Source organism: Xenopus tropicalis, chromosome 1 (genome assembly GCF_000004195.4).
Source record: "Xenopus tropicalis strain Nigerian chromosome 1, UCB_Xtro_10.0, whole genome shotgun sequence".
Classification (NCBI taxonomy): domain Eukaryota; kingdom Metazoa; phylum Chordata; class Amphibia; order Anura; family Pipidae; genus Xenopus; species Xenopus tropicalis.
The window spans coordinates 189,108,167-189,252,345 of record NC_030677.2 but is presented as its reverse complement, the minus strand read 5'-3'; the positions used below and the strand labels follow the sequence as shown (position 1 = coordinate 189,252,345).

The following is a 144,179-nucleotide window of genomic DNA, read 5'->3' as shown; positions in this document are numbered from 1 at the left end:
CCCGGATAAGGGATCCAATACCTGTACTTGAATATGCCCCATTTTTAGTTTCAGATATTAGTTTTCTTTTTTTTGTTGGAAAACATAAAGCTAACTTTACCCAGTATGTCCTACAGCAATATGTTTAAATTCTTGAAATAAGTCACTTTAATCACAAAATGTTGCAAATCGAGTTGGGTGTATGTAATGCAAGAATGTTATTTGTGCTACTAAGCCTTGCTGTTCAGTCTTATCCACATCATCATTCCATAAATAAAACACCCTTCTAACAGCTCAGTTACTTTAATAAGGTCTGAAAAATTCTGCCAGCATAGATTGCATGTTTCTTTTTCAGCAGAGACAGCTTTCCATATTTTGTTTTTGTACAAGATATTTCACAGAATCTGTGTGACTGTGATGCAGCCAAAACATGGGAAAGCTACTTAAAAGACAATTATACCCCCAGAATGAATACTTAACCAACAGATAGTTTATATTATGTTAAGTGACCTATTAAAGAATCTCTCCAAATATATATGAGTAAATATTGCCCTTTTACATCCTTTCCCTTGAGCCGCCATTTAGTGATGGGCTGTGTGCTCCCTCAGAGAGCTCAGAGTTCCCTCAGAGCGCTCTAACTGTAACAGGAAGTAGTATGGGAGTAAAAGGCAGAACTCTGGCCATTAATTGGCTGATGGGGCCTAACATGTATGTGTGCCTTGGCTTGTTTGTGTGCCCTGTGAATCCTATGATCCCATTTCTAAAAATGACAATTTTCTATTTAGGATTACCCAATAGCACATACTGCTAAAACAGTATATTTGGATGAAAATGGTTTATTTAGACAAAGCAGGGTTTTACGTACGAGCTTGTTTATGCAATATATTTTTATAGAAACCTACATTGTTTGGGGTATAGTTTTTTCTTTCAATACAATCCACAAATACGGGTGAAATATATTTGCGAGACATTGCCCCAGTTCATCTGTGTGAGGGATGAGAGTGAAATGCTAAGAGATGCACGCTTCAGCCGTCAGAAGACAAATGACAAAAGCTCTGTTTTTCCCAGAAGACAACTTGCCAAGTCCAAGTTCAAGTCAGATTTTCAGAATGAGAAGTCAAAGAGCGGCCAGTTCGGCTCCCCTAAGGCTGCTGTTAGGCCAGGATTTTGGGCACGATCTGCACATGCACAACGGCAAATGAGCCATCATTTACATTTCACTGGGTTTTGAGGCACTTTAGCCTGATTTTTTAAAAGCAGCCAACTCTCTTTTTCCCCCCCTTGCAAAAGGGCCCATTGTTTAGCGAAGGGATTTTCCCACTTCAGATTAATTTTGTCACTACATTATCAGCAATCATTTCTAAATCAATGGGGCAGCCAACTGCCAAATGAAAAAAGAAGCATAATGCATCTCGTTAGTGACTTTAGTGACTGTGTCAATCAATATCATTTGTTCTGCTCAAATTCACTGACAAGGACCCGCCATACATGTTATTATTTTATTCTGCACAGGGATGAGGCCGCTGCTGGAACATTTTTTAGACAAAAACATTGTGATTTACTGTGCTGTGTAATACATTCTATAGATATATTTAAAATTTGTAATAAAAAAATTGCAATAGTCATATGTTTAAATTTGGGTGCAGCTGTAGACATGTGTAACATAAGCACCTTCTCGAATCATAAAATGCCCCCTGTGCCCCTTGACATGTAGCAGGAGCTGGGCACAGGACCAATTTGCTGATATTTGCTGGTTACCTGGGGCAAGAAGCAAGACTTGTTCCTGGACAAAGAGGACAGCTTTGAACGCTTCAGGCAAAAAGGATCTTTTAAGAGAAAGTACAGGTATAGGAAAAGAAAGAGAAAAATTGCCAGCGCACAATTTGACTTTAGAAATCATTTTCTCAAAAAATGAGATGTTAGTACCACACTTTGGCCAAAATATGTAAGCTCACGTGCCACCTCAATGCCCCTCATTGTTTTTTACTCCTACAGGGGCAGATAAATCCTCACCCTGCATCAAGTGGCTTGTAAAAAATGATTTCCTTTTTCTCTGTAATAATAAAACAGTACCTTGTACTTGATCCCAACTAAGATATAATTAATCCTTATTGGGGGCAGAACAGCCCTATTGGGTTTATTTAATGGTTAAATGATTCCCTTTTCTCTGTAATAATAAAACAGTACCTGTACTTGATCCCAACTAAGATATAATTACCCCTTATTGGGGGCAGAACAGCCCTATTGGGTTTATTTAATGGTTAAATGATTCCCTTTTCTCTGTAATAATAAAACAGTACCTGTACTTGATCCCAACTAAGATATAATTACCCCTTATTGGGGGCAGAACAGCCCTATTGGGTTTATTTAATGGTTAAATGATTCCCTTTTCTCTGTAATAATAAAACAGTACCTGTACTTGATCCCAACTAAGATATAATTACCCCTTATTGGGGGCAGAACAGCCCTATTGGGTTTATTTAATGGTTAAATGATTCCCTTTTCTCTGTAATAATAAAACAGTACCTGTACTTGATCCCAACTAAGATATAATCAATTAAGTTGCTTGCACATGCTCTGTGGGTGTAACTGCTTATGGTTATGAGATTAAATCTGCCAAATAAATGTAATCTATGTAGTTTTACAAGCCAAAATATACACATGTATTTTACTTCCTTCTCCTCTTCCTATAATTGCTTGGAAGAACCAAGGCATTTGGACAGTTCCAGAAATTACATACCATAAATAAGGATGTTTAGTATAAGTGTGGGATGCAACCCACTATCCAGAAAGCTCCGAATTACGGTAAGGCCATATTTTGTAGATTTTAATCCAATAAATCAGAATTTTAAAAAAAATGTTTCCTTTTTCTCTGTAATAATAAAACAGTACTTTGTACTTGATCCCAACTGAGATACAATTATGTGCTCAGTGGGTCTAACAGCCTATGGTTATGAGGTTATATCTGCCAAACGTAAACTATGTAGGCTTACAAGCCAAAATGTCCTGATTTTATGATTAGGTAGAATCATAAGCTGCAGGTTGTATCTGTTTGATGATTTAAAAATTAACTTGTATATCTCTTAGAAACTGGATAAAATTCTGTAGCCTTTTCACTGTGAAGCCAAGCTGGCATGCATGCCAATGGCTTCCATGATATAAGGGTAACCTGGACTGATTTGCCCTTCCTTTGGTTTGAAGTTCCCATGCATTTCATGACTGCTGCTTCTCTTCCAGCTCATCTGCACTTGGAAGACAACACATTTATAAGGCAAATTTGTGTTATATTTTGACTTGATAATACTGTACTAATAGGATAAATAAAATAAATAATCTGATTATAATATTTATTTCTATCTCACACTGACTGGTTAATTTATGTTCACATGTATCCCATAGGGTTTTCATTGTTACCAAAGACACAGCCTTTATTTATACAATATGTTTAATTTAACATGTACTATTTGTCCTCTCTTCTGTCCCTGATCATAATTAAATGGGGTGAATTGAATTCTTTTAATCTGATTGGCTCCTGCTGCTCACTGTTTCTTATTTTGTATGGTAAATAGCTTTTACATAGTTTGCCCATAGGGTGAAACCCAGTTAGTAGTAATAGGATTAGAGATTAGAGATAGGGAAGCCCAAAGATTATGTTGCTGGCCTTCTGGCTTGGTTTCACAACAGGGTAGGGACAGACAGCCGGCTAGTTTCCATCTATTTGATTTACAGCTTAGAAAAGAGGGTAATTACATAAAAGTTTGCTGACGTCTTATCAGCCCAGTCAGAAAGGGATTTAATATGGCTTGCTACAGATAGGGCGCAGACAGAGAACTAGGTCAGGTACAGTCGCTATGGTGAAAGCAATGCTCTCTCTTCAGCTGAGATTTAGAAGAACAATTTGAACAGCAACAAGTCAAGTCAGATTGGAGAGAATTGGGTTTTACTGCGCTGCTCCCCATCTGGCTCCCAATGCTGCAGTCATATCGCTGCTACTGGATGGCTGTGCTGAATTTGCTATGGCAGCCAGGTAATCTGGCCATACCTTAGCTTTGCCTCAATATTATATATTTGATAAAATACTTTTTTCTGTTTTACTATAAAAATTGGGTCTAAAAGTCTATTTTTTCTACATTATACACCTCTTCTGTTTGTATTAAGTTCAGTTACTCATGTTCATGAGATTCTGAAACAGAAATCAATCTGCCTAAATGGACGCAAAGGTCAGTGCAGTCATTTATATACATCCAAGCAAGGACTAGAACCGCAATATTTGTGTACAATGTAGAGGGCAAGGGACAGCATAACACAGCACCCATCTTTATATGATTAGATGTATTTCTAGTTTTTGTACAAGTATGGGACACATTATCCGGAAACCTATAATCCAGAAAGTTCAGAATTATGGAAAGGCAGTCTCCCAAAGAATCCATTATATATAAGCAAATAATCATTTCCTTTTCTCTGTAATAATAAATAATAAAGAACTATTTAATCCTTATTGGAGGCAAAACAATCCTACGGGGTTTATTTTATGTTGAAATGATTATTTAGTTCCCTTGGAGATCCAAACTATGGAAAGATCCCTTATTTGCAAAACCCCTGGTCCTGAGCATTCTGGATAACAGGTCCCAGACCTGTACAAGTTTTATTCATTCCTGTTGAACACATTGCTGCTTTAGGTAACATATGGATGGCAGTGATATTGCATGACCAGACATACTGAACACCATGCAGTCACTCTCTACAACTTGTTTACCTAAATACATACAGTAATTGGCATTAAGGAATCCTCACTCCAAGCAAAAGCTATGTGTGTAGGGTTTGTGTTTCTTTTAATTAACATAGCCAAGCAATATCAAAGGTCTTTTCAGACCAATAAAAATAATGCTCATACAGTGGCATACAGACATGGGCATTTTGCTCTCCACTGTGTGCTTGAAATTGGCGAGGGGTCTCTACCATATTCTGTGTATGGCTGACATTACTCAAAACCTGATGTGTCTCTGTACAACACTGCGGCTCATTTAGGCACTTTATAAATCAATGATAATAATAAGAGTAATAATATCTCTTACCCACTTACATTCTTCCATTGCATTCTGGGGCAGTTGCTGTTCTATAATTGGTGAAAAAGATCTGGTTGATAACGATCCAGGGGAAGATGGGAGTGGGAGGACATCACCCAGTATCTATATTACATATTTCTATTATTATTGCTTTTTCTTTGCTTGAGCTTCTCTCCCTGTGCTCGCCATTCATATTCTTGCATCTGGCCTAATTGTATGTGTCCTGCCTGTGCATTTTGGGAAACTGGGCAGTGCACTTCCACGCTCGCGCCTAATTAGAGGTGATTGATTCAATTCTGTTTCAGATGCAAATTAATTTGCTTAATTCAAAACCATGAAAATGATTCAGTCAATCACAGTTTGCATGCAAATCACATATGAACAGTGAAAAGTGCATTATCAGTCAGCTTAAATGTTTTTGTGAGTTGCATCAGATTCCAAGTCAGAGCAGCATATTAGCCCTGCAGCCTTGGGCCCCATTCTCTGAGCTGTGAGCAGCGGCTGCATACACAGAGAGTAAAGAAACACCTACTTTATCCACTGGGGCCAAGTACAAGTGTACAATCTGGGGCTCAGTGTGTCAGGCTAAACTGCATACTACGTGTATAATGCCTTTCAGGACTCTAGAAAGGACCTTCCCCCCCCCAAGCTGTACCACTAATACCATTGGGACCAGACTGGTAATCTGTAGAATGCCAGAGTAGCGTTGCCACCTCTGCCAGCAAGGGGTGGTGATGTCCCAGGGGGGGCGGGAAGGAGTGGCCAGTGATATCATGGGGGTGGGGAAGGGGCAGATGGGCTACATCATAGGGGTGAGGCTATGACGTGGCGATCAGCAACTGGCTGTGTTAATCTCAGGGAGTCACATTAGGAAAACCAGGCAGGCAGTTTTGACCAAGGCAGCCCTTCCAAAAACCGTGTCAAACCGGACAGGTGCCAACCCTTTGCCAGAGGGGCTGCTATAAGACGCCATCGACAGTCACTATTTATTGGGCTTATGGGGGCTGTTTGGGCATCTGTTTTCTTTAAATGCCAGGGCATATTTTTAATTTCATTCTGGACCATGATAATTTTACAGTGCACCATCTTTTTACCATACAGTGTGCGGCAGTGACAATACCACTGCGCAGCTCCACCAATGAACAATAACTTGTTGGATCTCCATGAGGGTATAGTAAGGATTGCCTCCCTGCTAACTATGACTCTATCTCTTTTCCCTAATTCTTCTCCCGTGTCCTCCATTCCTGCCCTGCAACTTTCATACCATTTCATCCACAATCACATCCTTGGGACCAGAATAATAAGCCTCCTCTCCAGCTAATCTTAGACAACCTAGCTTTTTATCAATCTAAGAATTCTGCGTTTGCCCCCCTTTCTCTACTCCCATATTTGTTATCTATCCCTCATTCCAGGTGCCCATGATAATTTGCAAAGGTGTTGCACAAGGACAGACTGGAGCAGCCAAGAGGCTAGCAATCTGACAAACCCTCACCAAAATGCCCTTGATATAACTATATAAATACTCTCTTGTAATGCATTCAGTTTGCAAATATTTTATGGGCACCATATACCCACTTTGAAGGCAGCATTTTTACTTTCAGTTACGAGATGAAAAATAGGGCTAACATGTTGAAAGCATTTTCTTTGTGTTTTACTGAGCCTTCCTTATGGTATGACCTTTATACACCTACCATAATAGCCTCTTTTATATTCTGGAAAATGTTAGTAAGTCCAAATGTTACACGAGAATAATATCATCTCAAATAAACGTACCTTCTCTTGCCCCGATCCCTGATATGGTATCACTAGAACACTTATTTGCTGCTTAGGACAGGGTTGCCTGATTACTCTTTAAAATTAGAAACATATTAAAACCACATAATGCATTCTGTGCAGCCTTCCAGCAAACATCTGAATAAACTGCTACATTTATTCCCTAGGGCTAAGGACAAAGTTAAAATCAGTACTAAGGTACAATTTTGCCCACAATTACGTTTTTCTCAGAATAATGGCATGCACCAAAAGTTACCAGGTTACTTTACTATATGGGTGAGAAACAAGCACTGTAAGTAATAAGAGTAATTGAAGCCTTAACGGGGCCATACACGGGCCGATTCTAGCTGCCGATATTGGTCCCTTAGATCGTTTCAGCAGGGACAAACGACCAAATTAGCCTGAAATTGCCCGATATCGGTGGGGATATCGGGAGAAGATCCGCTCGCTTGGCGACCTCACCAAGCAAGTGGATCTTAATGCGTATGGCCACCTTTAGTCTCTTCTAATATGAATCATATCCACAAAATTAAAATGAAATATCACATTAATATTTGTGTATATATATGTATGGGTAAAACTATTTTGAGATGGGTGTCATCTTTATTTGATATTTGTTCTTTTATAGGCAGAAGTAGCTATTCATATGCAAACACAGGGTGGGACTGGGCTGCCGGGACACCGGGAAAAAACCCAGTGGATCCTGGCCTTATGGCCCAGACCTGCTGCTCCCCACTGCCATCACTCCCCCTGCTGCTAATAACACCACCACCAGTCCCTTCTCCCCCCCCCCCCCAGGTGGGTGTATACCTCATATACTTCACCAAGTATAAGATGCGGCAATTGGCCAATCACTGATTGCTGCATCATATCCCATCGACATCACGGTGGCAACCCTAATAAAAGGACTACCTGGTTATACGGCTTTATTGATGTTTAAGAGAACATGTTAGTGAAGAAAAGTAATATGGCAGAAGGAATGTCCAGTACTCAGTATGAACTGTGCCCCCAATGTTTCTTTTAAGTTAAGGGGGGAATATATTTTAACTTTGGTATATTTTCAATGTATTATATGAATTTTGAAAAGGAATTGATGCCACACATCTTTTGTCATCAAAGACAAAGCCATGAAGTGTGATTGTATCCTTGCGTAGGGCCACAGCTACCCTTTAACCATTGGCGCTCTCAAGAGGTCCCAGCTGGAGTCCTCCCTGTCATGGAAATGGCAAAGTATTTTGAGTAGCAAATGAATAAATCTGAAAATAGCAGGCGAGCGGCAGCACAGCTGACAGACTGTTAATAATACATTACAGAGTTTTGGAGGAGGGGGAGGTGTGATAAAGGAAGCCCATGTTTGATATGTGGCCCATAATAAATAGAAATTGTTGACAATGTGGTGACACTTGTCAATTACCAGCTGGCAGAGAATGCAGATGACATGCATAATTCATTCAAGCTGTGCCCTTTGTTGTTATGCTGTCTGATTTACATTCACGGGGTAATCGCTTCTATAAAATATGGAAACATATTTTAATTAAGAGTCAGACGATTCTCCGTGTCAGCCTTTCACATATATGTGGGCACATTGTCATTGCTTAACATACGGGATAGGCAACCCCTGGCTCTCCAGCTGTTCGTCATTCGTGGCATCGGCCAACAGCCATTGGCTCATTACATACAAATGTTGACTTTTTCAGTTTCCTTACCCTGTGGGAAATGCCTGACAGATGTGGGTTTGCTTCCCCAGGCCCTTCTTTTGTCATTATTCCTTCAGCATTATGCAGGGATAGGCAACCATTGGAATCCCAGGTGCTGCCACACGGAAGGGCTTGCCTACATAGGCCATGCAGGGATCGTGGGTAGTGATGAGCAAATTATTTTGGCAGGTATGGATTCGCTGCAAATTTCTGTATTTTGCCATTGGCGAATTGTTTCGCGAAACTTCTGCGAAATTCACCACGCGTCAAAAAAATTTGCGGTCGCAGCAAAATAGGCACGGACGACAAAAAAAGACGCGGGCAACAAAAAAAGATGCAGGTGACAAAGAAGTTACGCGATAAACAGGTTTTGCAGATTTTTCGGCTTTTATTGAATTTTCTTACGGCGAAATGAAACGAGACACATTCGCTCATCACTAATCGTGGGTGTATGATTCCAGCAAATGTTGGAGAGATTTTGATTGATAGAAATGTTGTGAACTATAGTTCAGTTGAAATCTAATATCTGGTCAATGCTAGGGTTGCTGCCTTCTGATTTTAGTAAGTCTGGGCAGGGGAGGGGGTGATGTCAAGGGGCTGGGCCAGTGACATCAGGGGTGGGATGGTGATGTGGCGACTGGCAATTGGCCTGCCCGATTTTCCTAAATTGGGACAGTCTGGGTCAAAACCAGGCAGTTGGCAACCCTAGTCAATGCACAGGTGATCACTGTCCAGAATAACAGGGCTGTATTTTGGTCCGGGCCACCCTAGTCACTAAATCTCAGCCCCCCCCCCCAAAAGTCTTCAATTGGCGCATGCATGGGCGGTCCTGCTGTACTGTCATCAGAGAAGCTTCAGATCCCACCCATCAGCTCCACCGCCTGACTTAGAGCCAGGTATCTGCCAGCAAGTTGGGGAGATTTGTTCTTTACGTCACAATTTTTATTTACCATATAGGCACCTGTGGCCCATCCCCCTAAAGCTGCTACCCTAGGCATGGGCCCGTGAGTTTGGTAAATATTAGCCCCACAGAATAAGGCAAATACACTAAGAAAACCAGGGTACACACTGGCTTGAGCACTTTACCCAGATTCAAGGAAAGTTACCCCGAGCCGATAATCCCCCCAAATATCCTTATAATACAAATATGCTGTAAAATATATCCTTATAAACAATGTTTAGCTGTGTCATCAGGTATAATTGGTGCTTAGTGATGTCATTTTCAATGTTTAATATTTAAGCACAAAAATGCTAAACTGATAATATACAAAGGTTAAAGGGAATCTCCATCCCTGGGCACAAAGGCCTATATTCAGGGATTTAGTACACGTGAGCTGTTGTCTTTGCTGAATAATACCCCAAGTATCTCTCTGATATATGATCTGATATCCGTAATAATGTGCTTGTGGTTTTATATTTAATACATGATTAAGTGGTATAAACTCGATCAAAGTGTGTATAAACGCATTGTATTCGCTTTCCTTATGTACAAAAGAGAATCATGATAAGGCAGATGGATAACAAGAAGCAGAACAAATGTCCAACCCCTCGCATAAAACTTCAACAGATGACTGGCATTCAAAAGGTTAAGAAGCAATTTAACATGTGGCTGCTAATTGTTGCAATTATCAGTTAGAGTCGGTGCTTCCTATATGAAACTTGCCCCCATTCTAAGGGCTAAACGGGTGCTCTGATGTGTGGGCAGCCCTCACTGCTCTGGAACTACAACTCCCAGAAGCAATAGGGCTCACCTAGCCTCTTAAATGAAAAATGTAGAACTGCCCTGATTATCCACTGCGGGGATTTCATTACAACATATTATAAAGCAGCATTATTGTTAGTAATGTTCATATTGATAAATGAATGTGCTTTCTTCGGAAAGAATCACATATTTGAAATGCTGAGTTTTGTTTTCTATTAGTAAAAACTTCTGAAATAAACCTTTGTGTGATGGATGAAATATCTATATGCCTTCTTAACAAACATACCCAGAAAGGACTAGAAGTCACTGTAAAGGTGCCCATACACCTTACGATCCGCACGCTTGGCGATGTCGCCAAGCGAGCGGATCTTCTCCTGATATCCCCCACCTGCGGGTGGGCGATATCAGGAGAATCCAGGCTAATTTGATTGTTTGGCCCTGGGGCCAAACGATCGAATTGCAATGTTAGGTATAGGCAAAGTTGGTTCGGGGACCACATTAACGAGCCGATGCGGTCCCCAATCCGACTAGATTTTTAAACCTGCCCGATCGAGATCTGCTCGATTTCAGGCCAGATATCGGTCGGGCAGTCCCGTCGGCAGCGCCCATACATGGGCCGATTAGCTGCCAAAAGGGACCGATATCGGCAGCTAGAATCGGCCCATGTATCAATTTTCCAATGCCACGCCTACAATAAGAATCAATGTAGCTCCAATACATATAAAAACCTAATGGAGGGACCATCTGTGCCACCTGGACCTTCAGAGGAGCAAAAATAAAGAAATATCAGTAGAAAGGGGAGGCACACAAATCTAATCCTGGCTTTGGCACAGGCCCAGACTGGCAATATGCCTGGTTAGCTAAATGCCTGATTGACCACTTTATTTTATCTTAAAGTGGGCTGCTCGGTTGCCACAGATCGTAGAATCTACAATCTAGGGATAAAGGGACTGAAGTGCCACAAATCGTATGTTCTATGATCTGCAGCACATCCAGGTTGGGGAGCAGAGGATTGGCTTTTACAGCTGCCCCTTCACTCCTTGCTCATTCCACAATGAGCGGAGCAGGGCAACAAGTGGCACATTGGATGCGATCGCCCAGGGGCCCCTTAGGCAGCAGCAGACACGTGCCTGCACTTCCTCCACACCCCAGTGACACCCCCACCCATCTGGATCACCCAGACGGCTGCTTCCTTCAGTGCCTGCAGTGCTCCTGTGTGTCTGAAGGTGGATCTGTAGCCTGTATACTCCGGGTTAGTGTAACACACACGCAAAGTACACATTTACACACGCACTAATACACACATATATATTTTTGGGGGGATTACGTTTTTTTCGCACACCACTCTTACATACTTACACTATTTTATGTCTTTTTTATAAGCACATCCTAGGGTTTTTTTTGCCTAAAAAAATATTTTATTGTCATTGCAAATAGCATATTCGTTAACCGCACTGCACAATACCTTTTGGTATGTTATTTCAGCGATTATATTATATTTTGGGTGATTTTGGTGCATTTTTAGTCATTTTATCGCGTTTTTAAGCCATTGGATTGCATTTTTAGTTCTGTGTATGTGTTGTTCGCTTTTTCCGTCCATAAAAATTCTTTGGCCAAGGCAAAATATTCAAACTCTGATTCTGGCAAAAAAAAGCACTGAGTTTAGTGATTCTATTGGATTTTAGTGATTTTATTCAATCCGCATTGTTCTTTGTTACGTGTTTTGTTACTTGGGTGCCTCTGTATGTCATATAGTTTGCTAAATCTGTGTATATTGGGCATCAAACTGTTCAGCCATACAAAGACATATTTGTTTGGTAATAATGTAATGTTTGGAGATATACAGTATATAAGAGTAGAAGACCGCTGAGGGTTTATATGTGGGCTGTTCATTTTATTGCCGGGGCTGCGTTTTACATCCAGTCCGGCCCTCCTTGGACATGTTTCATGCTTTCTTTAGCACTTATTCTTACTCATATCTTCCATAACCTTCAAGTCTGACTGATTTGTTCCAAGTAATGAGGCTCTGCCTTTTAGCTGCGTGGGCTACTAACTCATTTGCTCTCCTTGGTCAATGTTCAGGCTCTAAACTTGCTTCTCTAGATGCACTTGTACTCCATAAGCAACTCTTATAGAATACACCTCAAGCTAGTTATAGCTCATTCATTTGCTTACCCTACCCTAGGCATAATTTCCCTCCATTACAACTAAAGTAAAGCCCCACTACCCTTGCAAATTTCTTGTATGAGGATGAGTGCAGGTCACATAATACTGCAGCAATGCACTGTGGGTGATTACAGCAGCTCCTCCACACCAAAAATACATTGTCATCACTGGTGTGTTACAACTCCTTTCTGGACAAGAAGGCCAAAACATTCTTCTGCTTACAATACTACTGTATAAGGGAAAGAGGTTCTTGTGTGCATCTTGTATGCAGGTATAGCAGGTAGAGATGGTGCCTATAGGAGCAGTGGGATAACAGCTTCTGGGAAGGGACTGGGGCTGTGGGATAGCAGGTATAGTAGGGAGAGATGGTGCCTATAGGAGCAGTGGGATAATAGCTTCTGGGAAGGGACTGTGGCTGTGGGATAGCAGGTATAGTAGGGAGAGATGGTGCCTATAGTAGTAGTGGGTGGATAATAGCCTCTGGGAAGGGACTGGGGCTGTGGGATAGCAGGTATAGTAGGGAGAGATGGTGCCTATAGTAGCAGTGGGGGGATAATAGCCTCTGGGAAGGGACTGTGGCTGTGGGATAGCAGGTATAGTAGGGAGAGATGGTGCCTATAGTAGAAGTGGGGGGATAATAGCCTCTGGGAAGGGACTGTGGCTGTGGGATAGCAGGTATAGTAGGGAGAGATGGTGCCTATAGTAGCAGTGGGGGGATAATAGCCTCTGGTAAGGGACTGTGGCTGTTGGATAGCAGGTATAGTAGGGAGAGATGGTGCCTATAGTAACAGTGGGGGGATAATAGCCTCTGGGAAGGGACTGTGGCTGTGGGATAGCAGATATAGTAGGGAGAGATGGTGCCTATAGTAGCAGTGGGGGGATAATAGCCTCTGGGAAGGGACTGGGGCTGTGGGATAGCAGGCAGTGGCGTAGCGTGGGCTTTCGTCGCCTGGGGCCGACCGGAAATTTGCCGCCCCTCTATTTAGTTATTCTTAAAAAAAATAGACAAAATAAAAAAAGCAGCATTAAATTTTTTATTTTTTTTTTATTGAATTTGAAATGCGGTGCGCATGTCATAATTGTCAAAAGTGGATTCAGCTGTGCGTCCGTGGCTGCCCATGGTGGCAGGGCCGCCATCAGAAATCACGGGGCCCCTCCCATCAGTACAGGACACACAGACATAAAAAGTATTAGGGTCACCCTACCACAGTGCCCCCTAACACTATGCTGGCCAGGCCCCCCTAACGCTATTCTGGCCACGGTCCCCCCATACAACTGCCCCATAGACAGTACCCCCATACACAGTGCCCCCAATTGCCCCATACACAGTGCCCCCCACACACATTGCCTCCAATTGCACATAGAAAGTGCCCCAATTTCCCCATAGACAGTGCCTCCAATTGCCCCATACACAGTGTCCCCATAGACAGCCCCCTCCACACAGTGCCCCCAATTGCCCTTAGACAGTGCCCCCAATAGGAAGTGCCCCCATACACAGTGCCCCAATTTCCCCATACACAGTTCCCCCATAGACAGTACCCCCCAAAGACCTTGCCCCCCCCACAGAAAGTGCCCCCATACACAGTGCCCCAATTGCCCCATACACAGTTCCCCCAATAGAAAGTGCCCCCATACACAGTGCCCCCATAAACAGTGCCCCCAATTGCCCCATACAAAGTGCCCCCAATAGGAAGTGCCCCCATACACAGTGCCCCAATTGCCCCATACACAGTGTCCCCATAGACAATACCCCCCAAAGACCTTGCCCCCCAATAGAAAGTGCCCTCATACACAGAGCCCCAATTGCCCCATACACAGTGCCCCCAATAGGAAGTGCCCCCATACACAATACCCCACAAAGACCTGGCCCCCCCCATGGAAAGTGCCCCAATTTCCCCATAGACAGTAGCCCCCACACAGTGCCCCCAATTTCCCCCATAGTACATACCCCCAACAGACCATCGGCGGCGGCTCCTTCTCTCTTACAGGCAACAGGCGCTTCTATAAGGTTGCGCCTCGTCGCTGACGTGTGACGTCATACGCACGGGCGCAACCTTATAAAAGCGCCTGTTGCCTGTAAGAGAGAAGGAGCCGCCGCCGCCGCCCCTTCTGATACGCCGCCCGGGGCCATGGCCCCCTCGGCACCCCCCTCGCTACGCCACTGATAGCAGGTATAGTAGGGAGAGATGGTTCCTATAGTAGCAGTGGGATAATAGCCTCTGGGAAGGGACTGGGGCTGTGGGATAGCAGGTATAGTAGGGAGAGATGGTGCCTATAGTAGCAGTGGGATAATAGCCTCTGGGAAGGGACTGGGGCTGTGGGATAGCAGGTATAGTAGGGAGAGATGGTTCCTATAGTAGCAGTGGGATAATAGCCTCTGGGAAGGGACTGGGGCTGTGGGATAGCAGGTATAGTAGGGAGAGATGGTGCCTATAGTAGCAGTGGGATAATAGCCTCTGGGAAGGGACTGTGGCTGTGGGATAGCAGGTATAGTAGGGAGAGATGGTGCCTATAGTAGCAGTGGGGGGATAATAGCCTCTGGGAAGGGACTGTGGCTGTGGGATAGCAGGTATAGTAGGGAGAGATGGTACCTATAGTAGCAGTAGGATAATAGCCTCTGGGAAGGGACTGGGGCTGTGGGATAGCAGGTATAGTAGGGTGAGATGGTACCTATAGTAGCAGTGGGGGGATAATAGCCTCTGGGAAGGGACTGTGGCTGTGGGATAGCAGGTATAGTAGGGAGAGATGGTGCCTATAGTAGCAGTGGGATAATAGCCTCTGGGAAGGGACTGGGGCTGTGGGATAGCAGGTATAGTAGGGAGAGATGGTGCCTATAGTAGCAGTGGGGGGATAATAGCCTCTGGGAAGGGACTGGGGCTGTGGGATAGCAGGTATAGTAGGGAGAGATGGTGTCTATAGTAGCAGTGGGGGATAATAGCCTCTGGGAAGGGACTGGGGCTGTGGGATAGCAGATATAGTAGGGAGAGATGGTGCCTATAGTAGCAGTGGGATAATAGCCTCTGGGAAGGGACTGGGGCTGTGGGATAGCAGGTATAGTAGGGAGAGATGGTGCCTATAGTAGCAGTGGGGGGATAATAGCCTCTGGGAAGGGACTGGGGCTGTGGGATAGCAGGTATAGTAGGGAGAGATGGTGCCTATAGTAGCGGTTGCGGAATAATAGCCTCTGGGAAGGGACTGTAGGAGGCTGGAAACATTCACTATGGAATCCTTTGGAGACACTGAATCCTATGTGATCCTCACAAGCTTGTGTCAGACTAAAAAAAGATATAAGAGGCTCTGCCGGCACATTAATGCAATCTTTATTATTTGTTTTTTGCAGGATTTTGAAGGCACACATGTTGACTGGTTTCATTTACTAAGTAAAACCACAGGCCCATTTGAATGTAATTAAATGACTTGTTAATTAGGAACCTCTTGCGTGCAAAGATAAAACCCATATTAAAGGTATCCCACTGTGCACCAGGAGCAAGTAACTGATCTGCATGGAGCTTTGCCACTCACCCTTGTATTTAGGTGCAGCAGTGTAATTTGGCCTTCCTAAAATCAGAACCAGAAGTAGGAGTATCCTAGGGCTTATAATGTGAGCCTGTGCTATTACTAAAATATAACATTTTTATTTGTACTTTAAAAATTAGAATAGAAAAAAATGATTTACTACAATCTAGAAAAAGTTATGCACCATAATTGCATAGCGCAGTATGCTACTCTGTGACTGTATCTCCTTCCTTTCTCTTAGCCCAGGCCTGCATTGTGAGATTCTAGCTATCTTTATAATGGCTACAGCATACTTAGATTGTAAGCTCCACAGCACGTACATATGTATTTGTTTATATGGCACCACAAGTGCAAGCAGTACAAGGCACACTCAGGGATACATTTATTTATCCCAAAGAGCTTTCAGTCTACAAAGAGGATAAGATAGGCAAAACCAAAAAGTGGGGGTGAAATCAGGAGTGAATTATAGCAGAGGACGACTACTGAATTGTTTCTTTTTATTCCAAATAAAGTTTTATGTGTTACTTGTAGGGATGAGTATATTTTTACCTGATATAAATTTGTGCTGAAATTTACCTCTTTGGTGAGAAAAACAAATAATGCAGGAAAAAATGTCCCTTGACTTAAATGCATTTGGAGCAAAAAATAAACCCTGCAAATGAACACCCATTGTCAATGTCCCTAGTCCAACATAATGACCCAGAGAGAGAATATATGGGGAGAGAAGAGCAGATAAGCATCCATATGGATGAGAGTGGAGTAAGCCTGGTGCAAAATTGTTCCTATCTTTAAGAATAGAAAGTTTTTATCTAATTTACTAGTAATAATAATCTGAATTATTATATCCATAGTGCCCAATGTTTGGCAACCTTTGCTGAACGTCTGGTTGTGATGGGTTACAGGAGTGCTACTCAGGTTTCTACAAGCAATACTCTGATGATATAGCATATATTTATAGGCAACAATAGAAATAATGCTGGTCATTATGTAGCACATATGCTTGTTAATCCATGTCTGGTACGAGCAGCAGGTGGTACTGCTGGATACAGGGAGGTGCTTGCTGCTTCCCTAGTGCACCAATTATATAGGAACAGTGCCTGTAGCAATAGGAGAAACATAACAATACCAGGTAGCTGCCACACATGTATAGAATCAATGCTGATGCTGTAATCTATTCACATAGAAGAATTCACATGCAACATTTCATGGTTTAATTTTGTTGATTCATGGACCACCTTTTTCTTTCTTTGAGTAAATAGAGTAAAAATCCAGCTTTTCAGTCTACTGCACATGCATTGGCTAATTTGTTTAATGAGGAGGTGAGCAGAAACCTAGACTTTGGGTTTGCAGTGGATGTGATCTACTTTTGATTTGCTAAAGCATTTAATATAGTACTATACAGCTGGTTACTGGTTGAAGTAAGGAAAATTGGCATAAAATATATTTGTGCTTGAATAGAGAACTGGCTGAAGGATAGATTAGATAGATTTTCTAATTGGACCAGTGTTGTTAGTGAAGAACTGCAGGGGTCTGTACTTGGCCCTTTGCTTTTTAACTTGTTCATTAATGATTGGTATGTGACCATTGTAAGTACTGTTCAATGTTCAATATTATTAAATACAAAGTCAAGCAATTTGGTAGAAAAACCCAATTGTGAGTTATGCATTGCAAGATAGAGAGAAGGGGACATCCTTAAGCGAGAAGGATTTGGTGATTATTAACTCTATGAAGTGCATCCATGGCAAGGCCTTTTAATATATACAGTATATGAAGTATATATATGTATATACCAGCAGGCTGGATATAAACAGTCAAATAAAAAGCTGCAGTGCTGCCCTGTAGCTGACAGTGTAGAATGGAAATATAGAGTTTTCCAAGCAACAGGCTATTATCAGTGGGGAACGACACATATTACATTCCATAGGCATTCATAAGAAAGTCACATGACAAGAGTGGATGCTCCCATAGGATGAAACTGACTAAATAATCATTGACCATTGAGGTCTGCATGACAGTAGCCTGTCTGGTAGTTCGGTTGCCTATTAGCAGAGTTACTGTCATCTACTGGCTACACCCTCCCTCGGGTCAATTGCTAGGGGTTAGTGCACCTGGGCAAACTTGCTGTTACATCACACCATGCCACCTGTGAGCTTCTTGTTAGGGAATTATGACACAAAAGGATGCCTATGGAATGTAACAAGGAATGTTTAGGGTCAGACAATAGTAAAGGCAAAAGCTACAACTCTCAATAAATGACACCTTCATAGTAACTGGAGAAAAAAGCAATAGGGAAATAATTAAATACACTCAGAGGAATAAAAGTGGACTTAATTACACTTGTCTAAAGGGATTCTCCAAAACTAGGTGAATACAGTGTCGGACTGGGATCCCAGGGGCCCACCAGAAAACCTTAAACCATGGGCCCACTCTCCAAAATATTTTTTCCTGCTTTCCTCACCCAACCTCTTTATTCTCCTAGTCTCTTTTATTTACATGCTAGCATCTATTCTTCCCTCTATTTCTCCTCTTTGTTCCCATTTAGAAATAAGGAATGGCCTTGAAACAGGCCAAATGATCAGGAGTAGGAGGGCCCACTGACACCTGGGCCCATCGGGAGTTTTCCTGGCATCCTGGTGGGCCAGTCCGACACTGGGTGAATATACTAGGAAATGTTTATACAACATGAAAGCCTGAAAGGTCTGGGCTGGGAATCCAAACAGGCCCTGGCATTTCCAGTACAAAGAGGCCCAACCAGCCCCCTTATTGGCAGTGAAACTGCAGCCAAGCTAAAGATGTCTATGGAATTCTCCCCACAGGTGCTAGGACTCCCAAGAGCTGATGAATAACAGTATCCTGTAGTACTTACAAGCTTTCTGACCCTGACTCACTTGTCCACCAGCTCTACAGGTTTATGTACAATTTTAATATAATTTTTGCCAGACTGCCAGTTATAGCAAACAACTAATAAAGGGCCACCACTGCACTGTCACTGTTATTAACACTGTGCTTTCTAACCTTTCTGCTATATTCAGTAATCATTCAGCTGTTAGTGAAATGTAGTAGCAGCATTAGAGCTGATCCATGAGAAAGAAGAACCAGAGGGCAATACATGGGCCCAAGAGCTTTAGGGCATAAAGAGGAGGGAGGCAAAATATGTTGTTTAGAACCCTGCCTCACCTAAGCATAGATCTGCGCCTTTATTTTGTGTACATAGTAAAACAATTGTATACTTTAAAAGCACTGCTGCATTCCATATTGACCCTTTAATTCAGCTTTAACAGTGAATTTGGACCCATGACCTTGATGACTATCAAGTTTAAAAAAGAAAGTAAGTATTCTTATTCTTACTGTAGTAATAGTGCAAGAGTAGTAGCATGGTGGCACAGTGGTTAGTATTGCAGCGTATATACCTTGCAGCATTGGAGTCCCACATTCCATTCCAGTTATGGTACAGTCCACAGGGATTTAATAAGTTCTTCCCATGTGTGTGAGTCTCTTCCTACACTTTAGGGCTCTGGCACACGGGGAGATTAGTCGCCCGCGGCAAAACTCCCTGTTCGCGGGCGACTAATCTCCCCGTGTGCCAGAGCCCTTAGAAACATACAGGCAGATTAATTGGTTGCTGATAAAGTCAAACACAGGGTGTGTGTGTGATAGGGACCTTAGGGACCACCGGGGCAGGGACTGATGTGAATGATCTACATATACAGGAGAATGGTAATACAATTTAAAAGTTTTTCCATGCCTAATCACAGCAGCGGATCAGAGGTTTGCTTCCAACATGCAAAAGTGCAGCATTCCAGTAATAAATATTTGCTTTCTTTAGAGTAATAAGCAGTGATCTATAAGGGGAGAAAAAAAATACACCCCTTTTTTACTACATCTAAATCCAGTCTAAAGCTGGCATTAACTATTACCCCCCTGCTTACTGTTAGCATGATCACCAACCCTCTGAAAGCCCAGACTGGCCACATTACGCCCTTATTGACTTCCATATACTGAGTGACTGCTCAAGGACACACAGGCTTAGGCACCAAATTATTAGCAGCTGCGCCTCACACAGGGGCTCAGTACACAGCTTTCTGGATAAACCAACCCCCTCCCGAAACTATGGGAAACAAACGTGTCAGTATGCAAGTGTGGGAATTCTAGCACGGCTCCTCTGTGATGTGTGACTTCAGTTGTTGAACAACCACAAATGCTGTTAAACAGGCTCACTCTGTATTTACGAATGGCAAATAACTGCAACACCAAGACACACACAATATACACGGATGATAGAAATTTTCCATGATTATCGTTTGCAAGGCACAAAGTTAAATACACTCTCAAAACACTCTCCATTGTGACATCCCATTGTGTAACCCAACACATAAAAGAAAATCACAAACTGTCCCATGTTGCCTTAGCACAAAATTCTATGCGATGTGATGGTCAAGTGTCAAATTTGTACATAAATGTACCCCAATGAGTGTACAGCTGTGCCAAGTCCACATTTGTGGCGATTATTATTATAAAATTCCAAAGGGTTTACAAATAATTCCCATAGTGTAGATTGTAAGCTCTTTTGGGCAGGGCCCTCTTCACCTCTTGTATCGGTTACTGATTGCTTTATATGTTACTCTGTATGTCCAATGTATGAAACCCACTTATTGTACAGCGCTGCGGAATATGTTGGTGCTTTATAAATAAATGTTAATGTAATGTAATAATGGTGAATGCTAAATAGTTGCTGTGTGATTCTGAAGCAGTGCAAAGATGTGCCCGTGTTAGTACATTAGCCTGCAAGATTAGAGGTGAAGTGAGCAGAATCACAATTAAGTCTGTGACATTAAAATAAACACTGACAATTCTGATCTTATAAGATGATTTGCTCACCTCTGTTTCAGATGCCATAATAAAGTCCCTCTCTGATGATTTTCATTTGTTCTTCATGTAGAATTCTAATAGTGAGTGCATTTGTCTCCTAACTCTCATCTACTGGCAGCCATTTGTGGATCTCACCACACAGAGCAACATATGGTTCTGGATCGTCTGTTTTATTCAAGGCATATTCTAGGTTATGGTATGTGTCTCTAATCTTAATACTATACTGAACAGATTGAGGGAAATACAAATATCTGGGTGTATTCTCACTCCCACCACCCAACCCAGATGCAGTTTGAGGCGTGATGGTTTTAGGAAGAAAGAAAAATTTGTTCTCATATTAGTATTCTAGCTGTCTTTTTAAATGTGTAATACAAATACAACTCTAGAATGGTATTCTCATGCATTAGATTCTACATAGGTCTTGCTTGAGCTTTTATCAAAGCAGTCCACTATAATTGGGCCACCAGAAACCAGTCAAAAACCTTTGCGCCGGTTTCTGTATGGGCAATTACAGCTTTATGTATATTGGTCTAAGCTTATAAAGACACACCAATCTATTTAAACCATCAGAAGTAGACATGCCACAGGGTACAACCAAATGCAAAAAAAACATTTACCTTGGTGTTTGTGCTGCACTTCAAACTGTCATTCACTCACCCCAAACTCTTGCCATCTGACCAATTTCCCAGCAACGCATTGTGGCAAAGATACATACTGTATAGAGGTTTTCAAGAGTGCAGAGCTTAGTTATTTTGTCTATTTGCCAGCGACCTTCATTGGTTTTACTGGCAATGCTGGGTACAGGCCCACCTACCTATCTGACCAATGCATTCTGTAGTATCAAAGATGGTTAGCATGGTTGGCATTGCTGCTTTTGCTTCTCCATTTGGTCTTGTCTTTTCATAAGGGTTACTGGTCTCTAAAGGCCCCCATACACGGGCCGACAGAAGCTGCCGATATTGGTCCCTTGGCCTGAAATTGGCCAGATATCGATCGGCCAGGTAAAAAATTCAGTCGGATTGGGGGCCGCATCGGCTCGTTGATGCGGTCCCCAAACCGACTGCCCCATTTCCGCCTACATAATCCGGTCGTTTGGCCCCAGGGCCAAACGATCAGATTATTTTTTTTTTAACTTCAAGCTCCCTGATATCACCCACCCGTAGGTGGGGATATTGGGGGAAGATCCGCTCGCTTGGCGATCTCGCCAAGCGAGTGGATCTTACCGTGTATGGGGACCTTTAGGTGATCTAAAGCTTACAGCCATGAGCCACTGGTTATGGCGACAGGGGATGCAGGGGGTCATTTACTGATACCACAAGATAACTAAGGGGAGCAAAAGCCAGCACCAGGTGCAGAGTGAAACACCAGCGGGCTAAAGTCAGTTCTGTCCTTACCACCTGTAACAGGATAGACAGCAAAAATATGGCTGCATTGCATCTTGCGCCCACCGGTGCTCCCTACATTGTGTGCCTCTGCTGCCCACCCAACACATTTGGCAGCACTGTATTTAGCACAGGTCTCTGCACTCTGTTTTAGGACCTCAGTAACCTGTGGCACTTTTTCCTGCATTGGGAAAAGTGCAAAAAACATAATTAAACTGGATTTTTGCACTTAGCAACCAGCCCTGCACATAGTAAATTGCCTCTGCTGACTGTTCTGCGCAGAAAGTGTTGGCCATACACAGAACTTTTACTGTGCTTTTCTATGGGAAATGTTAATGATTTGAGCATTTTGACATCCACTGTTCTCCTCTCGTGTTTAATACACCCTGGGTACCATAGATTATTATCATTATTCTCTAATAATCATGCTAATGCAAATAATATGAAACACGTGATATGGTATATTGTAATGTTACTGACCACATCAGTTTTTAAACAGTTTTTTTTATATAGTTTAATGAAGTTGGAGTTAAAATAACAAATTAGAAGCAAAGGTGATATGAGTGTCCCTTTAACACATTTGGAAGCAATGGAAAAATAAATGAAACATGAATGGAAGCGAAATTGTTCCTAAAACTCCTGGATCATTAGTCCTATAACAACCTCTGAAAACAAAAGCAAATTGCGGCACTGCGGCGCCTGGGATAGGAAAAGATTAGCATTTTTAGTGATATGACCCTTGACTACCTGTAATGGGTTACGCAAAGACAATTTAGTCAAACCCAGCGGTTAGCCCCTGCTAATATTTTCTGCAATTAGCTGCTTACAGATAGTAATCTTCTGCAGCAAACCATAACCAATCACAATGGCAGCCGGCCCAGATGAAACAAAGACAATGGGAGAACGGAGTAATTGTAATTTTTCACATCATCATTCACTTCTACAGAGAAATAAGGAGCGTATCATTAAAGGAAAATCTTCTTTTGGCGAGGCCCGCTTCTCTCTGTGATGGTGCAATTTTCTGTCTCTGAGCTTTATTTCTGATCACCGCAGGTTTTGTGTGCAATAAATACATTTTGTTGCAAAAAAAATGCCACAACGCCAATGGCTGTAGGCGTGAATATGCGAAGAACTCCAGTTTGCATTTCGTCGGAGGCAGTAAAGGGTAACTATATGGTATATATGGTATATGGAGTACAATTACATTATTGGATGAGTTCAGCTGTTATGTAGATCAGATTCATGATGTAGAGTCCTGCGCAGAACCAATTTTTAAGACCCAGACTAACGCCCCAAAACCCACAACATGGACCTTCAACCTGCATTTTTACTCACTTTGACCCGCTACCTGACCTGCAACTGTCTTATCAGCAAACCTGAACCGCGACCCACAGACCAATTAAACAAGAGGTGCTGTTGGTATGATTAGGAAGTGGCATGATCAGAAGTGGGCGGGGTAGAATTTTTTTAAAACAAAATATGGATAATATAAGTAATATAACATAAGAAATATGAATAAGACTCGCAACCTGACCTGCGACCTGCCGACCTGCATCTATTCCCGCATCCAAAAATTCCACTCTCAGGATACCCACTGCAGGGCTCTATCGTGACCAAATGGCTGGTTGGGAAATGAAGTGTATCATATAGGGTTTTTGCCTTTAAAAGCGGCAAAATCAACAGAGATGCATGGTTTATAAGAAGGCAGTGCAGTCTGCAGCGTGCATGCCTGCTGTTTAAGAATTACACTCAGATTTTTTGAACACCCCCATTTACATGACAAACCCCAGGCAAAAAATCTTCATGCCAACACATACACACATTAAAACCAGTGAGGACACAGACAGCTGACATTATTAGGAGAATGGAGAATTATATTTATGGAGAATGACTCTCAAAGCTGGGTTTGCTCTCTCTAGTGCCTGAGAGGTGATATGATTACTTTATACAGATAGGTTAAAGGCCACTACAGAGAACTCTCACAGGGAATCATTTCACTTACAGGAATGTACCAGGAACAAGAGGTCACCCCTGAAGATAAGAGGAAATACGTTTTCTCCTTCAGAGACCGAAAATGTTATTCAGTAGGAGAGCAGTAGAGTTCTGGAATGATTACCAGGGGACATCGTATTGGCGAATGCGGCCAAGGTCTTCAGGAGGGATTAGATACATTCCTGGATAGCAGGAATATTCAAGGTTACGGTAATTCAGTTAAACAGGTAAAACAAGGAGTGGGGAGAAATCCTATTACTGTTCAGGAGTCAGGAAGGAATTATAGTCCTATCGTAAGGAAAAAAGTGATGTGAGGCAAATGTGCCATTTTATTTTGTCCTTTTGAGAAGAGGAGGCTGTGTTTCTATGTAATCTATGTATTTAATGATAGAAAATTAGGCTATAGAAATCAGTCACTGCCCCTTTTCAGATGAAGAACCTTCCAGATGGGTTTCTGCAAGAAGAATTCTCATCGCATGTGATATTGTACATCAGCCACTGCCTTGGAAGTGCTTTAAATCCCAGCTTTAGCCAACGGCATTCCATGATGGATGTAAAATGTATGGATATTTTAGCACCAAAACTGTGTTTCCTTCCCAGGATTCCCTCTGCTTTGCATGCAAACGATGAGGGGGTATTCTCACTTGAAATGCTTTTTATATATTTCATAAAACACTGTTAAACCTATATCACTCTTTCTTTCAAGTTATTTATGAAGCTATGATCACTCTTCCAAAGCACTGTGCTCCTAGAGAGTTTGGCACAGGCTCTGCACTGTGAGTTATCACAGCATCCTGAACAGTATCTCACTCCCCCCTAATTGAGACATGAAGCTGTCATTCAGCAATCTTGCAGCACAGCTTCCCTTTATTCTACTGCTTGTCCCATTGCTCCAATCAATTTCTGGGTAATTAAAATCCATCATGATTAACATTTGAATGTATTATGCAGCCTGTCCCATTGGCAATTAGGAATTAGCTTCCTTTAGATTTTTACTACTGTTTGTGATTTTCTGCTCTAATTCTCTCCTGTAAATATCTGGCAAGAAGGATTCCAACATATTGTTTTTATTAGGTATATAAAGAAGGCTGTTGGAGTTTTCTGGACGCCTGTCACTGACCTGTAACTTCATCTAAGGCTGAACAGAAAGAATACCACTTCAAATAGAGTCCTGAAAGCAGCTGGGCCCGCTGACCCTGGTATTTCCATCCAAGGTATTACATTGTCCAAAAACTCCTAGAGTACATTAGATCAGGCTAACACAATAGGCCCATAATTTTTGTTTCTACCATTCAGGCACTATTTGAGCTTGGCCAAGAGTCAGCCTTTTTAGTCTATACAGCTAGAGAGTCAGCCTTTCCAGTCTATACAGCTAGAGAGTCAGCCTTTCCAGTCTATACAGCTAGAGTGTAAGCCCTTTCAGTCTATACAGCTAGAGAGTCAGCCTTTCTGGTCTATATGTCCAGAAAGCCAGCCTTATATAGTCTACAGGGCAAACAGTCAAATTTATCCAAACTATAGAGAATCAGCCTTTACAGTCTAAACAACCAGAGAGTTAGCTTTCCCCATCTATTTGGCCAAATAGTCAGCCTTTCCAGTGATTATGTCCAGAGAGTCAGCCTTTCCAGTCTATGTTACCAGAGACTCAGCTTTGGCATTGCTATTAAAGTGGCCTTCAGGGAATTATTATACAATAAATTTGTGTAAGCATTGAACATAAAGATTATATAAAAAAAATAAACAATACAAGAGTTAAGCAGGGAAAGTGACATGTTTTTTTTTAAATATCTATGGCAAGTTAATGGGCGCAAAGATTGATTGTGTGGCAAACAAACTGATGGGAAATATTTTAGTTATTAGAATGGGTAAATAAATGTGTGTGATGTTGACAAATGGTGAAAACGGCACAATGATGAAATGGCCACCACACTGAGTGAGAAATAGCAGGAGGGCAACAGAGCATGATAATGTGATTGTAATGGACCTTAGCAAGAAAGTGCCATGCCAGTAAGGATGAAATGGGAATATGGATGAGAAAATAAGGAAATAAAGGAGAGTGGTCAGTAGGGCAATAGTGAAGGATGGTGTGTTTGTAGAGCATACAGCTGCAATGATGTGCCTAGGAAGCAATAATAGGCTGGGAGCATAACTCCAAGCCAATTATTACTCAGTACTAACATAGATTGTATGTGGTCTGGTTCCTGTGGTGCCACACAAAAGACACATGTACTTGATTCTGTGATTCCATTACAAATATACAAAATCCTCCATTATATCGTCTTCTATGCTGCCACCACCTTTGCCAAGAAGTCCCTGTATTAAAAGGTTGTGAGTAAAAGTAACATGCTGCTTCCTGCAGACCTGTGTTTAGTTTTTCTTATGAAAGGTGCGTAGTATATTTTCTGTAGAACTGATATTGAATATTGTGTACCAGTAGGAATTTTTTCCAAGTTTCGTTGCGGGGGTTGACAAGCACATTCCTGATGAATTGAGTCCCAATTTGGCAGTATATTCTCTTTCTATTGAATCTTCCTGGACTGTTAAGTCTCTTTATAGGTCCTATGTAGAATATTATTCTATTTCTGTCTGGTTCATTGTTTGGACACCTGCTCAGCCCCTTTGCTGCCTGCTGGGTTTTATGAACTTGTGTATCTTTCTGCCTGCCCTGACATTGGCTTCTACTTAATACACTGCTCTCTTCAGCTCAAAACAACATTTGGATACTTGAACTCCCCTTCCTTTTCTACCTCTGATCCAGAAACATCTGTAGGTCACTCACCCTCTAACATATCTAACAACCTGAAGCCAAAGGCGGATGTTATAGGTGAAACACATGCTCAATTATATCTGCAGAGTAGCCTGGCATCTTTCTGTAATGGGTTGCATGTTTAAACTATGACAGTATTTTATATATTAATATATTTGTTGCACAGAAAAATCTCCTTTATTAACATTTGATATGGCAAACAGCCCATGTTGGGCATTTACACCTTGGCTCTTTTTCAAATAGAGATAACATATAAGGTACAAAGTGTCAAACTTCACTTATAATCTTTGGCTATCAATGGGTGCTGCTTGGAATTGCAGTTCAACAACCTTTGGAGGACTGTAGGTTGCCCAGAGAGGTTCTGTGCCCATGACGTTAGGAAATACATGGTTACCAGTACAGAGTTCTAGACAGGGTCGGACTGGGGGGTGAAGGGCCCACCAGGGCTCTCGCCTCAGGGGCCCTGCAGGTGCCTGTGCCAGCCCCCCCCCTCAGGGCCCCCCTATGCCCCCTCGCAGGGCCCCCCACCCGAAGTCCGCCTCCGAGCGTGTAAATTTAACGTGTCAGGGGAAGAGCAATCAGGCAGGGGGAGCGCCGGCAAGGGTCGGGTCTGGGCTGCCGGGGCCCACCGGGATTTTTCCCAATGTCCCGGCGGCCCAGTCCGACCCTGGTTCCAGGCAGCACTAGGTTTACAGTTAGCATTGTGATCTATTCAATGTTTATTGTCTGAGGAAGCTAAAAAAAGCACTACTTTCTATGTATTTTACCGCTTTGTTTATTTTTAACATATAGATTTTACTTATTTTGGCTCTTGCCCCTAAAATATGTGCAAACTTGGCTAACAGCCCTAGCCATTTGTTACAATATAATTTGGGAGTGTATAAATCTCATTATGTCAATCTAAATATTCTTGTAAAGAAGAGAGTTTTATACTTAATCTGATTATAGTTGCAGCACTTGCCTCTAGGGCCTTAGGAGTCAGCCAAAGCCACTCTCTTTAAACTTAATGCTCCTTTGTCCTAGTAGGGCTCAAGGAGATATACATATTTATTAAACACTTTAACAACATAAACTTGTTTGGAATATGAATCAAAAGTGTTGAGTTCTTCAACCCTGTAAAAACTAAACTGTGTACATTTGCCCTTGTTACTGTTCTCTGGGAGTGCCAGTCACATGGAATGCATCAGGATTCAGCAGGAAGAAGAGTGCCTTTTGCTGCACAGTTGAAAAGTAAATGCATCTTGGATTAGTCACCCCCATTTATGAATGACATTGGTGAAATAGGATGAACAGTGACTCATGAGAGGTTTCCTCATCTCTATGTTGCTAGAAAATTTGAAGGTCTGATCCAACAGAGATAATGTAGGAAATCTTACTGGGGAGAAAGAAATGCTCTAGAGCAGTGATCCCCAACCAGTGGCTCGTGAGCAACATGTTGCTCCCCAACCCCTTGAATATTGCTCCCTGTGGCCTCAAAGCAGGTGCTTAATTTTGAATTTCTGGTAAGGAAGCAAGTTTTGGTTGCATAAAAACCCAGTATAATGCCAAACAGAGCCTTTTGTAGGCTACCAGTCCACAAAGGGGCTACCGAATAGCCAATCACAGCCCTTGTTTGGCATCCTCAAGAACTTTTTGAATGCTTGTGATGCTCCCCAACACTTCTTCCATTTAAATGTGGCTCAGGGGTATAAAAGGTTGGGGATTCTTGCTCTAGAGAAGTGGTTGTTGGACTTTTTTGGTTTAAACTCCCCTTGAGGGTGTAACCTGTAGTCATGGCATCCCTTAGCTCATAACTGTCCATAGCTCCACCCTAACTGACCTTAGTGGTAATACATATCTAGGAGAGCAAATTGACATTGTCCCCAAGTCTCACCATAATTGGCCTTTGGTCGAAGTCCCCCTCCACTGCCCTAGTACCCTCCCCACCTCACAGGGGTTCAACCTCACAGTTTGGGAACCACTAAGCTTCACACTCAGGTCAAGGTTTTTAACCAAACACACACGGATGAAAAATAAGAGTCAAAAAGAAAAGAAGAAGGAAGGTAAAAAGTTTTTCAATATAGTTCCTTATTTAATTCCAGATTGACAGAGAGGAGACAACATGTATATAAAATAAAACAAGACTTAACTTTCGTCATTTAACAAGGAAGCAAGAAACCAAGGTTACTTCAAACATTTACTATAATCAGCAAACTCCTATAAAACAGCAATGAATGACGTTCTTTAATGACAATGAGTTAGAATCTGTCCATCCGGTGGATTTAGCTTTAGAAATACCTCCAGGGAAGGGCTGTCTAAATTCCACACTAACAAAATGAGAATCCTTGACTAAAACATCTGCAGATAGTTGTATAGCTGAGATAATCCACAGAAATGGACTGGCCATCACATCAGGCACCAAATCTGACACATTTCATCTTCAATGCCTGCTAAATCATACAATAAATATTGCACACATATTCCTTAGGTGAAACGTGCAATGTAACTGAAGCTGAAGTGTGTGCTTCGCTGCGCTCCCCATTACAGTTTCAAGAACATGTCTCTAAACTAAAGGCTTTATGGGACCAAGAACCAAACAATGAGCCATTGTTGACTTTCAAATTGGATCCCGTGGTAACCTTTCCTAAAACCTATTAACCAGAATGCGCTGGACCTGGGGTTTCTGGATAAGGGATCTTTCTGTAATTTGGATCTCCATATCTTAAGTCTACTAAAAAATAATTTAAAGACTAAATAAACCCAGTAGTGCTTTGCCTTCAATAAGGATTAATTATATCTTAGTTGGGATCAAGTACAGGTACTGTTTTATTATTACAGAGAAAAGGGAATCATTTAACCATTAAATAAACCCAATAGGGCTGTTCTGCCCCAATAAGGGGTAATTATATCTTAGTTGGGATCAAGTACAGGTACTGTTTTATTATTACAGAGAAAAGGGAATCATTTAACCATGAAATAAACCCAATAGGGCTGTTCTGCCCCCAATAAGGGGTAATTATATCTTAGTTGGGATCAAGTACAGGAACTGTTTTATTATTACAGAGAAAAGGGAATCATTTAACCATTAAATAAACCCAATAGGACTGTTCTGCCCCCAATAAGGGGTAATTATATCTTAGTTGGGATCAAGTACAGGTACTGTTTTATTATTACAGAGAAAAAGGAATCATTTAACCATTAAATAAACCCAATAGGGCTGTTCTGCCCCCAATAAGGGGTAATTATATCTTAGTTGGGATCATGTACAGGTACTGTTTTATTATTACAGAGAAAAAGGAAATCATTTTTAAAAATTATAATTATTTGCTTATAATGGAGTCTATGGGAGATGGGCTTCCCAGAATTCGGAGCTTTCTGGATAATGGGTTTCTGTACAATGGATCCCATACCTGTATATCATTTGACATTTCTATAGTTATAGAGTGTATTTTATTAGAAGACAATAGTAATTAAGGGGTAAACCTAAACCAAGAATCTGCTTTTCATTGGCCAATTTCTGAATAGTTTGGTAATTGTTACAAATAATGGTTACTCCTTGCTAAAATATCAAGGTTTACCAAGTTCTTTTCAGGGTTGTAACAATTAGTTGTAACAATTTTCCAAATCTGAATGCTGGCACCACTGATATTTTCTTTGGAAGCTGCTAATGCAAATGTAGGAGGTGTGCCTGCTCACACCCTGCCGTAGATCATGATGAACAAGTTGAGATCTACCAACAGGCCTGATTTTCAATTTAATCTTAACAACACCGGCAGTTTGTGCCAGGGGAATCAACAATTAAAAGTGAAGTAAAGAGATCTTGAGATCCATGCATAATGAAACACCGGAAATGCTTGCTAATAAGTCATGTTGCATTTATTATTCAGTGCTAAAGGGGCGATGGAGGAACAAAACCTCTTCTTAAAGGAACAGTAACACCAAAAAATCAAAGTGTATAAAGGGAACTACAGTATAATGTACTTTTGCCCTGCACTGGTGCAACTGGTGTATTTGCTTTAGAAACATTACTATAGTTTAGTAAATGAAGCTGCTGTGTAGCCATGGGGGCAGCCATTTAAGGGCTCTGGCACATGGGGAGATTAGTCACCCGCGACAAAACTCCCTGTTCGCGGGCGACTAATCTCCCCGTGTGCCAGAGCCCTAAAAGAGAAAAGGCACAGGTTACATAGCAGATAACAGATAAGTTCTGTACAATACAATGGTGTTTTATCTGTTATCTGCTATGTAACCTGTGCCTTTTCACCTTTTTCCAGCTTGAATGGCTGCCCCCATGGCTACACAGCAGCTTATTATATAAACTATAGAAGTGTTTCTGTAGCAAATGTGCAAATTTTACCAGTGCAGGGCAACAATGCATTGTATTATGATTACTTAAAAACATTTTTATTTTTTGGTGTTACTGTTCCTTTAAGGATATCTTCATATTTACTTAGGTTCCTGGTCTGAAATGATTGTATTGCTTAATTGAATAAATGTATCTTAAATTCAATTAGTGGGGTGAACACTACTTTTCCTTTATGAAGTGAAAGGTATGCACATTAGGTTAGATGTTTGTAGTTTAAGGGTGAAGACACACAGAGCTACTTAGTAGCAGCTACTTGTCACGGTTACTAAATGCCAGAAAATACCCTGCCATAGACAATACTAAGGGGCTGATTTACTAAGACACGAATTTGAATCCGAATTGGAAAAATTCCGATTGGAAAACGAACATTTTGCGACTTTTTCGTATTTTTGGGGATTTTTTCGTCGCCGTTACGACTTTTCGTAAATTGTCGCGACTTTTTCGTAACCATTACAATTTGCGCGAAAAGACGCGACTTTTTCGCAACCGTTACGATTTGCTCGTATCTTGTCACGACTTTTTCGTATTGAGCGCTCGTAAGCGGCGGGCGAAACTTTCAGACTTAGCAAGATTTTGGAAGCCTCCCATAGGGCTCAATGGCACCCTGCAGCTCCAACCCGGCCCAAGGAAAGTCTCCCATAGGGCTCAATGGCACCCTGCAGCTCCAACCCGGCCCAAGGAAAGTCTCCCATAGGGCTCAATGGCACTCTGCAGCTCCAACCTGGCCCAAGGAAAGTCTCCCATAGGGCTCAATGGCACTCTGCAGCTCCAACCTGGCCCAAGGAAAGTCTCCCATAGGGCTCAATGGCACTCTGCAGCTCCAACCCGGCCCAAGGAAAGTCTCCCATAGGGCTCAATGGCACTCTGCAGCTCCAACCCGGCCCAAGGAAAGTCTCCCATAGGGCTCAATGGCACTCTGCAGCTCCAACCCGGCCCAAGGAAAGTCTCCCATAGGGCTCAATGGCACTCTGCAGCTCCAACCTGGCCCAAGGAAAGTCTCCCATAGGGCTCAATGGCACTCTGCAGCTCCAACCCGGCCCAAGGAAAGTCTCCCATAGGGCTCAATGGCACTCTGCAGCTCCAACCCGGCCCAAGGAAAGTCTCCCATAGGGCTCAATGGCACTCTGCAGCTCCAACCCGGCCCAAGGAAAGTCTCCCATAGGGCTCAATGGCACTCTGCAGCTCCAACCTGGCCCAAGGAAAGTCTCCCATAGGGCTCAATGGCACTCTGCAGCTCCAACCCGGCCCAAGGAAAGTCTCCCATAGGGCTCAATGGCACTCTGCAGCTCCAACCCGGCCCAAGGAAAGTCTCCCATAGGGCTCAATGGCACTCTGCAGCTCCAACCCGGCCCAAGGAAAGTCTCCCATAGGGCTCAATGGCACGCTGCAGCTCCAACCCGGCCCAAGGAAAGTCTCCCATAGGGCTCAATGGCACTCTGCAGCTCCAACCCGGCCCAAGGAAAGTCTCCCATAGGGCTCAATGGCACTCTGCAGCTCCAACCCGGCCCAAGGAAAGTCTCCCATAGGGCTCAATGGCACTCTGCAGCTCCAACCCGGCCCAAGGAAAGTCTCCCATAGGGCTCAATGGCACTCTGCAGCTCCAACCCGGCCCAAGGAAAGTCTCCCATAGGGCTCAATGGCACTCTGCAGCTCCAACCCGGCCCAAGGAAAGTCTCCCATAGGGCTCAATGGCACTCTGCAGCTCCAACCCGGCCCAAGGAAAGTCTCCCATAGGGCTCAATGGCACTCTGCAGCTCCAACCCGGCCCAAGGAAAGTCTCCCATAGGGCTCAATGGCACTCTGCAGCTCCAACCTGGCCCAAGAAAAGTCACCATACTGAAGCTTGAATGAATCCGAAACTTTCGTACTCGGTGCGAAAGCTGCGAAAAATCGCGACAATTCGTGCAAGTCGAAATGCTACGAAAAAGTCGTGAATTTTTGCGAAACATTCGGAATCGCTACGAAAAAGTCGCGACAATTTTGCGAAAAATCGCAACATACCGATCATTACGAAAAAAACGCATTCGGACGCATGCGGCCAGTTCGTGGGTTAGTAAATGTGCCCCTAAGAATTGCCTTGTGCTGAAACACACATAGAGACGATTATCAGTAAATGATCAGCATTTTCTGTTTCTGTAGCCACAACAAGTTGCTGCTTCTCGTAGCTCCATGTGTCTTCACCCTAAAAAAACAAATAGGAACAGCTATAAAATACCCATGTGGCAGGGCTCATTCCTAATTATTCTTAGGCTATACTAGTTTCTATGGGTTAACACAGCATAGATGAATTATACTGTACCACCAGTATACAGAATTTTGTTGTGTTTTTGTTTTTAAAGGGCTCTCTTAAAAGGAACACAAAAAAATATATCAAACAACGGAGATCAGGAGATCATTTGGAGAATGATTTATGGCCTCACAGAGGATTGTGTCCCCCTGTGCTGGAAATTTCAGGCCTTTATTCCCTATCAGGCAGTACTCAATGTGGCGCAAGCAAGCTCTGAACGCAGGTGGAATGCAGCTTGATGTTGGCCTGCAGCACAATGACTGCAATGTGAGAGTAAAGACAAAATGCATTTACTTCTGTGTTCCCTTGTGGTGGAACGCATGAAAGCTCCGCTACAAGTGAACCCCGTTGATTAAACTGCTAATATTCTGTACCTGAGCTAAGTTTCTATCTAAGGCTTTTCTGCTCCTCTGATGAGTGTTTGGAATAAAGGCAGCAACACTCAAAACAACAGTATATAAGACAGTTTAACAATAGGGAAAGGGGATTGTGTGACATTTGGGTGAGGTTGAAGTAAAGGGCCCGGTGAAGCCCTGGTTGATAAAGGAAAAATTGTTACTGAGAGTTAAAATGAGCCTGACTTTTCTCTAAGGTGTCATTTAAACGTTAAGTGCTCAATGAACATGTAAATAAACGAAGGCGCTTGCAGTTAGACGAGGGATAAACTCTACCCTGGCAGGCAAGGATACAAGAACCCGGTCACTGATTCACAGCTGCTTGGCTGTTTGCTCTGCATGTTTACCCAAGGCAGAAACATCAGCTTAGAAGGCATGATTCTCCGCTGCTAACCCTAGAAGAGGGTATCCTACCATCAGATTCTCCTGCCAATATCACGCTGGCCAACGTATTCCATGTCATTCTCAGCAAATATTTGTCACTACCGCCTGTCAAATCAATCACCCCTCAAAGTCATTGCTGTTTTTTCTTGGATCTGTGGTAGTCACAATACTGGGAGACTGAGCATTTTCTAATCCTGATAATTAATTTAGAAACCATACCTCTGCCTATGTATCTTATACCTTGAAGGGCTCATTTACAAATGCAGTGCAAAGTGCCTAATAAGGACACAAGTCACCATTTTTTACCCACAATGCAGCATTTTTTACTCCCACATAAGTAAAGGTGCCTACTAAATTGTGTCTGAAATCACGGTGGACAAAATGGTTTATTGTAGCCCCAGGTGCACGCTGAACCCTGTGCCCGGGTTAAACTATATCAATTATGAAAAAACAGCAGGACTCTGGTTATGTTGAAAAAAAGTGACTTTTACTGAACATAACCGGAATGCTGCTGTTTTTTCATCATTGATACTAAATTGTGTCCACCACAGTATGCATGTGATGCACCAATATGGAAGCATCCATTTGTAAAACTGCAGGAAAGTATCACCTCCAGTGTTAGTGTCTGATTGGCTTGTCATTTGTGGCTAATGACACAACCGGCTAAGGGAATGCCAGGGCCCGATGGCCCTTAACGGGGTTGAAGTCAGGACCAGGGCCGAAACTAGGGGTAGGCAGAAGAGGCACCTCCCTAGGGCGCAACGGGTGCCAGGCAGGTGGCTCTCCTTTCACTTACCCCTATTCTGTGCCCTTTCACCCCCACCACATCACCCCCCTCCAGCAGCCCCAGCAACCCCCATGTGCATTCATAAGTTCACTCACTTGCGCACACATGCGCGCCCGTGGAGGGGGGGGGGCTGGCCAATCTAGCCCTGTTGCCTAGGGTGCCCGCCCGGCTTCGCCCGGCACTGGTCAGGACCAAGGAGAAAGCTGAGTTCAGAAAATCCAGTACACGGTATCCAAGGGGTTAAGCAAGTCAGGAACCAATAAATCAGATCAGAAAGACAATTTAGGGCCCACACAGGCACTCACAGTCCTATATTTGAGCATTATACCCTGGTCTCTGGTGTCTTTTTATTTTCACACAGAAACACAAGGAAAGTTGAGAAACTTGCCTCAGGCAGCAGCCCCACGAGTTACTAGGGGTGGCAAAAAGCTGCCCCTGTGACTTTAAGAACCGAATTTCCAGTTATTAAACCGGTTTTAGCATTTTGCACACGTTTTGTAAATAATCCTTTATTTTGAGAGTAAAATAATTATGAAATAAATATGCGACTGGTAACATTTATTTCTACATTGGGCAGTCTATCACTGTATATTACCTGGAGTTGCTTTTTCGGGATACAGTTTCCTCCCTGCTACTCGTTATAAATAGTGTGCAAGAAAGGTTTAAGTGAGGTGTCTACAGAAATAATCTTTTCTAGCGTCTAGCAATGAAGCGTTCAAGCTCTAAGTTTTATGGCATTTTGACAAGTGAACAGGGGGCCTCATGGGATGAATGTTCTGACGGGCAGCCTGTTTCTCCAAGCAACTGGGAAAAGAATGGTAATAGTGAGCTAGATGGTTAATTCAGTGTGCTAATTTGCACGGCGTTCCCCAGAATTCCTCTCTGCATTTTAATCACTGCATGACAAGTGACAATGAGTTAACGCATTTTGTGCAGTTCCTGTTAAATCGCTGCTGAGTTGCATATGAATTTTTTAGCGTTACTGAATTTAAATCGTGTTTCTTTTCTGGGTTCAGCCCCTTTATATTCTACTTTTTAGGGTGGTTTTCAAATATTTTAATCATAGGAATATGTCAAGAGGGTAAAGTGATAGCCACTCTGTGTCTGTGCATGCTGAATGTAGAATGAGTTTGGTTTATGAGCTGATAAGATGCAAAGCTAGGCTGATTAAACTGTCACATGTTACTGGAAGGATGGCTGACAGTATCAGGATAGTGCTATGAGGAAGCTTGTAGCAATTTCAGAAATACAAATTTACCAGCGTATTTGACTTGTACATTTTAGGCTTTTGGCACATTGATTCCGGCTGTAATGAATTGAAAGTACATATCTGCCCTACAAATAGGCAGTGCAAAACAAATAGGCAATAGCAGAGCTGCTCGCCAGAAACCGCTCAGCGTCTCCCTTTCAATCTTATCAGCATCTCAAAGAAAACGTTATGGAATCATTGAAAAGGGAAACGTACGTTTTTGTTTCATTTGCATGTCATATTTTTTTTTTTCCGTAACAATTTACATTATTCTTCTCTTCTAGACCTTGGAGGGAGAAATATGGTGCATTGGGGGAGACTAAATCATTTTTATCTGTGAATGCAGCAAAACGGCAAATATTAGGCATACATTACAGGTCGGATGCTCAATAGGCAGCGGGGAATGAGTTGACATAAAATCTCTAAGCAATCTGAGTTATGCTTCACATAGAACCTTCCAACTGCAAGGCCCTATCTGGGATCTGTCATTTGCATAGTGTGCGCAAATGAACAGTTTCTATTCTACAAGCATAGCTTCATAGAGGTGTAATGGCACTGCAGTTATCTCTCTATGCCAAGGGACCGGCTGTCTGAGCACTATCTATGGATTCTAATGGATTGTGCATCATGCAGATATAATACACAATGCCAGTGATGTTCAACATGAGGCCCCTCATACCTAGGCATGTTTCGATTCCACTGATTCCTACATACCTTGTGCTGCATTCATTATGCCGTGGACGTGGGTGAAGCCTCTTATATTGAGAACATATGGACAGCCAGATGGAATGATTGATTGCAATAGGTAGCTTCTGGTTTTTCCAACATACAGGTAAAAATAGCATCATAAACAACTTGGGGATGGAGATCTGGGTTCTGTAATGATATATATTTTGATTTTACCACAGTCTCAAATACCTCTGGTTTATTTGCAATGTAGGATTATACAAAATATTGTTTATGGCAGTTATAACTACAGTCAAAGAAATCCTGTCATCATTTTCTGCACAGGCAGTAATAGCACTCATGGCAACCATTTACTTTGCCTTATCCCTTCAACTCCCATTGATATATTAGCCAATGGCAGCAACAAGCAGCTGTGTAGTGTACTGTATGTTCATAAGCCTCTAACATAAAGGGAAATGATGCTGCTTTGTCCTGTTAGGACAATTTTGAGATTGCCATTGATGATGATGTCATGATGTCAATAAGGAAAGGAATATCACAGTGCAATGCATTGTGGGTTATGTAGTTCCTGCATGCTGTCTGTAAGCTGTGGAGAAGTTGCAATTTGCAACATTAATGTTTTAGTCCATCCTCCCCTGCCAGGATATCAAATGATGCAGAAAGAAAAGAACTGTTTTGCAGCTGGATTTCAGCATATAAAAATGGTTTGTATTCATACTTTTTGAAGGAACAGATTACAATGATAGGTATATTAGGGATTTCTTTAACAAATTTTGGTTCGGAAGCCGGAGTTCCCCATTAACCCAAAAATGAACTGCTGTAAGCTTACTTAGAATAGTCCTCTGAGCAATTTGATTCGCATTATGTTTCTCTGTTTTCTAAAATATTTCCTGTTTAAACTAATAAAACTGTTGTGATATATTGTGATATGTTTTCATAGAGATCATTGGCATAGTTTCCCTTTAAGCTGAACTAGAACCACGGCGCTGGAATAAAGCGGGCAGGCTCATGTGCCCCAGCAAATATGCAAGTAGGAAAGTGGCTATAATGCTTTCAACTTTAAATTAATCATTTATTTCCAAAATACCTCTGGCTCATTGAACCATTTACATGGTCTACAGGCAAAACCAGTGAATGCTCCTGAAATCTATTTTATTTATACAAATTCATTACTTCTTCCCATACATTCCATGTCTTTGTTTAGCTGTTATATCTCAACCACCTTGCTACTGCTCTAGCTCTAGACTGCACCAGAGCCAACATGTCTTTCTGTAACAGAATCTTTCACTTTGTGGACAAGAAACAGGAAACACTTTCCCCTGTGCAAAACCAAACAGTGACTTGTAAGCAAAAAACTTTATTTGTTTTATCTAAGTGTGGCAGCACATTGTTTTCAAACACAACTAAAGCACTTTGACTCATTCGAATGCATGGAGGATAAAGGTGGCCATACACGTGGCGATCCGACGATGTTTCGTACGACCATCGGTCGCACGAAACATCGTAAGATCCGCCACACACCATTCAGGGCTGAATCGGCAGGTAAGGAGGTAGAAACAATAGGATTTCTACCTCATTCTGCCGATTCAGCTCTGAAGGGAGAATTTTGGTCAGGCGCCTTCTATGGCGCCCGATCAAAATTTTCAAACTTGTCCGATCGGCGAGTCGTCCGATATCGGCAGCTTCCTGCGATATCGGTCGACTCGCCGACATGCCATACACGCACCAATTATCGTACGAAACGATGTTTCGTACGATAATATCGGTGTGTGTATGGCCACCTTAATGCTCCAGGTACAATTCTATAGGGAAGTGAAGCGAGCCCAAAGTGTAAGCTTTTTGGATGCAAAAAGAATTTTTCAGGGTGCAATGTGCAAAAAATTGGTGCAATCTTCCATGTTTTCCGAACTTTCAAAAACTGATGCAAGCTTTCCAATATGGAGACCAGCATTCCCCCATGAATACAACGCCATTGTTTCTGTGGAGAGGTTACTAGATTCACCTAGGTGAAGGTTTCCAAATTGTGAATAATGTGGGACAAATAGGTCTAAACTGGTTTCACTTAAATGTAAATGCCACAAGTGTTTATTAGACATGTCCCTGATTTTCAAGTGATCCATTAGCCTCGATTTAGCTCTCACTTCCGCATGGTTCCCATTGAAGTCAGTGGGAGCCACAGGAAGCTGTCACTGGCATTTCTCTGGTGGTGGAATCCTTACATGCGACATTACCTTATTCTTCTTTTTCTCTTTCTTTCTCTCTATACATATATTAATGCTCTCTTGTATATTTGGGTCTGTGGTAATTACCCATAGGTTATCAAAGAGACTTTTTATAGATTCATTTTGCAGGAAACCTTCCCATAAAAAACAATTAACAAAAGCATCTGAGATTCTGTCATTTAAAGCATTTAGCTCTCTTAATCTGAGTCACAGAGGGAGTGCCATGAGAAAGGTACCGGCTGTATACTGAAAGCTAGTCTATGAGTAAATGCATTCCTTTATGCTTCATGAATTACAAGAGACAAAGAAACAGAAATTCCCTAGACTGCCAATCTCCAATTTGTGGCTCCCCTGCTGCTTCAGTTAAAACTACAGTCCTTGGCATCTCCCTACAACCAACACTGCAGGTTCAATAAAGCCTATTACTAAGTGCCATACTAGGTACCAAATACATTGGACTTATGAATGAACAACATTCTTTTAATGAACAGTTTTTTTAGTCCATTTTGAGATGTGTTCAGTTTGTTTTCTCCTCTAAAAATACATGGTACTGATGATATCTCCTTCCAAAATTGTTGCATCCTACCCCCACCTTCAGTGTGTCACAAGCCTAAAAGTCATGTCTTGGGATGAACAAGCAAGTGGAGTTTTTTCTGCACTGATATTGTCCTACAAAACCAAGGAATACGCTAACACAGTGATCCCCGACCACTGGCTCAGGGGTAACATGTTGCTCCCCAGCCCCTTGGATTTTGCTCCCAGTGGCCTCAAAGCAGGTGCTCATTTTTGAATTTTTGGTAAGGAGGCAAGTTTTGGTTGCATAAAAACCAAGTATAATGCCAAACAGGGGCTATTAAGTAGCCAGTTATAGCTCTTATTGGCACCCCCAGGAAACTTTTTCATGCTTGTGTTGCTCCCCAACACATTTTCCATTTAAATGTGGTTCACGGGTATAAAAGGTTGGGAATCCCTGCCCTAACACTTCCCACACAGCTGATTTCCTCCCATTTGATCAGATAGTGATACTCAGCTAGTTAAATTTGCTGTCCAGCCCCCTTCTACTCAAAGGATTTCCACCCACAGCAGTAAAACCAATTGCCCTATCATATTGCTCTGTCTTTGGAAGGATTGTAGCCAGAATGCCAATATCGGTGACATGATATTTAACAACGTTTGAATAGCAGTAATGACCCATGCTTTAATTTCTATTATAAAATTCTTATGAATAAATCTGTTACTGCACAAAGAGTAGATCATATGACAAATCAAGGCTCGTTCTATAAAACCATACTTTACTTGTTTGCTTTACCTTTTGTTGTATCTAGACTTGTTTTACCAATGTTGGGTATGTAGGGTTACATATTTACTTGGCTACACAAAACATCTAATGAATATATCTCTTGTAATTCTATATTGCAACTAGACTTGATTTGCCAATGTTTGGTCTGTAGGTTACATATTTACTTGGCTACACAAAACATCTAATAAATATTTCTCTCGTAATTCTATGTTGCAGCTATTCTGTGTCACAGTCATACAGTCAGAATCGGCTTTGCAGGTCATGATACTCACTGTGGTAACTCATGACAGTTACTCATCTCCCAAAGAGGGAAAACACAGGCGTTCCAGATGGATAGGTTATCTCGAGTCTGGGTAAATTAAACTTTATTAAAACATTTCTCTTTAAAATGAGTTTTGCTGATGACAAAAAAAAGAGTGGAATTTCACTGACATTAGCCATCTGCTCTGGATATGTATTTATTTTATCATTTGCAACCAAGAGCCTCTAATTATGAATTCCAATGGATTCATAAAACGGAAATGGTTTATTTTTTACAGCCCATAAAAATCTAATCTAAAATTCCATCCAGATTATTGATACCTGATTTTGGACCCAAATATAAAATTACCATAAAAACCAAGAATGGGAAGCAGTTTTCATATTAATGAGTTGCGGTGGAAGCGTGCCATAAACAGAGGGCTCATAGATTCATAAACAGCCATAACAATAAAGACAATAGTATTTTCAGACATTGCATTGTACACTGTATGCTTTCTTGGATCATTTACAAAATCTGATTTTGCCACTGCCTCGTGCAGTTTCAGTTTTCTGTCTCACAGTTCCAAAGACCTTACAATAAAATACTAATAATTGCACACTTTATATTAACTGTGAAAATGTATCAAAAGCAGAACTGAATTCTGTTAATCATCTGTCTCTATGCGGAACTGCTAACTTTATTATTTCCTAAAAGACCTTATGAAATGACCTGTGCACCTCAACAAGCCACCACATCATGTTTGGAGACCTTCAGTGTAGCTGAAAAGGTCAAAGTGAACCTGGTTTGCATCCTAGAGAAGTAATAGTGAATAGAGACAAGTGTGAACTGCAAGCTAAGGGTGTCATTAAATGTAGCATTTGTGCACCTTAAAGTAAAGTGATATAATAAGCACAGGTTGGTAAGGCATAAACAGTCTGAATGTGTGAAGGGGGTACCGTGGTTTATTGTGTGACATTAAGCTATTCATTGATGGCATTTCTTCAGTGAAAGATGAACCATACCAAGGGTTATATAAAAGTCCACATGATAGCTTTGGTCTTTATTGATGATGATTTTTTTGCCTAATAAGGAGCGAGGCTTCCAGCTATGGAGGGTAATGTTAATGTCACAAAGGTTTCTCCAGTTAACCTACCCTACAGCAACTAATCAGATGTTTAGTAAATTCTAGGTCTTAATTGGTTACTATGGGTTACTGAATCGGAATACAATTTGTACCTGTTCTTACATTACTCCTATTATAAACTCTACGGAATCTTCTTTAACACCAGTGTGCATCTGTATGTATTGGTTTGTAATGGGGTGTATTAATGATGTGTATTATTGTGTAATGGGGTATACTATTAGTGAATGAGTTAAAGTTAGGTAAGAAAGAAATCTTTTTTTTTAAACGATGTTTAAAGGAGATGGGAAGAAAAGCTGATAGTGATGGAGATAAAATAAAGGGGGCTAAACATTGATGGATTATTCCTGGAAAAAGAAAATTGTAAATTAGCAAAATCTATTAGGCAGGTTAGAAAACTCCATCTGCATGGGTGGTATTGTACGTTTGAACTTAAGAAGCCACTCGGATGAGTGGTGAAACATTTTCAAGAAAAACTCCAGTTGTTTTAGACTTAATTCTACTATATACTGTATATCATGACCTGGATGAATGAGAATCTTCATAGACACATGGGTGGTATTGTTTGAACAATCAGATCAGCTGGTTTGGCCTTGGCCAGCACATGGGGTATCTAAAGGTGGCCATACACGGGCCGACTATAGCTGCCGATATCAGTCCCTTGGACCGATTCGGCAGCTAATCGGCCCATGTATGGGGAGAGCAGAGCGGCCTGGCCGACCGATATCTGGCCTGAAATTGGCCAGATCTCGATCGGCCAGGTTAGAAAATCTGGTCGGATCGGGGACCGCATCGGCTCGTTGATGCGGTCCCCGATCCGACTGCCCCATTGCCGCTCACATAATCCGATCGTCTGGCCCCAGGGCCAAACGATCGGATTATTATTTTTTTTACCTAAATGGTCCCCGATATCGCCCACCCGTAGGTGGAGATATCGGGGGAAGATCCGCTCGCTTGGCGACATCGCCAAGCGAGCGGATCTGCTCGTGTATGGCCACCTTTAGTCTGGCAAAGATCTACTTGTTAGGCGACCTCACCAAACCAATACTTCTATTAGTGCATGACCAGCTTAAGAGGCTGGCCAACGCCACAAACAGGAATCAACGTGTAATTCCAGAACAGAATGTAAACAGCTGCACTGATTTTACGTGTTCGTTCTACCATGGCAAATGCACTGCTATATTCTTTTCCACTGGCACCCCCACACTCAGTAAAGAGAGAGAGAGACAGTCATCAGGAAGAGAGACAGTAAATATGTAATGTTGTAGCAAGGGCCAGACTGTTCAATTCTACTTGAAGCTATATGAAATATTCCACAGCCACCAACAGCCTAAAAGCACTCACGCCCTTTGCTTCCCTGAATTCATTCACATCAATGGAAGCTATAGCCACTAGTGATGGGCGAAATAATTCGCCAGGCATGGAATCACTGCAAATTTCTGCGTTTAATAAATTGTCGTCCACGTAAAATAAATGATGCACATTTTCACAGTTTCGCAAATTTTTCATCGTGCCACAAATCTTTTGCAAGATTCGCAAATTTTTCTGTGAAGTGAAACAGGACAGATTCGCTCATCACTGGCAGCAGGTCTTTATGGCACTGAGATACACCTGGCTGGAAAGTGCCTATCTGACATTAGCATAGGCCCTTGATATTCTTAAAAATTTTCAAACCTGCTTATGGCCTGTGATTTTATATAGCTCTATCTTATGTCTCGCAATCAGCTTTTTATTTATACACGGACCTTATTTGGACATCAGCTGACTGAGGTAACTGTGTATTGCTAAGAGCAGAAATAACCCATTCATGTAATTATGACTTGTCAAGGTCATTCTCTTTATTAAGCTAGTTATGCCACTGCAATATAATAGAATACTAATGCAATCAAGTCATTCCTGTTTTTCCTTTATCTATTAACTAGAAGAATATACTCTATTAAAGGTATACTGTCATCGCATAATTACCCCCTTTTGTTGTATTTTATATTTTACACACACTTTAATAGGCTTCTGTTATGTTTTTCACACTAGAGGTTCAGATTTGATATTTTTTATAGTTTCAGTACATCAGTTTACTTTGCCTTAGCTGCCTCACCTTTTGCCTTATCTTTTGTTATCCGGCTACAGTATAGCAAATGTCAATGAGTCTTTCAGATAAGGGCAATGCATCTTGAAATTGCCCTCCATTCATTGTCTGCACCCAAAGGTGCACTTGTGTGTCTAGTGATTATTACTTAAGTGCTGGCAAATGCCCATTGAGAGATAATCACTCCAAGGGGCATATTTATTATGCTGTGTAAAAAACGGCGAGAGAATTCGCTAAACATCGCCAGGCTTCGCCGTGTAAAAATGCTGTAAAATCAGCGTTTTTTCTTCCACCGGAACTTACGAAAAATAGCCGTTTTTCCAGCTAATTAGTTTTACATAATAAATACGCCCCTAAGTGTAACCAGGGTCAGACTGAGCTGGCGGGACACTGAGGGGTAGTGATGTGTGGGGTCGACAAATAGTCGACTAGTGGGACAGCCCACTACTCCCCTCTAATTATAGGTCCGAGCCCGACACACCTATGATGTCATGCGCCTATAAACAGACACAGCCAAAGCTGGAGGTGGGTCTCATATAAGTTGAGACTCTACCCACTGCCCTCCCTCCCCTGATCACAGCCAAAGTATAAGGTGCACGCGTAGGAGGGAAGGGGCAGACAGGTAGCAGGGCCCCTGGAGAGGGTGTGAGGGCCCCTGGGATAGCAGCCCTGGTGGGCTTTGCACACCCCAGTCCGACCCTGAGTGTAACAGGTGCAAGTGATTCCCATAGAAATGAATGGAGGAGGATACCGAGGGGGTTGAATATGACCTTCTAGGCAGTCTGCAAAGTGCAAAAATTAGCATAATGCACCCATTTAAAAAAGGAAAGAAAAAACGGCTCAAAAAGCCAAGCCTGCTTAAATATTCAAAATCAACAAGTGAACAGGTAACCAATAAACCGGTGAACAAAACATAAGAGAATAGGTTAAGTAAATAAATATATATAGATAAGTCAATCCACAAGGTAAATACCTAATATACTATAAAGGCTGCCGCTCAAGATTCCCAGTTCCTATATCCCCTTTAATTTGATTAAAAGCAGGAAGAAAATGAGCTCACCGATATCCGATAGTGGTCCGGGTGCTCAAGGCCCTGAACCCGTAGCTGAAGGGTAGATATCACCAAGGTAGAAATAGGGCATCAAGCACTTCGGACTTCCAGGGTCTGTTAAAACTTGGTCTTTATTTCATCAAAACAAACAAGTGCACTAACGCACGAAACGCGTCAGGCGCTTGTAACCTCAGAGAAGCTTATACTTAGTGCACTTAATCATGATTAAGTGCACTAACGCACAAAACGCGTCAAGCGCTTGTTTGTTTTTAAAGTGATGAAATAAAGACCAAGTTTTAACAGACCCTGGAAGTCCGGAGTGCTTGATGCTCTATTTCTACCTTGGTAATGCACCCATTTGTTGCATGTTGCACACTGTTGCCTTACAGAATTACCACAGGAATTGGAGTGCAGAGACCCGCAGATGCCCTGATTCATGAGGGGCAGGAGCAGAAGGTATGTAGGTGCCCCTTTCCTCCCCTAACATGTGTGTCTGAATTACACATACATTAGTTAGCAGCAGAGGCTGCAGGCTGCAATGGAGCCCTGTCCTTACCACTTGTCCTGTGGCAAGCAAAAAGGACAGGGCTAGCCTACGTCCCCTGACTCTATTCCAGCACAAGGTGCAGATCTCAGCCAGGCTGGGAGAAGAAGTGCTTGCTAAAAGAGCACTAATATAATTACCCTTTCACCAACTTCTTCTGAAGTGCTTCATTGCCCAATCTGTAGCTTTTGATAAAAGGTAATTAAATGCCAAAATATATAACAAATAATATGAAACTATGGGGGCACCCAAACCCCAGTGGAGCTGTGTGAATCTGCAACTGCATGAAAATATGTCACCCCACCCACCATGTATTACAGAGCACTTTATTTTTACATTGTCTGCCTGCTAGCAAACTCATCTTTTTTCCGTTGGGGAAAGAGAGTGGTAGGGAGCTCTATAAGTAGCTGTTATTGCTTTGTACAATAATAATCTGTCTTCCTTTCCCTAGCAAACCATTAACACTGCATATGCACAATACAGCTCTAGTGGTACAAATACCGCCACATTATAAGCCCCTCTAGAAAAGGCTTTTGGTCTCCATATGACAAATGTGTTGTATACACTGCATTAAAACTGTAACTGAAAAAAGAAAATGTCCCTCTGTAATGGAAACAGCATGAGTGGTTGAGTAAATGGGGAAATGTATTTTCCTACAGAAAATTACTGTGGAGGAAAACTTGTAACCTTCCTTTGACCCAGACAGTGAATTAAAACCGTATCACAGAACAACATTCAATCACTCTGGAGCTCAAGAAATTGTAAAAAAATAAATAAATAAAAGGTATCACAAGCAGGAAAACAAGCCCATAAAGCCGGCAGATCGGGTACAAAGTGTATGCTACTTTATTATTTATCTTCTATCAGATTCAAAACAGCCGTTTGCTCTAATTTCCATTATAGAAAGCTATAACAAACATATTCAGTCTGCATTGCTTATGGCTCAGACACCATAGTGCAGTCGGGGATGGACAAAAGGGTATCAGATAATTTGTGCAGAAACTGCATATCTATGATATTTAAAATCAATCTTGTGGGGTACCACAAAATGCTGATAATGACATTCCCAAACTAACAACAGTTTGAATTTCTTAATAGTTTTGTGCAGTGTTTTTTTTTCTCAATGGGGGGAGACCAGAAGGAAGGAGAGGTTGTGATCTCGGGTGAAGGCTTATTTGCTGTCCTGCAGGCCAATGAGGTTAATATTTATGGGGGGGAATCTAAAGGAAACACAACTATAGTAGGAAGACATAAAATAGAGCACCTTTACAACCACAAGTACAGAGTGCAAAATGCAATTAGCCATTCCTTTACCCATAAAGTAGCCTTTTTACATAATGTTTAATATTTGAGGCTGTGTGGGAAGTTGTGCCAGAATCAAAACCAACACAATTGTGTGAGTCGGAATTCTGTCACATCCAGTGCTCAGCATTAAAATGACGTTTGTATGTGATTCTTTTGAGGCAACCCTGCTGCACCTATTGTCTGTGGGAGCACTGCACATTCAGGGTGGATGGATGTAACTCCAGGCTTTTACAGTGTAAATAGGTGCAGTTGTGCCCAATTTAGCAGAAGAGGCAGGAAGCCATGTTTGAATTCAAGTAATTAATGGCATCAATAAGACCACAACAACGCTGCGTTTGTAGAGGAGCCCTATTGGTAACCTTGGTAATGAGACCCTGATTTTGGATTTCAAAATTGCTGTTGAACCCAAAAAGCAGATAAACCACTGTACAAGAGTATCTCTCCCATACTGCAGTGTAGCTTGACTAGAGTTTTAGGCTTTCAAAAAACATTCTATCTGACTACTCACTAATTATAAGCAGTGGGATTTGCATGTTTCCGCAGCACAGTGTGGGAGCTTACAGAGCCTTATTCACATAGAAATATCTCATATTACCCCAACTCAAACTTACTATCCCCCGGGATGGACGTTAAACACGTACTACTACTGGGCCATTTCCTCAAAGGAAAGAATACAGATAACCAAGCATACTGAGTACTACAGAAAGGAAAGGAACAAGCTGATCCTGGAAGAAATCTGGATGGAATGATAGCATAGAAAATTAAGGGTTGGGTTTCCATCCAGCTAAAACTGGACAGTCTCAACCTTTCCTAACCATATAATAAAGAAGAAGGAAATTCATTCCATATCTAGGGTTCTTACAGTGTACAAGCATTGCTTTATCACCCCCCCAGATGACAACAAAATTCAAATACATTGCATCACTGCATTCAAAGATGTTTCCTTCTTCTTGCGTTTCGTAATGATCATAGCCCTGCAGTGCCTGTTTGTATCTGATAACATGTACTATCAGCTTTTGCTGCATTTCCTACTCTGGCTGTAATACTGATACACACCCACTGGATTTCACCCTTTCTTTCAGAACATAAATCATTGCTTTTTCCACATGTACTGTATCCCTGTGACCCTAGGAACATATAAAACAGAAATGTAAACAAGGTGGGTGCTTTTAGGTGACCTTTATTAATAAAGCATCAACATGTTTCACTGTCCCTGCCTCAGCGGAGCTTATGCTTAGGTACTATCACATTAACACACTATTACTATTACTATACCTGCCTGAAAATTTAACCAGACTGTCTGGACAAAAAAAACTCACACGGAGATGGGGAGAACATACAATTTACATTGTATACAATGTACATTACATACATTTACAAAGCAGAGGGCAGGGCACAAAGAAGGGTCGCAAACTGTTGTGTTTTTCGTATTTTGCTCTATGCAAAGACAAAGCACAGAGACCTGTATGTGCCCAATGATCACAGTGCCCTGGCATTACAAGTACCCACAGACCCAAAAAACAGTGTTTGTCTATGGCATCTTATAGCAGCCCCTCTGGTATATGGCAGAATCTACAGTTTGTCAGTCCTGCAAAGGCACCCCTCTGCCCTCTCTCTCTATATACCCCTATTGGGTTTATTTCATGGTTAAATGATTCCCTTTTTCTCTGTAATAATAAACAGTACCTTGTACTTGATCCCAACTAAGATATAATTAATCCTTATTGGAGGCAAAACAAGCCAATTGGGTTAATTCAATATTTGAATAATTTTTTAGCAGACTTCAGTTATGGAGATCCAAATTACGGAAAGATCCCTTATCCGGAAAACCCCAGGTCCCGAGCATTCTGGATAATAGGTCCCATACCTGTATATGCAAAGACACAGAGAGCATGCACATAATAAATTATTATCTGTTTAATGTAAAATGAAAATATAGTTATTCTTACAAACAAGTTTTATAAAACATACAGGTGCCCCAGTACAACCATATATATATAAATAGGGGAGTATCACCAGTGCAAGGCCTTACCCTTACATCTTTTTTGTACTTAAGCTGCCAGTGATTGCTTCTACTGGGTGGAAACCTAATAGGGCGATGACTGGAATTCTGCTATCAGTACCTTACAGTTGAGCTGGAGTAGAATGAGTCATGCTGCCTTTCCCCAATACGCCTGAACCTACGGGGTAAGCCCTCGCCATAAAAACAGAGATATTGTTCTACTGTATTATGAGACAACACCTCCCTTGGTTTGTGTTTCGTAATTTACTGCTTATTAATCATGATATAGTTATCAGAAATATCAGGCCATACCCATATGAATGTACAATGTAGAAAATAATAAACCCGCCTTTGTAGATATTATTGTAATTGGCATGTAAATCCCATTTGATTTGTCTATTCCTAAGGCTCAAGCATCTTCCTTGTACATCTCACATCCTCCTCATCAACCCACATTATGCTATTTTCTCATTTAATCAGAAATTGCTTCATGTGAAGCCACTGTGTGCAAACATGCTGGCTTGATTACAGTTCTAGACTGAATGCAGATATACAGCGAAGGTGGAAAGATACTGTAGCTGACAGTTCCACAATTAATGCCTAAAGATAAAGAAGAAGTCATATTTTACACTTATCAAATACAGGGTGTGCATGGTTACAGTACATTAGCTGTATGAAATGGGTTTTCTTACCCTTTTACTGAAGACATACCATCATCACCTATTTATTCTTTTCTTATTAAACCAACCAGTTTCAGCACAAACGTTATACCCTCTGTACTAGTTAACCAGTCATAGATGGACCCAGGCTGTGGTGCTGAAACTGTAATTAAACTTTCAGATGATGAGTAATTTATGAAACGTATCTTATTAGACCTTTGCTCTTATGTAGAGAATATATCTATATTCCCTGCCGTAAGGCAAGACAGAACTGCTGTTTATCTCTCAAACAGAAATCAGACATAAATGTGTTCATGTATGTCTGCTAGTGCATTTGTGGTCCTTGTAATTTTCCTGCAGTCTGTTGTGTTTAAAACCATTTTCATTAAAGGTACTTGCACTCCTTGCACTTCAGTATAGTTGTGTTTGGTGCTGCTCAGCAGGCCTGGACTGGCAATCTGTGGATTCGGGCAAATGCCAGAGGGTCTGCTGTAAGATGCCATAGACGGTCGCTATTTAGTGGGCTGGTGGGGGGCAGTTTGGGCCACCGTTTACTTAAAATGGCAGGGCCTATTTTGAATCCCAGTCCAAAAAAACACTGCATTGTAGGCAAAAAACATGGTGATTACACTTGAAATAGCTCAATGCACTTGAGAAGATACATCATAATGTATTGCCAGCCTTCAAACTGCATTTGTTCATATGATTTTTTCTTAATACCCTGCCAAACGAACAGGACTGGGTTTGTTTGTTTTTATTTTCCATGTAACTTTCTACAGGAAGGGGTCCAATACAAGCAAAGGCAGATTTCCAGCATCTAGCACGTGGAGTGCAAATGTGTCTGCAGAGAGAAGAATTCTCTTTTAAAGCAAAGGATTAATATGGACTTTAGATTGGGCAGCCGTTTTTAACTATTTATACCATCAAACTGGATCCATCCATATTAAAAATGTCATCTGCTGATGCGCCGTGTGTGGAGGTGCACTGGCCAATGAGGAAGTGTAAGAAGCTTCAATAAATACTTGCTGAAATGGTCTGGGACCAACAAACAGAACAATAGCATATGGCCATCTCATATCCGTCCATTTGGCCTGTGTTATGGACATTCAGATACAAAGAGCAGCTGTTTTCACATAGTACAGCAGATATACAGATTTTTTCCAGTTGCTTTACATTTTTTAATTTCTGCCCATTTTTCTAAAACAAAAGTTTAAAGTTTAATTTTTTCACCTTCTTATATTAGTATTATTATTATTAACATTTATTTATAAAGCCCCAACATATCCCGCAGCGCTGTACAATAAGTGAGTTTCATACATTGGACATACAGAGTAACATATAAAGCAATATATAACCGATACAAGAGGTGAAGAGGGCCCTGCCCAAAAGAGCTTACAATCTACAAATCAGCCTAGAGTGGTTCTGAAAAGGGGTTTATTAACTCTAAACTTTTGTAATTTGATACATTACTTGATACATTTCCTACCTTTGGCCCTGCTGAGGATTATCCCTGAATTTCATTAAAGGCAGCTATAATAATTGATAGAATAATTACTACCATTGCACAGATGCTGCTGAGAAATATCATACTAATGTAGCAAACTGTAACTGTTGAGAGTGTGTGTCTGCATGACTGAGAACCCTTGCATTCTCACTTAATAGTAGTACAACATGTTATTCCAGGTTTTTGATAAACCAGCATTAAATATTACTAAAATCTAGTATCTCTCCTTGTGCATGCCTTCCATAGTCCAGTAAACTCATACACACACATTTCCAAACTAGGAAAAATAAATAAAGCCAAAAAAGCAAAATGTACATTTTCTGGGTAGAACAGAAAAATTGAGCATTACACAGGCAAAACAAAACTAATTAATAACTATTAATAATCGAGCACCCCACTGCCCAGGTTTGTAACACAGATTTGCACTGCCTTGCTCTCTCTCTAGGTACAAATCTTGCAATACTCAGTTGCTTACTTATCCCAGTGTGTATGCAGTAGCACCAGAAAGACAGCTTTTACAGAACGATTGTGTAAGGGAATGTTACCTATGGTGCCTTGATGGCTGCTCCCCTTAACCCTTCAGAATCACTTATCACTTGCACACAAACTTCATTGTTGAACCATAAGAAGTTTATTTTGCCAGCACGTGCTATGTCCCTGCATCAGTTCCTTTGTGGATATATAGCTCTAGGCAGACTTACGCAAGACTAGTCAAGTAAAAATACACCTGAACCTTGCAGATTTCATAATATGTTTATACTACAGAAATAAAATCCTATTACAGGTATGGGATCCCTTATCCGGAAACCCGAGAAAGTTCTGAATTACAAAAAGGCCATCTCTCATAGACTCCATTATAAGCAAATAATTCTAATTCTTAATTTTTCTCTGTAATAATAAAACAGTACCTTGTACTTGATCCCAACTAAAATATAATTAATCCTTATTAGAGGCAAAACAATCCTATTGGATTTATTCAATATTTAAATGATTTTTAGCAGATTTAAATTATGGAGATCCAAATTACAGAAAGATCCCTTATCCGGAAAACCCCAGGTCCCGAGCATTCTGGATAACAGGTCCCATAACTGTATTGAAAAGAGTATTCTGATGAACCAAGAGGTAAGTGGTAAGAGGTAAATAGGTTCAGAAGTATTCATTCTTTTTGCTGAATGGAAGTATAAAGTCAATCCTAATCAGATTTAAATGCATGAACAGGCAAAGTTTTGGGCTTTTGTTATATCTGTGCCTGCATGTCCTCTAATCTGGTAGTCTTTTTGAAGGTCATACACTGGCCAACCTTTCAAGCAATCTGACTGATTGGTATTTAGGCATATAGCATGTGACTGGCCATACACAGAGAAGGCCAAATGTTATAGCTGCTTTTGTTCTAGCACACTTTTACTACTTTTACTTCATCGTCTACCAATTACAGTGTGTAGAATTTGTAATAAAAAATATTTATCAAAAACTGAAAATACAGCAGTGCTTTATCAATAAGCACCTTACTGCTACATACCTTATATTTATCCATTATAAAATCCTGTATAAAATGTTTTTTTTTTTTCATATGTAAAACTGGGCAAACATTCTACTGTTATTCATGACTCTGATTAGGTTACATAAGCCATCAGTGCTGTGTAAGCTGTATGTCCATAATAAGTTTTCATAAGATGTTACTGTCTTATAATTAATGCCAGACCAGTGAGGTACCCTATATATGGAGGAAGCAGCGTGCAACATATTATAATGATTAAATATTGCACATTGTGACACACAGCATTTAATCCCAGCTGAGAATCCCTTCTGGGGGCAATATATCTAGACATGCAAGCCATCACCCAAATAGAAATTGCCTATCACAGCAACTGCTTGTGCTCTTTTTACTGGAACTCGCAGCTAAAAACATTTTAGGGCCCCATATATATCTCTTGGTCGTCTAGTAGCTGCAGGGCCTGTTTCCTTTACCGCTACACCCTGGCTTCTTCTTTACCCAGAAGAAGCTGCTAGACTAACCAATAAGAGGACATTAACAAATAAAAAAAAAGGAAAAGTTGTGCTCATCACCAAATTTGAAACCATTAATTAGGGGTTCAATGAGTCTGTGACCACACAAGTCATATAGACAAAAACAAGAGGTCTTCTGTACTCACGAATTATCAGTTTATATAGAGGACATATGCATTAAGCTACCAAGCAATGCCCTCCCCTTTAAACAAAAGAGAGACTGTTTGTCCATTTATTGCAATATATTCAAGCTGGCCAACTATGTCAAAGTCTTCCCCGGTCTGGCCAGTCCTACACTCTGACTTTGACGTAATTGGCCAGCTTGAATAAATTGCAATATTTGTCTTAACAATCCTTATATAAATTATCTAAATATATATCTATATATATTGATAATGGGTGAGTGCATAGGACCTTTTGCAATATGGCAAATACTGTGTTGAGTGTTCATTCATAACTAATCAGTAAAAATGTGTAATAGCCAGTTGGACAGTTTAGGAACTGGTGAGCACAACATACCAACATACAAGGCATAATTAGCAGAAGACAAAAAGACAAATTTCCAGTACCGCTACAGAAGCTTTATGGCTACTATGTCAATAGATAATAGGTGAAAGCAGAACAATCAAAATAAAGGCTAGAGGTTAGAAAAACAGAATAAGGATCTGAGATGTTAATATAAAAAAAATATAAGGAATGTGATAGGTTAACTGTGCACTTGAAGAAAAGTGTCAGGGGTCAATTAAGTCTGAGCTGAGGCTCCTATAATCACAAGCCTTAATATCACAGCCACTGGGATATGACACTATTTATGGATTTAAAGGAGAAGGAAAGGTGTGAAATATTTGCTATGTAAACGGTGTAATTTAGAAATAAAAAGTACCCCATAAAAATCATGACAAAATCCCTTTAAATACTTTCTAGCTGGAATGTCACTAAGGTGGAATCTAATTATTGAACACTCAGTGCTGTATTTATGTTCAGTTCATTTGTACTCTGATTTCTCATTAGCTGGGTGGTTTTTATTTTGTTCTCTACATGGTCTAATTGATTTTATCCATTAATCATGTCCTGTGTATTGAACCAGTGGTTTAGGCTGGCCAGATCATCCCTTTAACCAGGGATACCTGTGAAAATAAATTCCATAAGGCAGCTGTAATGCAAATATAGCCCTGCAGCCCTTGAAGGGGTTCTCAGAAAAAAACTTTTTTTGCATATTTAAAGAAAATTCAACATATAATAAACATTGTCAATGGTTTTTAAAGTAATTTATATATAATTGCTATCAAACACGGGATGTTTCTGGTGGGGCTCTTGAAACAATGTAGCAGAAGCCAGTTGATTACCAGACATGGAGGAGAGCTGACTTCTTGTTTCAAACGTCAGTTTTAAAGCCACTAAAATGTTTTAGGAAACTTGGTTAGGAATCCTCTTTGGCTATCTAGGGTTGTTTTGAGCTTATTTGGTCTACATCAATGGTATTCAGAATTTTATTTAGTTTCAGGCCCATTTTGATCAGGAACCCCCTTGCCTCAGGGTTAAGAGTATATCAAAAGATTGTCATATGAATCACCCTGTTGTAAGTCCAATAATTTCTAGGACAACAAATATAATCAACTATTATGTCATTTGTTCTCCAGTGTGAGCTTCCATGACCATATAGGATGTTCCTTTAGGCCAATAACCATAACTGGCCCAACAGGATGAGTCCCACCATCAACAATGGTCCCCTTGAAGGGAAGCTCTACAGCCTGGGAACTGTTGGTCTTTAGGCCAGGAACCCTAACTGGCCCAGCACAATGGGTCCCCCATCAACAATTGTCCCCTGGAAGGGCAGCTCTAAAGTCTGGGATCTGTTCATCTATAGGTTGAATTCTTGTAATGCCACTGATTTTGTATGTTGATTAGTTACACCAAGTACATCTTGTCAGTTGAGTTTATATTATAAAACGTCTTGGGATACAGACTTATTCAGTTATTATGGATGCTGCAATTGATGCTTGGACGCCTATCACTTGTGTACAAATATTGAAATTCTGTATTTCAAAATGGGACCATATTTTGAATTCCCAGGGTCATATTCTGAGCAGATTACTTTTGCAAAGATTCTTGGCCAGTCTATTTAAATCTATTTAGCTGAAGACCATTTATAGGGTGTCATACGAGAGGCTGTTTACAGAAAACAGTATGGGATCATTCACACATATGAATCACACCTGATGTGTGTCAGTACATGTAAAGCATACTATATGGGGTGATCACTCTAGATAAACTGAGCTGTTTCCTTTCAACCAGACTTTTGCTTGTGGTTCTCTCAAAGTGAAGTTTCCTCTTGAAAAAAAAAACATAGGTTCTTATCATCCTCTGTTCATGAAGGACATATTTTGTTTCCTTCGGATGCAAAGAAAGACCCCACATCCTGCAGCAAGTTCCACATCAGTCTCATCTTGCTCTGTATCTGCCTTTCTATAAATATTACAAGTGAAACTGGGCTTCCATCGGTGCATACTGCATTCAACACCTTCTGCCTAAAAACAATATATGGTGGCCAATTTCTACAAAACAAATCAACCAATAATAAGAGAAACATCTCTGGAACTCAGGGTTTTTTTTATTTTTAGCACAGCCATCCTGGAGAGGGGCATGAGATTTGTATATTATACAAATTTATAGTTGTATTCTCTGTTTTTGTATTACTACCTACATTTATGCTGAACTTGCAATTCAAAAAGTTGATTTTGATAGGAAGAGTTATGAATAAGTTAACAGTTTATATGAGACTGCATAATAAAAGCAGAACAGGGTTGGTGGAAAGAAATAATTATACAAAGTTTACCTCAAGAAGCACTGAGAAATGGACTACGTGCTTCCCCTCTCCTTCCATAGTAGCTCTTTAAAATAAAGCAAGGAATTTGGAGTGGAAAAGCAGAACAGGCTGCAGAACATGGAACCAGCTTCCAGACCAAAATTTGTTGAAGAGTCCCACACAACACAAAAACCCCTAATATACCTATCACTGCAAGATGGTCCTTCAAAAAGTATGAATAAATACAATTTTTATATGCTGAAATTCAGATGCAAAACAATTCTTCTCTTTAAAATCCTGGCAGGGGAGGAGAGACTAAAACATTGATGTTACAAATTATAACAACTTCTCCACAGCTTACAGACAGCATGCAGGAACTACTTAAACCACAATGCATTGCACTGTAATGTTCCTTTCCTTATTGACATCACATGTGCAGGGAATTGTGGGATTGGGAGGATGCAGGCTGAAGGCAGGCTGAGGACAGTCGACTACTGTTACATTTTACTTGAGTCTCAAAGTAGTCAGCCCGATCAGCAGGGGAACGGGGGGCGGGGCTTAGGGAACTGTTCCAAACCATATTATTATATTAAAAATCATGAAAAGGCTGCCTATTTTGTAATACCTGTACATTGCAAAGTTGCTTGAAATTATGTTTACTTTTCAAAAAGCTTGGACAGAATACATTTTGATCAGAATTAAAAACCATGTATGACCCAAACAGCTGCTGTTGTCTAAAGGTCCCCGTACACTTGAAGATTTGCTCGCTTGGCGAGATCGCCAAATGAGCAGACCTTCACCCGATATCCCCACCTACGGGTGAGCGATATCGGGGAACGTGTAGGCCCTGGGGCCAAACAATCGAATTATCACAACGGGTATGGGCAAAGTCGGTCCGGGGACCACATCGGCTCGTTGATGCGGTCCCCGGACCAACTTTGCCTATACCCGTCATGATAATTCGATTGTTTGGCCCGATCCGACTAGATTTTTTATCGGGCGACATCTGCCCGATTTCAGGCCAGATATCGGTCGGGCAGGCCCATCGGTAGTGCCCATACAAGGGCCGATTAGCTGCTGAATCGGTCTAAGGGACTGAAATGGGCAGCTAGAATCGGCCCGTGTATGAGGACCTTTAGAATCAATGAGGGGAAAATGTGGTGAGCATGAATACCTTATCCTTGGCCTCCTATAAAACAGCTGACACTAGTGGGAATTACCTGAGCTCCAGCTAGCAGAGAAGGAGATAAAGGAACACAAATAACAGCCTTGATTCTGATCCTATACTAAATACTGCTCTGTGAAATTACCTGTATTAGACCGCCTGGCATTTATTTACCAGAATGTGATTTATCAGACATGTTCTGCAAAGAACTGTCAATGTCCAGGATGCAGCTTTCATCTTCACACAATGAACTACAAGATTGGCAGATTGAAACTTTTGTGTATAGTAATGAGTGAATGTTTTCGCAAGGCACGGATTCGCTGTGAAATTCTGCATTTCGCCATTGGCAACATTTTTTACTAGAGTGCTGCAGATATTCATCGCAACAAAATTTGAAGTGTGAAAAAAAATTGTGGTTGTGTCAAAAAAAATTGCTCACCAATATTTGTGTATTTTGATCTATGTCAAGCCCACTTTTTTCTCATAGGCTGCAGAGAAAGATATGAAACCCTTAAAGGGACACTAAACCCTGCTGCACTGCTCAACCAAACTTTACTCAGCTGTTGCTGGACAACAAATCCCAGAATAAAGTAACATATAATGAAGGTTGAGGCATGTGGGAGCCGTAGTCCAGCAACATCAGGGTTGTATTCTTAAAGCAATATTGCACAATGAAACTTTACCAGCTCTCTAGGACCAGCAGCATTGAAAGGCAAAAAAATCCTCCAATAAGAATCCCAGCTGGTCTGTGTAAATCTGGCTCCCTGTTCTTTGTTCCTGCAATTGGAGTTGGGAGCATTAAGCACAGTTTCCTATCACTGAACAAGTCTCTCCTTTATCCCCAGGTCTGATTCCTGTGTCATATAATGAAGGGAAAATTGCATAATTATTTCTATATGCTGGGAATCAGCATTCTCATTGGTCAATTCTCTTGCATCTTTAATTACGTTTTTGGTTAGTAGAGTTCTCATTGGTGAACTGGTTTCCATGTGTAATTACATTTTTCATTCTATAGAGAAATAGGGGGCGCAGTGGGACAGCTTACGGTTGGATTTAGTGTCCCTTTAAGGAGGAATAGTTGTGTCTATAAAAAGACATCACATCACGGCTGAGGTTTTTTTTCATTCGGGTTTAAAGATATTTAAGGGGCAATGTTTCCCCGGTGTCAGTAACCCATAGCAACCAGACAAGGAAGCTGAGGAATTATAGAAGTACTACAGATATGGCAAAAAACAAAGCAAATATGTAGGATACTGCTATATTATGGTCTCCTGAGGAAGAGAGCACTATATTATTATCATCCTTTACTTATATAGCACCAACATATTCCACAGCATTTTAAAGAGTTATACATTATTCACATCAGTCTCTGTCCCAGTGGAGCTTACAGTCTAAAGACCCTATTACATTCACATACTAAGGGGCAGATTCATCAAAGTACAAGTTCAAATCCCGAAATGGGTAAAATTCGGATTAAATACGATAATTTCTGATGATCGAAAATGTCACTAAAATGCATTTGAAAAAATCGTAATAGTCACGATAATATTGTATTGCACTCTGCAGCTCCAACCTGGCCCAAGGAAAGTCTCCAATAGGGCTCAATGGCACTCTGCAGCTCCAACCTGGCCCAAGGAAAGTCTCCCATAGGGCTCAATGGCACTCTGCAGCTCCAACCCGGCCCAAGGAAAGTCTCCCATAGGGCTCAATGGCACTCTGCAGCTCCAACCCGGCCCAAGGAAAGTCTCCCATAGGGCTCAATGGCACTCTGCAGCTCCAACCCGGCCCAAGGAAAGTCTCCCATAGGGCTCAATGGCACTCTGCAGCTCCAACCTGGCCCAAGGAAAGTCTCCAATAGGGCTCAATGGCACTCTGCAGCTCCAACCTGGCCCAAGGAAAGTCTCCCATAGGGCTCAATGGCACTCTGCAGCTCCAACCCGGCCCAAGGAAAGTCTCCAATAGGGCTCAATGGCACTCTGCAGCTCCAACCTGGCCCAAGGAAAGTCTCCAATAGGGCTCAATGGCACTCTGCAGCTCCAACCTGGCCCAAGGAAAGTCTCCAATAGGTCTCAATGGCACTCTGCAGCTCCAACCCGGCCCAAGGAAAGTCTCCCATAGGGCTCAATGGCACTCTGCAGCTCCAACCCGGCCCAAGGAAAGTCTCCCATAGGGCTCAATGGCACTCTGCAGCTCCAACCCGGCCCAAGGAAAGTCTCCCATAGGGCTCAATGGCACTCTGCAGCTCCAACCCGGCCCAAGGAAAGTCTCCCATAGGGCTCAATGGCACTCTGCAGCTTCAACCTGGCCCAAGGAAAGGCTCCAATAGGGCTCAATGGCACTCTGCAGCTCCAACCTGGCCCAAGGAAAGTCTCCAATAGGGCTCAATGGCACTCTGCAGCTCCAACCCGGCCCAAGGAAAGCCTCCCATAGGGCTCAATGGCACTCTGCAGCTCCAACCTGGCCCAAGGAAAGTCTCCCATAGGGCTCAATGGCACTCTGCAGCTCCAACCCGGCCCAAGGAAAGTCTCCCATAGGGCTCAATGGCACTCTGCAGCTCCAACCCGGCCCAAGGAAAGTCTCCCATAGGGCTCAATGGCACTCTGCAGCTCCAACCCGGCCCAAGGAAAGTCTCCCATAGGGCTCAATGGCACTCTGCAGCTCCAACCCAGCCCAAGGAAAGTCTCCCATAGGGCTCAATGGCACTCTGCAGCTCCAACCCTGCCCAAGGAAAGTCTCCCATAGGGCTCAATGGCACTCTGCAGCTCCAACCCGGCCCAAGGAAAGTCTCCCATAGGGCTCAATGGCACTCTGCAGCTCCAACCTGGCCCAAAGAAAGTCTCCCATAGGGCTCAATGGCACTCTGCAGCTCCAACCTGGCCCAAGGAAAGTCTCCCATAGGGCTCAATGGCACTCTGCAGCTCCAACCTGGCCCAAGGAAAGTCACGATAACAAAGCTTTAATGAATCCGAAACTTTAATACTCGCTGCGACAAATACGTTTCGCAAAGTACAAAACGTCACGCAAATTAAGGAAAAAGTCGCAAAAAATACTCACAGTACGAAAACTTACAAAAAATAAGATTTTTTTGTAGTCTGAAACAATCGTACTTTAATAAATGTGGCCCTAGGGCTAATTGAATCAGGAGCCAATTCACCTGCATGGATGTTTTTGGAGGACAGGAGGTAACCCTATAAGAATTTTTTAACCTGACAAGCAGAGATATTACCAGCCATTATATTCTGTGCAGTTAGATCCACCTATTCTATGCAAACATTTGTAACATTTGGACCATGTGTGGGCTCTGAATTATCGTCATGATAATTTTCTTACCATGGCGATCGGTCGTTTAGATGTTTTGTGTATCTGACAATATCCTTGGGGGACCTACAATGGAAGTCACCTGTCACCACGTCCATGCTCATAACAATGCATGGCAAATACCCTTTGGAAAAGCCACCCTTTTCAGAAGCTATGAGGTGCACATGTGTATGCATGTCACCCCCTGTGTCTGCCATAGGCAGAGCATTTCCCATAAGTTGCTATGTAAAGCAGTGGACCATGGAGTTCAAAACACTTGATATACCTTAGGTCTCATAGTTCTCACCCAGTCTCACTGATCAGCTGTTCTCTCTCTCGCTTCATATTTGTCTCAACCATCTGCTTAGATTTCTCTTTGTTCTATTCTCACATGTCCTCTGGACAAGTTTCCCCCAGACCAAGTTGCCAACTATGAGCCCTTGTAAAGCTTACCTGCATCTGCTGGGGCCTGGCTCTCTGATGTTCTCTCATTCAGTTAGAGCCTATATTAGGCTGAGGTAATTATACAAAAATGTGTCCCAGTCACCTAGAGCTTTGCACTGTAAAATTATTCACTGTAAAAGTAATTTTAAGTAATAAAATGTCAATTTGGGCCTATTTTTCAGTTCTTGATTTTGTCCTTTATAATCTGTCTTTCTATACATCTCTCTTCAACCCATGTCAAATTTCACATTGTTTATTAATGACCTGGAGGTGGGCATTGAAAGTACTGTTTCTATTTTTGCTGACGATAGAAAATTGAGCTGTCACAGAGTGATTTGACAAAACTGGAAAACTGGGCAGCAAAATGGAAAATGAGGTTCAATGTTGAAAAGTGCAAAGACTGCCTTGCTTACAAAAGGGCATTGACTCAAGGGATGAAAACATAATTTTGCCTCTTTATAGGTCCCTGGTAAGGCCTCACCTTGAGTATGCAGTGCAGTTTTGGGCTCCAGTACTTAAGAAGGATATTAATGAGCTGGAGAGAGTGCAGAGACTGCAACTAAACTGGTAAAGGGGATGGAAGGGTTAAACTATGAGGTTAGACTGTCAGGGTTGGGGTTGCGAGGGGACAGGATTACTCTGTACAAGTACATTAGAGGGGATTATAGGCAGATAGGGGGTGTTCTTTTTTCCCATAAAAACAATCAGCGCACCAGAGGTCACCCCTTTAGATTAGAGGAACGGAGCTTCCATTTGAAGCAGCGTAGGGGGTTTTTCACGGTGAGGGCAGTGGGGTTGGGGAATGCCCTTCCTAGTGATGTTGTAATGGCAGATTCTGTTAATGCCTATAAGAGGGGCCTGGATGAGTTCTTGAACAAGCAAAATATCCAAGGCTGTTGTGATACTAATATTTACAGTTAGTATTGATGTTGGTATATAGGGTTTGTGTGTGCTGTGTGTATATAGACAGGTCAGTGTATTTTTTTCTGTGTCGGGAAAGTAAAGAAAAAATTCAACCAAGGACTATTTTTTCCAAAACAACTCTCTAAAAATAGTCAATAAAAATCTAGCAGTTTTCTAATCATGTTTAATGTCTATTAAACCAGTTATCTTTCTGTCTGGTAACATACATGTTTAGGTGAGCATATTCCATAATGCATGACAGCAGTCTTTGGGTGTAGTTTCCCTTTCATTTAATGAAATCCTTTATCCATCGCTGGACGCCGGTTGCGGTGATATAAAAGTGCGGAGAGGTGTATATGCAGAGAGTGCAGGGGTGTATGTGCAGAGAGTGCAGGGGTGTATGTGCAGGGGTGTATGTGCAGAGAGTGCAGGGGTGTATGTGCAGGGGTGTATGTGCAGAGAGTGCAGGGGTGTATGTGCAGAGAGTGCAGGGGTGTATGTGCAGAGAGTGCAGGGGTGTATGTGCAGAGAGTGCAGGGGTGTATGTGCAGAGAGTGCAGGGGTGTATGTGCAGAGAGTGCAGGGGTGTATGCGCAGAGAGTGCAGGGGTGTATGCGCAGGGGTGTATGTGCAGGGGTGTATGTGCAGGGGTGTATGTGTAGAGAGTGCAGGGGTGTATTTGCAGAGAGTGCAGGGGTGTATGTGCAGAGAGTGCAGGGGTGTATGTGCAGAGAGTGCAGGGGTGTATGTGCAGAGAGTGCAGGGGTGTATGTGCAGAGAGTGCAGGGGTGTATGTGCAGAGAGTGCAGGGGTGTATGTGCAGAGAGTGCAGGGGTGTATGTGCAGAGAGTGCAGGGGTGTATGCGCAGGGGTGTATGTGCAGAGAGTGCAGGGGTGTATGTGCAGAGAGTGCAGGGGTGTATGTGCAGGGGTGTATGTGCAGAGAGTGCAGGGGTGTATGTGCAGGGGTGTATGTGTAGAGAGTGCAGGGGTGTATGTGCAGGGGTGTATGTGTAGAGAGTGCAGGGGTGTATGTGCAGGGGTGTATGTGTAGAGAGTGCAGGGGTGTATGTGCAGAGAGTGCAGGGGTGTATGTGCAGAGAGTGCAGGGGTGTATGTGCAGAGAGTGCAGGGGTGTATGTGCAGAGAGTGCAGGGGTGTATGTGCAGAGAGTGCAGGGGTGTATGTGCAGAGAGTGCAGGGGTGTATGTGCAGGGGTGTATGTGCAGGGGTGTATGTGCAGGGGTGTATGTGCAGGGGTGTATGTGCAGGGGTGTATGTGTAGAGAGTGCAGGGGTGTATGTGTAGAGAGTGCAGGGGTGTATGTGCAGGGGTGTATGTGCAGAGAGTGCAGGGGTGTATGTGCAGAGAGTGCAGGGGTGTATGTGCAGAGAGTGCAGGGGTGTATGTGCAGAGAGTGCAGGGGTGTATGTGCAGAGAGTGCAGGGGTGTATGTGCAGAGAGTGCAGGGTGTATGTGCAGGGGTGTATGTGCAGAGAGTGCAGGGGTGTATGTGCAGAGAGTGCAGGGGTGTATGTGCAGAGAGTGCAGGGGTGTATGTGCAGAGAGTGCAGGGGTGTATGTGCAGAGAGTGCAGGGGTGTATGTGCAGAGAGTGCAGGGGTGTATGTGCAGAGAGTGCAGGGGTGTATGAGCAGAGAGTGCAGGGGTGTATGCGCAGAGAGTGCAGGGGTGTATGCGCAGAGAGTGCAGGGGTGTATGCGCAGAGAGTGCAGGGGTGTATGCGCAGAGAGTGCAGGGGTGTATGCGCAGAGAGTGCAGGGGTGTATGTGCAGAGAGTGCAGGGGTGTATGTGCAGGGGTGTATGTGCAGAGAGTGCAGGGGTGTATGTGCAGAGAGTGCAGGGGTGTATGTGCAGAGAGTGCAGGGGTGTATGTGCAGAGAGTGCAGGGGTGTATGTGCAGGGGTGTATGTGCAGAGAGTGCAGGGGTGTATGTGCAGAGAGTGCAGGGGTGTATGTGCAGAGAGTGCAGGGGTGTATGTGCAGAGAGTGCAGGGGTGTATGTGCAGAGAGTGCAGGGGTGTATGTGCAGAGAGTGCAGGGGTGTATGTGCAGAGAGTGCAGGGGTGTATGTGCAGGGGTGTATGTGCAGAGAGTGCAGGGGTGTATGTGCAGGGGTGTATGTGCAGAGAGTGCAGGGGTGTATGTGCAGAGAGTGCAGGGGTGTATGTGCAGAGAGTGCAGGGGTGTATGTGCAGGGGTGTATGTGCAGAGAGTGCAGGGGTGTATGTGCAGAGAGTGCAGGGGTGTATGTGCAGGGGTGTATGTGCAGAGAGTGCAGGGGTGTATGTGCAGAGAGTGCAGGGGTGTATGTGCAGGGGTGTATGTGCAGAGAGTGCAGGGGTGTATGTGCAGAGAGTGCAGGGGTGTATGTGCAGAGAGTGCAGGGGTGTATGTGCAGGGGTGTATGTGCAGAGAGTGCAGGGGTGTATGTGCAGAGAGTGCAGGGGTGTATGTGCAGAGAGTGCAGGGGTGTATGTGCAGAGAGTGCAGGGGTGTATGTGCAGGGGTGTATGCGCAGAGAGTGCAGGGGTGTATGTATGTGCAGGGGTGTATGCGCAGAGAGTGCAGGGGTGTATGTATGTGCAGGGGTGTATGCGCAGAGGGTGCAGGGGTGTATGCGCAGAGGGTGCAGGGGTGTATGTATGTGCAGGGGTGTATGTGCAGAGAGTGCAGGGGTGTATGTATGTGCAGGGGTGTATGCGCAGAGTATCCCTGGGCGCACTGTAGCGCTCCCCTGCCGGCGCAGCCCGCACTCAAACCTCACACATTTCTTTTGTTTTGAAAGAGCCGGTGACGTCACGGGCAAGTTGCAGTGATTGGAGGTCACGGTTAGTCAGCAGGCCCCGCCCACATTCCGCGGGAGAGACTCCTGCGCGCCCCCATTCACCCGTCGCCTTCCCCCTACTTTCCAGTCAGCAGGCGCGCAACCCTGGTCACGTCTGACTTCAAAGGGCAACTGAAACTTCAAAGCTCACTCCCTCCGCCCCGCCGTCCCCTCAGCACTAGCCACGCCCTCTGCTTCCCGTGACCAGTCATTGGAACGCCACGCCCACATCCTCCGCTCACACTCCTTTATTTATATTTCCACCCCGGTGTGAGATTTGCTTAGCCCCGCCCACTTTGGTCGTGACGTCACTGAGTTCTCTGGGCTTAACCACACCATGTTTTCACTTTAGTGGCTCGGAGGAGGGCGGTGTTTTTGTCAATAATATGGGTGTGGTAGGAGCAGAAAGGGGCGTGATTGTGTGACGGATGTGGGCGTGCCTTGTGTCTTCCTCCCCCTAGTTTATAACGTGCGGGCACTTCCGCTGTCTGGGCAGAAGCGGTTGCGATCATGGCGGAGCGCGGTCAGCAGCCTCCGGCTAAACGGCTCTGCTGCAGACCAGGCTTTAGCTCGTCGTGTAGGCCCGGGCAACGGACGGGCGGAGCCTCATGTGGGGCCGGCGGCTCTGCCCACGGTTTGTCCGGCAGGACTCAGGACCCGGAGTCTTTGCTGGATATCGCGGCCCGGAAGGTGGCGGAGAAGTGGCCCTTCCAGCGGGTAGAGGAACGTTTCGAGAGGATCCCGGAGCCGGTGCAACGGCGTATAGTCTACTGGTCCTTCCCCCGGAGTGAGAGGGAGATATGCATGTACTCTTCGTTTAACACGGGCGGGGAAGATGGAGCCGGGGCCGCCTCCGGAGGGGTGTCCGCCGCAGGAGCCTCCGGGACTGCCGTGGGAGCGGGTGCGGCAGCGGTGGGGGCGGCCTCGGTAGCGTCTACAGCGGGAGTGTCGGCAAGCGGGGAGACTAACGATGAGAACCGGCTGCCCTTCCGCCGGGGGATTGCTCTGCTGGAGGGCGGCTGCGTGGACAATGTCCTGCAAGTGGGTGAGTGTGTGGGGTGGGGGCCCGGCCATGGAGAGTGGGGGCCCGGCCATGGAGAGTGGGGGCCCGGCCATGGAGAGTGGGGGCCCGGCGGCCCGACTGACAAGCACCTGAAAAGTAGCTCTTCCCCCCCCCCCCCCCCCCCCCCAGTCCAGAAGTGCACTCTCCCCTTCTGGGGCATGGAGGCCCCCACCATGGGCATTGTGCCTATCATGCTGACAGAAAGGGGGTTGCCTTTACTAACCCCATGAATGAGGGAAGTCTGGAGAACCACCCCTTGTCAAGGAAATGAATGCCAGGCAAAGCCAGGAGGAGAGGGTGGGTGTTGCCACCCTGCTGGCCCATTAATGAGACCCTCACTGCTATGGCTATTGTTTGCCCCTCACTGAAATGAAAATGGACCCCCTACTTCTATGTCATTCATTTTTATTTTTTACCCCAGGAGGATGGGGTAACTGCCCCAGCACCCTTTGCCCAGCTGTCATTATCTCTCTAATCTCCAGGTGTTGTTTAAACTAACATCCAGCTGATATATGGCACAATATTGTTGAGTTTGGGCATCACAGTGACACGGTCAGGTGATTCTGGGATTTGTAGTTCAAGAGCAACTGGAAACCCTTATGAGTGGTGTACCCATTCCTTCACATAACCCCTCTGTTTTGGAACACCCCCCCCCCCCACCCAGTCCCTCATGGATATTGATTGTTCTGGTCTCCAGCACTTGCGCCACCACTGCTAGATTATACATGAGTATAAGTTTAACAGCTTTAGACCAGCAGAGTGTATTATTTTTTGTGGCTCTTATGGGATTCTGGGACTTGTAGTTAAGCAGCTTGAGAATCCTTCTCTTACTCCCCCACCAACATTTCCCTGTCACCCCTTATTCCCCTGGGATAAAATTGTGAGGCATGAAGGAGGAAACGTGTAATGAGATTTCAGTGTCTGAACAAAGAGAGGAATTTAAAGGGCAGCACACGAGGAGGGGGTTTAAATCTGCAGGCGCACAATGCTGCGCATAGCCAAGTGTGTGTGTTTCCTGTTTTGTTGTTGAGCTGGAGATCTGCTTTTTCCCTTTATGTTTTTTTTTGGGGGGGTGGGATTGTTGTCTTGGTTGTGTGTCCCTTTATATTGCTAGGGACCAGAACCCCATGTGTGTGTGTCAGAGGTGGGCAGTATTATTATTTCCTCTGTCTTTGTGTTGTGCAGCTGGGGAACATATTCTCGCCATAATGCTGCCTGGGTATTCTGCTTTCATGCTCCTATAATGCTTATTTTACTGGAGCTGTCTGGAATGGGAAGGAATGGGAAATCACCCCTCCTGGTGGGCTGTGCTGCTTGATTGCTTGGTAAATCTTGTCAGGATTGTGCATGTGTGAAAGGCATGGAGAGAGGGGCTGATCACACACCCCTGGGCTGTGCTGCTGCATTGTGCCAGGCAGCTCGGAATGGAGCTGTTTCTTGTCAGGACAAGGGAGCAGAGTGAAAACAATACTCACCTTTCATGTATTTCCACCCCCCTCTCCCTCTGCCCTTGGTCCATTTAAATGCACTGCCTCCTTCCATACCCACTGATTACACATCACTCTTGACACCCTATTACTAAGAACTTTTGTCACAAGCACTCTAGCAATTGACTCTTTAAACCTGTCATCTCTGTGGTTTAAGCTTTTGATGCCATAAAAATGTAGATTGAGATCTCGTCCATTAAGCAACACATTGAATTGCTGGTCACACTTGTGATATGTCAGATCGTCATTCTGCCGAATGGAGCCCAGTGTACATTTTTTAGACAAAGACCTTTTTGTCCATTTTTAATTGTACCGATGATAATAAATGATGGCAATGGCTGTGAGCAGACATTGGGCTCCAGTCTTCGACTCATATTTGCCAGTTGTGCATATCAAATAGCCGTCAGCGATTCCCATTGAGAACCTGGCACTTTGTTCTCATTTTCATGTTTATTTGTGTCTTTTCAGTTTTCTGTCACCCCTCGAAAGGAAGCCAAACAAAGGGGGCCCTTTATTTCTTTTCACTGCTCGTTAAATAGAACAGTCTTGACAAAGGCACCAAGGCTGATGCCTTAAAGCAGCAGTGCACTATTATGCTAACCCTTTCTTGGCCGGTTTGGTTGGCAGGACATTGTATAGCAGACCATTTCCGCAAGGAGCTGCGTTGTGTTCCTTTTTTGGTCTTTTGTGATATGATACTTGATTTTTCAGCCTTTGCTCTGTTGAAATGCTAGTCTATTTTTGTGAGTGTTAAATTATATCCCTCTTTTGCTTCAGGAATTGGTTCAGATTCCTTTTTAATCCATTCTGTCTGCACATCATTTGAATTCTAATGCAATCTGCAAACGTGATTTTCTGCATGATCATTCATTTCCTGGACACAGATTGGTTTGCTTTATCTGGGCTTGTTGCCCTCTTCGTCTGCCTAGAGGGCTTTCAGCATTGACAGCCCAGTCTCCCCTCCCACCCAATTTCACCCAATTTTATGTATGTAGCTGCCCCCCCCATTGGCAAGTTTGTATAATCTTAGATGTGTTTGTGGTGGCTGTCAAGTAGCCACCTCCTTAATTGGCATCGGTGGCTGTTTTTTTTTGTCTGTGCTTGACTCTGCATGCAAGCAATGAGGGATGACAGGAGTGCTCACAGGGAGGGTTTTGTGGCTGATTGCATTTAAGCCAGGACTTCATTGTGAAAATAAAGCCAAGGGGCAATAAATAAAAGATGCAATCTCTTCTTGGAGACAGACGCCAAGGCTTCATTTGCTTTAAGCAGGAAAATAGGCTTCTTATAGCTGCACTATAAAAACACATTTTTGCTGTACAGAACTGTTCCAGTAGGCCCATGGCAGCTTATGCAGCTAAATTATTTCAGCACATTTCAGACGTTTGGCCGCTTGGGCCATCCACCCGTGTGACCCAGTTATGTAATTTGCACATATTCTACATGTGGTATAATCAGCCAGGGTAACTGAAACTGGCCCAGTACCTACAGGAAACTGGTAGAATTGCTTTTAACACATCCGTTTACCTTAGTACAGTAGAATGAACTTACAGGACGTTAAGAAAACTAGCCATTAAGGTCAGAACTCAGTGTATGTACAATTTTAAATGTTAACATAAAAACTATTTAAATTTTTAGTGGTTACCAAATACTTGTTTTATGCAGCTGGAGACAAAACATTTTCTGAATAGGGTTGTGCTATAGAAGTTTAGTGCATGGTTCCCATAGTGTTACTGGGGCAGCTAGGACTAATGCTTGGATAGCAATTGCTATTGAAAGCATCTGTAAAGGTGGCCATACACGCACCGATATTATCGTACGAAACCTCGTTTCGTACGATAATCGGTGCGTGTATGGTATGTCAGCGAGTCGACCGATATCGCAGGAAGCTGCTGATATCGGCCGACTCGCCGATCGGACCAGTTGGAAAATTTTGATCGGGCGCCATAGAAGGCGCCTGACCAAAATTCTCCCTTCAGAGCTGAATCGGCAGAAGGAGGTAGAAATCCTATTGTTTCTACCTCCTTACCTGCCGATTCAGCCCTGAATGGTGTGTGGCGGATCTTACGATGTTTCGTGCGATCGATGGTCGTACGAAACATCGTCAGATCGCCACGTGTATGGCCAGCTTAAGGCTGTTTATATTCTCTGCACTACTGCGTTTGAGTCCTTAAACTATGTTGCAGACAACAGATTTTTACCAGACCTAGAGGAGACTAACTTCTACATTTGTTTCAAGAGTCAGAGTTAGGAGTGGGAACGAAAAAGGCTAAACAAATACTGCTTTCAGTTGCAATGACATTTAAATATATAATGTACAATGAAAGCTAGAAAGATTGCTAGGCCCTTATTTATTGCCAAGGCCTTGGGTTTATGTGGCTTGGCTTAAATCCTTTGGGCTATTTGATGTTGACATGTCCAATTTAAGGAGTTGGCGAAAGTTTGTTCATACTGTATCGTCAATGTTACTTTTTATGGCTAGTGGTATAGAATTTGTTTTGGTCACTTTTTTAGAGTAAATCTGATTTAGGAAAGGTGTTCATTGTAAGTCAGTGTGAGTTTTTAAACTGGTACTTGCATTTTAGATTCTTTTAATTTTTGTCACCTAAGCACATAATTTGTTACGCTTGTCAGGCTATAGCCTAGTAATCTATCCTTATTTTACTTTGTTTTATAAGTCCTTTTTTGCCACAACATGTCACTTGCTTAGATTTTATATATGCTTGAAAGGGGATGTTTACATTTTAAGTTACATACATAGGGAAAATTATTTTTAAGAAGCAGTAATTGTGTTGTTGGGTTTTTATTTTTATTTTTTAATGGCTTTTAAATGATTAACTTTGTGTTTCTTTAGCTCTTCTCTTCTGGTTGGAAATACTAATCTATAGGCAGTGGCCTGAAACACTTTACAGTCAGAAGGAGAAGGTCTTGATTAAGGCTGAGGCACAGGGCGGATTTCCTGCCAGTGTCCAGTTCACAGAGAAGTGTCTGATCCTGCTGAGGGGACTTAATGGAACTTGCTTGTGACTAGTGTTGCCAGGCAGATTTCATTCCAAAAACATGCAAATGTGCATTGTCTGGCCTAGTGTTCTGGCATTTTTTCATTAAAACCCCCCAGCCTACTGCAGAAAATGCAACCCGCGAGCCAAACACAAGTCATAAATAAATAGATTCGTCTGCTTTAATAATCTGGTTCCCAGAGGTTGGTTACTTTTGGTGGTCACATTGTATCTTCCATAATAGACAGAACATATATTCTAATTAGGAAATATGTTTGAGCATATTTATAAATATATATTTGTATTCCCCCTTTAATATAAAAACAGGAAGCTCAAGGTTAAATTGGTTGGTTTAAGGGTTTGGTTCTGTTCATCAGTATCTAGAATTGTTATCTTTATGATAGTTGAACTCCCACTGTAGGGTTTGTGTGTGCTTGCTGGTGGTTGCAAATAAAGAACACTGTTGCAGCTTGAATACACAATTCTCCTTATCTCTGTTCCACAAACATGGGCATTTGTCTCTCTTGACATGGGCTGATTCCACAAATCTAAAGCTGACACTGTTGCTGTGCAGGATTGAAATGAGAATCTATCTCTTTACTCTTGATAATATTAAGGCACATTATTTATGGATGAATCAATTAATCTTCTTGTGCTCTGCTACCAGATGACCATATGTTACACGGTGCAGGATATATAATATATATATATAATATATATATTGAAACATTGTTTTTTCAAACATGCATAAATCTTCAAACCTTGGAAGGTTTCCTTTGTTTTTCTTTTTGTAGCTTTGTTACATTTCTGATGAAATATTTACATACTTGTCACTTAATTACATTGTTTGGGTTTCTCATTTTCTAGGTATCTAGCTTGTCAAGTAGTTCTACTCAGTCTGGTCTGTTTCCTGCTGATATGCCTGCTTGTCATTGGCTATGGTTTCTCAACATGGATTCCTTAATTCCTTAATGAATGTGTTGTTAGTCAAGTCACGTGTGACAATGAGCGGCAATGGAAAATATTAATGTTATTTAGTATGTATATGTTATGTTTAATATTTAAAGGGTTATTAGAACAATTTCAAACAAACTTTTTGTTGTTTGTGTTCCACCTGTCTTACCAACAGGCCTTGCACTATGGCTTTTAATTTTTTTCCATGACATAAACCCATTAATTGATCTTTCTCCCAATTTTCCCAAGGTGGGTGATATTGCGCTAATTTCATAATTTGGCTCTTGGGCCAAACGATCGAATTATGATGATGGGAATAGGTGTGTTGACCGCGTCAGTGAGCCGAAGAGATCCTCAATCTGATGGGAAAATCAAACCTTAAATCTGCTTGTGTGAGGCAACCCTTACTTTATGTCCTATATGTTAATGAAACAATGGCTGATAAAACTATTTTACTAACATTCCATTACATTTTATTTATGTTAAATAAACCAATTAGAATTGTTCACGTTACTGGCCTATAATTACAGAAAATACAAAACCATTATAAAATAAGAATTGGTTGCTTAAAAAAAAAGACGCTTTAGAAATTTTTTGTTCCCCCTATTTCAAGTTTTATGGAAAACGAGTTTCCATGTAATAGATCCCATACTTGTTTGTTACCTTGTTTTAAACTAATCAGGCACTGGGCAGTTGTTTTGTTACAAAGGGGGGCTTGAATCGAATAAGGCTGAAAGCTATGCCTGATGTTACTGTTCCTATATACAAATAAGAATATATCTTTGCACTGCTTATTTTTGTAAGACTGAACAAAACCCCTACTGTCATGTTCTAGGAGAGCTTAGAACTCAAGGCTGGAGTCCAGATGGGCTGTTATATTAGGAGAGTGTTGTTTTTTTTGTAGGTGTACTGTCTAAGGCTTGTGTGTTTGGCTGTTGAATAAGCAAAGGATGTGTAAGCTAGTTTTGTTGAAAGGATACAAGCAAACTAAGTGCTGCGTGTTATTTTTCTTTGTGACGAGAAGACTTTTATTCTGCATTATATGTATGTATATATATAATTTTTTTTTTTAATTTTATTCTCTCAGTAGGCCTTTGTTATGAATTGTTTGTTGGCCCAAGGGCCAAATTATTTGTTCTACCTATTTGGGTGGCCATGTGAGAAAAAATCCACTGCACAGTATATTTGAAGCTAGTACCTAACTCAGGTAACTAACAGCAGCATAGAGAAAGCAGTGTGACGAGTTGCTACTGGGGGACAGAACTCCTCTGCTAAAGGTTGCCTTGGGCCCATAGAGAACTCGAAACATAAATGTGCAGCATATTTCTACGTTAAGCTTTAGTTTTCCTTTAAAACTATATGTACATGCAACAAATATTGCTCCTAGCAGCTTGGTAAGACAGGTCCTTTGCTTTCTATGCATTGATACATTTCTTGCTTCCTGAGCTGTACAAAATCTGTTACCCTGCAACTGTTACTGTTAATACATTAGTGACTGGCATTTTCCTGATGCTACTAAGGGAATGTTACAATTTGATACATTTATTGGCATAAGTTACAGTCGGTGACATCTTCCTGGGCTTGTGTGAGAGGGAGGGAAACCAAAGGCATGGTTAATTTTTAGGATCTTTATAGAATAGATTGTAGTACATTTTCAATTGGTTTTTATTTAGTAGATTTGCTGCTGTCGCCTACTGCCTCTTTCCAGCTTTCAAGTAGTGGTCACAGACCGCAGAATCATAAACTATTTGCCTGAGAGGCTTCGGCTTTATTTTCACTTTTTATTCATATTTTAGGCTTTCATTCAAAGCCACTGCCTGGTCCTAAATATGCTAAATTAAACCCTAGCAACCAGATAAAAAAAAAAAAACAAAGTAATAGCAATGAGTAGTGCAGTGTGATTTTTGGTCCCAGGGAACATAGCGGGCTTTGAAACACAGTATGGAATGATTCCCTTGTTATAAGTCTTCAAGGTCTGGTAGTAGACTCCAGTATTGAAAATCTCCCTTCTTTCTAAGACTTGGTGCATAGCATGTATTGTAAATGGAGTTGCTATGCTATAAAGCTGTATCTAAATGTAATTGGCTGTCATAATTTTCTCTGTACATTGCTGGATAGCCAAGGGTAGGTGCCATTAACACTATTGTCCCATGGTAAAATAAACCCAAATGCTACAAGAATTTATGTTGGTGCATTGTGAGAATACCCAGTCTCTTGTCTTTGGGTTACCTGAGGTCACATGTTGGGTAATAGCAGTTTAATGAAGGGTCATAAAACACTATGGAATAATAATCATACATGCACACAAGGCAGACATAATGGAATATTACTATAGAATATACAATCATCTGGCACTTCCCAGTATAATGACAAATGCTTTTTTCCCAGTATTTATCTTTGAATAATGCAGTGCATATAGCTCTGGCTTACAAAGCACACTACCCTCTGCTAGTATGCATGTATACGTTATTCAGAAATGAGCAATATGTTTTTAATTGTTCCTTGTTCCCATGTTAGTAAGTTTCCTAATATATGGTGGTGTTGCTCTTGCACATTTCTTGTGAAAATTTAAAATCTTGTTATATGATTGGTCAGTTATGAGGCAAAATTTAACGAAATTATGAAACTTTTAATGTACAGCGGTATCTATACTGACCAGCACTATGCTATCTCCATGTGCCTGACATCCCATGACCTTGGGAAATCGGAATGCCATGTGACTCTCCACTTCCTCTTTCCCTTGGAGCCACATCCTGTTTGATTGCAGGATTGGTGTTGAAAGTGCAGCTTTGCTTACAGGAATAGAGATCAGTGGTAAAAATTTTACCCTAACTTCTTGCAAAATCTTATCAGTAATGGCAAGCAGGGCTGTGTCTGGTGGCGTAAACTGCTTTTCCTGTACTCTTAAAACCACTCGGAGAAAAGTGTAATTGTGTAAATAACAAAATATACCTACATACAAAGCACCAGTTTCAAAGCATTAATTCCCTGACCTGCAAATTACCATTCAGGGCAATCTAGGATTCGGTGTTTATTTTGTGTCTATTTTACCACCCACTAGCCAAGCTTGAAATAGCATGGGCTGCAAATACCCCCTGTGCTATTGCCCTTAGTCTCCTCTGTGACCCACAAGGAGATTAGTCGCGCTGCAACAAATGTACCTTGTCACGGGTGACTAATCTCCCCGCAATGCCATCTCACCGGCTAGAATACAAATCACCGGTGGGATGGCACACGTGGCGCCGTGTTTTGCCAAAGTTTACGATCAAGGCAATATGCTATATGTTAAGTCTGCTAGGTTAATTTTTTTTCCAACCTAAATTCAAAGTTCACCATTAAACTTGATTTTGATGTCATTGGTATTTTGTTTTTTGGTCAGCAGCTCTCTAGTTTGGAATTTTAGCAGCTGGCTTGGGTTCAGTTTGTCAGAAGCCAGACAGTGGTTTCGATGAGAGAAATGGAGATGAAAAATAGGATAGGGCCTGGATAGAAAGATAAGTAATAAAGATATAATTTTAGCTTTACAGAGCAATAGTTGTTATATAAATAAAAGGCTAATTGATAAGTTGATAAGAATAACTTTCTATAACCTACTAAAAGCTAATGGTTAACGATCCCTTTAAGGTATGGTGAGCCATATTACACCATATCCGGAAAGCCTCAGGTCCCAAGCATTCCATATATTAGATTCCATACTTGATTTTTATTTTCCAGTAAAAAGCTGCTGTTCTTAAGTGCTGACTGAACTTCTGCATTGTTAGACTTTTATTTCTATCTTAAGTATGCCCCTATTATAGCCCCTTTAACTTAGCAAGAGAACCTTTAAGCTCCCCTGTTAGGCACATCAGATGTGTATGATCCAGGAAACATTCATGAGCTGCTGGTATGTGAGCGATTTATCTGATGAATGGTGGCTTTTAGAGCGCAGAGCTTTTTAATCCTTAAAGTAGCAGTGCTCTGTGCCTGGAAACTCCATGGCCTCTTCATTTAACTATTCTGTCCAGGCTGAACACTGGGCTTTTTGTCAGCTGCTTGCGAAAAAGAGCTACATAATGTATTTTTTAATAATTCAAGTTGCTAGAGTAAACAAAATAACAAAGAGCCCCTTTTCTATTCCAGCATCTTATTCCTATTATAAAATGATGGGGGAAGGGGGTCAAGTCTGATAAGGAATTTGGAGTAGGCCTGACCCAGCCGTGTCCTGTAATAACTTTCCATTCCTATTCCAGTAGTGACAGACTCCTACTATTCTCCATAATCATAATGTAAATAAAATAGATTGACCTTAATGTGTAATCATGCAAGAGATAACTTGCTTTGACTTTAAATATTTAATTAGAAACTCATGTATTCCACTTCTAGTTTCTGCTTGTCTCGTGCCAAGTAGTTAGTAAATGTAAAAAGAAATTGATTCATTGTCTATAATTTTAGGAAATGTCTGTGTATAATAGAGGGGTATGTCCATTTCTATCAAATCCATCTGATCTTTACTTTGTGTACAGCAATTGTTTCCCATGCATGAAATGTTAATCGCATCTCCCTATTAAACCCATGATCTGCTATACCCTTTTAGGCTTCCCCCCTGTTCTGGGACTGCTAGTTGGGAATTTTGTAAAACTCCAGTGGCCATCTTATTTTTGCTTAGTCTATATTCTTACTGTTGTGTAAAATAAATACATGTGGTCTTATATCATTTTACACTTTTATTATTTGAATTTCTATTTACTTTTTATGTTAACGTAGACCGTTTTTATTGGCACAATAGTTCCCTTCTGTTGCACATATGAATATGATCTGCTGTTTGATTGTGGCACATTCTCTAAAGCAGTGTTCTCCAACCAGTGGCTCTGGAGCAACATGCTGCTTGCTCCCCCTTGGGTGTTGCTCCAAGTGAAGGTGCTTATTTTTGAATTCCTGACTTGGAGGCAAGTTTTGGTTGCTTAAAATACAGCTGTACTGACAAACAGAGCCATGTAGGTTGACAGTCCACATAGGGACTTTCAAATAGCCAGTCACAGCCTTTATTTGGCATCCCCAGGAACGTTTTTCCTGCTTGTGTTGCTCCCCAACCCTGTTTATAATTATACATGGCTCACAGGTAAAAAAAATTGGGTATCCCTGCTCTAAAGCATGCAATAAAAACTCAAGTGCCAAGTAGCCTTTTCTATTGTCTATAAAAAATGTCTGAAGCAGGCATTATGACAATTCCCACTCATCTGCATAAGTGCTAATATACAGTAAAGTATCAGGCATCCTTAAGGATTTTTCAGGTTTGTTTTTTTTTTTTTTAAAGGGCAAGTATACATTCATATTTGTATGCCATAGCAAGGAGTGAATTTATAATTGGTTCTGTTTTTTGCTTCCAATCCTTCTTTTACTCTTGTGAGTAGAATAATAAAAAACTCCTTTCAGCACTGGTATAGGACATCCAAAAATTCGTAAAGAATCCGAAAAAATCGCAAAATGTTCGTTTTCAAGTCGGAACTTTTCCAATTCGGGTCGGATTCGTGGGTTAGTAAATCAGCCCCTTAGTGTTGCATACCTATTCATGGGCGGAGAAGGCTGATGTGATCAAGACTCTGACAGCTGAATGTGGTGCAAATCACTGCACAAAGTGATGTTTGTGTGCTTGTTACAGGCACGGCTAGCCCGGGGTGCACACTAGGACTTGTTTGAGTTCTCCTGATTGGAAGGAAAACCCTTCCATTGCCAGCTTTATTTATTCTCTTATTGTTAACTTGCTCAGGCAAGTTTTTCAAGTTCCTTTATGGAGCAAAGAGGGTGTATATAATTCCTATTTATTCTCTGCCACAATCTTCTCTTGCTTTGCAAAGCTTTCTAAAGGGACAAAAGCCTGCAGGAATTTTTTTTTTTCTTCAGCAAAATCTAACACACAAAATTAGTGTCTGAAACTCTCTTTAAAATATCAGGGTGGTTTTAGGTAATTAGTTCAGCTACTAGTGTAATCCTTAAATAGCAGATGTTCTTCCTACATCCCTCTGGCTGCTGAACTCCCAATTTTCTGGGGCTTTTAGTTCCTTATCCTGGTAGTTGGGGGGTGGGGGGCAACAGGGGCAAGTCACCTGAGCACCTACAACCTGTCATTCATATTATCATGGACAGAGCTGTTGTTCAGAGCAGCCTGTCTTTTAGCTTCCCATTGAGAAATCATTATGGCTCAACCAAATCTGCATGTCACTGGGGGCTGGATCCTTCTATGTGAGCCACAGCAAGGGTTGAAGGGATACCCATTTTGCAGCTATAGTGCCCCCTGTAATATAGACTAATAATGAGTAACATGAGTATTTGTACCTTAATGCCAAATTGCAAAGGGTCACACACTTTGCTGTGTTATTTACATGAATACTAGAAGTTTAAGGACAGTCTGATCCCTACCACAATAAGGGAATTGGATTGACAGAAATTTGGTCATGTTTAGATGCAAAATTAACCTGCTTTGCATTTGGAATCTAACAGATTCTAGTTGGACTTTTAAGTTAAACTGATACACTGTTTACATCTTCGCATTTAGCCAACTGCATGTCGCCCCTCATTTTGCAGCCTGTGGAAGAGTTGGTTTGGGCCCCTGATTTGCTGATGTTATTTATATCCTACATATAGCCACCCTATGCTGTCAGTAGGATCCCCCTTACTCCCATATATATAAATGTATGTGCCCCTTTATTACTGGGGCCAGGCATTGTTATCTTAGACTTTATTCCCTCCAACAGGTTAAGCTGCAACTCCCAGCATCACCCAACTCTTTACTTAAAGAAGCCCAAATGAGTGTATGAGCTTATTGTGCAAAAGGGTGAAGCATTTACATAGTTCCAACATTAGACATTCTTATGCCATGCTCTCTTACATTGAATTTTCAGTCTGGCTCATGACATAACAGGATTTAAATCCCATTTGCCCACTGATTTGGCAGAACATCTGTTTGTTGCATTTATTAATTTATTTTCCTCTCAGTCCTGGCACTAAGAGCATTGCATGCTCATCAGTGTTTTGTTTTGGCTGTTATGTAGGCACGGTATTCCTTTTCCTTGGTGAGAACTGAACCACAGATCCAGAATATGAATACCAGAGACGCTCATATGTTGTGTATACTAATTATGGCTACACAGGATTACAGTTCTGAATATATTGAGAGTTGTTACGTTGTGAGCAGGCACATTTGTTTGTGCATTTCAAAACTGAGTCTGTTGTACAGCTGGCTTATTGAAACAGGATTTCTGCGCTATTGATTGTAGGTGGCCTACTGTTTGTAGAATGCCCTTCATTCCAAGCAGAGCGGCTGAATAGAGTAGGCCGTGCAGAATGGGAGGCTGTTGTTGCTTGTCGGAATGCAGATAGCCCTGTTACTTATTACTTTAACAGATGCAGGATAGAGTGACAAGCAAATGTTCCCATAAGTCATTGCACACCTGCTCTCATTTACACATGGTTATTGATACTGAATGGCATTGTTTATAGAGGTGCACATGCTTTTAACAAAGTTACAATAAAGGCTGATTTGTTCATTCCCCTCTAAAGGCAGGCAGTCTGGAATTTGTGCTCTACCTTTTTTAATGTATATGTTGGTGTGTATTGTTCCTATGTGTTAACAAATCCAATGATCTGTATTTGTTTTTAGAGTTCTTTGCTAGAAAGCCATTTCAGCAGGGGTTCTACATTGTTTTAGGTAGGGGCGTAGGAAAATGTGACACATCGCTTTAACCAGAAATGTTACATTCACCTCCAATTTAAAACGTCATAGTAAATGTTGGTGCCACTGCCTTTTCTGTTCTTTAAACGTTTGTGTTATGCTGCATATCGGTTGCCTTTGCCCCGTGGCACTGTGGATCTGTTCTGCTACATAGAGCAAGTCTTAGTGCCCAGTATTGGCCGCAATCCCTTTAATTTGTAGACAAAGTTCAAACAATGTTCTCCAGGGCTCTATACGGAAAACAGTTGGAACATAAGCTGCCACAAACGCCTCTGTCAGTGTAGTGGCCCCTATGGAACCTCTAATGCTTTTTTACATGTATTCTGTTTCATTCTTCTTACAGCTGGGATTTCAAAGGGGCCTGCAATTTCCGCAGTGTTGTTAAGAACTGAAAGGAAATTATACCCTTTTCAGATGACCAGGATTATTCATACTGTTGGCTTTTATTTATGTAAATCTGATGCTGAGTCCCATATGTCCAGATCAGGATTCTATTATTTTATCCTGTGCTGTTTCATTTGTAGTATGGGGGCTTTTCTATATTAGGGTAGCGTGTTGTGTTTTATTTGTTTTGTGTGTGCAATACTTCTAGTTATATTATTAGGGATGCATCTTATCCAATAATTTGAGGTCTGGCCATCCCCAAATTCTTTGTGGAAAAATTTGCCCGAATAACAAACCAAATCATAATTTTCACATGCAAGTAAGGCTACAGAGGGGTTAAAGAGAATCATGCATGGTGAAAAATCTTTTAACTTCCGTGTTTGTCATAAAAATCCGCATGATTTTAAGGATTCTGAATCAATTCAGCAGGATCCCAGTCCTGCTAAAAAAGGCCAAATCTTGGGCGAATTCTGCATTCTACGCATCCCTACCTATAATTTTGTATATCAATTGCTGACCTGCAGTTCTCAGCTGCTAGGTTGTGCAGTGTACTGCGCAACAACACCTAAAATCCCCAAATCTATCCATCATGAAAATGAGTGAAGTGAATGTGAAGAAGCCCTAATAGTATTCTGCTCTTGAGTTTTTCAGCATTTATACATTGTGCATATTCCTGTAAATAATGGGGCGTCCTGCCAATGTCTGGTGTCTGCATCCTCGCTTCCTGCCCTGGCTCCTGGTAATCAGACTTGTATCCTCACATTGGAAATGCAATTCTCAGGTTTCTCATTGCACTGACATATGTATTCCAGGTGTAGCAAGTAGGTGTTAGAAGGCTTTGAAGCCAGGTTATTAAACAAGCAGCGGGCAGAATATAACTAGCAAACAAATATCCCGATATCCGTTTCTGCTTCTGTCCATGTGTGGGGTTAATATTATGCCTGCTAAAGGCAAAATTTGCTATGGATCAAATTTATGGGAATTGTGTGGCTCACAGCTGTTAGTCTGCTTTCAGTGCCCCAGAAGGTAAATACAATATAAAATTGATCTTTGAAGTAAGGTTATTAATTTATAGGGGATGATGTGTTTTGACAGGCTGTGTTTAACTTTTCTTGAATCTGCCCTGTTTTATTTTCCTCTTGTCTTTGGAAGTCTGCCTTTTAACATTCTATTGGAGAGAAGGTCAAGGTATTTAATTTCATTATTTAAAATAAACAGGGAATGAATAACTACCTTCTGGCTTTTTAAAGAGATTATATAGCAAATACTGGGTGCAGTCTATTTAGCATTAAATGCAAGAGACATGTTGAAAACTTTTTTTTTTTTCCTATTTCTTTGTTGTGCTGTATTTAGTAGCTATCCAGATGTTGAAATACACCTCCTACACAACCCCGGCAGTAGGATGCTGGGAGTTGTCGTTTATTAACATCAGGTGGCTCAAATTGTTCATTACTGCATTACATGATGGCCCTCGGCTATGTGACACCTAACCTCCAAATTAGCATCATGTTTGAATATTGTAAAGTCCCAACATTACAGGGATGGTATTGCATATGGCAGAATAGAATGCGCTCCTGACTTTAGGCGGTCCCTTTAGACTGTAACTGGCTTACGTTTTGAATAGTTCAATTATTACGATTGTTTACTGGAGGGACGCCCGACCTGTGAGCCTCTAATTTTTTTTGTTTGTTTGGCAGAGTATACTTGGAGCAGTACTAACAGCTGAAGGGTGTTTTATATCATTTTAATATAGGGTCACATAATTTCCATGCATCCATTTTGCTGCCTCCTTCCTGCAGTACCCAAAGGCCCTTTCTGTGTTGCCTCTGGTCCTGCTGTTACTGAGTGACAATGTTAGACAAATGGCCAGGATACAGTTGGGGGTTGGGGCACGGCTGGGAGATTTGCTTGTAATCCACTTAATCTTTTTTTGGTTTTCTTCAGAGATCCCTTTATTGTTTCACATGTTCATAGTTCCTGGAGATTGTAAGCCCTCAGATTCTTCATGCATATTGTATTTTGGATGTTTGTATACCTAATGCAAATAACCAGAATTGAAAGCATGTGTGTAGTGTATATCGTGCTTGTGTGCAATGGTTCCATTAATATATAAATATATTAATAATATATGTATAATAAATGTGATAATGTCTTTCTGAACAAGTTATATATAGAATAGCAGAAAGACCGAGGAACCCTGCCTGTGGCTTCAGGAAATAAGACTACATCTATTCAGCCTTTTGGATGGAAAATGCACAGTCATTCTTTATTACTATTGGGGAAAAAAAGGCATTCAAAGACGAGAATGACAGTAGTAATATTTATGTGCATAGATCCTGTTCCTATGCAGATAGAATAGATCTGAGATGTGCTCCTAGAGCTTATTTGAATAGAGCCCTTTGCTGGCTTTTGCATTTTGAGCATGCTTAAGCCTTAGATCTGGTGGTGGGAGTTGAACTAAAGCAAGGTAGTGAGTAAACATGAGAGAGCATGCAGTTTAGTGTATGGTATGAATGTATCGCTGTTGCAAAATAATCTGGGAGATAGGGAAATAATCCATAAGTGTAATTATATTTATATAATATAAGAGCAATGAATATCCTGTAAATTATATCCTTATAAATAGTGCTTAGTGATGTCATCAGTTTTAATCAGTGCTTGGTGCCTCATGACTCAAACTAAACTTATGTATTGTAATAATGTACCCACTGTTGAAATAAAAGGATATTAGAAGTTACCTTGGAGGTACGGTATATATACATGACCTGTATAGAAGCACTTGGCCTTTGGCCTTTTAATGGTTATGGAACTCCTCGGAAATATATAAAATCCTTTTAGTTTGCAATTAGTTTGCAATAGGGAGGTATGTTATTCACCATACAATTATATGTGGTGTTATTTATCCACATTGAATAGTAAATACATTTTTTAACTGGATGGCAGTTAAGTGACTATACCGTATACCCTAAATAACCACTTACATAATGATATAAATATAATCACTCATCACTCACACAATGATCCTTTCCCTAAAAGGGACCAATAGGAGTAGCACATTAGGAGTTACCCATAAGCATACAGACCTCTCTTGCACACTGAAAGGCTGAGTTTCTTGCTCTATACCAGGGATGCCCAACCTTTTATACCATAAAAGCCACATTTAAATGTAAAAAATGTTGGGGAGCAACACAAGCATGAAAAAGGTTCCTGGGGGTGCCAATGAGAGTTATAGTTAGCTATTTGGTAGCCCCTATGTGGACTGGCAGCCTACAGAAGGCTCTGTTTCGGATTATACTTGGCTTTTATGCAACCAAAACTTGCCTCCTTACCAGAAATTAAAAAATGAGCACCTGCTTTGAAGCCACTGAGAGCAACATCCAAGAGGTTGGGGAGCAACATGTTGCTCATGAGCCACTGGTTGGGGAACACTGCTCTATACCCTTCCCTACAGCAGGATTATCACCCACAGTGCTGGGGCAGCTGGAGGGCAGCATGTTGCACGCCCTCCTATACCTAGATACCTCTTTACAGCTCTGTTAACCTAACTGTAACCTTGGCAGTGTTTATGGCTATTTTAATGTGGCCACACAGGCAGAGTGCCTATTTAATATATACAGTGAAGTGCAACTCTCTAGTTTGCCCAATCCTAAAGCATCCTGCATTAAGGGGAAAGTTCCTAATCATTACTGATCATTTGAAATAAAACCCATGGGAGTAAGTAAAGCTGCATAGAGAGCCCAGTGTATACACACTTGTGCTGTGCTAGTGATGGGCATCTGCCAGCTCTAGTTTCTGAGCTGATATGTGTGTGAATGTGGATTAGTTTATTTAAAGCTTATTTTTCTTTTAATGCATATAATGCTGCTATAAAATGTGTGGTGTTAGTAGTGCACTTTGTCACACTATCTAAGAAGCCTTAATTGTATTATGAATAACTGTTTGGCTGTGTGCCCAGCACTTTTAGAAGAGACTCGACTGCCACCCCCCTGCTCTTTAGCCTTGTTTATCTGCTACTGCCTGCTAGCTTTGTCAGGGCATAAAATCTGGGTCTTCGCCCCCAGAGGAGGCAGAAAAGTGTCTGCTGTGTTTAAACCATAACTAATGCATATTGTCTCTGCTTTGGATCAAATCTGTCCACCAGTCCCCTCTCTTCATACAGTCTTTAAGCCTGTGGAAACTAATGAGCACTCGGGAAACCGTCCTTTGCCTTGAAGGGGTTAATGAATTGTGTAAATGGAAAGTATTTAAGAATCATCTGATATGTGCCAGGATGCTTGCGGAATATGCAGGCTGCTGGTCTCTAGAAACCTGAGCAGTTCTGTATACGGGTAGAGTATGGCTTTGAATTCAATATCTAATACTTAATTTGAACCCTTTTGAGAAGTGTAGTTCTGCCAGCACAAGCCAATGCATTTGTATGTTAGTGCGGTGCCGTATAGAATGTGTGGGGTCTGTCAAGTCTCATATTTGGAACTACGGTTCCCATTCTGCCAAAAAGCAGAGCGTTGCAATTACCCCCATTTCTTTACTTTTTTTTTTTTTTCCCCTGTTGCTGTAGTGGTCAACCTATTCTTTTGTTTATCTGTATTTTTTGCCAGCGTAAGAGAACCGCTGAGGGGAGTTTGTTTTGCCAGGGACGTGAGCAGGGAAAGGGTTAAAGGTGGATTGGCTGAGGCATTATGCAAGGCCGTTAAGTAAAAAGGAAGTGCATTACAAAATGCTGAGCTCAGTAGTCTGGCTCGCAGCCAAGCCTTTGCTTTCTTCACTACAGCTGAGGGCTTTCTAAGCTTCCCACAAGTGGGTTTGTCTGAACTGTTTAGGAATGCTGCCTCAGTCGCCAGCTGACGTCAGTGCTCCTCGCAGTTCAGCTGAGGGCCAGGCAGCCTGACAGCACGGATGGGAGGGCCGTGGGTGGGTGCTGTGTGTGTGGGTAGGAGGCTGGAAGAGGGAGTGCACTCACTTGTGCTGCTGCTGCTGTGCCCCGCTACTACCTTTATTTAGATATTTGCTATGTTTAGTGCAGCACGGCCCCTTGTTTGTGCGTGTCTGTTCCTCGCACCTCAGGGGTGTTGTACTTAAAACAAGCACGCAAGAAACTACATTTTCTATACAGCAACTGTCTGCTCTGCCTTAAGCTCTTTAAACTTTATATTGTCTCTGTTTAGCCACTGGATTTACTTACCTCTAGTTTATGTTTCAGAAATAATAGATGCCAAACCTTAGGGGGGAGTATTCACCCTCCGGGACTGGTACCTTTGCAACTCCCGGCACCCCCTCCACTAGCAGAGTTGAATGCTGAAGCTTGTTGGTTTGCACCTACATATGGCAGACTATGTTGATCTATACCAGCTGTTCCACAGATCTATAGCTAGCCTGCTTCTGCCATTGTCATAATGTGTTTTTTTTTTTTTTCCTCTTCTCTCTTAATCAGATTACTATTTATCAACCCCTTATTGATTTCCCATCAGGGTGCATCGGCTGTTGCAGTTAATCAGCAGTCACATCAGTTCTGTTCCTCTGTGTGTGTGTGTGTGTGTGTGTGTGCATGCATTTGACTTGAAATATTTTGATATTTAATATCTGGCCGCTTCCCTTTGACAGCAATCTGACTTTCGCAATTTGCCCTGCCTCTCTGCAGTAAAGCTTTCAGTTTCCTTTGTGGGGCCTCCAATTTATGTTGCTCTGAGCAGATTTATGGAATCTCTTTTGACTCCAGCGGTTTCACTGGAGGAGGCAACAAAGGCGGCAGTTCTGTGCAGGAATTTTTATTTTAGCTTTGGTCTTGTTTTCAATGCTTCTGGGGGCAGTTTTTGTCCTTTTAATCAAGAGGATACTGGCTCTTTCACTTTCAGGCCTGCTGCCAGAGAGAGTGCAGGAAGGAAGTCTGCACCCCAGATGTTCCCAGAGATATCTGTCCTTAGGAACAACCACTGCATTTTGTGCGGAGACACTTAAGGAAGAACGGCAGCAAGTCTTCTCTCATTTCATTGCTGACTTCTAGTGATAGGAACCTACAGAAAGCCACTTCAGTGCTTTATTTCTCAATATATCTCTGATATGGACTCCTGATTACCGATAATGTGTGTGCCTATGATAGGGAAAGGGCATTCTTTAATCATTTACACCATTTCCTGCACCAGCAAAACTGACACTCTAAGGGCTCTGGTACACGGGGAGATTAGTTGCCGGCGACTAATCTCCCCGATATGACATCCCACTGGCGAAAATGTAAATCGCCGATAGGATGGCACACACGGCGGCACGATTTGCAGAAATCACTGAAATTTCCTCTCAAGGCAACATCAGCGATCGCACCGCCGCATATTGGGGAGGTTAGTCGCCCGCAACAAGGGAGATTTGTCGCGGGCCACTAATCTCCCTCATGTACCAGAGCCCTAAAGCTCTCCTTAAGGTGTTGGCTCTAGATTAATTATGTATTGTAATCTATAGCTTTAGTAGAATCAAATATCTTTTAATAAATTTAGAGCATACAAGCACTAATTCACATGAGCAAGAGTGGGGCTATAATCTGCCCTTAAATGGGCTGTTGACCTTTTAAATTAACTTTTAGTATGATGTATAGAGTACTATTCTAAGACGATATAAAATTGGTCTTCATTTTTTATTATTTTCAGTTTGTTATTGAGCTTTTTATTTAGCAGCTCACCTGGTTGGCATTTTAGCAGCTATGTTGTTGCTAGGGTCCACTTTAACCTTTTAACCAGGCAGGGGTTTGAAAGAGAGACTGGAATATGAATAGAGGAGGGCTTAAATAGAAAGATAAGTAATGCAAAGTGATGTTAATATTGTAGCCTCACAGAACAATAGTCAGTGACCCCCTTTGAAAGCTGAAAGTAAGTGGAAGTCAATTCCGAAACTATAAAAAAAAAAAATGAAGACCAGTTGAAAAGTTGCTAAGAATAGGCCATTTTATGTCATACTAAAGGTATGAAGGTGAACCATCCCTTTTTAAGGAAGAGAATATTTAGTAGGATATGTACCCACTGTATTTTTCCTATTTAATGATGAGCTGTCTTCCCAGCAGGGAAGGCTTGGGTACGCCAGAGTGGCCTGAATTTTGTAACTATGGGTTTTCCAATTACCAAGTGTGTGTTTTGCACATAGACTGTTGAACACCTGATAACAAAACATTACTCCTTTTAAGGCCTGTTATAGTGCTCGGTACACAGTAGTTAGAGAGACTTTGTAATATTTTGCACCCCTCCCTAAACTTTCAGCTGCCAAGCTGTTTGCATAGTCTTAGTTTCACTTCTCTTGTGAGAATGCTGTGTCTGGCTAGCGGCGGCGGCTGCTGCTGCTGCTGCTGCACGGCTCCTGTTCATGTCAGTAAGTTAGTGAGTCAAATAGTCATATTTGAAAAGCAGGTGTTTTGCCCTTTGCAAGAGAGAGAGAGCATCTTGTGCCAGTAAGCTCTAATTCTTTCTGGATCCACATATTTTTCTGTTAAATGAATTGTTAGGAATAGGGGCTGCTTCCTGTGGGCTTCTTTATTTTAGGAATAGGAGCAGAGTGCAGCTGCATATCCTACAGGCCCTTGTGTAGGAAAGGGATGGCTTGTAACTGCATCGCTCTAGTGGCAGATCCTCTCTTTATTTTGCTTGAGGAAAGCAGTCTGGGATCTTTCCAACAGACCACACACGTCACATCTGCAAGGTCATGTTTTTTCACATGGCCGGAAAATATATACCATTCACCCCAGAAAATCTCTCCCATGCCCTGCCTACTACACAGGCTGTCTCTTACATTGCTGGATCTGCTCTTCCCAGTACTTAGGAATAATACCTTTGATTTGCGGCTAGTTCTCCATGGAGCTTTTTGCAAGCTGGCATCCTGATAGACAGCTCTGGTCACTGAAATGACCGTGTCTGATAAATTTAGATATATTGTGGCTACATTTTTTTTTTTTTTGGCACTCACACACTAATTATGGCTGCTAAATATTGCCTAAAGGTAGCAGCCCCTATTTCTACAAATTCATTTTACACAACAAGAGAGCCTGACATTCAAAAAAAAGTCAGTTACCTTAAACAATAACTTTTCAATATTACATTTTTTTAAACAAAATCAAATTTTTTTTTGGTCTGTTTCTTTTGTTCATGTAACGGAAATGCGCCACTGTCCTGCTTATTCTGTCTTTGGAAAAAGAAGCAGAAATTTGTTTAACATGTCTGTTAGGGCAATGATACGTGGAGCTACTTGTGTTTAGCAGGGACAATTCTCTGTATTGTTTATGGCAGGGTATTTTCTGGTATTTTTGTAGCTGCTACTAAGTAGCACAATGTGTCGTAACCCTTAAACACCTGGTTTCTGCTGCATTGTTTCAAATATCAGACTCATCAGGCAAGAAAACTGAGAGGGGCTGACAGATGCTGGGAAAACTTTCAGATAATAGATCTTTAAGATTTTATTCATTTAAATTTTAACTAGGCTTTTTATATTTTATAACATTTCAACTGCAGAATACCCTTTCCCTCCCCCATTGTATAGAATTTTCTCCACATTTCTGTTGAGACACTGCAGCTGTATGTGATGCAAGGCAAAACTCCCCTGTACTAGAATGCTCATAGCCTGGACTTGATTGGTGCGGATTATGCTGCCTGCCAGTGTTGGAAATGTTATTAGATTTTTTTTATTTCTGAAAACGTATTTGCATCTGGTTTTATGTGCAAGACTCAGTTGTGGCTTTCTGCTGTATACAAAGACAGAGATGGACATCACAGTCAGAGCTTAAACAGGAAAGTACTGGCTCACAGGAATACAGCTTTAGAAGCAGTGGTTGGTTCTGGCTTCTGGTTCTCATATATCCTGACTTGCCTCCCACAGGATTAGTTTTAAATCTTAGTCCATTTTCATATGTGCAGTGAGAGTCATTTGATATAATGTGTATTCTTGTGTTTATTTCCAAGGGATCTCCTGGATCATTTACTCAGTAAATCTATCTATATCCTTATGTTGGTGGAAGTGAAAGGTATGCACATTAGGTTAGATATTTGTGAGTTTTAGGGGCGAAGACACACAGGGCTACTTAGTTGCAGCTACTTGTCTACTAAACGACAGAAAATAACCTGCCAAAGATAATACTGAGAATTGCCTCTGCTAAAACACATATACAGACAGTTATCAGTAAATGATCACCATTGACTGTTATTGTAGCCATGACAAGTAGCTGCTACTAGTAGAGGAGCTCTGTGTGTCTTCACCCTAACAGCATACACATTGTTGCTGTCTAAGGGCTCTGGTACACGGGGAGATCAGTCACCCACGACAAATCTCCCCTGTTGCGGGCGACTAATCTCCCCGATATGACATCCCATACGCGAGAGGCAACTTTGGTGATTTCTGCAAATTGCGCCGCCGGTATGCCATCCCACCGGCAATTTACACTTTCGCCGGTGGGATAACATATTGGAGAGTTTAGTCGCCTGCAACAAGGGAGATTTGTCGCAGCCAACTAAACTCCCTCGTGTGCCAGAGCCCTAACAGAATGTATTCACTAATCACTTTATTACAGCTTTAATTGTATTTTACTTTATTGATAGATGCTATAGATAGTTTGTGTTGACCCAAAAAAGTGCATTTTAACAGATGATTATACTAATAGGGATATGACGCCAAATCACACCTTGCTTCAGACTTATGACCCTTTAAGTAAGGGATACCCAACCATTTTTTTTTTTTTACTTGTGAGACACATTCAAATGTGAAAATAGCTGGAAAGCAACACACACATGAAAAATGTCCCCGTGGTTACAAATAGGGGCTTGCTATTTGGCAGCCCCTATGTGGGCTGGTATCCTACCTGAGGTTATATTTGGCAGTACATCTGGTTTTTATGCAACCAAAACTTGCCCAAAAGCCAGGATTTCAAAAAAATAAGCATGCTTTGAGGCCTGGGGACAGGTGAGCAACATGTTGCTCACGAGCCACTGGTTGGGGATCACTGCTTTAGGCTAAAAATGCAGGTATAGGATTGGTTATCAAGAATCTTGGGAACCTCTGGTTTTTAGGATATCTTTTTTAGGGATCTTTCTGTAATTGGATCACCATACCTTATGCCTGCTAAAATGTATTTCATTTATTGCTTTGCCACCAATATTCATGCAGAGGTTTTTTTTTTTTTTTAAAATAGAATCCTCTGCCTTTCTGGATAATGAGTTTCTGCATAAGGGATCCCATACCTGTACTTTATTTCCTATTATTTTTTTTATTTTTTTTTTTTACATTACATTTTAATTGAGACAGAAAAGACTTTGCAGTTTGTTGGTTACAAGCATTAGAATGTGACATGAAACTACCACAGCAGGCTGCACTATAACTGGGTCACTGAGGCATATGTGCAAAAAGTGCCATACACATTGGCAATGCTATCTTGCTTCCAGCAGACACCAGTGTCTTGTATGTATGTATATCTTTATTTAAAACTAAGTCTTGCACAAATTATGTGGTCCAGTTTTATTGAAACATGCTTCATACCTGCTTCAGCTGGGCAGTAACAAGTTTGTGAGCCCTTTATCGGCTTTTTGCTTGAAAGTGAAACTCATTATCGCTGCTGAAATTGATCTGTACCCTCCACTTGTTCTGTGTCCTGTTTTTAGGGGAAATCATTAACCTGGATTCATTAGATCAGCAGTTCTCGACTGTTTCTCACCCTGGTTTAACATGCTTACAGTTAAAAAGCAGGCGTACTGCACGATACAAAACACTTCTGATGTTACCTTGAAGTTTAAAGGTGTTTGTAAACATTAGAATTGCTTATGTCGTTACATTTCCTTCACAGGAAACAGTGGTAACAAACAGAATTATGTTTTTGCTATTTCTTTGTATATATTTATATAACATGTTTCTAAATGTATTCAGTACTGTACATTTTTTATAATACTATATTAGTAGAAACCACAAGAAAAACTTTGTAACTGTGTACATTTATGCCAAAGTTTGTGTTTGATGAGGTCTCTTACAAATGAAGTAAAAATAGGCTTTATTAAGAAGCATTGCTTTGCCATGTCTGTGGAGCAAGAACTCCAACTGGGTCTCACTTCTGAAACCGTACTTCAGTTGTCGCTATCTTTTTTTTTTTAAGTTTTTTTTTTTTTTTTTTAAATATTTTGTTTGGTTCAAGAACCTTGTATGGCTGTGCAGTATTCTGGGATAACAGCTGGAGAGCCAAAGATTTGAGGTTCTTTCTGCTTCCAAGCTGAATTGTTGCATGTTTAATGGTTGAGGAGGCGGATTGTGCCTCAGTCTTCAGGATCTGCGCTATGCAAAGAGATTCCAGTGGTGGGAAAAGAATGGATATGCAGTGTTAAGGTATTTGCACTCTTCCCTTTTGTATGCAAATCTGTTAGAATGAAAGCCTCTTAATAAAGGTTTTGTTCTGCGCCGTAACCTTTTACAAGTAAACTGTTGATTAAATTACATTGATTTGCATCTTAAAAGATCTTTATTCTTCCACGTGTAGTGCTACCAGCAGGCTTATTGTAAAACCATTTGGGGTTTAATGCAAATACATGAACACCTTCTTAAAACTGTTTCCTCTGCTTTGTGCCAAGTTAATGGTATTTATACCACCCCCTGGGTTTTGATTTATACTAGACTGTCTTGTTGCCAGTTTGTGTCTTTATGAGGGAGGTTTCAGCTATGTTCTTAAGGTATAGGTGCAGGAGAATAAATATAAATTGCCTTTGCTGAAGGTGTACGATATAAAGAGGAGAAGAACTGGCAAAGCTGTATGGTGTGTCATTTTACTGCCTTGTGAGAGGTGTTAAGATTCTGCAAGACGACAAAGTAGATTAGCTGCCAAGTGTGGATATGACTTCAGGGTGTTTTTTTCTGCTTTCATTTTTATAATTATTTTTGTCCTGCTAGATATGACATCCCAATAAGAGTAGGATTTAATATTTTTCCTGCAAATCCTGTTTATCTGCAGATGATGTTGTTATAGCTGCAATGCTGCTAAGTCTTCTAATGTAAAATAAAATATCCATATGTCAGAATGAAACATTGGTTAAATGGTAGAAGCACTAAATTGGTGTTTCTGCAACTAATTCCATACAAACAGCATTTCAATGCTGGATAATGTGCAGACATTTGAACCTCTCTAGCTGTGCCTACCTTGACTCTTAACTGTTAACATTCATGTAGGCCAGTCGCAGGCACCTTCACAGAAGTGTTATGGCCCATAAGCCTGTGGGAATAGGGCTGCAGCTACACCAAACACTGTAGTGTTAAACTTTTTTTTTCTTTAAAAATGCAGATAAATTAAAGGTTAAAGTACAGATTCTGGTGCATTTCCCTCTTTGATGATTTTTTTTTTTTCTTTCACATTTGCATTGATTTTCCATTGACCTATATGAATCGCTTAGACAGGCCTTCCTTTTACTGACTTAGGTACAAACTCTGTTCCACAATCAAGGTTAGCCCAAATACATACTCATTACACATACGAATTTAATACAGTACATTTATGCAGCATTAATAATTTTCATAAATAGATTTTTTTTGTGTTATTTAAGAAATCCCAGGTCCCAAGCCTTTGGAATTAAAAAAAAAAAAACAAAAAAAAACAAAAACCTGTTTCTTTATACAGCTATGTACATCTACTGCTGCATAGGTGCTTCCATCTGCTTCTGTGCATATCTGCACTCACAGACACTATGTCAGCCTACGTGCAGATACCAGAACAAAAAAAGCAAAAAAAGGCATTTTCGTGCCAGTAAAAAAACTGAATATGGAGAAAAGCAAAGACGTTGTCCTAAATAACTGCCAAGAGGGCAATCCAGGGTACTATCTGCAGATTGTTTTATACTCTATAGGGAAGCAAAGAATCCACTATTTTGGGATTCAGCCGAACCCCGAATCCTTCGGGAAATATTCGGCCATATACCAGTGCCAAAACCAAATCCTAAATTGCATATGCAAATCAAGCTAAAAGGTTTAAAGAACCGCAGGCACACTATGCGGGTGAAAATTTTTTAACTTCCATGTTCGTGTGATGAAAAGTCACATGGTTTTAAGGATTCGGTTCAGCCAGCACCATGGATTCAGGTGAATGGCAGAATGTTGGCTGAATCGCTGTGCTTGAGTGGGTTTCCTTTTTGGTACTGCTGTTTCCTTCCTCATACATACAGGCAGGCTAACTAGCTCCTTTATATAGTTAATAATACTGAGTTTAACAGGGACCTCAGATTTTAGGGTAAAGGAATGAAACACATGTGCAGTATGAAGCAAGGAGGGAAAGGAAGGGAGAATACCTTTTTAGAGATGGCTGCCTGTTCTAGAAAATGTGAAGTAAGTGTGACTGAGTAAATATTTGATTAGGTGAGCCAAAAGTGTGGCGTTTTTACTAAACAATAGGAGGACTATTGGGCAGTATGCTTTTTACATTTTGACTTGCATTCTCCTTTAAGTTCCAATGAGACAGAGACCATAATACTGTATATAATCCCTGCAAAGTGCTGTGGACTATGTCAGCACTGCATAATTATTAGAATTATTAGATCAGTAAAAGCTACCTGCTAATTGGTTGCTGTTGGTTACAGGACCAGTGCAAGCATGGTGTTATGTGCATTTAAATAAGCATGTACTCTGCCCCTTTCAAACTGTGCTAGTCTGTCTACATGAGACTATGCTGGTCAGTAATAATTACACATCCATTCAGTATGAAACGCTACTATGTCCCATTACAGTTACACCCCAAGCAAACCCCTGTCTGCATGTGTACATATAATGTTTGAATTTAAACCCACAGAAGAGCACCTTTATAAACTTTGTACCCCCCAAATGTGTGGATATTGTTCCCCATCAGGAGTCTCATCACTGCGCATCCTGCTGCTTTTTGTATTTGCTGGATTGCTCCCTTCATGCGCTTCCGCAGCCTCTCTTTCAGTCTCTCATGGACCGTCTGAATTAAATTAGCTATTCATTACATGAGAAGGCGTAGCAGACTGAACAGAACCCTGCTGAGAGAGGCTGCTTCTCTACATGTCAATTCCCAACAAAAGCATCTGCTACCTTCCCACTATGTATATTTAATGTCGCTGCATAATGGGCAACATTATGCACTGCTCTCTGCTTGCTTGTTCAGCTGTAATGTAATCGTGGCTAGAATGGCTCTGGAAGAATCCCTTTGAAATCAGGGCCTTTTAGTAGTCTGTGCATCCTGGCAGCCCATGGGCAGTATGGGTCCAACGTGTCCAGCTGATCTACATCTACTCTAGCAAATGTTAGCAGCGTTACTGAAACAGCCTGATATTCAGAATGACATAGCAGCACGCCGGATGCTTCCTTGTGCAATTCACCTTTTCTCTATTTATCTATTATTTTACCTGGTGATCGCTGGCTATATACTGATATAGGTGGTTAAAGGGGTTTAAACTAATTTTTAGTATCATGTAGATATTCTAAAGTCATTTGTAGTTGGTGTTTTTTTTTATTTTTTGTTTTCATTGTACTTGAGCTTAACTAAGATTTAGTTTTTTTCTGTTTAAGATGAATTAGGGAGAATATATTTAGCTGGCCATAGGGAGACTGTTAGGTGGCCATACACGGGCTTATAAAACTGCTGATTTGATCCTTCCACACTTGGTGGCAGATTATTGTGTTGATTTTACATAATAAAAGTCTGCTTTTATTCTGATTATAACAATCTTTGGTGTGTGCATTAACTTGCAGTGTTAAAAATGCTCTACTGAACTCATCCAGTTCCATCATCCATCTGCAATACCCCAGAGTGTGTCTAATGTATGCGTTATAGGGCTGTTATGTCATAATGCCTGTACCTGAATGAATGATGAGGCCTGCGATTTCTTTGTACATGGACTGGAGAGTAAAGGTTTAAAATCAGTGGATGCGGCTGGGAGTAGATCATTTTCATGGCCTGTTCCTTCCTCTCCCTGGAAGGTCTCATGTGCCTCTTTTCCCTTCCAGTTGCTCCTGAATGTTACGTTTTGTTATTTCAAGCATGCCTGTGATTTACACTTTGGGATGTCGGGCTGGCCGGAGTCGCTCATAAAGAAACACTCAGTACCTCTTTCCTTTCTTACATTAAAAAAAAAAGTGTTTTATTCCCGCATACCCCCCAAGTAATGTAAACTAGTGTACTGCTGCGCTGCTTTTCCTAACTGCTGAATCATACAGAGAGTATGCCCCGGCGCTCATCATCCAATGCCGACTATATATATAAAACTTTATTATTCAGCAGCCAGAAAGACTGACTGTGTTTCTTGGTTTTATGGATATTATACTAAAAGAGTCTTTCGACCATTTTATCAAAAAGAAAAACATCACAATGGTGCATAATTGGTGGTCCTGCCCTCAAGCTGTTAGGTCTCGGATAAGGGTCTATAATTTAATTTCGCCACTATCCTGGATGTCGGTGTACAGGAGGACCCATATGTTGCATTAATAGGAGCATCCTTGAGGGAATGACCCATGCTCAGACATTTGATTAATCATAATGTTATGGCTGGTAGGCAATTTTTAGCTGGATCCTGGACATCGCCCTCCATAAACTACAACTTAATTTATTATAAGTGACTGGATTCTCGTAGATGAAATATTGGCTAGAATTGCGCTGGATAAATGTATATTCTTCTTGGATTGATTGCAGCTTTGGAGGGTCCCTGCCCTCCCTAAGGAATACAGTCAGTTACTAAGCTTCCTTTTTTATTTATTTATTTTACGCCTTAAATTACCTTTCCCCCCCTCTCTAATGTTGTACAGGTATCGGATCAGTTATCCAGAAACCCATTATCCAGAAAGTTCTGAAATATGGAAAGGCCATCTCCCAAAATGATTTCCTTTTTTCTCTATAATAAAATAGTATCTTGTACTTGATCCCAACTAAGATATAATTAATCCTTATCGGAGGCAAAAAAATCCTATTGGGTTTATTCAATATTTAAATAATTTTTAGCAGACTTAAAATATGGAAAGATACAAATTACGGAAAGATACAAATTATGGAAAGATCCCTTGTCTGGAAAACCCCAGGTCCAGAGCATACTGGATAATAGGTCCCATACCTGTACTTGCCTTTGGAACAGATATAATTATTACACAACAGAGTTGGTTATTTGAACTATCCATTCAATAAATAAACTATTAATGTGACAAATGCTAAGAGCCTGGCTTGAACTTCCATTAGGGTGGTATTTGGGGTAAATATGTATTTGCTGTCATGTAGCTATGGGGAGCTGTGACCAAAGTATAGACCTTCAAGCGGAGACTTGAACTGACAGGGCTGAAATCAGAAATATGCCTTTGTTACCAAGGGCAGAGAGAGAAGGACCTAAATGGTAATGAGACAAGGTGATTGGTGGCTGCTTAGGGCCACTCAGAATTTTGTGTATCTACAAAATCTTCAAGGATCCTTGCAGGATTTGGTTGCCTTTAAGAGTTACTGTTTTTTCATGGCTTACAGCTGTTTAAATCCTGCATACTTTTCCCTGTGTATTTCCAGAAGGAAATTCTCCAAAACAGTATTTGGAATTTAATAAATATTTATAGCCAGCCAAATGCTTAATCGTGCAGAGACAAGTAAAATAAGAGCTCCCACTTGCAAATACACGACAAGTGATGCTTGTGAGCACACGGAATGGCTAGGTGGGTCAGTGACTAGCAACCAAATCAACTTCATCCCACTGCATCTCAGTCACCGATCTTAATGTTGCCATACACGGGTAGGGTTGCCACCTGGCCAGTGTTTTGCACCAGTAAAACACCTGCCAAGGCCAGGCCCAGCATTACAAATTAACTGGTAAGTCTGTAATTCCCTATATCTGCCCAGAACCCAAACCAAACTTCCTGCTCATTGTTCTTCCACCCGCAGTCGTGGACTGCCCCTTTTGTCATGGCCCCTCCCCCACTGACAGTTACGTTTATTCCAAAAAAGGTGGCAACCCTATGCACTGGGCAAATAAAAGTTGCTACCTTGGTTTCTCCAAAATAAGCTGCTTATTAGCCACTGTGTAGTTTCTTCCCAGCAGACTCCAAAATGTCCAGATATCCATGGTTAGATCTGAATACCCATGCTGGCTTTAGGACAGAATTTGTGTGGTCCTGTCCCCGTGGGCCTGCGTTTTCAAGAAGGTTGTCTGTTGGTGCCACAGAAAGGAAAATGAGGGTAGTATTAGCCCCCTCTGACCTTCTGATAAGAGTGGAAAATCTCATATCTCGCCTTTTATTAATGTTTGAACTTTTACACCTGTGTCTACGTCTCAGTGTGACCTTTCCAATAAGAGTGCGGTGTTTCCGCTTTCAATCGAAACCATCAGCAAGTGGTGTGGTTGGCTCACTATGCTGTTCAGCTGTTTCGGATATTATATTTATCATGCTGTGTAAAAAGTGGAGTAAAGCATTTACTGGTGATGTTGCCCAGGGCATCCAATCCGCAATTAGATTTCAACAGTTAGCAGCCAATCAGATGCGATGCTTTGGTTTTCTATGAGTAACATCACCGGTAATGTACTCCTCACCTGATTCCAAAGGGACTAATGATCACAGGTGCACTGACTTAAAGGGGACCCACAATAAATAATTGGAGTTTACATCCCTAGCCTCTTCGCTTGACAGTTCTTAACTAAATTTCCCTCCGTAATCACCATACAGGTCACTGTAGGAATTGAAGTCTTGGCTGGAGGAGAGCTGGCTGCTTCTGCTTGAAGAGTCGTAACCTGTAGTGCCATTTCATTATGCAAAAACAAATTTGGCGAGTGATGGGGGTAACCAGCTGTGGCAGCATCTTGGGGTCTGTTTCAGCATCTCATTCACAGCTATGAACTAAGGAGGAACCTAAAAACAAGTTCCAAAAAATCCAAATAATATTCATAAAGGGGTCTATTTCCTACGTGGTACCATATTTGAGGATGCAATATCCAGCTGGATTCAGAAATCATTTATTTGTTGACTACTTCTTGTTGGCACCAACTTACTTTAATAGGAAACAGATGCAAGTGATTCCCTTTATAGGTGGTGTTATGTTGTATATTAAAGTTTTTATAGGGCAAGTAGATTGGAGTGGTAACTGCCCTGCCCTCTGTACACTAATTTTATTATTCTATAAATGTTCAGTTACGCACAGGCAAGGATTATTTAACCTTATTCATCTAAATATTTGTGGAAATTGGGATTTTTTTTTGCCAGAATGCCAGTACTAAAACAATGCCCAAAGGGAACTGCACTATGATAAAAATGGCAGAATCATTTCCTATCTTTGCCACGCAGTTGAGTTAACCATGTTCCAGATGTCACATTATTGTACTCTGCTAGGAAGGCCAAATTGTCAGCTGTAAAATATTTTCCTAAGTATTCCTTTGTATTGTGTTTTTTTTTTTTTTTTTTTTTAGTTTAATTTATGTTCAGATATATTTTGAGCTAGGGCAGAACTGTACAGTATAACCTTTCTTTACAGTCATCCTCCACCCCCCACCCCATTTTTTGTTGACGTTTATTACTTTGTCATTTAAGTATCCTAAAAATTGTTGTAACATTTAATAAATCCAATAGGATTGTTTTGCCACCAATGTGGATACATGCAGCTTAGTTACCATCAAGAACAAGCTACTGTTTTAGTATTGTTGCTTCTGTTTTGTTACAGAGCTATTTGCTTAAATTGGTGTTTATGGTAGAAGGCCTTCTTGTAATTCTGTGATCCCATACCTGTATTGTTATATTAATTGATCTTTAGTCTGGCACCCAGGTGATTATATTCTAGAGTGCCCCTCCCCCTTTATTCAGTTCAGTGTTACACCTTGTGTCTCCTACCCCTTCACACGTTTTAGATTGTAAGCTCTGTTGAGCAGAGCTGCCTTAAGGTGGCCATACACGAGCAGATCCGCTCGCTTGGCGATGTCGCCAAGCGAGCGGATCTTCCCCCGATATCCCCACCTACGGGTGGGCGATATCGGGGACCATTTAGGTAAAAAAAATAATAATCGGATTATGTGGGCGGCAATGGGGCAGTCGGATCGGGGACCGCATCAACGAGCCGATGCGGTCCCCGATCCGACCAGATTTTCTAACCTGGCCGATCGAGATCTGGCCAATTTCAGGCCAGATATCGGTCGGCCAGGCCGCTCTGCTCTCCCCATACACGGGCCGATTAGCTGCCGAATCGGTCCAAGGGACTGATATCGGCAGCTATAGTCGGCCCGGCCCGTGTATGGCCACCTTTATTCTTTTGTATCGATAAAAACTTGAATGTATTCTGTATAATGATATGAGTTTGGGATTGCTTATATGGGACTCTGTATGAATGATTTTTCATTAACAGAAGCAAGCTAATTAACAAACCTGGAGGAGAGCTGACTTTTGCTACATTGTTTCCAGAGTTAGAACTATAAAGTCCTGGAAGGGATAGTAGAAAGCAAATACTGCTTACTGTTGCATTTTATTGATGCTTAATGGCAAGTTGCTTAGATTTGCAAGAACTGGTTTTACATTATAAATTTTGCCCCCACTACTCTATATATCCATTTGTTTGTACATATTTTTTTTTTTATATCCTTTGTTCCATTTGTGTCTTTTCTTGCAGGTTTTCACTTGAGCGGCACAGTGACGGAGCCGGCGGTACAGTCGGAACCAGGAACAGTTTGCAATGTAGCAATCAGTTTTGATCGTTGCAAGATTACCTCAGTGACCTGCAGCTGTGGAAACAAAGACATCTTTTATTGCGCCCATGTTGTGGCACTCTCCTTATACCGCATCCGCAAGCCTGATCAGGTCAAACTGCATCTTCCTATTTCAGAGACCCTCTTTCAAATGAACAGAGACCAGCTGCAGAAATTTGTACAGTATTTGATCACAGTTCACCACACAGAGGTTTTGCCAACGGCTCAGAAATTAGCAGATGAGATTTTGTCGCAGAACTCTGAAATCAATCAAGTTCATGGTGAGTGACGCGTTGTGTTGGCTTGGGGGGTGGTTTACAATTTCTTGTACATTTTGCGGTTGGATATTTTTTCATTTTTTTTTTTTACTAGTTTTAAGTTATTTTATTGCCTTTTGTTCTGCAGCGTCGTAGCACTAATGATAATAAAATGCTTTAACATTATTTGGGCTTCTTGTTTCTAGGCATAGCCAATATTGGCAACCAGATGTCGTACAATAGTGTTGACCTGTAAACAATGTGTCTTATATAAATTGCTGCCTCTCCATTTATTAATAGCAAGGTTTACAGATGTATATTCCATACAAAACAAGTCTTTTTATTCCTTAACTAACAAAGAATCTACCCTATTCAGACACTTGATTATATTTCTGACTATTATCTCATGGGGTTAAGATGTATAGTAGGATTGGATTGATACAAATCTGTTACTTTCACAATACATCCCTAATTTGTAGCTCCAGCAGCATGCTTTGATACTTTGTTTCTGTTTCATAAAAGACTTTACTTAGACCTTGTGGTTATTCTCTTGTACTTTCTATTTTGTCCATATTTTTTTTTTTCATTGTGTGTGGGGTTTTTTTGTGATGTAATCTCCACTTTTTCCCACAACTGTGTGCTTTTTAGACACCGCGTTTGTTGTCTTCACCACTTTGATAAAGGCTAGAGTGCTAGCCGAAACGTTAGTCTCCTTAATAAAATCACTTGTTTTTGTGCTGCGAGTGCTGACCCTTCCTCCAGTGTGTGTATGTATATCTATATCATCATCTATATCTATATCATCTATATCTAATGTCTGATAGCATAGAGAATGTTACAACACTGTTGAAGCTTGGGTAAATAAATGTAGCCAAAAAGGGATAAAAAGGTAAATGTTTGTGCAATCATCAGTAGGGATGCACCATCCAGGGTTCAGTTCAGGATTCGACTGACTCATAGCAACTCATAGGGGCAGATTTATCAAAATGTGAGTTTAGAGCTCAATACAAACTCGCCCACGTTCTATTCATTCCTATGGGATTTTTAGAAGTGTATTTATCAAATTGTGAGTTCTAAATTTCACCTATTGATAAAAACCCTTCTAAAAATCCCATAGGAATGAATAGAAAACGGGTCAGTTTTTATGTATTGAGCTCTAAACTCACATTTTGATAAATGTGCCCCATAGTATTAACATTTGCCCCGAATGGAATGGGACTTTTTTTCTGTTTAATTGATGCATTTTTTTTTTATTAGGATGTTTAGGAGAATCTTTGTGGAGGAATCTGTTTAGCCCATTTCAAAATTATAGATTTGGTGCATTTCTACTCCTCTCTCTTATTTTGAATTGTTATTGATGCACAGAAACGATGAGCTAAAGGTGGCCATAGTTTTGTTTAAGAAACTTCCTGTGCATAGGAGTGCAATCAAAACAAATCAGTCCACTAAGAAAACCTCTGAGTAAGACCTGCTTCTTCTCTAAAAGCCTAACAGGCTGCAGTTTGGGATTTTTTTTATACATAGGGCTTCAGGGGACAGCTGGTTTGTTTTAATAGTGCTGCTACCAACAGACCGTGGAATGTGATTTTAGCTTCAGAATTTTTTCTATTTAGTATAGGAAATAACATAAGCCATGCATATTTATGTATTAATATAGCCAAAAGTATGTATAGCACAAGCCCTATTCATTGCAAAAATGTTGACTAAAGGGGATAAAACTGCCTACTTGAAACACAAGAAATCAGCAGTAGACCTTTAATGTTTGTGAACCTTGTTACTGTATAAAGATCTGCTGTTATATAGGAGATAGGCATGGGAAATAAGACACATGCTGCAGAATAGGAAACCTTAGGGTGCAAAGAGGGAAATCTAATAGAGGTGGTATTGACAATGCAGAGAGAGAGAAAGGAACATCAAAGTTGTTCTGGAAAGTTCAAAGAGAAGTGTTAAGGGAGTAAGAATAAAGGGTGCAAGTGATTGCTAAAGATCCCTCTTTCATCTGACAGGAAAAGTTGACCAATTTATTCAGGTTGTTTGAGGACATGAAGTAAAAGCATGGTGGTCAATATACAAGACACAGATGTTCATTTTTAAGTGATTCTGACACATAACAATCAATGTGCTGACCATGGATTTTACAGGAATATAGTGCCAATTCCCTCAGCAGTTTTGACAGGGTAAACAAGCCTTTTAGCTTCATCGCTCTTGCAATAATGATATTTGCCATTTCTCCTATATTCCTTCCTTAAGCTCCCTATACGTGCCCAGATTTCGTTAAGTAGGTTATCTGATTTCAACCATACTCCCTAATATGTGTCTGACTGGGGCTTGATTTAGATCCCAGATCTGTCCTGAATTTCATTTGTTGATGTACCATGCTGATGTTTGGATGGTATTTTGCCAAAGAGTAAAGAGGAATCACTGCTTCTTTTCACTGCGGTTTTGTGAGCTCAAACAAATAGCATAGTGGAAGCCATGTACATGTATAGTATCCATGTGTCAAAATGCAGGATCAATATTGCGGCCTATGTTATAGTCCAAAATATTGTGGGAATTGTAGTTCCACTAAGGCTACAAATATCCATTTCTGAAAAATGGTCACCAGTAAAAATATTCTGTGTTTCTGATAAGTAATTATTGTATGTACAAGTGGCTTGGCGATGTATCCATTCTGTATCTATTGATATATTTGGCAATGGTATTTTTATGATAAATTATAAATTGCGTCATAGGGGAAAAAACTGTGGCATTTAGGTATGTACCCGTAAGGGTTATTTTATCGAAGCTTTTGCAGAGACTAAAAATGTTTTGCTCTAAAAATCATATATTTGAATTTGTTTTCAAAACCTTGAATGTTCGATATTTATTAAGAGCAAAAGTATAAAAAAAACAAAAACAAAAAAAAACCCCTCAGGTTTGTAGACCCATTGAAAATGATGGTTAGAGTATTCAGTTTTTATGTTTTACATTGTTTTTTTTTTGTTTTTTTTTTTAAACAGGCAAGAATTCAAGTTTAGTAAAATTTCACGTTTATTTGAAATTTATTTGAATGTAATAATTTGACTTGATAGTCTATTTCTATCCTTTACATGATTATAAAATGTTTGATGGAGTTGATAGAGTTTAAAGGAACCGTAACATCAAAAAATTCAAGTGTACAAAAGAAATTCCAATATAATGTACTGTTGCCCTGCACTGGTACAACTGGTGTGTTTGCCTCAGAAACACTACTATAGTTTATATAAAGAAAAATGCTGTGTAGCTATGGGGGCAGCCATTCAAAGGAGAAAAGGCACAGGTTACATAGCAGATAACAGATAAAACACTATTGTATTATACAGAGTTTATCTGTTATCTGCTATGTAACCTGTACCTTTTTTCCAGTTTGAATGGCTGCCCCCATGGCTACACAGCAGGGTATTTAAATAAGCTATAGTAGGGTTACTGTAGCATACAGGGCAACAGTACATTATATTTCATTTACTTTATAAAGTTTTCATTTTTTGGTGTTACTGTTCCTTTAACATCAGCTGTTCTGTGTTCAGCCATTTAGTAATTATCTAAGCAAGGCCATGCCCCCAATTGTTTGGTTTATTTGGATTTGAGTGCCATAACTTTGTGGGTTAGGGCTGATGGGTGGACCCAGACCCCAGCAATGTATGGCATGTTTTAGCCTTTAACCTATGAGCCCACTCTTCTGACAGCACAGTCAGGGCAGTGTATTTACTACCAACCAGTCTATAATGTTGACCCTTAGCTTATATTTATTCCCAAGTTGCCCCCAGAGAACTACAGATATTTTCATAAGTTCTAGTAAGATGTTATGCTCTGTTCTTTTCCCCTTTTCTTATGTTCTAGACATGTTGGTAAATGTATGGATTTGTAAAGCAAGTAGTTTCTTGGGCATTTTGTACGCTCATCCTTCCATTTCTGGGATGTGTGTGTGTGTGTGTGTGTGTGTGATGCTTTTTAGTGTGTCATTTCTGCCTCCTGCAATGGAATGGTGCAAAAAATACATTCCATTGAATACTTGTCAGATCCAGTGCAAATCGAGTTTTCTAAGACAGACAAGAATATCTGTGGTTGCATACATTGGATGCCCACCATGAGGCTGGTCATTTATTACTTTTCCTCTCCTCTTAAGACAAATAAAAAATGGCTCATTATTTTAGATTATCCTTGATATAGCTCTGACATATTCTGCAGTGCTTTACAGAGATTATACATCATTCACATCAGCCTGCCCTAGTGGAGCTTACAGTCTATGGTTCCTATCATATTCATACTAAGGTCAATTTAATAAGAAGTTTTTGGTGTGTTGGGGGAATCTGAGTTTTAGGAAAAAACTGCTGCGAACATGGGGAGAAAATACAAACTTGCCGGTAGTTCCTTGACTGGAATCAATCCTAGGACCCAGCACATACAAGTCTTGACTTTCTCTTTTATGTGAGTTCAGTGAAGTCTGATTTGTTGGACCTGCCAAATTCATTCAGCTACATGTAAATCAGCTGTAGATCCATTTGTTGGCTTTAGTGGATTAACAAGCAGGTCCTTACATGCATAGTCTTAGGCGTGGTCCCTAGGAGTCTAATTCTGTTGCAGGGGCCTTTGCTGGTGGCTTGTACCATTCCCACCTGTTTAGTTGGGGAATTATGTTTCTATTGTAAAGGTGAATTCCCTTGCTTAGTTGTTTAGGGATTATTGTTTTTCTGTCCATGGCTCCATTTAAAGCAGAAAAGTCTAGTGCAATTGTTGGTAATTCTGGAACATAGGGGACCTTTTTTTTTCTTAATTCTCTAGATAACAAACTAATTGGCATTGTCAGTAAGCCCACTCCACGTGGAGTAAAGCTGTATATGCCCCAATGCATGCTCCATGGAAACCTTCAATTAAAGCGTAGCACCATGTGGCAGGGTTAGGATAGGAGATTTCAATGTGGCAACTTGATGGTTTCTCTGGCAAAATTGTTTGGCATATTTGGGGCAATAGACACAGTCTAGGTGCTGCATTCTACTACCTAGTGAGAATGCCCTAAATGGGATGATTGGCTATCAGAAAAAAAAATCTAGTTTTTGTGTCCCTTATTCTCAAAGGACATCTGATATTTGAATGGCAAAGCCCTATAAATTAGTTGTATAATTTAAATTCTTTTAGATACAGAATGTGCTGGTTTGGGAAAACCAAAAAGAAAAGGATATTTGAAGCCACCTTGGAGTTCCATGACCATATTTTATACAGGTAACGTTGTAACATAGTAAGTTGGGTTGAAAAAAGACATACGTCCATCAAGTTCAACCATAATTCCTATTTATAACCTGCCTAACTACTAGTTGATCCAGAGGAAGGCAAAAAACCCCATCTGAAGCCTCTCTAATTTGCCGCAGAGGGGAAAAAATTCCTTCCTGACTCCAAGATGGCAATCGGACCAGTCCCTGGATCAACTAGTACTAAGAGCTATCTCCCATAACCCTGTATTCCCTCACTTGCTAAAAAGCCATCCAACCCCTTCTTAAAGTTATATAATGTATCAGCCAGCACGACTGATTCGGGGAGGGAATTCCAGAACTTCACAGCTCTCACTGTAAAAAATCCTTTCCGAATATTTAAATGGAACCTCCCTTCTTCTAATCGGAGTGGGTGCCCTCGTGTCGATTGGAAGGACCTATTGGTAAATAAAACATTAGGTTGTGACCATAAGCTTTTTTTTTTTTTTTTTGTCTTGGCCCTCTTTACATCTTGTTGACAGTTGTATTTGTTATCTGTGTGTTCAGTGTACACAACCATTTATATTACAGCACTGCTGACTGTCTAAACAAAAAAAATAGATAATGATGATGATAACTGATATTATTTCTTTTATTCTATCCTCAACAGGGGTAATGTTACTATTTGTTATAGGCAAGTTACTCCAAGCCATGAATCAAGTGACTTCACCAAGCACTAGTTATAAGAACCATCTATAAGAAAAGAATGAATAATGCCTCCCCTATTGTAAGATATAAGGATATAAATTTTATACAGGTCATGGAACTCTGAGGTGACTTCTAATATCCTCATATTTTACTAAAGGGGGGTCCATTTTTTATTATAATGCACAAGTTTGTCATGTGACAAATCACTGAGCAGAGTTTATATAGTGAATTATGCAACTCCTATTTTAAAATATAAGGATGTATATTTTATACAGATCATGAGCTAAGAGGGGGTATAAATAAATTTATAAGTATATAATTTACAGGATATTCTTGGCTCTTGTGAATGCATACGAACTGTGGCCCTCTAGCTGCTGAACTACAACTCTACAACAGCTAGAGCTTCTCTGTGGACACATTAGTCGTGTGATGTCGTAATTAATCTCCGTTTATGACTCATTATTTAATAAGTGGTGTAACAGCTGCAAAGTATTTTTACAACAGCGCGAGTCATATTTACTGGATTTCATGAGCAGAGTATTATAAATGGATTGCAGGTTGAGGTCTGTCACTTTGTAATGCAGGCGTTCATCTGTCCCTGATGTCTCTGCGCTGTGTCTCTGCCAGCAAGGTGTTGCGCAGACTCTTCCAGGAGCCCCCGTAGTGAGTTGGCTTTTTTCGCCCAACCTGTATAACATTTTTAGATGACTGAGAGGGGAGCTAATAAGGCAGGAAGAATAGCCTAATTATTCTGAGAGCGGAGTTGCTTGTTTAGCTGAACAGTAGCTCTTTGTTAGGAGTTGGCCGCTACCTTGGGGCTCATGAGCTCACTGCTCAGGTATTCTGTGTGTGATTTGGGCTCCGCAGCCACAGGTGTGTTGTACAAGGATTGCTAATGCATGTCTAAACCCCTGTTAATCCATCAAACAAAGAGGAACATGGTACTACTAAGTAGGCTTTTATTTACTTTAGGCACTTTTTTCCTAACGTACCTGCTTGTCTTCAGAGATGAGTTGTGAAAATGAATAGATCTTGCTTGGACAGTTTGTGTGGGGGAAAGGGCAAGAACCTCGTTACATAAACATATTGTGTAAAAGTAAAGGTTTCATTTAGCAGTTGAGCATTTAGTAGGTTATCTTTGGCTGCCCCTATAATACCTGGAGGTACCTGGCCAGTTCCAAAGCTAGGTTGGCAGTAAAGTCGGCTCTTGATCATTGTTCCACTAAAGTGAGACTACTACCTAAACTGTAAGGATGAGGACACATGGAGCTACTAGTAGCAGCTACTTGTCGTTTCTACTAAAAAAGACAATGCTGATCATTTACTGATTAATTGTTACTACGGGTGTTTTAGCAGAGGCAATTCTCAGTATTGTCTATGGCAGGGGTTTTTCTGGAGTTTAGTAGTCTAGGGTACCGGCATGCCGTTTTTAAAGGAGAAGGAAAGGCTGAGTCACTTTGGGGTGCCAAAATATTAAGTACCCCCAAGTGACTTAGATCACTTACCTTGTACCCTGGGCTGGTGCCCCTGCTAGGAGAAAAAAGCACCAGCCCAGGGTACCTGTAGGAAGCGCTTCCTCCTTCCTCTCTCTTCTCCCGGCGAAATCCGTCGGCAGGCGCATGCGCAGTAGAGTAAAAAGCCGACTTTGTTTTTGAAGTTCGGCTTTTCACTCTACTGCGCATGCGTGCGCGGCTCTACAGGAAGGAGGAGGCGATCGCTGCTACCCTGGGCTTGTGCTGTTCTCTCCGTACAGGGGCACCAGCCCGGGGTATGAGGTGAGCGATCTAAGTCAATTAGGGGTGCCTAACATTTTGGCACCCCCAAGTGACTTAACCTTTCCTTCTCCTTTAAAGGGGTGGTTCATCTTTAAGATAACCTACTAAAAGTTATAGAATGGCAAATTCTAAGCAACTTATTGGGCTTCTATTGGCGGGTTTTTTTTTTTTTTTGCATTATTTGCTTTTACCTTCTGACTCTCTCCAGCTTTCAACTGAGCTCACTAACCCCAACATTTAACCCTTTTACTGCCAGCCATTTTGGTCAAAGCGGAACTTGTATTGCCAGACAGTTTTTGAACATTTTGCACTGTTTCACTTTAGGGGCCTTTCCTCGGGGGGACTTTTAGTTTACCAAGGAAAACAATATATCGTTTTTTTCAGAACAACCTAAGCTTTCAAAATATGGTAGAATTTTTGTGCAATTCCAATTCTGTAACAAGATATAGGCTTCTAAATGTCTAAAAATGCAAAAAAAATCAAATTTTCCATAATATAATCACACATACTAGAAACAAAAATTATTTTATGCACGAATATACAACTGATTTGGAAAGTCCCATGTCTCCTGAACGTGCCAATACCAAATATATATAGTTTTATGGAGATTTCTCACTTGTATAGGTCAAAAACTCCCAGCAGTACACTACCAAATTCCCAAAGCACTGCTCCAAAAAAACTGCATACTTTGGATTTCAAGGCCAAAATTCCACTAACAGAAGGTTTATCCCAGAAAATTGTACATTTTTGGAAAGAACAGATTCTGGGGAATACAGAATAGGCACAACTGTCTGTCTACTCCAAATTATCAAGTCGCAATGCTTTCCTAAAGTTATTGGTTTTTATCAAAATTTGTGATTTTTTTTAAAAATCGCTTCAAAGCTTCTAGTCTATAGTATCTTATCTCCTACAGGTCATAAAGTAACCAAATAAAACACCCTAAATATGAATGCCTGGGGTCCACTGAACAGTTTGATGCCCAATATGTATAGGTTTACCTAAGTATGTGGCATGTAGGGGCCCCAATGTGAACATACCCCATATGAACTGTCATTTCTGTCATTTCAGCTTCTGCAAAATCAACACATTTACATCATTATATGTGGGATGAAGCTAGTAAAAAGTACGCTCACCCCAGAAAGTCATATATTTTTGGAAAGTACACATTCCCCCGAATCTAAAATGGGTACCCATGTCTTTCTACTCCAAAGTACCAAGCCGCACAGCTTTTCTAAAGTTAGCAATTTTGATGACATTTCCAAAAATCCCCTCAAAGCTTCCACTTTGAAGCATCTTATCTCCCACATAGCATTAGGTACCAAGATAAAACACCCTGAATTTGAACACCAGGGGTCCACTGAACAGTTTGATGCCCAATATGTATAGGTTTACCCAAGTATGTGGCATGTAGGGGCCCGAATGTGAACATACCCCCATATATACTGTCATTTCTGTCATTTCAGCTCATGCAAAATCAACACATTTACATCATTATATGTGGGATAAAGCTACAAAAAAGTACGCTCACCCCAGAAAGTCATATATTTTTGGAAAGTACACATTCCCCCGAATCTAAAATGGGTACCCATGTCTTTCTACTCCAAAGTACCAAGCCGCACAGCTTTTCTAAAGTTAGCAATTTTGATGACATTTCCAAAAATCCCCTCAAAGCTTCCACTTTGCAGCATCTTATCTCCCACATAGTGTTAGGTACCAAGATAAAACACCCTAAATTTGAACGCCAGGGGTCCACTGAACAGTTTGATGCCCAATATGTATAGGTTTACCTAAGTATGTGGCATGTAGGGGCCCCAATGGGAACATACCCCCATATGATCTATCATTTCAGCTCCTGCAAAATCAACACATTTACATCCTTTATGTGGGATAATGCTACAAAAAAAGTACATTCACCCCAGAAAGCCATATATTTTTGGAAAATACACATCCCCCCGAATCTATAATGGGTAAATATTTCTTATTGCTACAAAGTACCAAGCTGTAAAGCTTTCCTAAGTTTGCAGATTTATATGACATTTTCGAAAATCGCATAAAAATGTTGCAATTTGCCGCATTTATCTCTCACAATTTCTTGATAAAGATCAGATAAAGACAAATCACCCCAAAAAGGAACACCAGAGGTCTACTGAACAGTTTGATGCCCAATATGCATAGATATACCAAAGTCTGCGGTATGTACTGAACCCAAAATGAAAATAGCGCATAAGGATTTCTCGCCTGCCAGCTCAGCTTTTGCACACAGAGCCCCCTGTCAGTGTATTATGTGCCAAAACTTCCCCTAACTATACAGATCCCCCACAAAACCATATATTTTTGGAAAGTACACATTCTGACAAATCCAACAAGGGTAAAGAGTCCTTTCTACACCAAAGTACCAATCTGCAGAGCTTTCCTAAAGTTATTGGTTTTTATGACATTTCAGAAAATCGCCTAAAAATGTTGCAATTTGTCGCATTTATCTCACATAATTTCTTGCGTACAAAGGCAAGTCACCCCAAATAGGAACACCAGAGGCCTACTGAACAGTTTGATGCCCAATATGCATAGATATACCAAAGTCTGCAGTATGTACTGAACCCTAAATGAAAATAGCGCATAAGGATTTCTCGCCTGCCAGCTCAGCTTTTGCACACAGAGCCCCCTGTCAGTGTATTATGTGCCAAAACTTCCCCTAACTATACAGAGACCCCCACAAAACCATATATTTTTGGAAAGTACACATTCTGACAAATCCAACAAAGGTAAAGAGTCCTTTCTACACCAAAGTACCAAGCCGCAAAGCTTTCCTAAAGTTATCGGTTTTTATGACATTTCAGAAAATCGCCTAAAAATGTTGCAATTTGCCGCATTTATCTCACACAATTTCTTGCGTACAAAGGCAAGTCACCCCAAATAGGAACACCAGAGGCCTACTGAACAGTTTGATGCCCAATATGCATAGATATACCAAAGTCTGCGGTATGTACTGAACCCTAAATGAAAATAGCGCATAAGGATTTCTCGCCTGCCAGCTCAGCTTTTGCACACAGAGCCCCCTGTCAGTGTATTATGTGCCAAAACTTCCCCTAACTATACAGAGACCCCCCACAAAACCATATATTTTTGGAAAGTACACATTCTGACAAATCCAACAAGGGTAAAGAATCCTTTCTACACCAAAGTACCTAGCCGCAAAGCTTTCCTAAAGTTATCGGTTTTTATGAGATTTCAGAAAATCGCCTAAAAATGTTGCAATTTGCCGCATTTATCTCACACAATTTCTTGCGTACAAAGGCAAGTCACCCCAAATAGGAACACCAGAGGCCTACTGAACAGTTTGATGCCCAATATGCATAGATATACCAAAGTCTGCGGTATGTACTGAACCCTAAATGAAAATAGCGCATAAGGATTTCTCGCCTGCCAGCTCAGCTTTTGCACACAGAGCCCCCTGTCAGTGTATTATGTGCAGTAACCCCCCCTAACTATACAGTGACCCCCAGAAAACCATATATTTTTGGAAAGTACACATTCTGATGAATTCAAAATAGGTAAAGTTATTTTTGTACACCAAAGTTACACCTGGCAAAGCTACGCTAAAAACAGATCAGGAACACTTATACAGGGATAAAATGTGATAAAACCACAAAAATTGTGCAAATCAGTGAAACAACAAAATAAGTTACATGACAGTGTAATTAGTGGCCAGAATATCTGATCCAATAGTTACGCTGTCAAAATAAACAGTTTTTAGGTAAAAGAAAATAAAAACAAAGTGGTAAAATGAAAAAAAAAAAAAAAAAAAGCAAAACAAAAAAAAACCAAAGTGTTTGTGTATACATGTGTGTACATGTGTAAAAGTTGTGTGATAGTGTGTAAGTGTGTATATGAGTGTAAATAAGTGTATAAAAGTGTGAAAAATGAAAAAAAAAAAAATGCTAAAATGTGTGCTGTAAGTGTGTGTAAATGTATGTAAGTGTGTATAAATGTATGTAAATGTGTGTATAAGTGTGTAAAAGTGTGTAAATGCAATAAAAAAAAAAGTCCTTACCTGTTCCTGAAGACCGATCGCCTCCTTCCTCATTTGGGCCGGCGCTGGGGGAGAGGGAGGAAGCAGGAAGCAGCAGATGCGATGCGATCGCATCTGCTGCTTCCTGGAGGGTCCTGCGAGCGATCGGCTCGCAGGACCCTGATGACAGCCCCCCTGGCACATTGCCCAGGGGGGCTGTCATTGTTAGAAGCCCTCTGCAGCGGCGGCACATGCCGCCGCTGCAGAGGGCAGCGCTTAAACGCCAACGACGTATGAGACACGTCGTTGGCGTTTAAGCCCTTTTACTGCCAGCACGTATGCCATACGTGCTTGGCAGTAAAAGAGTTAAAAAACAAATTCTCTATAAGGCTGCAGTGTTATTGTTATTGCTAATTGTATTTCTCCTCTTCTATTCAAATTCCAGTCTCTCATTGAAATGTCAGCAGCTATGTGGTTGCTAGGGTCCAAATGACCATACCAACCAGGCTGATTTAAAACTAGAGAGCTGCTGAATATAAAGCTCAATAACTTAAATGTAAAATGAATAAATGAAAATCCATTGCAACTTGTCTCGGAATATCACTCTACATTATGCTAAAAGTTAATTTGAAGGTAAATGCCTGTGGAAGATCTGGCTCAGGTGATGCTACACCCAGGTAACACTTTTATTGAATGGCACTGTAATCCGTGTTTGCCTGCCAATGCGCTTGCATTATTGATCAGAAACTGCAGTGTCATATTTTTTTGGAGATAATGGTACTGCCGAAGCACAATTTCATGTGTGCAACATAATGCACTTTGTGCCAGCGGTAATCTATTCCCCCTTCCGGTTTACTGGCACTTGGGTGGTTAAATCTCCTAAAGACAAGATGCAGTTGGTCATAGCAAACTTTTGAGGCTTTAGAACTGTTCAAATGCCTACAGGCACTTGTAGAATACTGTAGAGTAGTTTTTTAAATCTGGGATGAAGCTTTGGCTGGTCTGGAAGTGAAAGCAGCCAGCAGGTGGCTGCTGGGTAGGTTCGCTGAATGACTGGGGGACCTGTGTATGGCTAATCTCCCCGATATGCCATCCCACCTGCTTGAATGTAAATTGCCGTTGGGATGGCATATGCAGCGATGTGATTTCCCGAAATTGCAGAAGTTTCCTCTCTAGGCAACTTCCGCAATTTCGGCAAATCGCGTCACCGCATATGCCATCCCACCGGCGATTTACATTCAAGCCGGTGGGATGGCATATTGAGGAGATTAGTCGCCCGCAACAAGGGAGATTTGTCGCTGGCAACAAATCTCCCCGTCTACCACTGCCCTAAAGGGGCAATATACACTTTTTTTTTTTTTTTTTTTTTTACATTGTGCAATGCATAGGACTTGTACAGGACATATTTGAGGTCCATTGTTTTAATAAAGAAAAAAGTTTTTTTTTTTTTGTTATTTCTCTCATTAAACAGGGCAAAATCTGAAACTGTAGTAAGTAGTCATATTCTACTTCCTGACTTGTACAAGCAGAATCAAACCAAATCATCGGTCCTCTGAGAAGCCTCTGTATATTCAGCTGCTCCTTATCACACAGCCTAACATTCTGCTGCTAGAGGAAAGCAAGGGCTTGCTTTATAGAAAGGCCTTTAGTGGACTGATTTTGTTTTTATTGTGCTTGTACGAGCCAGGAAGTAGAATAAGCATATTTCATGCATATTAAATAACTAAAACAATAAGCAAAGGTATGTTAATTCCAAGCCAAGATATACAACCTTCATCTATCTGTTTTATTAGGTGAAACTTAACCCTGATTCCGTGAGCATATTTCCTGCTAATTCCTAAATCAAATCTCTAAATATGCTTATTAATAGAATATTTCTTAATATATGTGCAGGTGCTCCAGATCCCACAGCCGGTGCTAGCATAGATGATGAAAACTGCTGGCATTTGGATGAAGAACAAGTCCAGGAACAGGTCAAGTTGTTCCTCTCCCAAGGTGGTTACCATGGATCAGGGAAGCAACTCAATTTGCTCTTTGCAAAGGTATGATCGTGTAATGCAGGACCTAACATTTCTAATGAACTCATTTATAAACATGCAAACTTAATTTTATGTCAGAAATGGAAAATATGGGGGCAGAACTTACTGCATATTTATAAAGATGCATGGGATAAAAGAACAGTTCCCTTTATTGCATGTGTTCCATAAGGAAAAGCTCTTTTTAAAATTTGAGCTGGGAATTTAGGCAATTTTACACCACCCTGGTGCAAAGTTTATGATGTTTAATTGGAGGAAAACGAAAGAACTTGGCAGTGCAATTCCCACAAATTTGTGAAACTGCTAAAATTATCAAGTATTAAGGTGCTAGCTTTAATCCATGTTCATTGCAATTTTGGGTTTTAAATTTGTTTCATTGTGTTTTCTTAGCCAAAAGACCCGGGCCCTACATTAAACAAAGACCCTATTGTCCAGATATCCCTCAGGTCCCAAGCATTCCAGAGATCCCTGTACACAAAGGGGGATCTATTTGTGGGTTGACTGTGCCATGACACCTGAAAGTGCCTGAACTGTTCTTCAGCTAGGCAGTGTGTATAAGGCAGCTCTAACCAATCACAGTCTTTAGTAGAAACATGGACTACAAGTCCCTGGAGGCTCATTTGCACTTACAGGTTTATGTCCGTTGTGTAGAGGGCAAGTGACAATGAGTCTGAGCTATCTCATACAGACTGCCTGACTTTAGAATGGTTTAGGTTCTACAAGTGAATTTTAGTACTTTTCCTTGGTAATGTTAAAATATTGATTATGTGCAAGAAAATGAATTTAAGAAAGCAATTAAATGTGTGTTGTGATATTTTGTAACCACAAGTTTTCTCTTAATCTCTAGGACCTGCCATGTTACATACATATTGTTTCTACAGTAGTCTCTCTGGTATTGGTCACAAGCATGCATGGGTCTAATCTTAGCACAAGTTCTGTTTTGTTTTTCTGCTGCTGTGGCGGAGTCTCATAAGCACAATGGACTCATGATCTGTTTGGTCATTTTGGCAGGTGAGGGAGATGTTGAAGATGAGGGACTCCAATGGAGCTCGCATGTTAACATTAATTACAGAGCAGTTTATGGCTGATCCTCGTCTTTCCCTTTGGAGGCAACAAGGCACTGCAATGACTGACAAGTATAGGCAGCTCTGGGATGAACTAGGTAATTGATTTTGTAAAAACTTATTTCATTTATATCCAACTGATTCAATGCTTGTAAACTGGGTTTGATTAAAGTGATGACAAACATCAAAGTCTTAGGTTGTCTGATATTCGTAAATCTCTTGGCGATTGACAGCTGGTTCTGTGCTTTTTTCAGCCTTTTCTATTTTAAATAATGTTTGTTCAGTCATTTTCCCCTCATGTGTTACATGCCACCTAAAGCATCCCTCCCAGTGACAGCTGATGTCTGTTTTAACATAGAAATACCATGTGTTGAGATGCAGCCCAGTGATATCCCATGTGAATTTAGATGGCAGGAGCCATCTTGCTTTTTTTGGTGGTCTGAAGTAGCTAATAGAGGGTGGTGTATGGCATAGGTGGTCCAAATGACACCACACCTACTAAATTGTTATTATTTGCTTGCAACATTATACTAACTATACTGCTTTAGAGAGGCTGGTTGTGGAAGCTTATCTTTCTGGCCACTGACATTTCTGATATATTTATCAGCAGAAACATTCAGTCCTACAATAATTACCTTGCTGGACCCTTGAGTGTAAAAAACACGTCAAAATAATTACTTGGAAATCTCTATGGGAGGCACCAAGACCTAAAACTATTGCACCTGGAAGTGTCTCAGATGTACCAGTGGTAACTCCTTATTTTTCTGATCTTAGTGGCTTGTCATTATGTCTAGGAAGTGCATCCCCAAAGGACAGATTATGTGTAGTCTAGTCCTAAGAGACAGCAGTGCAAACTGCAAAATTGGTCTGGTGACTGCTGTTCTTGTTTCACCCCCTGGGTGGGTGATCTCCAGTGCGTTATTTAGAAATAGCAGTCACAGCAATGTTCTCTCCAGCACTTTGAGGGGTAGCCACATGAATTGCTGATGGGAGTGGGAATATAGCAGGCTGGCCTAAGAATATTTTTAAATGTCTATGTAGGAGGGTAAAACTGCCTCCAGTGGTTGCAAAATGTTTCCTACCAGTATAAGGCAATTTTTAGGTCATGTAGATTGTTAGCCACAAACCAGTTTCATTTTCCGAAAAATTTTTTTTTTAATATAATCAAACTGTTTTTTAAAAAATATTTTTCAGCAAACTAAACTGGTTCCATTTGCTAGCTGTTTAGGGGGTCCAGTTAGCACATTTATGGTCCTTCAATAGATTTACCATTTTGTATCCCTGCATAGCTGGCAGTTACTTTTTAGCTATTCTTGCAGCTCAACACCTCCAACATTGTTGGAGGTGTGGGTGTAAGATTAGAATGTGTTGCAGGGCTTACAAGCAGACACGGTGTCCTTTATTGCAAAGAGCTATTTGAGGAGCAATCCCAGTTCTAGAGGCAGGCATCAACGGCCGGTACATCAATCCATTCAGCTAGCACAAATGGGAAGGTGTCCGCAGGCCTTATTTGAAGGCTAAATTTTCTCTTTAATCTGACAAAGAAATGCTGAAGACTGCTATGCTCAGCAAGATGCCTGACTGGACTGAATTTTGTTGGCAAATGGGAGCTGCAAATTAATTGGTGTGTTCTGCTCACTCCTGGCTGTGAAATGAAATTGGAAGCCCTTTGGCCACATGGAGAACATAGGACCTGAATACAAATGTCACACATCACCACTGGGTTTCACTGGCAGATAATGGCATTCTCACAAACACTGGGCCATTATGGATCATCTAAATATGGGGGTTATATTCAAACTAAAAGACCTATTTGCCGTTTGTCACAATTTATATGTCATCTTAGCAACGGATAAGCGACAAATTAAATGAAAAAAGTAGCCAGGTTTTTGTTTGAACCTGTAATGCAAAACAACCTTTCGTTGGTGCGCTCATGCCACGAATGAATCATTATACTTGTCAACCTTAAAACAAGCTGTAATTGGTGCAGCTACTGTTATCAAAGTAAGGCCATTCATTTGACAGTTTAATAAAGCTGAAATTGTTAAATTAAATCCCAGAAGTTTAATTTGATAGCAGCAGCCAGGTAAAAGAATCTGAGGCCAGTATTTGTATCTGGGCGAGCTGACAAGTCATAACAGCTTGTTAGCACATAGATTACTACTTGTAAATCCTCCTCTCCTTGTGTAGGGATGTTCTACAGAATGTGTTTTTCTGCTCTACTTCATGACTTTATGGGGTGCTATTACTTCATTTTTATAAAATATGAGTATAGTCTTGATTTTTCTGGTAGCTTCCCACATTTTTCTAATAGTATCACCCATTAGAATGTTTTATTTTATTGAGAAGCTGTTTTGTAATATATTTTAGCGATGGTATTAGACTGTAGGACAGGTTTTTATGCAGGTCATGATAGTCAGGAGTGACTAATAATTAGCCCATTTTAATATAAGGAATGCACCACCATATTCTTATAATATACAAGTTTGACCCTCTGACATCACTGATCACATATTATAACAAATGATTTCACTAAGCACTTTTAAAGGAGGACTAACCCCAAACTAAAAACAAATATTGGTAGAAATGCTGTATTTTATATGCTGAACCTACTGCACCAGGCTAAAACGATCAGATAAAATTGTGTAAAATATTTTTGGAAGAAGAGAAAAACAGAATATATTTGGAAAACATAAAAATTGAAGGGAATGCTTTTCCTTTTGGTCCTTTCACACGCAATTTTTTTCTTCAGTTTCTTTCACTCCCAACCCCCCACTTGTAAATAGAATGCAATGCTCAGAAGAGCACGGACTCCCCCTTGCCATCAGAAATCTATTGCATTAATCAGCCAGCCTGTGTGAAATGCATGGGGAGTGATTATACTATCATGCACAATACAATCAGCATGAAGCACTTGTCAAGACCAATACATCAACGTTTAATTCAGTAATAGAATGAATTGGAGCAAAATGAGACATTTTGTTCTTGCAAGAAACACAGCCCTTAGCATAGGTTCTTTGTGCACGGTGCATACAAGTCATTGTGGTTTCACCCATTATCTGCTGTGTGGCATGTTGTTGTTAGCCTTTTGCATCAATTTGCTTAACAAAACAACTGCATTTGGTCTGTGCATCCATAGGTCCCCTGGAATTGCTTAATCTGTCATACAGGGAAGTAATAAAAAAAACAACAGGAAGTCCACTTCCATTTGTAACAGTTCCGGCACCTACAGGAATTGTGTTGGATACAATCTAAAGATGTAGGCTAGAAATGTTGTAAATTATGTTTTGAGCTTCTGTACCAGCCCAAGGCAACAAGATGCCCCAGTAGCCCCCCATCTTCTTTTCTGCTGATTCCCTGCACATACTCTGTGCTGCTTTCACTTACCTGAGCTTAGGGACCCACTCACAATTCACTGCATATGTAGGATAAAAATGTCACAATATTAGGATCATTCGTAAATAACACAGATGATTACTGCATGGCAGCTCTGAAACCAGTGCTATTAGCATCAGACTTTAATCATCAGCCAGTTAGGATCAGCTTATATGACAGACAAACATCATTTTCTTTACTTGATAATTTCCGACGACCCCCAAGCTCAGCTTCTCACCAGCTGCTCAAAGTTCAATAAGTTAATTATATAAATTTGGCATGTCTAGCCATATTCATTTTTAGGGTTTAGTTCTCCTTTAAGATAATTTTGACTCTACAAGTTTGAGAACCTGATATCTATACAAGTAAATGTGGTCATGCACTTTGCCCAGCTAGGATCTAGTCGGTCTTATCTGACTGACAGACGGGTTGTGGCACCTTATGGACACAACAAGTACAACTATTTCTAAAGACTCATTGTACTACAATGATACAAGAGTCTTGCAACCCGTTGTTTAGGACAACATCAGTCCATTGATGCTGTTCTCTCCTAATGGATCATAAGCCATCATTATGATCCAATTCTTTGGTCTTGGGGTCACATAATTGGATCAAACGAAGGTGGCCAGATCGGGTAAACATCTCTTCCATTGGTCATACAAGCAGATATTTCATTGTATGTATGTATAGCTTTATGGCAGCTATGAAGGGTCTTAGAAGGAGAACAGAAAAAACCACAAGAAATAAAATGTTTAATCTCTTAAATGGTCAATATACAGACCAATTCTATTTCTTTATTTAAGGGCCAGTGGTTCACTGGAGTTGCAGGATTGTAACTTCCACATGAAACTAGAGCTCTAGTGAACCCTGGCCCAGTGCACAGTAGCACAAGGAACTAGAACCTTTTCCAAACAAAGTGAATAAAACCTTCATCAAACATACTAATAAATATGCAAAAGCCACTCACCGCTCTTAAACAATATTGCTCTTACTTTACAGAATGCTTATAGAAAATACAGGGTAATAATTATATATTTAATAAAGGAACCAACCATTTCAGAGTCTGGGGTTGGAAAGAAGAACACAGGCATTCATAACAATAGGATTACAATATTCTTTTAATATCCTACTTTTTGACCTGACTTTTGGCCGCATCCTGTTATCAGAAGGAACCAGTACAGTCGCTGGGTTTCATGTGGATCACTTAGTCCTGATAAATCTGTTTTCTTATCTGATACCTTTATTTCCTGATGAAAGCCCTCCAACTGCTATAAAGGAGATTTCTTTACAAATTTCCCACTGTGCTGGATGCTTTGAAATTCCTAACAGCCAACCCGCAGAAAAGAATACCTAACAAAGACTCTAGTGTCAAATGATTGTGTTCACACCACTGGCCCGAAAACTGCAGAAAGAAAAGGTGTATCGGTTGCTTCATGGTTTAATGGGCACAATGCTTTCTAATACACTGTAGGCAATATGTGATCCCTAAGGCTTTGAAGCACAGACGAGGCCAGTATCTGGAACTAGATATGCCCAAATCCAGAAATGCATCCAAACCCATATACAAATTGGGAAAATCTCAATAATAAAACCATAGCATGGGAAAGTTACATGGTCTAAAGTCATGTGATATTTTAGTGCTTGCATTCAATTTTGGCCAAATCCAAATCCAGCAACAAAAAAAAATACCCTTGTCCTCTTATCAGCATTTCTGAGCAGAGGTCTAACTGTCACAGCCACGTCTGCTTTAGACTGCCTGCTTTCCATGGAACTATGGGAAAGGCTGACAGGCCGATAGGGGCATTTTGATTGCTGTGTTTTCCACCTGATTACAGCAAAATGCTAATAGCTATGGCACACGGGGCTATTTGACAGCTTCTGTGCCCTTAGCATTTTGACTTGCAGCTGTCAGTGTCCTTCCCCTCCTGACACCGCTTCCCATTCAGCTGAATGGAGAGTTCAGTGACTATGGAAGATGCTGGCAGTGTCAGGAGGGAATTGCTCAGATGCTTGCGTAGGTATTCAAAGGGGACTTCGAAGTGTTTCTATGTATTCATGTTTCCGTCTGTCCATAAATGTGGGATATTCACTCATGAGAATGGCCAGGGTATTTAGATGATTCTACTATACCTTTTCTGGGTCCTTGCAATGAATGACAGCAGCAACCAGGATCAATGAGTGGCCAAGCTATGTGTGAGCTGGTTGGAGGCCTGAGGAGCAAATGAGCATAAACATATAGCATACATATTAGATATCCTATTTAACATGAGCTCAATGAATAGAGCTTGAGCTAAACATTTTTTTCCCATTTTAATTACAAAAAAAAATTAAATCTATATTCTGTTAAATTTGGAGCAGAGAACACAGAAATTGAAGCTAATCCATGAATAATCCTGCAAGGCAGATAATTTAAGATAACAATTTACATTATTGTAGATAAAAGAAAACCAGGGATGGCACATTATACTGTATATATAGAATATAAATGGCACATTATACTGTGTATATATAGAATATAAATGGCACATTATACTGTGTATATATAGAAAGTAAATGGCACAATATACTGTATATATAGAATATAAATGGCATAATATACTGTGTATGTATTTATGTATGTGTGTATGTATGTGTGTGTGTGTGTAAATGGCACAATATACTGTATATATAGAATGTAAATGCCACAATATAAAGCTGATCAGTAATTAATTCAGATTCACACTACATGGTAGAACATATCAGAATTTAATAATCAGCCCTGTAGCATCATCATCTATGACAGGCTAGTCTAATGTTATGCTTGATTATTTGCAGCAACCCCTATGCTTAGTTTACCAGCTGCCCAGAACACACTGAGCATGTACAGTGTCATTGACAGTCCTAACAGAATGCAAGCTGAATCCCTGGATCATTACATAGAAATGCTGAACCTTTTGGCTAACTAGATATGCCCCAAATCCAGAAATGCATCCAACCCCATATACAAATTATTAAAATCTGAACCTTTAGGCTAATTCACTAAGTTCAGTATATAAAATAAAGCATTTCTAGCAATATTTTTAAGGTTTAGTTCTCTGTTAAAACGATTTTATAGTGTTGACCCTGTATGGTGTATTGTACTTAATGGGCCGAGTTCAATAGAATTTCATTACAGGGCTACATAGGTGCTGCATCACTCATCACAGTTTATAGCAGGGGTTCAATGGATCTTTGGGGAATCTTTGCACAGGATTTTTTTTTTTTAATTGCAGATTTTACTGTTCTGTCTCATTGTGCAAATCTTCTCAAGTGTGCAAAAGGGAAAATGAGGGTGAAAAAAAAGAAATCTTTAATGAGCAAATGAAGTGTTGCTAAATAGCACTTTCAGACATCTTCACGCTGCTGTCAGAGTTCACGTTGGTGAAGAGACAGCTGATTAAAAAAAAAAAGAAAAAAATCATTCCATGTGAAAATTGGGTAGCGTCAAACCTTGATGTATTCAGCCGAACCCGTTATGCAGTGTCAGGGATGCAGATTGTGAACTGATGGTATGTGTGAAATGTCAGCGCAAATTAGATTTCACTCGGAGTTCTTCAAAGCAAAAAAAGAAACAAATTTCTCGGTTAACCTAATTACTGAAATACTGGCAATGAAAAGCAGTCTCATCCCATTAAAAGCAGTTAAAACCCTGATGAATGGTCACGATGTGACACGTGACTTGAACATCAGACTGGATAATCATATTTCTTTTGTTGGGTTCAGGTGTATCCGTATTCATTCATGTGCGCACAGCATTGCTGGCTTGTAGACTGGGCAGATGTTAGTTTGGAAGAGGAGCCGGCCTGGCTTGTATAATCCTTTGCCTGTACAAACACCCTTTTATTCTCTTGGTTTTCATGGGCTGTATATTTAATTACGTCTAGCGATGGCCAAACCCCTGCCCTTCAGCTGCACTGACAAACCCTGGGATTACTAGGGTTTATCTTCGATAAAGGTATTGAGCCATTGCACATTTACTATGCGAGTAGGAATGTAGAAAGTATGGCTCTTTATAGTAAATTGCAGGAAACTAGCCTGCATGTTGCTTCCCTGGATATAATAGCCCCTCTCATTAGCTTAAGTGCAATATTAACCTTCCGAGTAACTTGTTGTAGCCCCCAGAGAAGAAACATCAGATTCTCAGATGGCTGGCAGTTGCCCTTGATTGACTTGCCTTTTCTGACTTCTGCGTTTCATCCTTCGCCATAATAGACTTGAGGGATTAAAACCTTTCCAACCTTGCATTTAGACAGCATTGCGGCATAGCATGGAGACCCATTAAGGTTAAAACAACTGCCTACATGTTGGTTTTATGGCAAAAGCTGCATCATAGGCAAACCCCCTATGGAATCCTTGTTAAAGGCATGTACTAAAGGAAGTTGCTAAAAATATACTGGTCAAGAAGAGCGGGGAGATTTTTTTTTTTCCTACCCGTTCATTCTAATTCAATAATTCTGTGTTGAAATAGTGAATCAAGCATTTGTATTTGTAACTGTCTTTAAAATTATAGTCGTAATATTACAGCATGGCACCACTTATCCAAAGTTATCCATCATAGGGTCGGTGGGCTACCAGGCACATATTGCACAATATATAGTATGGTCTGCTCTAGAGGCAACCGGACTCCTGTTTTAAATACTTGGAGTCACTTTTTAACTTATTACCAGTGTGAATTCTTATCACAAATCCATTTTATACTGTGGTGACTGGACAGATTTTGGTTGGTGTTATTGTTGGCCATTGAAAACTAGGGTTGAACCATCAAATTCGGCCTTTTGACTAATAAAGGTTTGTCTGAACTTGGCATTCAAAGTCAATTTGTATCTCTCAGTATAGGACCAGACTAAGCTCCTAGTTATGTTTGCTTCACATCAGTATTCAGCTATTGCTTGTTTCCTTCAAGTAAGGGCTACAGTTAATATAAATGGGATAGAAGTGCTAATTGTGAACTGAACAGTGTCTAATACTTTTGCCTTGTATGGTAATTCTCACTTGCCGTAATAATAGATATTTGTGCCACATTGTACATCTGCAGGGTTGCATTTAAGTCAATGTTCTAGAAGCATTTCACTTCAGATGCTTTAGAAGTGTTAGCCATTGCTACAGTAGATTGATAACTTTCTTTTTCATCTTTAATATAATTATAGATTTAATTTGCCAATTTTCCTACCTATTAGGTGCTTTATGGATGTGTATAGTCCTGAATCCCCATTGCAAAGCAGAACAGAAGGCTATTTGGCTGAAACAGCTAAAAAAATGGAACAGTGTTGATGTCTGTCCTTGGGAAGATGGAAACCATGGCAATGAGCTGCCCAACTTAACCAACGCCTTGCCTCAGGGTGGAAATGCCAATCAGGGTAAGAAAAAAAGACCCCTGTCAAAGACTATGCCAAGAAATTGTTCTATGTACAGGCTTTTCAATGTTATGCATGACAGTAAATGTGTTGAATCAGTATTGGTTTAATGCAGGGATCCCCAACTAGTGGCTCAGGGGCAACATGTTGCTCCCCAACCCCTTGGATGTTGCTCCCAGTGGCCTCAAAGCAGGTGCTCATTTTTGAATTCCTGGTAAGGAGGCAAGTTTTAGTTGCATAAAAACCCAGTATAATGCCAAACAGAGCCTTCTGTAGGCTTCCAGTCCACACAGGGGCTATTATGTAGCCAATTATAGCTCTTATTGGCACCCCCAGGAACCTTTTTTATGCTTGTGTTGCTCCCCAACACTTTCCATTTGAATGTCACACGGGTATAAAAGATTGGGGATCCCTGGTTTAATGTACATGTAATTACTTCAATTAATCTGAGAGAATGACTTCAATTAATCTGAGAGATGTAAAGTACCAGTTGCTCTATAGGGGTCTGTACCAAAGGCATAAGCCATCCATTTCACCCTTCTTTTTAGATTATTCTATTACTATTTTTAAGACATTTTATTTTGTTGACTGTAATGTCAACTATTAAAATACTAAGTATTTGCACCTTTCCTTCCTTCCCTTTCCTATATTGTAACAGTAATTTTTCTCCATTGTTCTGAGCTTAAAGGAGAAGGAAAGGCAAAGTCACTTGGGGGTGCCAAAATGTTAGGCACCCCCAATTGACTTTAACCGCTTACCTTGTACCCCGGGCTGGTGCCCCTGTTAGGAGAAAACAGCACCAGCCCGGGGTACCTGTAGTGGAGCGCTTCCTCCTTCCGGCTTCCTTTTCCTAAGATGCCAGCGATTGGCGCATGCGCATTAGAGTGAAAAGCCGACTTCTCTGTTAAAGTTCCACTATTCCCTCTACTGCGCATGCGCGCGGAAACAGGAAGCGATCGCAGGTACCCCGGGCTGGTGCTGTTCTCTCCTAACAGGGGCACCAGCCGGGGTAAAAGGTAGGCGGTTAAAGTCAATTGGGGGTGCCTAACATTTTGCCACCCCCAAGTGACTTTGCCTTTCTTTCTCCTTTAAGACCCCCTGGTTCAAGGAGTACCTGATATAAAGAGGGCCTCCTTTGCAAGCATTTTTGCTATCTGATCATTGTGCAGGGTGAATTAATCTTATTACTATTAGATTAGTAGCTACAGTTTTGCAAGTGTATTGTGTTCCAAAAGGGGACTCCAAATATAATGGTTGGCAGCACCTTCCCTTTCATCGCACCCTCATCAACCTGAAAAGCTAGTCAGTCTTTGGTGCACCTATTTTTTCTGTGAATCAAATAATTTGATTGCACTATGCGATTAGGTACAAGCCGACTGGCTCTTATTTTTTTTTTTCCTTGAAAATCTAATTTTTGAGTTGCGCCGAAATCGCAGCTGCATGCAGGCTTAGTTTAATACAATTTTCACAAGGCTGAAATCTATTCAGTTGAATGAGGTGACAATCTGTAGAGTTAAGGGAGGCCTAGCTAGCTGATTTATTCTTTGCACAAGCATTTGCAGCAATCTTCCATACTGTGAGCAGTGTTACTCTTTATCGAAGCGGCAAAACATATGCAATTTCCTGCTGTCCCACAGATTCATCACATCGGCCTCATCGGACAGTGTTCACACGAGCAATAGAGGCGTGTGATCTCCACTGGCAAGATAGCCACTTACAGCACATTATTAGCAGCGACCTTTACACCAACTACTGTTACCATGACGACACTGAAAACTCCCTCTTCGATTCTCGTGGGTGGCCCCTCTGGCATGGTATGTTGTACAGCAATATATAGAAGTGCCTGAGACTTGCTGGCTTTGTTCATATTTCTTTGGTGTTGGGAAGGGCTGTGGGTAGATGAAATACTTGACGATAAGAGCTAATTTTGTTCTCCTTCTAAGCTATCTATTTAGGGAAAAATAAACTGGAAAGGTCAAAAATACAGAGACGAGTTAACACACAATTGGTTTTTGTTTTCTTCCTTTCCCCATATCCTTTAGAACATGTTCCAACAGCGTGTGCCAGGGTAGATGCATTGCGATCGCATGGCTACCCACGGGAAGCCCTCCGACTAGCAATAGCCATTGTCAACACGCTAAGAAGGCAGCAGCAAAAACGCATGGAAATTTTTAGGTTGCAGAAGAAAGGTAAGCAATGAACAAGACATTAAATTTAGAGCTTGTAAATGGAACTATCCTTGTATATAAAAAGTTGTTGTAATGCGAAAAGCACTTTGTTTGCATTTCCTGCTTGTCATGGATCTGCTTTTTACTTTCAATTTTTTGTAAAACGCAGTGTACAGGTGTATTTTTCTGGGATCTGGGAGTTTTCTTGGTAGGGGGTCTTTCTATAATTTGGATCACCATTCATTTAATCTACTTTAAATAATATATAAAGGTTAGAAAGAAAGATACTTAAATCTATATGGGGGGCATTTGCTTTAAATTGAATCTGTGGAGGAGTCCTTCCCATATTTCATAGCTTTCCTTATATTATGTTTTATCCCATTAAAGTATGGAAAAGCCTTAATATAATACAAATGCCATTGCAGGCCCCCTGTTACCGGCATCTTATATGGTATCATGCTAAATGCTGTTTAGAAATTCTTATTGGAGAGGTAATATGATCATGGGAGAAGTTTGCTTCTATTCATTGGTGAAATATGCCTGGAATGGAAAACCTTCCACCTCTACTGAGCTAACCTCAATGACCAGAACATGATTAAGCAAGCTTAATAAACATGCGGCCCTGCTGCCACGTAGGTCCTAGCAGCTAGAAGGCTACTCGTGATATTTCCTGTTAGTTCTTAGTCATCTTTTTACCTGTAAGTAAGGTTTTATTTTGTAACATTGCTTTAAAATCTTCACTTATGTTTCGTAGTATTGAAATTATGCATGGCTCCTCCGTTAGCAGCTGGCAGAAGCCATTTTCCCTTTGATATTATAAAGCTGTACTGCCCAAATATTTTCCATTAGTGCAAATTATTTACTATACTACATGTGGAGGTCCAGCTGAAGGCTTATGGCTCGATGCAAGAGATTTTCATGGGCCCCAAACTGCTGAAGTGCTCTACTAATGTTTTTGGATAACATTATTTTCTTATCTGGCCCCCAAATGTACTACATTAAATAACTTGAAGGCCAGATGAGAAAATTTAATCCAAAAACATCTCTTGGATAAAGCCATAGCCCTTCAGCTCAACTGTAACAATAAACCAGAAGCCTCAAAGAACAATAGTTTATGGCTGCCTGGGTCAGTGCCCCCCATTTAAAAACTGGAAAGAGGCAGAAAATTAAGGCAAATAATTAAACTATAAAAAAAAAAAAAAGACGGCTAATTAAAAAGTTAACTAATACTCTATAACATACTAATAGTTAACTGGCCCCTTTTGCTACCATAATATTAGTAGGATTGAGCAGTTTAGGGCTCTGCACACGCGGCGGCGCGATCTCGGCAAATCGCTGAGGTTGCCTCGCGAGGCTTTTTTGGCGATTTGCCGAAATCGCGCCGCCGCGTGTGCCATCCCACCGGCGACTTACATTTTTGCCGGTGGGATGGCAGGTGATGGCAACTCGGGGAGATTAGTCGCCCGCGAACAGCAAGTTTTGTTGCAGGCGACTAATCTCCCCGTGTGCCAGAGCCCTTATGAGCTAGTGATAAATTAAGTGATAACTTAGTGATAAAGTGAAGTAGTTTGAAATTCAATTAGCCTCAAATATTTAGCATGTAGGTTTTTTTCCTCTAATCCTCTCCAATAGTGTATTCTCTGACCTTTCCATTAGGTCTACAACTTATATCCTCTAACGTTCTAATGCGCTTTCTTTTTCCATGCAGAGCTGGTTCACAAAGGGATAACATCAATAACAAATCTTGAAGGCTGGGTTGGCCATCCGTTGGACCCCATTGGTACTCTGTTCAGTAGCCTTATGGAAGCCTGTAGAGTGGATGATGAGGGTTTCCATGGGTTCTCAGATTTTGCAGGTAATCTCTTGTTTCACCTGAATAGCGTATATTCTGTTAATTGGCCGTATTTTTGTTACACCATTTTTCTGATCGCACTAGTCCCCTTCAGCTTTTTCAGCTCAAATTCAATGGTGGGATTTCTGTTTGTCAGCTGTGAGTTTCTTTGCTCAGCACACAGCGTACTTCATGCAATGATTTCAATAAATATCTGGATACCCACTGTTTGTAATGAATGATTGATAGTGTTTCTGCCGCAGCCTTTATTAAGTTCTAAGTAGGTATTATTGAGGTTTGTCAGGAGGCATTGTGCAGGGCTTTTATTCTCCAGCCTTCTGTTTCCACCAGGAAATTAAATTCTTTATTTTGATTTCTTTGTGATGCTTGAAAATTTCTTCAAGACCAAATTGCAAAAATGTAAATCAGATTTTTTTTTTTCCCCTTTTAAGTCTGCTGTGTGTGTAGGGAATAGGATAATGGAGGCTAATATAAAGAAATGAGCATGTATATAGGTGTGCAGACATAGGGAGATGTGATATGGAGCAAATCAAAAGTAAAGGCAACATTAATCAGAGTAAATGTTTAAGTGAGGAAGAGAGTCCCTCTGCCCTATGGAGCTTACAATCTATATTCAGTTTTAGAAAAACTGTCCTATTTTACTGCAGTTCTTCTTCTATTTAATTGCATGTACGTTCTAATTTCACTGCATCAGAAGTTATTTTTGCTTGCTTCATTAAATGCTTTTTGCTCTTCGCAGATGGCTTTGGGCACTGCAAATCTCTAGAATACCAGCACCTGTCCCCCCACAAGTTCTTAGAAGAAGGGGAATCTTATTTAACGCTGGCCGTGGAGGTAGCGCTGATCGGCCTGGGGCAGCAGCGAATAATGCCAGATGGCTTGTATGCGCAAGAGAAGGTTTGTCGGAATGAGGAACAGCTTATTTCTAAGCTGCAAGAAATTGAATTGGATGATACTCTAGTGAAAATATTCCGAAAGCAAGCAGTCTTCCTATTAGAAGGTGAGGCCAACGCGTGAATATTTTTTTTTTTCTATTGCGAAAGGTTTGGTGTTTTTTTTCATGCAATTTAAAATAAAAGATCGCATCAAGAGGATGTGTGCTTTATATATCACTTATGTATATCAAGTGAGACCCAGCGGTGGCGATAGCAGCAAAAGCTCCATCTATTTACAGTCACTGGGGTTGCTGTTGATCACTATGGAGAGTCCCTTATTCTAAGGAGTTAATATGAAAGCCTCCCTCCTGTGTAAATGTAGAGAATGAAAATAAGATTTGTTCCTTGTTCCCTTGAAAATTATTTGAAGTCTATTTATGGAAATGATACAATCCTTGTGTAACGCTTTTTTTTTAATTGTGAATGGATAGAGGCCTATAAATCCCACACACATGCACTCGGTGGCAAATCCCTCGGCAGTCGGGGCAGTTACTATGCATAGTAAACATGCTTGCCCATTTGGATATACCAAAATATATGTTTTTGAAAAAATACTGGAAATCTTAAGCCTATATCATTTTTTTTATTTTTAGATTTTCTTTTACTGCACCATAAGCTCAGAATAAAGTAAGCACAGTCCCAGCATTGACCCTGACACTTGCGAAGCCTTAATGGGCACAATACAGTACAGCTCTATGCTTCCTGTACTTCAGCAGCTCCCACTCCAGCCTATACAAGAAAGCTTTGTGTTTTCCATGCCTTGGTCTCTGCCTTTCTCAGCAACTGAGCTCCGCTTGGTATAAACAAAGCTCTTGTAGCTCTTCACATGCTCCATACAATGCGTGTTTGTGTGTGTGTATACCTTCTTCCACCAGCGGCTACACAATGGGGGCGGCACACTGAGCAGAACTCTCCAGTAAGAAACCTCTCCACTTCCTTTGTTCCATTTGGCTGCTGTGCAGAGTTTCCAGGCACTTGGCTAACAAGGCTCAGGTACATTGGAGTTGAAGAGGTTTAGTACCGGGTATTTGTCTCCTGCAACTTAATGTTGGGCATAAGGCCATAAACAGTATGCATAAAATGTGTTTGTACGATTATTCTGTACTATTTTGTCTGATCTGTGTAATGTTATGGTGATGCGCACCTACTGCTATACGCGTAGCATTGCCTGCCACCTTAGAAATTGTGGGCCAGGGCAGCGATATACAGATCATTCCTTTTCTGCAGTGCTGTTCTGTTTATACAATGAGTGAGCATACAAAAACGAACTGACGTGCCTGATTTTTTGTGCAGCTGGCCCATACAGTGGACTGGGCGAAATCATTCATCGAGAGAGTATTCCAATGCACACATTTGCCAAGTATCTCTTCACATCCCTCCTACCTCACGATGCTGAATTGGCATACAAAATTGCACTGAGAGCGATGAGGTATGTGTTTGTATCTATAGTTTGTATCTAATTTTTTTTTTTTTTTTTTTTTTTTAAAACATGTTTTAAAAGGTGTGATTTATTGGACAGAAGCAAGCTTTTTATTCTCACCTTTCATTATTCTTTTCTATTTCATCTCCTTTTAAGTCAGTTTTAGAAATGTAAAATTTATTTTTTGTATAAGTTCTACAGAATTTTCATAAGTAGTCTGTATCACTCACTGCCCAGTCCCTTTTCCTACGTAAATGGAGCCCTTCAGTCTGACAGATGCATTGATAGTTTGTTCCGTCTTTATTTTCACTCACCATTTTTATTATGGTACCTTTGTTTCTGCTATGGACCCTTGCTGAGTGTTGATGGGTGAAACTGATATTTTGATCTGAAGGCCCCCCCCCGACAGCCTGCATCCTGTCACTGTTATTCGATCATTCAGCCCGAAGGCTGAAAAATCTGATCAATTCGATATCACCCACCTCTAGCTGTGCGTAATCAGGGATAGGTTGAGCAGCCGTTCAACATCTCATTCACCTCGTGCCATGTTGAAGTGATGGATTCTGGGACTTGATGTCCCTTTGCATTCCAGAGAATCGTTGCACTGCCCACAAAGGAAAGAAAAAGGGGCTTCAGTCCCATAATCCAGCAGTTCAATAAGACAAAGACTCAAAACCAGTTAAACTAACCAGAGTAATGCTTAATTTAGCATCACTGCTCCTTTAAACAATCAGAACAATCAGAAACTTGTAATAGTCTATTGTGTTTAGTTATTGGCAAGCCTTCAGATTCCTTGGCCCCTCTGGTACTGTAGGAGTGAGAATAGGAACACTGGGGCCTGATAACTGAGTGAAACTTGAATAACAGGCAGCGAGCTGAGCACAATAAACTGCTAAGCTTTCTGGACAGTCGCTCTTCAGTTTATTGAAATTGGCCAATGGACCAATGAATAGGTTTATTGTTTCTAACAAATGTCTTCCTCTTCTATACAGGTTGCCAGTGTTGGAATCCACAGCTCCCACTGGAGACATGTCCCGCCCACACCACATTGCCTCAGTCGTTCCTAACCGTTATCCCCGCTGGTTCACCCTGAGTCATATTGAGTCACAACAGTGTGAACTGGCTTCTACTATGCTGACTGCAGCCAAAGGTACTCCCTTTTTCTCAAGTTCTACTTTAACATTGTGCTGATTTTGGCCTGTTTTATATGAATAAGGCACCTTGCTATCCAGTGCATACCCATTCTTCACCAAAGCTTGACTGGTTTTGGGTAGGCTATAATAGTGGCCCATAATGTGACCAGTTTTTATATCTTACACTGAAATGCATACATTTTTGCTGTGTTCCCTAGTAATACATTGGTACCTGTATGTGTTCTGCTTGTATCAAATTAGATGTGAGCAAAATAATATAGTTATAAAGGCTGTTTTGGGGCAATGTGTTGTAACCAGTGGAGTTCAGTTGTCAGATTGTGTTGATGTATGTTTATTAAATGACACATTTTATGTACATCTTAATATTGTTTCTATATGCCACCATTTTCATAGTAATCACATCCCTATTTGTCCCTTTGTTATAATAAGCTGGTGTGACCACAGATATTAGCAGGTTAATGTTACACATGCCAACCGTCTAAGGTTGTCGGATAATTATCTCTGAGAGCGTTATGATACGCATGTATGTCTGTATGTATTGTATGTATATGTATGTTGTCATAGCACTGAGCGGACTATTTAAGCCCCTCATCTAGACTGGAATTTCTATTGAATATGGGGGGCTGCCTGTTTGACCTCCTCATGGCCGAACATTTTTAATGTGCATAATGTTGAACAGCCAAATATATAGAACCTGAATGGTTATTTCAAGTTCCACTAATGATATTGCTAGAAATGCTATACATAATTCATAGCACTTCTGTATTAGAATGAAAGTGTTGGAGCCCAGTGATTCCTGGATTATAAATTAACTCTGGTTTGTTACTGACTGACCTCATAAAATGCTGCATTTTGTTTTATTTATCTACCTTACTGTTCTGCCTCCCCCACCCTGAGGTTTTTTGTTTTTTTTTAAACATTTTATTGAAGTTTTGCAATAAACATGTAGGATGAATAATGACAAATTATTTTAATATAGGTTGTACAACAATAGTCACATTCGACAGTTTGTCCTTCAAAAAGATAAGAAATGAAGAAAATAGAATGCTTACAGAGAAACAAAATAAGTAATTTAAATAGAGAAAAACAAAACAAAAACAAATTAACTAACTTTACCCAGTGGATAAACTATAAAAAGAAAAGAAAAGTTTCCTAGAGAGCAAAATCAAGGATAATTTTGCTTATATGTTCGTGAATTATTGAAATCTATATATGCAGCATTTTATAAATCTGATCCTTATTACTTATATCTATAGCATTAAAGAAAAAAATGACCATGTATTTTTAAAAGGAATCCTGGATTTAGGTTCACTTGTTTTTGCTTTGATGGCCTCTTGCCAGATAAGCTGATTAAGATAAGAAATAATTTCTGTTATAGGAGGGGTTTTACCCTGAGGTGTAAATGGGTTTCAGGGGTCTGTGCAAGTGACGTAGTCCAAAAACAGCACAAGGTCTAAAATTAAAGCAGCTAGAGAGTCTATTAGAATAGCACTAGCTACAGCATGCTATATGTTCATGTAAGCCTTAATGTTACTTATGGAATACATTTAGCAATATGCTTTTCCTTGTCTTTGGCCTGACAGGGGGCCTCTCCTATTTTAATGCGGGAGGAAGGGAGTTTCACTTTCCAGATCAACTCTTCCGACTGCAGCAAACTCTTCTGCTATTTCTGGCTCCCTGTGGTTTATTCCTTTAATAATCAGACTTGCACGACAGCATTTTATTATCTGGTTAAGCTTGTGCTTTAATGTTTTTTTTTTTTCTCCTGGTTTCCAGCTCCTTACCAGCCTTATGGTTCTCTAACTGAATTTCCCTGTCAGAGTCTGTGTGTGTGTGCAGAATCAGTAATGCCTTGGAAAGGAGGCTGCGCTTTAACTCTTTCTTCTCTTCCTTTTCCAGGTGATGTAAGAAGGCTGGAAACAGTGTTAGAATCTATCCAGAAGAATATTCACTCCTCTTCACACATATTTAAGCTTGCACAAGATGCATTTAAAATAGCGACCTTAATGGATAGCTTACCTGATATAACGCTCCTTAAAGTCTCTCTGGAACTTGGCCTCCAGGTTAGTATATGTAGGCTTACTATTTGGGATTCTTTCAGGGTTATGACTTTTGGTTCTAACTTATAGATTGAGAAACACCAGTGTTTCCACCACGCTGAACTGGCACATTTCTCTCACACACATACAGTTTGCTTTGCTACGTGGCTGACATAGCCTGCCAACCAGTTGTACCCTGCTTTCTTCTTTTTCTGCTCCCTTTATGTGTGAATCTGTGGTGCTCAATGAGACTGTGCAGCTCCTTCTGCTCTTCTTAAAGGAGTGGTTCTCCTTTACATTAACTTTTAGTATCTAATAGAATGTCCTGTTTCAACAACCTTTTCATTATTTGCATTCTTCTGCCTTTTTCCAGATTTAAAGGGTGGGCACTGACCCCAGACTATTTGTCTCTGGGTCCACAATATTAGTTTTTTTTTATTGGTTTTCATCCTATTTAGACCCTTTCCTATTCACATTCCAGTCTCTCATTCAAACCACTGCTTGATAGCTTTCTGAAATTCCACAATGGAGACTTGCTGAACAAAAAGCTACATACCTCAATAACACAATAAATAACAATAAAAAAAAAAAACTGTAGCAAATTGTCTCTGTGTAACAATGTCTACATCAAACTTAGTTATTTAAAGGTTAACTTCCCCTTTCACCGTCTTACTCCAAACCCAGCCAAGTTACTGCCAGGAGTGCATATACCAGCACCCTTACCTAGGCAAGACCTGTTGCAGCTGGCTTGTCATGTGATTAGAGTGTGTTATGGACACAAGGAAATTGGGTGACCCTTTAGCTTTGTAAATTATTGACCAGTTCACATGGTTTTTTTAATGGAAAGTGGCAGCTCTGTGGGCAGGGGAGGTTCATGTTTAGTGGCAGTTTGGTAGGACCGTATAGCGCTGGATAGCAGTGGCTAGGAATGAATCATAAATCAAGAGCATGAGAGAGATTTTTTTTTTTACATTTGTATTATTGCAGAACAATGTATCCAAAACTAAATTAACAAAAGAGAACAAACATTTGTACTTCAGCCTAAAGTGCAAGTCCTGTGTATTCTGATGTTCACTTGTTTACACAGTGCTGTACATTTATACTGTACAGTTATAGTGCAGATGGGAACAAATACTGCAATAAATAGAAATGTAATGGCTTATATTGACCCATGTCCTACCCCATAGAACATACAGTCTGAAAGAGATGTAATTCTACTCCGACTAGTAAGGCCTCTCTGTTGGACTGAAAATAGGGCTGAATTGGGGCAACAAGAATGATAATGCTCTGTAGTAGGAGCTCACTGACTGCAACATCTGCTAATAATGTCAGACTGCATTTAATATACTCTCTCTGCTCATTCAGGTAATGCGAATGACGTTATCAACTTTAAATTGGCGCCGTCGTGAAATGGTCAGGTGGTTGGTAACATGCGCAACGGAAGTAGGTATGTACTAAATAGCTCAGTTTCCTCTGCGATTTACTTGTGTATACAAGATTAGTGTTCAGGCCTTCACTGTGTAATTAGCCCTTTTTGTACCTTATTAGAGAATATTTGAATGAATGTTTCTTTATAGAGGCCAAAGGTTTCTTATCGAGAATAAATGTTTTTTAAATGAAAGTTTCTATGCAGCTGCTAAAGAGATACTGACACCAAAAATTAAACCTTATTTTTTAGATCTATTATAACATTGTTTTTTCAAGATATTTACAATTTTGCCATTAAAGTATTTGCCCAATGCTTTTACATTCCGTATCTGATCCCCCCCCATGTTCCTCTATGAGGGGGCGGCCAATTTTCTGCAGCAGGACTCATTGTATCGGTGTCAGTATCACTTTGTATCGGTGTCAGTATCACTGTGCAGTTTAACGTCCCCACCCTCAGTCTTTCATTGATTTCCCCTTATGAACCCTGCAGAGGGCAGTGCGTAACTTTACTCTGTGTAATATTAGCTTTAGCACTTACTGGATACCCCCTTTCCAAGTTTGGTTTTGTGCTATATAAATCAGCATAGGAGTTCCCCTGTACTAAACCGAGTGAGAAAGTAAATACGAGGGTATAGTGACCTTTCAAAAAGAAACTTGTTTGCATGCATTGCTTGGCACGAGTGGCTGCACATCTGCGTTGGATTGCAAGCCTGAGCGCAGCTGTTATGTTATGGGACATATAGAACTGACATCATTTGTGTCCATTTGTCCTTTCCTAGGGGTGTATGCTCTGGACAGCATCATGCAGAGTTGGTTCACTCTCTTCACTCCAACGGAAGCCACTAGTATTGTTGCTACGACAGTGATGTCCAACAGCACCATTGTCCGCTTGCATCTGGACTGCCATCAGCAAGAGAAACTGGCAGGCAGTGCTAGGACGCTTGCACTCCAGTGTGCTATGAAGGACCCTCAGAACTGTGCCCTGTCAGCACTTACTTTATGTGAAAAGGATCACATAGCTTTCGAGACTGCTTACCAAATTGTCCTGGATGCTGCTACAACTGGCATGAGCTACACACAGCTTTTTACAATAGCGCGGTACATGGAGCACCGCGGTTACCCCATGCGGGCGTACAAACTGGCAACTTTGGCCATGACTCACCTTAACTTGAGTTACAACCAGGATACACACCCTGCCATTAATGACGTTTTGTGGGCATGTGCGCTCAGCCACTCCCTTGGGAAAAATGAGCTAGCAGCAATTATACCTCTGGTGGTCACAAGTGTCAAATGCGCCACAGTACTTTCGGACATTTTGCGCCGGTGCACTTTGACCACCCCTGGGATGGTGGGACTTCATGGACGAAGGAACTCTGGCAAGCTTATGTCACTGGACAAATCCCCTTTGAGACAGCTTTTGGATGCCACAATTGGGGCCTACATAAACACGACGCATTCGCGACTCACGCACATCAGCCCTCGTCACTACAGCGAATTCATAGAGTTTCTAAGCAAGGCCCGAGAGACCTTCCTAATGGCTCACGACGGACTCATTCAGTTTACACAATTTATTGACAACTTAAAACAAATCTACAAAGGCAAAAAGAAACTGATGATGTTAGTGCGCGAGCGGTTCGGTTGATGACGACTGCGTGTGAATTGGGGGGGGCGGGGAGGGGGAGGGACAGTTTGTTTTTACTTGAGCCTGCCTTTGTATCCTTTTTAACTTAAGAAGAAAAAAAAATGTCAAAACAGTACAAAAAAAATGAAAACAGAGCCACACCGGTATTATGTGTATAGTTCTCCTGAGTTTGCAGATGAAAGTGTCATGTCGTGAAAGCTTGTGTATTTTTCTTTTTTGTTTTCCACTTATCTGTGTGTATGAGAGAGGTTTTCAATTTCAGGGCAGAGAGCGGGTGTTTGCCCTGGGGGGGCACCATTAAGGGGTAAAAAGTGCTAAAGGCATAGCTGTCTTATGTCTATGGGCAGCCTGTGAGACGTCCGCTCTTGAACGACAACTCCTAGTGCTGGGAATTGTATCGCAACAGCTGGAGGCTCACAGGTAGGATGTACCTATACCTGCCTTGTCACTTTCCTTTTTACCCCTCAGTGGGGTGTCAGCCCTTCAACATCACCCAGGGCCTCCCCTCTCTTCTTACTCCGGCCCTGCTAAGTTTGGTTTACACTGAGTATATGTTGTCAAGTGGCAGAAGCCCACATAGCTCTACCGTTCCTCTTGTATTCGTTCATAGCCTCAAAAATACAATGGCTTTAAAATATTTACAAAAAAAAAAAAAAATCCTTTGGGAAGAAAAACCAAACTCCATAAAAAAAAAAATTAAAAAAAAAAACCACAAAAAGCAAAACTGCTCCATCCTGTGACAAGTACCTCGAATGGATCCAGCTTTACTCCTCTGTTTCTCATCCTAACATTTCAACGTATTTAAACCCGGCAGAACCCCCGCCAGTAGTAACAAGGCTTCTATGTGGCTTTGCAGTGCTGTTCACCCAGAAGCATGGCACACCTCGCTTGTGCATGTGGAAACTTAGCGACTGTCAACATACATTCTCAGGGATTATCAAGGAAAAAAAGAAAAAAAAAAAAAAAGAATGAGAGCATTTATTGTACTGTATATATATATTATAGTATATGTCTGAATATTGAAAACAAAGTATAACGTTAATTTATAAGAAAAAAAAATATTCTATGTAATGCAAAATACTTGAAGCTGCAGTAGCTTGGTTTCAAATCATAAAACCGAAAAAAATCCAATCACAAAAGGAAAACATATCGAACAGTGAGACATGCGCTTTGCTTGGATATCGGCTCAGGTGGTGAGCTTAAGTGCTGGGCATCTATGCAGAGCCACCTAACTAGACTGCATGCCGCCAGCTGCGAGCGTCCGTTGGTTTTATTTCTTTCCCTACTAACCCCCTCCCGGATTTAGGAATCTTTTATTTTTATTTTACGCAAATGCGCACGGTTTAAAGGACATTCGTACGTAGATAGAGCAGCAAGCCTTAGCATTCAAAATCCGCCACAGTAGGGGTTTTATCTCCCAGAATACATCATGAAACATCAACTGCAACAATAAACAAAAAAACAGCATCCGAACCAATTGAATTCATGAAATCCGCCTTGGCAGTGAGCTAACAATAAGCTAACCTTTGTGCACAATTAACATATATTATATATATATATATATTTCTGCATAGGTATTTTGACTTTGTGCAGGGCAGAAAGTTGTGTAGGGATGACTGTTCCACTCCTTTTCCTTTTATTTCTTCCTGTAGGTTTAATCAAAACACACAAAAAAAGATAAAATAAACAGCCTTCTATCTTGCCTTGTCTTAATGCTTTAAAATAACCAAACTGGAGATCTAACTACCAAACTGTTCATTCTAGAATGGAAAAAATACCAATTTCTTGGTAACTATTGTGTCTCTTAATTTTTAGCTGAATGGTTCTGTATCCTTGTACTTTTTCAAAGCCCTTTATGTTTTGGTGCAAAACTTGTCTAGTGTCTCCTGTCCCCCCCTCTTCCTTCCTTTCATTAGAGAACATGCTCTAGGTATGTTTGTAAGTATTTTTGTTTAGAGAAAGAAACTATCATGCTCTTCATTTTATTTATTATACTAGGTAAAAAGGTTGTACTTCATCACCCCCATGTAAACATGCTCATGAAGTTGAAAGTAATTAAGATTTGATACACTGATATCAATTTATTTATGTAACTAAATCACTGTTTTATAAACTTGTTAATGATCAACAATTTTTTTTTGTTTTGTTTTGATTAAAATTAGTTTTTTGAAAGCTGATTTGTGCTTCATTCGTTTCCTGCAATGACGTAGGTGACATTGTTTGTACCACTGGGGCAGATGGAACTGGGGGGAGATTGTATAACTCTTACAGATGGTTTTAGATCTGTTGCATAAAGTCAAAAGGTTTTGTTTTAGATTGTTTGTGGGGGTCAAAAAAAAAATTCTACCTGGATTAATGTAAATCATGGGTGATAAAACCACAACAGAGCTTTAGGAAACTAAGCCATGTGTATGTTTTATCTGACAGCACAGCCAATGAAATATACTGGGGGTCATTTATACAGACTGGGAGTAACCTATAGCAACCAGTCAGTGATTAGCCTTTTTCATTCAGCTGAGTAAAAAGCAAATACAGGTATAGGACCCATTATCCAGAATGCTCGGGACCAAGGGTATTCCGGATAAGGGGTCTTTCCGTAATTTGGATCTCCATACCTTAAGTCTACTAAAAAAATCAATAAAACAATTAAACCCATTAGGATTGTTTTGCATCCAATAAGGATTATTTATATCTTAGTTGGGATCAATTACAAGGTACTGTTTTATTATTACAGAGAAAAGGGAATCATTTAACCATGAAATAAACCCAATAGGGCTGTTCTGCCCCCAATAAGGGGTAATTATATCTTAGTTGGGATCAAGTACAGGTACTGTTTTATTATTACAGAGAAAAGGGAATCATTTAACCATTAAATAAACCCAATAGGGCTGTTCTGCCCCCAATAAGGATTAATTATATCTTAGTTGGGATCAAGTACAGGTACTGTTTTATTATTACAGAGAAAAGGGAATCATTTAACCATTAAATAAACCCAATAGGGCTGTTCTGCCCCCAATAAGGGGTAATTATATCTTAGTTGGGATCAAGTACAGGTACTGTTTTATTATTACAGAGAAAAGGGAATCATTTAACCATTAAATAAACCCAATAGGGCTGTTCTGCCCCCAATAAGGGGTAATTATATCTTAGTTGGGATCAAGTACAGGTACTGTTTTATTATTACAGAGAAAAGGGAATCATTTAACCATTAAATAAACCCAATAGGGCTGTTCTGCCCCCAATAAGGGGTAATTATATCTTAGCTGGGATCAATTACAAGGTACTGTTTTATTACAGAGAAAAAGGAAATCAGTTTTAAAAATCTGAATTATTTGATTAAAATGGAGTCTATGGGAGACAGACTTTCCGTAATTCGGAGCTTTCTGGATAATGGGTTTCCGGATAAGGGGTCCCATACCTGTACCTGATTGGTTGCCATGGGTTACTGGTGAGGTGCAAATTTGCCCAGTCTGTATAAATTAACCCAGATAAAATTGTGCATGGCATATCTTTCCAAAGTTTTGTTAACTTTTTATCACCCGTGATTTACATTCTGGTAGGAAAAAAAAAAAGTAAAAGTGCAGCAACCAAATGTCCTTCCTGTCGTCAAAGGGGTAGTTTACCTTTAGATTAACTTCTAGAATAATGTAGAGAGTCCTATCCTTAGACAATTGGCAATTAGTCTTTATTTTTTATTAATAATAAATATTTTTCTGTTGGCAGGTTGCTAGGGTTCTGTTTAACCTGGCAATTAGGCAGTGGTTTGAAAGAGAGACGGGAAGATGAATAGGAAAGGGACTTGATAGAAAGATAATAAACAGTAACGATGACTATAAAGTTGTAGCCTTGAAGAGCAATAGTTTTTTGGCTGCTGGGGTTGGAGGAAGGCAAATAGTAAAAAAAAAAAAAAAATGAAGACCAATTGGAAAGCTGCTAATAAAAGTCCATTCTGTAACATACTAAATGTTAACCTGAAGGTGAACCACTCCTTGAATGGAACAATGCTACTGCCAGTAAGTGACAACTGACTTTCTGGACAAGACTATATGTCTGTTGCATGAAAGCTCCAAGGGCACTGCCACACGGGGCAAGCTTCATAATTTAACAGTTTTATGCTGAAATTCGCTCTGTGTGCCTGCACCTGGGCCGACACAATAGCTTTGGGTGCAGTTATGTCCGTAAGAATTTAAGAGCGTAGCAGTGGATTCTTGGTCTGCGTTTCTACCTCCTGTGGCAGTGCCCCAACACTGAGGAGCTCCAACTGGCTGAACATGCAACAGCTCAGGAGTTCCTGTTGGCTGCACTTTCCACACTTCAGAAGCTTCTATTGGCTAAACCCTCCTCTACTGAGGTGCACCTAATGGCTTCACAGTTAAGGAGTTTTTGTAAGTTCCACAGCTCTGGCGTACCTACTGGCTGAAGAGTCCATCACCCGAGAGATGTCGGCCTGATAAACACATGTGTAGGTTACTGTTAAAGAGATGTGCCCACGATTAATAATTTTTCCCCGAAATGCATCAGGCATTTGGTGTCACAGTAGCCACTTATGATTTTAACTAAATAATAAAGGACTGTTTTTATTCGAGAAGAAGTGCAGCCTTTTCTCTTTTTTGGATTTTCACTTGCTATAAGTCACTATGCTATAAGTCTCCTTAAATGCTGAAGTATGTCTATAAAGATTCTCATTTATCCAGGCCATGATACACTGTATCTAGTAGAATTGAGTCTAAAGCAACTGTACATTAAAAGACCTGCCTCAATGACAATCATGGTACCATTGTGCCTAGATCACACACCCGTGAGTTTCAGCCAACTGAATAATTTAATGGAACCATTGTGATTGGATGTCTGTGACTGTACTACCCTCAGGGGTTTAAATGCCGGGGAATTTGAACTGAAGAAGCCACTAGGAAAGTGGTGAAATGTTTTCAATGAAAACTCCGGTTGCTTTAGATTTAATTCTACTAGATACTTGAATGCTGCAGATACACTGCCCATTGAGGTTCATGCTATCTCCATAGGTTTTACATGGTATCATTTCGATTTTCTATTTTTCCTTTTTGTTTACTAAAATGCAAAATTGTGCTCAATGCCACAGTTGTGACCATGATATTGTACAAATCAAGTCAAAATCAAGGCTGTTCTTTACTAGGACATTTTAGAAAAGTGAATAGTGTTAGTCTAAACTGCTGTCCTCTTCAACTATCTGATTTATGATTCTTTTATAACAATTTTCAAAAGAATTAAGAAATAATTCTGCTTTCATTTCTTTTTTTAAGTGTATTATGTATAGAAATAAAAAAAATCTAAAGACCCATAGTTTTGGAGAGATGGTTAGTTGATTCATGTAAAAATGGAGATATTGCATTATCTAATTTATAATACTTTAATAACAAGGAAAGTATAAATCACTGGGGTGCCAATATGTTATCTGCCTCAAGTGACTGCAATGGCTTCCCTGTCCCGGGGCCTCCCTTCACTCAATATAGCATTGGGCCAGGGGATATTCCTGCCAGATCTCTTCTGATTAATTGCCCCCTGTCCCTTACAGTAGTTCCGGACTGTTGATTTTACTGTTCTATGCTTGGTTCCAACAAGGGCAAGGGACCACTGGGACCTTTCAGAACATGGCAGATATACCCCAGGCTGGGGTTTAATGTTATACACTATACAGTAGAATTAGCAACAGACATCCCAATGGTTCCATTGAACATATTCAGTTAGGTGCTGGCTGAAACTCAGAGAGATGAAGGTGTGACCCAATCACAATGGTACCATGATTCATTGAGGCAAGTTTATAGTTAGTGTTTAATCACAGGTGGGGTGTCTAACATATTGGCACCTAGTAATTTATACTTCCCTTCTCCTTGAACTAAAGGCTTAATCCCTCATTTTTATTTTATTGTATTTGTAATTACCAGATAAATACAGTATGCATACTGAGACACAGTGGGGCTTATTTACAAAGATAGTGATACATTGAACCAGTGCAGTTGCTTAAATCAGCCAATCCGCAATCAGTTTAGATGGCCCTATAACAAGTGCCATAATGTAATGGCAGAAAAAAAAAAATCTTCAGCCTGATTTTTTTTTTTCTATCCAAAGCAGAAGACCCTCCCATATTTAAATATTGGATAGAAGTCACTAAAGACGGCAGTACACGCACCGATAATATCATCAGAAACCTCGTTTCACATGATATTCGGTGTGTGTATGGCAGCTTGATGAGGTGACCGATATTGCAAAAGGCTGCGGATATCGGTCGTCTCATCGATTTGCCAGGTTAAATGATTTTGATCGGGCGCAAGCAAAATCTATGTTCAGGGCTGAATCGGCAGAGGGAAATAGAAATCCTATTGTTTTTACCTCCGTATCGAACAATTCAACACTGAACGTCAGTGGAGGGTGGGAACGACCAATGGTTGTATGAAAGATCAAAATTGCTACGTATGTGGCCACCTTTAAGGGCAATGATTGGTATTTTGCGATTTTTTTGTCGCCGTCGCGACTTTTTCGTAAATTGTCGCAACTTTTTCGTTGCCGTTACGACTTGTGCGAATTTTCGCGACTTTTTCGTAGCCGTCGCAAAAAAATCGAAAAGGTTTGCCCGCCGTTTACTAGTGCACAATTCACAAAAAAGTCGCGACGGCGAAGGAAAAATCGCAAAAAAACAAAAAAGACGCAAAATGTTCGTTTCCAATCCGATTTTTTCCCATTCGGGATTTGGATTCGTGGATTAGTAAATCAGCTCCCTAGTGTCTCATTTAAATTGACAGCAGAACTGATGAGAAAGATTAGTGATAGCAAAGCAAATAAAGAGAATTCATATTTAAAATACATACATGCATCAAAACTAAACAGCGACAGGCTATGGCACGCTTGGCACTTTTCAGCTTGTTGATTCTCCCACAGTTCTTACTGAAATGCATAGGGGCAGCAGGAGGCAGTTTGTGGCACTTTTCAATCATCCCATGTACCACCAGCCTAACGCAACACAGGCAGCTCCTACTCGCACACATTCTATTGGCTTTGCCCTGCAACTATTTTTGTGTGCATGTGTGTGTACATGGGAGGAAATCCCACAAGCTGACCCAGGGAATTATGTCAAGACCCATTCTTGTCCTTACAAGTAAAGGGGGACAGCGGTCCTGCAGGTAATATGGCCAGATACTGTACAATTTGGCCATCGACATGGAAGGTCAACAAGCATTGTTCTGTTCATTTGGCACAAATACTAAAAGAGCATCAGCGCCTCATTTTTCATCATCTGCTGATGTTCCGATGCCCCATCTAGAAGGAGTATGGGCAGAATAATATATGTTTTGTACAGAAAAGCTCTGATACAATAGGGAGATTTGTTAAACTGTTGCCTCCGGAGGTGCTGTGGGTACCAGTATAGTTAAACTCTTTCCAACCAAATCCATAACCACCTTACCTCACCTTTTTCTAACCTTCTTGATCCCAGTTTGTCTGGCTTTGCCTCCCACATCTGGGGGTGAACAGTCATTGGTTTTTTTAACTAACCAATTAGATCCATGCAGTTTGAGTATCCACAAGTGACCATTAGGGCTGGAACAAGGAAAAGTTTAAAAAAAAAAAAATGCTGAAAATTGTACTCTGCTCCTGTTCCAGTCCATGCTTATTAGTTCCTGAAAGGGATAGTGGGAGCAGCAGTGGGTAAGGGAGCAGCAGTGGGTAAGGGAGCAGGAGGCAGAGGGGAGGGTTGGACGGCACTGGAGAGCCTGCTGAAGGGAGCAGCAAATGGCCGGCAGTGGTGGGTAGTGGATCAAGAGGTGGCCATATCACTCATAATCCAACTGATCAGCCACCGGCCACCCCTTCAGGGTACATGTGGTTTCAGTAGGGTGTGGGCAGTTCAAGCGCCGGTATCAGCAGTCTAGAAAAACGCAAATATCTCATGGGGTTGGTAGTTCCGAGACATCAAACGAACCAGGTAAGTAATGATGAGACAAAGCCACTGAATGAGGTGGTGCAAAGGCCGCAGCTTGTTTATTTTATAGCATATTTAATCAATTACCAAAACACTTTAGAAAACTTCTTATGAGATTAATCAGCCTCTGTTAAACTCAGCAGGGTGACCACAACATCTCAAACCAAAATCTGCCATAACCAGGCCAGTTACCATGTTTACCATTTAGCATTACTTTTCCTCCACACAAGCTGCGACAATCATTCAACCCCTTGGGTGATTCACCCGCCGCTGTGGCACCAATGCCTGCTCTTCCCTGCACTGAGGACCCCACTAGCCAATAGTGCCCCCTCTCTGCAGCCCTGACCATTAACCCCTCCACACCCACCCCATGCGTACGCAGGGGGAATTCACCCCCTGCGCCCTGCTGAAACCACGTAAAATAGAAGCAATTTATTTGTTTTGGAGATATTTTGCCTTTACTTTGCAAATAAAAACCTGTTTATATGTGAAATCATTTTTTCTTTAAATTGTAATGTTTATTTGCTCTAAATGATTCGCCCAATTTTTCGTTTAAATGGATTCTGTCACACACAACTGGTCAAAGCATGAATATTGTGGATGTTCCAAGGGAATAGGTCTAATTGATCCAAATTCCAGACATTGAACGCCTAAGGATGCCAATATATTTGAGCCAATAAAGCCTTGTAATAAAATATTCACATGAACTGACAGATTTGGCCTCAAACTATAATAATTCCATCACAAGGGCGCACCTGACTCCTTTATTAGCATCATTATTTAATCTGATCCTGAAAACCTTTCATTTAAATATTTTTCTTCCTCCTGATTATTCATGTTCACAAAAGGATTGTTAGGGCTAGCTATGGGGAATTTGCAAATATCACCAGTCATTAGCAAGAGGATCATTGTGCCTCTTTGTGCCCAGCCTTCGCACTACCTGCCTAGCTAATGTCCCACTGTATAATAATTGCCATTTTTTTTGTCATAAATGTTATT

At 41.0% G+C, this 144,179-nt stretch overlaps 1 protein-coding gene across 1 annotated transcript; it reads left to right on the top strand.

Moving 5' to 3' along the window:
- The first annotated feature begins 65,042 nt into the window (after positions 1 to 65,042).
- Positions 65,043 to 137,406, top strand: zswim6 (zinc finger SWIM-type containing 6). Its single transcript, XM_031894058.1, has 14 exons — positions 65,043 to 65,613; positions 98,716 to 99,072; positions 112,638 to 112,786; positions 113,792 to 113,942; positions 122,415 to 122,594; positions 124,229 to 124,405; positions 124,634 to 124,780; positions 126,468 to 126,614; positions 127,351 to 127,611; positions 128,840 to 128,975; positions 129,959 to 130,116; positions 132,020 to 132,183; positions 133,525 to 133,606; positions 134,367 to 137,406. The coding sequence occupies exons 1-14, from the start codon at positions 65,079 to 65,081 to the stop codon at positions 135,227 to 135,229; spliced, it is 3,507 nt and encodes a 1,168-aa protein (XP_031749918.1). The 5' UTR covers positions 65,043 to 65,078; the 3' UTR covers positions 135,230 to 137,406.
- The last annotated feature ends 6,773 nt before the right edge of the window (positions 137,407 to 144,179 follow it).

Bases quoted from the DNA above. Each gene is read 5' to 3' on its own strand.
- zswim6 (XM_031894058.1), top strand. From the start codon at position 65,079: ATGGCGGAGCGCGGTCAGCAGCCTCCGGCTAAACGGCTCTGCTGCAGA. The intron at 124,781-126,467 runs GTAAGCAATGAA...TTTTCCATGCAG, and splicing joins TTTTAGGTTGCAGAAGAAAG to AGCTGGTTCACAAAGGGATA. The intron at 132,184-133,524 runs GTTAGTATATGT...CTGCTCATTCAG, and splicing joins CTCTGGAACTTGGCCTCCAG to GTAATGCGAATGACGTTATC.